This window comes from Rhinoderma darwinii, unplaced genomic scaffold (assembly GCF_050947455.1).
Source record: "Rhinoderma darwinii isolate aRhiDar2 unplaced genomic scaffold, aRhiDar2.hap1 Scaffold_4377, whole genome shotgun sequence".
Classification (NCBI taxonomy): Eukaryota; Metazoa; Chordata; class Amphibia; order Anura; family Rhinodermatidae; genus Rhinoderma; species Rhinoderma darwinii.
The window spans coordinates 1-122,897 of record NW_027463858.1 but is presented as its reverse complement, the minus strand read 5'-3'; the positions used below and the strand labels follow the sequence as shown (position 1 = coordinate 122,897).

At 41.5% G+C, this 122,897-nt stretch overlaps 3 long non-coding RNA genes across 4 annotated transcripts; 2 read left to right on the top strand and 1 right to left on the bottom strand.

The window, feature by feature from the left end:
• Positions 1-26,485: 26,485 nt before the first annotated feature.
• LOC142714047 (uncharacterized) lies at positions 26,486-56,643 on the bottom strand. 2 transcript variants are annotated; one of them, XR_012870266.1, is made up of 3 exons: positions 56,144-56,643; positions 27,098-27,261; positions 26,486-26,631 (listed from the first exon to the last, which is right to left on the bottom strand). It is a non-coding gene; the product is annotated as an uncharacterized LOC142714047 (long non-coding RNA). The 2 variants fall into 2 exon arrangements; XR_012870265.1 differs by lacking the exon at positions 56,144-56,643 and adding an exon at positions 39,123-39,236.
• Positions 56,644-56,764: 121 nt separating this feature from the next.
• On the top strand, positions 56,765-72,378 carry LOC142714049 (uncharacterized). The gene is made up of 3 exons (XR_012870268.1): positions 56,765-56,892; positions 71,307-71,751; positions 72,218-72,378. It is a non-coding gene; the product is annotated as an uncharacterized LOC142714049 (long non-coding RNA).
• Positions 72,379-72,474: 96 nt separating this feature from the next.
• LOC142714048 (uncharacterized) lies at positions 72,475-75,475 on the top strand. The gene is made up of 3 exons (XR_012870267.1): positions 72,475-72,593; positions 75,108-75,195; positions 75,288-75,475. It is a non-coding gene; the product is annotated as an uncharacterized LOC142714048 (long non-coding RNA).
• The last annotated feature ends 47,422 nt before the right edge of the window (positions 75,476-122,897 follow it).

Here is a 122,897-nt window from a genome sequence, read left to right as displayed (position 1 = left end):
ATATATGCCTGTGTACTATCAGTATATAGATATATGCCTGTGTACTATCAGTATATAGATATATGCCTGTGTACTATCAGTATATAGATATATGCCTCTGTACTATCAGTATATAGATATATGGCTGTGTACTATCAGTATATAGATATATGCTGTGTACTATCAGTATATAGATATAGGCCTGTGTACTATCAGTATATAGATATATGGCTGTGTACTATCAGTATATAGATATATGCCTCTGTACTATCAGTATATAGATATATGGCTGTGTACTATCAGTATATAGATATATTCCTGTGTACTATCAGTGTATAGATATATGCCTGTGTGCTATCAGTATATAGATATATGCCTGTGTACTATCAGTATATATATGCCTGTGTACTATCAGTATATAGATATATGCCTCTGTACTATCAGTATATAGATATATGCCTGTGTACTATCAGTATATAGATATATGCCTGTGTACTATCAGTATATAGATATATGCCTGTGTGCTATCAGTGTATAGATATATGCCTGTGTACTATCAGTATATAGATATATGCCTGTGTACTATCAGTATATAGATATATGCCTGTGTACTATCAGTATATAGATATATGCCTGTGTACTATCAGTATATAGATATATGCCTGTGTACTATCAGTATATAGATATATGCCTGTGTACTATCAGTATATAGATATATACCTGTGTACTATCAGTATATAGATGTATGCCTCTGTACTATCAGTATATAGATATATGCCTGTGTACTATCAGTGTATAGATATATGCCATGTACTATCAGTATATAGATATATGCCCGTGTGCTATCAGTATATAGATATATGCCTGTGTGCTATCAGTATATAGATATATGCCTGTGTACTATCAGTATATAGATATATGCCTGTGTACTATCAGTATATAGATATATGCCTGTGTACTATCAGTATATAGATATATGCCTGTGTGCTATCAGTATATAGATATATGCCTGTGTGCTATCAGTGTATAGATATATGCCTGTGTACTGTCAGTATATAGATGTATGCCTGTGTACTATCAGTATATAGATATATGCCTGTGTACTATCAGTATATAGATATATGCCTGTGTACTATCAGTATATAGATATATGCCTCTGTACTATCAGTGTATAGATATATGCCTGTGTACTATCTGTATATAGATATATGCCTGTGTACTATCAGTATATAGATATATGCCTGTGAGCTATCAGTATATAGATATATGCCTGTGTACTATCAGTGTATAGATATATGCCTGTGTATTATCAGTGTATAGATATATGCCTGTGTACTATCAGTATATAGATATATGCCTGTGTACTATCAGTATATATATGCCTGTGTACTATCAGTATATAGATATATGCCTCTGTACTATCAGTATATAGATATATGCCTGTGTACTATCAGTATATAGATATATGCCTGTGTACTATCAGTATATAGATATATGCCTGTGTACTATCAGTATATAGATATATGCCTGTGTACTATCAGTATATAGATATATGCCTCTGTACTATCAGTATATAGATATATGGCTGTGTACTATCAGTATATAGATATATGCCTGTGTACTATCAGTATATAGATATAGGCCTGTGTACTATCAGTATATAGATATATGGCTGTGTACTATCAGTATATAGATATATGCCTCTGTACTATCAGTATATAGATATATGGCTGTGTACTATCAGTATATAGATATATTCCTGTGTACTATCAGTGTATAGATATATGCCTGTGTGCTATCAGTATATAGATATATGCCTGTGTACTATCAGTATATATATGCCTGTGTACTATCAGTATATAGATATATGCCTCTGTACTATCAGTATATAGATATATGCCTGTGTACTATCAGTATATAGATATATGCCTGTGTACTATCAGTATATAGATATATGCCTGTGTGCTATCAGTGTATAGATATATGCCTGTGTACTATCAGTATATAGATATATGCCTGTGTACTATCAGTATATAGATATATGCCTGTGTACTATCAGTATATAGATATATGCCTGTGTACTATCAGTATATAGATATATGCCTGTGTACTATCAGTATATAGATATATGCCTGTGTACTATCAGTATATAGATATATACCTGTGTACTATCAGTATATAGATGTATGCCTCTGTACTATCAGTATATAGATATATGCCTGTGTACTATCAGTGTATAGATATATGCCCATGTACTATCAGTATATAGATATATGCCCGTGTGCTATCAGTATATAGATATATGCCTGTGTGCTATCAGTATATAGATATATGCCTGTGTACTATCAGTATATAGATATATGCCTGTGTACTATCAGTATATAGATATATGCCTGTGTACTATCAGTATATAGATATATGCCTGTGTGCTATCAGTATATAGATATATGCCTGTGTGCTATCAGTGTATAGATATATGCCTGTGTACTGTCAGTATATAGATGTATGCCTGTGTACTATCAGTATATAGATATATGCCTGTGTACTATCAGTATATATATGCCTCTGTGCTATCAGTATATCGATATATGCCTGTGTGCTATCAGTATATAGATATATGCCTGTGTGCTATCAGTATATAGTATGCCTGTGTGCTATCAGTATATAGATATATGCCTGTGTGCTATCAGTATATAGATATATGCCTGTGTGCTATCAGTGTATAGATATATGCCTGTGTGCTATCAGTATATAGATATATGCCTGTGTACTATCAGTATATAGATATATGCCTCTGTACTATCAGTATATAGATATATGCCAGTGTGCTATCAGTATATAGATATATGCCTGTGTACTATCAGTATATAGATATATGCCTGTGTGCTATCAGTATATAGATATATGCCTGTGTGCTATCAGTATATAGATATATGCCTGTGTACTATCAGTGTATAGATATATGCCTGTGTGCTATCAGTATATAGTATGCCTGTGTGCTATCAGTATATAGATATATGCCTCTGTGCTATCAGTGTATAGATATATGCCTGTGTACTATCAGTATATAGATATATGCCTCTGTACTATCAGTATATAGATGTATGCCTGTGTACTATCAGTGTATAGATATATGCCTGTGTGCTATCAGTATATAGATATATGCCAGTGTGCTATCAGTATATAGATATATGCCTGTGTACTATCAGTATATAGATATACGCCTGTGTACTATCAGTATATAGATATACGACTGTGTACTATCAGTATATAGATATATGCCTGTGTACTATCAGTATATAGATATATGCCTGTGTACTATCAGTATATAGATATATGCCTGTGTACTATCAGTATATAGATATATGCCTGTGTGCTATCAGTATATAGATATATGCCTGTGTGCTATCAGTATATAGATATATGCCTGTGTACTATCAGTATATAGATATATGACTGTGTGCTATCAGTATATAGATATATGGCTGTGTACTATCAGTATATAGATATATGCCTGTGTACTATCAGTATATAGATATATGCCTGTGTACTATCAGTATATAGATATATGCCTGTGTGCTATCAGTATATAGATATATGCCTGTGTGCTATCAGTATATAGATATATGCCTGTGTACTATCAGTATATAGATATATGCCTGTGTGCTATCAGTATATAGATATATGTCTGTGTACTATCAGTATATAGATATATGCCTGTGTACTATCAGTGTATAGATATATGCCTCTGTAATATCAGTATATATATATATATGTATATATATATATATATATGCCTGTGTACTATCAGTATATAGTTATATGGCTGTGTACTATCAGTATATAGATATATGACTGTGTACTATCAGTATATAGATATATGCCTGTGTACTATCAGTATATAGATATATGCCTCTGTAATATCAGTATATAGATATATGCCTGTGTACTATCAGTATATAGATATATGCCTGTGTGCTATCAGTATATAGATATATGCCTGTGTACTATCAGTATATAGATATATGCCTGTGTACTATCAGTATATAGATATATGCCTGTGTACTATCAGTATATAGATGTATGCCTGTGTACTATCAGTATATAGATATATGCCTGTGTGCTATCAGTATATATATATCTATGCCTGTGTACTATCAGTATATAGATATATGGCTGTGTACTATCAGTATATAGCTATATGCCTGTGTACTATCAGTATATAGATATATGCCTGTGTGCTATCAGTATATAGATGTATGCCTGTGTACTATCAGTATATAGATATATGCCTGTGTACTATAAGTATATAGATATATGCCTGTGTACTATAAGTATATAGATATATGCCTGTGTACTATCAGTATATAGATATATTCCTGTGTACTATCAGTATATAGATATACGCCTGTGTACTATCAGTATATAGATATATGCCTGTGTACTATCAGTATATAGATATATGCCTGTGTACTATCAGTATATAGATATATGCCTGTGTGCTATCAGTATATAGATGTATGCCTGTGTACTATCAGTATATAGATATATGCCTGTGTACTATAAGTATATAGATATATGCCTGTGTACTATAAGTATATAGATATATGCCTGTGTACTATCAGTATATAGATGTATGCCTGTGTACTATCAGTATATAGATATACGCCTGTGTACTATCAGCATATAGATATACGCCTGTGTGCTATCAGTATATAGATATACGCCTGTGTGCTATCAGTATATAGATAGACGACTGTGTACTATCAGTATATAGATATACGCCTGTGTACTATCAGTATATAGATATATGCCTGTGTGCTATCAGTATATAGATATATGCCTGTGTGCTATCAGTATATAGATATATGCCTGTGTACTATCAGTATATAGATATATGCCTGTGTGCTATCAGTATATAGATATATTCCTGTGTACTATCAGTATATAGATATATGTCTGTGTACTATCAGTATATAGATATATGCCTGTGTACTATCAGTATATAGATATATGCCTGTGTACTATCAGTATATAGATATATACCTGTGTACTATCAGTATATAGATATATGCCTCTGTACTATCAGTATATAGATATATGCCTGTGTACTATCAGTGTATAGATATATGCCCGTGTACTATCAGTATATAGATATATGCCCGTGTGCTATCAGTATATAGATATATGCCTGTGTGCTATCAGTATATAGATATATGCCTGTGTACTATCAGTATATAGATATATGCCTGTGTACTATCAGTATATAGATATATGCCTGTGTACTATCAGTATATAGATATATGCCTGTGTACTTTCAGTATATAGATATATGCCTGTGTGCTATCAGTATATAGATATATGCCTGTGTGCTATCAGTGTATAGATATATGCCTGTGTACTATCAGTATATAGATATATGCCTGTGTACTATCAGTATATATATGCCTCTGTACTATCAGTATATAGATATATGCCAGTGTACTATCAGTATATAGATATATGCCTGTGTACTATCAGTATATAGATATATGCCTCTGTGCTATCAGTATATAGATATATGCCTGTGTGCAATCAGTATATAGATATATGCCTGTGTGCTATCAGTATATAGATATATGCCTGTGTGCTATCAGTATATAGATATATGCCTGTGTACTATCAGTGTATAGATATATGCCTGTGTGCTATCAGTATATAGTATGCCTGTGTGCTATCAGTATATAGATATATGCCTCTGTGCTATCAGTGTATAGATATATGCCTGTGTACTATCAGTATATAGATATATGCCTCTGTACTATCAGTATATAGATATATGCCAGTGTGCTATCAGTATATAGATATATGCCTGTGTACTATCAGTATATAGATATACGACTGTGTACTATCAGTATATAGATATACGACTGTGTACTATCAGTATATAGATATATGCCTGTGTACTATCAGTGTATAGATATATGCCTGTGTACTATCAGTATATAGATGTATGCCTGTGTATTATCAGTATATAGATATATGCCTGTGTGCTATCAGTATATAGATATATGGCTGTGTGCTATCAGTATATAGATATATGGCTGTGTGCTATCAGTGTATAGATATATGCCTGTGTGCTATCAGTATATAGATATATGCCTGTGTACTATCAGTATATAGATATATGCCTGTGTGCTATCAGTATATAGATATATGGCTGTGTGCTATCAGTGTATAGATATATGCCTGTGTACTATCAGTATATAGATATATGCCTGTGTACTATCAGTATATAGATATATGCCTCTGTACTATCAGTATATAGATATATGCCTGTGTGCTATCAGTGTATAGATATATGCCTGTGTACTATCAGTATATAGATATATGCCTGTGTACTATCAGTATATAGATATATGCCTGTGTACTATCAGTATATAGATATATGCCTGTGTACTATCAGTATATAGATATATGCCTGTGTACTATCAGTATATAGATATATGCCTGTGTACTATCAGTATATAGATATATGCCTGTGTACTATCAGTATATAGATATATGCCTCTGTACTATCAGTATATAGATATATGGCTGTGTACTATCAGTATATAGATATATTCCTGTGTACTATCAGTGTATAGATATATGCCTGTGTGCTATCAGTATATAGATATATGCCTGTGTACTATCAGTATATATATGCCTGTGTACTATCAGTATATAGATATATGCCTGTGTACTATCAGTATATAGATATATGCCTGTGTACTATCAGTATATAGATATATGCCTGTGTACTATCAGTATATAGATATATGCCTGTGTACTATCAGTATATAGATATATGCCTGTGTGCTATCAGTATATAGATATATGCCTGTGTACTATCAGTATATATATGCCTGTGTACTATCAGTGTATAGATATATGCCTGTGTACTATCAGTATATAGATATATGCCTCTGTACTATCAGTATATAGATATATGCCTGTGTACTATCAGTATGTATATGCCTCTGTACTATCAGTATATAGATATATGCCAGTGTACTATCAGTATATAGATATATGCCTGTGTACTATCAGTATATAGATATATGCCTCTGTGCTATCAGTATATAGATATATGCCTGTGTACTATCAGTATATAGATATATGCCTGTGTGCTATCAGTATATAGATATATGCCTGTGTGCTATCAGTATATAGATATATGCCTGTGTACTATCAGTGTATAGATATATGCCTGTGTGCTATCAGTATATAGTATGCCTGTGTGCTATCAGTATATAGATATATGCCTCTGTGCTATCAGTGTATAGATATATGCCTGTGTGCTATCAGTATATAGATATATGCCTGTGTACTATCAGTATATAGATATATGCCTCTGTACTATCAGTATATAGATATATGCCAGTGTGCTATCAGTATATAGATATATGCCTGTGTACTATCAGTATATAGATATACGCCTGTGTGCTATCAGTATATAGATATACGCCTGTGTACTATCAGTATATAGATATACGACTGTGTACTATCAGTATATAGATATATACCTGTGTACTATCAGTATATAGATATATGCCTGTGTACTATCAGTATATAGATATATGCCTGTGTACTATCAGTATATAGATATATGCCTGTGTGCTATCAGTATATAGATATATGCCTGTGTACTATCAGTATATAGACATATGCCTGTGTGCTATCAGTATATAGATATATGCCTGTGTACTATCAGTATATAGATATATGCCTGTGTACTATCAGTATATAGATATATGCCTGTGTACTATCAGTATATATATGCCTCTGTACTATCAGTATATAGATATATGCCAGTGTACTATCAGTATATAGATATATGCCTGTGTACTATCAGTATATAGATATATGCCTCTGTGCTATCAGTATATAGATATATGCCTGTGTGCAATCAGTATATAGATATATGCCTGCTGTGCTATCAGTATATAGATATATGCCTGTGTGCTATCAGTATATAGATATATGCCTGTGTACTATCAGTGTATAGATATATGCCTGTGTGCTATCAGTATATAGTATGCCTGTGTGCTATCAGTATATAGATATATGCCTCTGTGCTATCAGTGTATAGATATATGCCTGTGTACTATCAGTATATAGATATATGCCTCTGTACTATCAGTATATAGATATATGCCAGTGTGCTATCAGTATATAGATATACGCCTGTGTGCTATCAGTATATAGATATACGACTGTGTACTATCAGTATATAGATATACGACTGTGTACTATCAGTATATAGATATATGCCTGTGTACTATCAGTATATAGATATATGCCTGTGTACTATCAGTATATAGATATATGCCTGTGTGCTATCAGTATATAGATATATGCCTGTGTACTATCAGTATATAGATATATGCCTGTGTGCTATCAGTATATAGATATATGCCTGTGTGCTATCAGTATATAGATATATGCCTGTGTGCTATCAGTATATAGATATATGGCTGTGTGCTATCAGTATATAGATATATGCCTGTGTACTATCAGTATATAGATATATGCCTGTGTACTATCAGTATATAGATATATGCCTGTGTACTATCAGTATATAGATATATGCCTGTGTACTATCAGTATATAGATATATGCCTGTGTGCTATCAGTATATAGATATATGCCTGTGTGCTATCAGTGTATAGATATATGCCTGTGTACTATCAGTATATAGATATATGCCTGTGTACTATCAGTATATAGATGTATGCCTGTGTACTATCAGTATATAGATATATGCCTGTGTGCTATCAGTATATAGATATATGCATGTGTACTATCAGTATATAGATATATGCCTGTGTGCTATCAGTATATAGATATATGGCTGTGTACTATCAGTATATAGATATATGCCCGCGTGCTATCAGTATATAGATATATGCCCGTGTGCTATCAGTATATAGATATATGCCCGTGTGCTATCAGTATATAGATATATGCCTGTGTACTTTCAGTATATAGATATATGCCTGTGTACTTTCAGTATATAGATATATGCCTGTGTGCTATCAGTATATAGATATATGCCTGTGTGCTATCAGTGTATAGATATATGCCTGTGTACTATCAGTATATAGATATATGCCTGTGTACTATCAGTATATATATGCCTCTGTACTATCAGTATATAGATATATGCCAGTGTACTATCAGTATATAGATATATGCCTGTGTACTATCAGTATATAGATATATGCCTCTGTGCTATCAGTATAAAGATATATGCCTGTGTGCAATCAGTATATAGATATATGCCTGTGTGCTATCAGTATATAGATATATGCCTGTGTGCTATCAGTGTATAGATATATGCCTGTGTGCTATCAGTATATAGTATGCCTGTGTGCTATCAGTATATAGATATATGCCTCTGTGCTATCAGTGTATAGATATATGCCTGTGTACTATCAGTATATAGATATATGCCTCTGTACTATCAGTATATAGATGTATGCCTGTGTACTATCAGTGTATAGATATATGCCTGTGTGCTATCAGTATATAGATATATGCCAGTGTGCTATCAGTATATAGATATACGCCTGTGTACTATCAGTATATAGATATACGCCTGTGTACTATCAGTATATAGATATACGACTGTGTACTATCAGTATATAGATATATGCCTGTGTACTATCAGTATATAGATATATGCCTGTGTACTATCAGTATATAGATATATGCCTGTGTACTATCAGTATATAGATATATGCCTGTGTGCTATCAGTATATAGATATATGCCTGTGTACTATCAGTATATAGATATATGCCTGTGTGCTATCAGTATATAGATATATGCCTGTGTACTATCAGTATATAGATATATGCCTGTGTGCTATCAGTATATAGATATATGCCTGTGTACTATCAGTATATAGATATATGCCTGTGTACTATCAGTATATAGATATATGCCTGTGTACTATCAGTATATAGATATATGCCTGTGTACTATCAGTATATAGATATATGCCTGTGTGCTATCAGTGTATAGATATATGCCTGTGTACTATCAGTATATAGATATATGCCTGTGTACTATCAGTATATAGATGTATGCCTGTGTACTATCAGTATATAGATATATGCCTGTGTGCTATCAGTATATAGATATATGCATGTGTACTATCAGTATATAGATATATGCCTGTGTGCTATCAGTATATAGATATATGCATGTGTACTATCAGTATATAGATATATGCCTGTGTGCTATCAGTATATAGATATATGTCTGTGTACTATCAGTATATAGATATATGCCTGTGTACTATCAGTGTATAGATATATGCCTCTGTAATATCAGTATATATATATATATATGTATATATATATATATGCCTGTGTACTATCAGTATATAGATATATGGCTGTGTACTATCAGTATATAGATATATGACTGTGTACTATCAGTATATAGATATATGCCTGTGTGCTATCAGTATATAGATATATGCCTGTGTGCTATCAGTATATAGATATATGGCTGTGTACTATCAGTATATAGATATATGCCTGTGTGCTATCAGTATATAGATATATGCCTGTGTGCTATCAGTATATAGATATATGCCTGTGTGCTATCAGTATATAGATATATGGCTGTGTACTATCAGTATATAGATATATGCCTGTGTACTATCAGTATATAGATATATGCCTGTGTACTATCAGTATATAGATATATGCCTGTGTACTATCAGTATATAGATATATGCCTGTGTGCTATCAGTATATAGATATATGCCTGTGTGCTATCAGTATATAGATATATGCCTGTGTGCTATCAGTATATAGATATATGGCTGTGTACTATCAGTATATAGATATATGCCTGTGTACTATCAGTATATAGATATATGCCTGTGTACTATCAGTATATAGATATATGCCTGTGTACTATCAGTATATAGATATATGCCTGTGTGCTATCAGTATATAGATATATGTCTGTGTACTATCAGTATATAGATATATGCCTGTGTACTATCAGTGTATAGATATATGCCTCTGTAATATCAGTATATATATATATATATGTATATATATATATATGCCTGTGTACTATCAGTATATAGATATATGGCTGTGTACTATCAGTATATAGATATATGACTGTGTACTATCAGTATATAGATAAATGCCTGTGTACTATCAGTATATAGATATATGCCTCTGTAATATCAGTATATAGATATATGCCTGTGTACTATCAGTATATAGATATATGCCTGTGTGCTATCAGTATATAGATATATGCCTGTGTACTATCAGTATATAGATATATGCCTGTGTACTATCAGTATATAGATATATGCCTGTGTACTATCAGTATATAGATGTATGCCTGTGTACTATCAGTATATAGATATATGCCTGTGTGCTATCAGTATATATATATCTATGCCTGTGTACTATCAGTATATAGATATATGGCTGTGTACTATCAGTATATAGATATATGCCTGTGTGCTATCAGTATATAGATATATGCCTGTGTGCTATCAGTATATAGATATATTCCTGTGTACTATCAGTATATAGATATATGCCTGTGTACTATCAGTATATAGATATATGCCTGTGTGCTATCAGTATATAGATATATGCCTGTGTACTTTCAGTGTATAGATATATGCATGTGTAATATCAGTATATAGATATATGACTGTGTGCTATCAGTATATAGATATATGCCTGTGTGCTATCAGTATATAGATATATGCCTGTGTGCTATCAGTATATAGATATATGCCTGTGTACTATCAGTGTATAGATATATGCCTGTGTACTATCAGTATATAGATATATGCATGTGTACTATCAGTATATAGATATATGCCTGTGTACTATCAGTATATAGATATATGCCTGTGTACTATCAGTATATAGATATATGCTTGTGTGCTATCAGTATATAGATATGTGCCTGTGTACTATCAGTATATAGATATATGCCTGTGTGCTATCAGTATATAGATATATGCCTGTGTACTATCAGTATATAGATATATGCTTGTGTGCTATCAGTATATAGATATGTGCCTGTGTACTATCAGTATATAGATATATGCCTGTGTGCTATCAGTGTATAGATATATGCCTGTGTACTACCAGTGTATAGATATATGCCTGTGTACTATCAGTGTATATATATATGCCTGTGTACTATCAGTATATAGATATATGCCTCTGTACTATCAGTATATAGATATATGCCTGTGTACTATCAGTGTATATATATATGCCTGTGTACTATCAGTATATAGATATATGCCTGTGTACTATCAGTATATAGATATATGCCTGTGTACTATCAGTGTATATATATATGCCTGTGTACTATCAGTATATAGATATATGCCTGTGTACTATCAGTATATAGATATATGCCTGTGTACTATCAGTATATAGATATATGCCTGTGTACTATCAGTATATAGATATATGCCTGTGTGCTATCAGTATATAGATATATGCCTGTGTGCTATCAGTATATAGATATATTCCTGTGTACTATCAGTATATAGATATATGTCTGTGTACTATCAGTATATAGATATATGCCTGTGTACTATCAGTATATAGATATATGCCTGTGTACTAACAGTATATAGATATATGCCTGTGTACTATCAGTATATAGATATATGCCTGTGTGCTATCAGTATATAGATATATGCCTGTGTGCTATCAGTATATAGATATATTCCTGTGTACTATCAGTATATAGATATATGTCTGTGTACTATCAGTATATAGATATATGCCTGTGTACTATCAGTATATAGATATATGCCTGTGTACTATCAGTATATAGATATATGCCTGTGTACTATCAGTATATAGATATATGCCTGTGTACTATCAGTATATAGATATATGCCTGTGTACTATCAGTATATAGATATATGCCTGTGTACTATCAGTATATAGATATATACCTGTGTACTATCAGTATATAGATATATGCCTCTGTACTATCAGTATATAGATATATGCCTGTGTACTATCAGTATATAGATATATGCCTGTGTGCTATCAGTATATAGATATATGCCTGTGTGCTATCAGTATATAGATATATTCCTGTGTACTATCAGTATATAGATATATGTCTGTGTACTATCAGTATATAGATATATGCCTGTGTACTATCAGTATATAGATATATGCCTGTGTACTATCAGTATATAGATATATGCCTGTGTACTATCAGTATATAGATATACGCCTGTGTACTATCAGCATATAGATATACGCCTGTGTGCTATCAGTATATAGATATAAGCCTGTGTGCTATCAGTATATAGATATACGACTGTGTACTATCAGTATATAGATATACGCCTGTGTGCTATCAGTATATAGATATATGCCTGTGTGCTATCAGTATATAGATATATGGCTGTGTACTATCAGTATATAGATATATGCCTGTGTGCTATCAGTATATAGATATATGCCTGTGTACTATCAGTGTATAGATATATGCCTGTGTACGATCAGTATATAGATATATGCCTGTGTACTATCAGTATATAGATATATGCCTGTGTACTATCAGTATATAGATATATGCCTGTGTGCTATCAGTGTATAGATATATGCCTGTGTACTATCAGTATATAGATATATGCCTGTGTACTATCAGTATATAGATATATGCCTGTGTACTATCAGTATATAGATATATGCCTGTGTACTATCAGTATATAGATATATGCCTGTGTACTATCAGTATATAGATATATGCCTGTGTACTATCAGTATATAGATATATGCCTGTGTACTATCAGTATATAGATATGCCTCTGTACTATCAGTATATAGATATATGGCTGTGTACTATCAGTATATAGATATATTCCTGTGTACTATCAGTGTATAGATATATGCCTGTGTGCTATCAGTATATAGATATATGCCTGTGTACTATCAGTATATAAATGCCTGTGTACTATCAGTATATAGATATAGGCCTGTGTACTATCAGTGTATAGATATATGCCTGTGTACTATCCGTATATAGATATATGCCTGTGTACTATCAGTATATAGATATATGCCTGTGTACTATCAGTATATAGATATATGCCTGTGTGCTATCAGTGTATAGATATATGCCTGTGTACTATCAGTGTATAGATATATGCCTGTGTGCTATCAGTATATAGATATATGCCTGTGTACTATCAGTATATAGATATATGCCTGTGTACTATCAGTATATAGATATATGCCTGTGTACTATCAGTATATAGATATATGCCTGTGTACTATCAGTATATAGATATATGCCTGTGTACTATCAGTATATAGATATATGCCTGTGTACTATCAGTATATAGATATATGCCTCTGTACTATCAGTATATAGATATATGGCTGTGTACTATCAGTATATAGATATATGCCTGTGTACTATCAGTATATAGATATAGGCCTGTGTACTATCAGTATATAGATATATGGCTGTGTACTATCAGTATATAGATATATGCCTCTGTACTATCAGTATATAGATATATGGCTGTGTACTATCAGTATATAGATATATTCCTGTGTACTATCAGTGTATAGATATATGCCTGTGTGCTATCAGTATATAGATATATGCCTGTGTACTATCAGTATATATATGCCTGTGTACTATCAGTATATAGATATATGCCTCTGTACTATCAGTATATAGATATATGTCTGTGTACTATCAGTATATAGATATATGCCTCTGTACTATCAGTATATAGATATATGCCTGTGTACTATCAGTATATAGATATATGCCTCTGTACTATCAGTATATAGATATATGCCTGTGTACTATCAGTATATAGATATACGCCTGTGTACTATCAGTATATAGATATATGCCTGTGTGCTATCAGTATATAGATATATGGCTGTGTACTATCAGTATATAGATATATGCCTGTGTGCTATCAGTATATAGATATATGCCTGTGTACTATCAGTATATAGATATATGCCTGTGTACTATCAGTGTATAGATATATGCCTGTGTACTATCAGTATATAGATATATGCCTGTGTACTATCAGTATATAGATATATGCCTGTGTACTATCAGTATATAGATATATGCCTGTGTGCTATCAGTGTATAGATATATGCCTGTGTACTATCAGTATATAGATATATGCCTGTGTACTATCAGTATATAGATATATGCCTGTGTACTATCAGTATATAGATATATGCCTGTGTACTATCAGTATATAGATATATGCCTGTGTACTATCAGTATATAGATATATGCCTGTGTACTATCAGTATATAGATATATGCCTGTGTACTATCAGTATATAGATATATGCCTCTGTACTATCAGTATATAGATATATGGCTGTGTACTATCAGTATATAGATATATTCCTGTGTACTATCAGTGTATAGATATATGCCTGTGTGCTATCAGTATATAGATATATGCCTGTGTACTATCAGTATATAAATGCCTGTGTACTATCAGTATATAGATATAGGCCTGTGTACTATCAGTGTATAGATATATGCCTGTGTACTATCCGTATATAGATATATGCCTGTGTACTATCAGTATATAGATATATGCCTGTGTACTATCAGTATATAGATATATGCCTGTGTGCTATCAGTGTATAGATATATGCCTGTGTACTATCAGTGTATAGATATATGCCTGTGTGCTATCAGTATATAGATATATGCCTGTGTACTATCAGTATATAGATATATGCCTGTGTACTATCAGTATATAGATATATGCCTGTGTACTATCAGTATATAGATATATGCCTGTGTACTATCAGTATATAGATATATGCCTGTGTACTATCAGTATATAGATATATGCCTGTGTACTATCAGTATATAGATATATGCCTCTGTACTATCAGTATATAGATATATGGCTGTGTACTATCAGTATATAGATATATGCCTGTGTACTATCAGTATATAGATATAGGCCTGTGTACTATCAGTATATAGATATATGGCTGTGTACTATCAGTATATAGATATATGCCTCTGTACTATCAGTATATAGATATATGGCTGTGTACTATCAGTATATAGATATATTCCTGTGTACTATCAGTGTATAGATATATGCCTGTGTGCTATCAGTATATAGATATATGCCTGTGTACTATCAGTATATATATGCCTGTGTACTATCAGTATATAGATATATGCCTCTGTACTATCAGTATATAGATATATGCCTGTGTACTATCAGTATATAGATATATGCCTGTGTACTATCAGTATATAGATATATGCCTGTGTGCTATCAGTGTATAGATATATGCCTGTGTACTATCAGTATATAGATATATGCCTGTGTACTATCAGTATATAGATATATGCCTGTGTACTATCAGTATATAGATATATGCCTGTGTACTATCAGTATATAGATATATGCCTGTGTACTATCAGTATATAGATATATGCCTGTGTACTATCAGTATATAGATATATACCTGTGTACTATCAGTATATAGATGTATGCCTCTGTACTATCAGTATATAGATATATGCCTGTGTACTATCAGTGTATAGATATATGCCCATGTACTATCAGTATATAGATATATGCCCGTGTGCTATCAGTATATAGATATATGCCTGTGTGCTATCAGTATATAGATATATGCCTGTGTACTATCAGTATATAGATATATGCCTGTGTACTATCAGTATATAGATATATGCCTGTGTACTATCAGTATATAGATATATGCCTGTGTGCTATCAGTATATAGATATATGCCTGTGTGCTATCAGTGTATAGATATATGCCTGTGTACTGTCAGTATATAGATGTATGCCTGTGTACTATCAGTATATAGATATATGCCTGTGTACTATCAGTATATAGTATGCCTGTGTGCTATCAGTATATAGATATATGCCTGTGTGCTATCAGTATATAGATATATGCCTGTGTGCTATCAGTGTATAGATATATGCCTGTGTGCTATCAGTATATAGATATATGCCTGTGTACTATCAGTATATAGATATATGCCTCTGTACTATCAGTATATAGATATATGCCAGTGTGCTATCAGTATATAGATATATGCCTGTGTACTATCAGTATATAGATATATGCCTGTGTGCTATCAGTATATAGATATATGCCTGTGTGCTATCAGTATATAGATATATGCCTGTGTACTATCAGTGTATAGATATATGCCTGTGTGCTATCAGTATATAGTATGCCTGTGTGCTATCAGTATATAGATATATGCCTCTGTGCTATCAGTGTATAGATATATGCCTGTGTACTATCAGTATATAGATATATGCCTGTGTACTATCAGTATATAGATATATGCCTGTGTACTATCAGTATATAGATATATGCCTGTGTACTATCAGTATATAGATGTATGCCTGTGTACTATCAGTATATAGATATATTCCTGTGTGCTATCAGTATATAGATATATGCCTGTGTATTATCAGTGTATAGATATATGCCTGTGTACTATCAGTATATAGATGTATGCCTGTGTGCTATCAGTATATAGATGTATGCCTGTGTACTATCAGTATATAGATATATGCCTGTGTACTATCAGTATATAGATATATGCCAGTGTACTATCAGTATATAGATATATGCCTCTGTACTATCAGTATATAGATATATGGCTGTGTACTATCAGTATATAGATATATTCCTGTGTACTATCAGTGTATAGATATATGCCTGTGTGCTATCAGTATATAGATATATGCCTGTGTACTATCAGTATATAAATGCCTGTGTACTATCAGTATATAGATATAGGCCTGTGTACTATCAGTGTATAGATATATGCCTGTGTACTATCCGTATATAGATATATGCCTGTGTACTATCAGTATATAGATATATGCCTGTGTACTATCAGTATATAGATATATGCCTGTGTGCTATCAGTGTATAGATATATGCCTGTGTACTATCAGTGTATAGATATATGCCTGTGTGCTATCAGTATATAGATATATGCCTGTGTACTATCAGTATATAGATATATGCCTGTGTACTATCAGTATATAGATATATGCCTGTGTACTATCAGTATATAGATATATGCCTGTGTACTATCAGTATATAGATATATGCCTGTGTACTATCAGTATATAGATATATGCCTGTGTACTATCAGTATATAGATATATGCCTCTGTACTATCAGTATATAGATATATGGCTGTGTACTATCAGTATATAGATATATGCCTGTGTACTATCAGTATATAGATATAGGCCTGTGTACTATCAGTATATAGATATATGGCTGTGTACTATCAGTATATAGATATATGCCTCTGTACTATCAGTATATAGATATATGGCTGTGTACTATCAGTATATAGATATATTCCTGTGTACTATCAGTGTATAGATATATGCCTGTGTGCTATCAGTATATAGATATATGCCTGTGTACTATCAGTATATATATGCCTGTGTACTATCAGTATATAGATATATGCCTCTGTACTATCAGTATATAGATATATGCCTGTGTACTATCAGTATATAGATATATGCCTGTGTACTATCAGTATATAGATATATGCCTGTGTGCTATCAGTGTATAGATATATGCCTGTGTACTATCAGTATATAGATATATGCCTGTGTACTATCAGTATATAGATATATGCCTGTGTACTATCAGTATATAGATATATGCCTGTGTACTATCAGTATATAGATATATGCCTGTGTACTATCAGTATATAGATATATGCCTGTGTACTATCAGTATATAGATATATACCTGTGTACTATCAGTATATAGATGTATGCCTCTGTACTATCAGTATATAGATATATGCCTGTGTACTATCAGTGTATAGATATATGCCCATGTACTATCAGTATATAGATATATGCCCGTGTGCTATCAGTATATAGATATATGCCTGTGTGCTATCAGTATATAGATATATGCCTGTGTACTATCAGTATATAGATATATGCCTGTGTACTATCAGTATATAGATATATGCCTGTGTACTATCAGTATATAGATATATGCCTGTGTGCTATCAGTATATAGATATATGCCTGTGTGCTATCAGTGTATAGATATATGCCTGTGTACTGTCAGTATATAGATGTATGCCTGTGTGCTATCAGTATATAGATATATGCCTGTGTGCTATCAGTATATAGTATGCCTGTGTGCTATCAGTATATAGATATATGCCTGTGTGCTATCAGTATATAGATATATGCCTGTGTGCTATCAGTGTATAGATATATGCCTGTGTGCTATCAGTATATAGATATATGCCTGTGTACTATCAGTATATAGATATATGCCTCTGTACTATCAGTATATAGATATATGCCAGTGTGCTATCAGTATATAGATATATGCCTGTGTACTATCAGTATATAGATATATGCCTGTGTGCTATCAGTATATAGATATATGCCTGTGTGCTATCAGTATATAGATATATGCCTGTGTACTATCAGTGTATAGATATATGCCTGTGTGCTATCAGTATATAGTATGCCTGTGTGCTATCAGTATATAGATATATGCCTCTGTGCTATCAGTGTATAGATATATGCCTGTGTACTATCAGTATATAGATATATGCCTCTGTACTATCAGTATATAGATGTATGCCTGTGTACTATCAGTGTATAGATATATGCCTGTGTGCTATCAGTATATAGATATATGCCAGTGTGCTATCAGTATATAGATATATGCCTGTGTACTATCAGTATATAGATATACGCCTGTGTACTATCAGTATATAGATATACGACTGTGTACTATCAGTATATAGATATATGCCTGTGTACTATCAGTATATAGATATATGCCTGTGTACTATCAGTATATAGATATATGCCTGTGTACTATCAGTATATAGATATATGCCTGTGTGCTATCAGTATATAGATATATGCCTGTGTGCTATCAGTATATAGATATATGCCTGTGTACTATCAGTATATAGATATATGCCTGTGTGCTATCAGTATATAGATATATGGCTGTGTACTATCAGTATATAGATATATGCCTGTGTACTATCAGTATATAGATATATGCCTGTGTACTATCAGTATATAGATATATGCCTGTGTGCTATCAGTATATAGATATATGCCTGTGTGCTATCAGTATATAGATATATGCCTGTGTACTATCAGTATATAGATATATGCCTGTGTGCTATCAGTATATAGATATATGTCTGTGTACTATCAGTATATAGATATATGCCTGTGTACTATCAGTGTATAGATATATGCCTCTGTAATATCAGTATATATATATATATATGTATATATATATATATATATGCCTGTGTACTATCAGTATATAGTTATATGGCTGTGTACTATCAGTATATAGATATATGACTGTGTACTATCAGTATATAGATATATGCCTGTGTACTATCAGTATATAGATATATGCCTCTGTAATATCAGTATATAGATATATGCCTGTGTACTATCAGTATATAGATATATGCCTGTGTGCTATCAGTATATAGATATATGCCTGTGTACTATCAGTATATAGATATATGCCTGTGTACTATCAGTATATAGATATATGCCTGTGTACTATCAGTATATAGATGTATGCCTGTGTACTATCAGTATATAGATATATGCCTGTGTGCTATCAGTATATATATATCTATGCCTGTGTACTATCAGTATATAGATATATGGCTGTGTACTATCAGTATATAGCTATATGCCTGTGTACTATCAGTATATAGATATATGCCTGTGTAGTATCAGTATATAGATATATGGCTGTGTACTATCAGTATATAGATATATGCCTGTGTACTATCAGTATATAGATATATGCCCGTGTACTATCAGTATATAGATATATGCCCGTGTGCTATCAGTATATAAATATACGCATGTGTACTATCAGTATATAGATATACGCCTGTGTGCTATCAGTATATAGATATACGCCTGTGTACTATCAGTATATAGATATATGGCTGTGTACTATCAGTATATAGATATATTCCTGTGTACTATCAGTGTATAGATATATGCCTGTGTGCTATCAGTATATAGATATATGCCTCTGTGCTATCAGTGTATAGATATATGCCTGTGTGCTATCAGTATATAGATATATGCCTGTGTACTATCAGTATATAGATATATGCCTGTGTACTATCAGTATATAGATATACGCCTGTGTGCTATCAGTATATAGATATACGCCTGTGTACTATCAGTATATAGATATACGACTGTGTACTATCAGTATATAGATATATACCTGTGTACTATCAGTATATACATATATGCCTGTGTACTATCAGTATATAGATATATGCCTGTGTACTATCAGTATATAGATATATGCCTGTGTACTATCAGTATATAGATATATGCCTGTGTACTATCAGTATATAGATATATGCCTGTGTACTATCAGTATATAGATATATGCCTGTGTACTATCAGTATATAGATATATGCCTGTGTACTATCAGTATATAGATATATGCCTGTGTACTATCAGTGTATAGATATATGCCCGTGTGCTATCAGTATATAGATATATGCCCGTGTGCTATCAGTATATAGATATATGCCTGTGTACTATCAGTGTATAGATATATGCCCGTGTACTATCCGTATATAGATATATGCCCGTGTACTATCAGTATATAGATATATGCCTGTGTACTATCAGTATATAGATATATGCCTGTGTACTATAAGTATATAGATATATGCCTGTGTACTATCAGTATATAGATATATGCCTGTGTATTATCAGTATATAGATATATTCCTGTGTACTATCAGTATATAGATATATGCCTCTGTACTATCAGTATATAGATATATGGCTGTGTACTATCAGTATATAGATATATGCCTGTGTACTATCAGTATATAGATATATGCCCGTGTGCTATCAGTATATAGATATATGCCTGTGTACTATCAGTATATAGATATATGCCTGTGTGCTATCAGTATATAGATATATGCCTGTGTACTATCAGTGTATAGATATATGCCTGTGTACTATCAGTATATAGATATGTGCCTGTGTGCTATCAGTATATAGATATATGCCTGTGTACTATCAGTGTATAGATATATGCCTGTGTACTATCAGTATATTGATATGTGCCCGTGTACTATCAGTATATAGATATATGCCTGTGTACTATCAGTATATAGATATATGCCTGTGTGCTATCAGTATATAGATATATGCCTGTGTGCTATCAGTATATAGATATATGCCTGTGTGCTATCAGTATATAGATATGTGCCCGTGTACTATCAGTATATAGATATATGCCTGTGTACTATCAGTATATAGATATATGCCTGTGTGCTATCAGTATATAGATATATGCCTGTGTACTATCAGTATATAGATATATGCCTGTGTGCTATCAGTATATAGATATATGCCTGTGTCCTATCAGTGTATAGATATATGCCTGTGTACTATCAGTATATAGATATAGGCCTGTGTACTATCAGTGTATAGATATATGCCTGTGTACTATCAGTATATAGATATATGCCTGTGTACTATCAGTATATAGATATATGCCTGTGTACTATCAGTATATAGATATATGCCTGTGTGCTATCAGTATATAGATATATGCCTGTGTACTATCAGTATATAGATATATGCCTGTGTACTATCAGTATATAGATATATGCCTGTGTACTATCAGTATATAGATATATTCCTGTGTGCTATCAGTATATAGATATATGCCTGTGTATTATCAGTGTATAGATATATGCCTGTGTACTATCAGTATATAGATATATGCCTGTGTGCTATCAGTATATAGATATATGCCTGTGTCCTATCAGTGTATAGATATATGCCTGTGTACTATCAGTATATAGATATAGGCCTGTGTACTATCAGTGTATAGATATATGCCTGTGTACTATCAGTGTATAGATATATGCCAGTGTACTATCAGTATATAGATATATGCCTGTGTACTATCAGTATATAGATATATGCCTGTGTACTATCAGTATATAGATATATGCCTGTGTATTATCAGTGTATAGATATATGCCTGTGTACTATCAGTATATAGATATATGCCTGTGTACTATCAGTATATAGATATATGCCTGTGTATTATCAGTGTATAGATATATGCCTGTGTGCTATCAGTATATAGATATATGCCTGTGTGCTATCAGTATATAGATATATGCCTGTGTACTATCAGTATATAGATATATGCCTGTGTACTATCAGTATATAGATATATGCCTGTGTGCTATCAGTATATAGATATATGCCTGTGTGCTATCAGTATATAGATATATGCCTGTGTACTATCAGTATATAGATATATGCCTGTGTGCTATCAGTATATAGATATATGCCTGTGTACTATCAGTATATAGATATATGCCTCTGTACTATCAGTGTATAGATATATGCCTGTGTACTATCAGTATATAGATATATGCCTGTGTACTATCAGTATATAGATATATGCCTGTGTACTATCAGTATATAGATATATGCCTGTGTACTATCAGTATATAGATATATGCCTGTGTGCTATCAGTATATAGATATATGCCTGTGTACTATCAGTATATAGATATATGCCTGTGTACTATCAGTATATAGATATATGCCTGTGTGCTATCAGTATATAGATATATGCCTGTGTACTATCAGTATATAGATATATGCCTGTGTACTATCAGTATATAGATATATGCCTGTGTACTATCAGTATATAGATATATGCCTGTGTGCTATCAGTATATAGATATATGCCTGTGTACTATCAGTATATAGATATATGCCTGTGTACTATCAGTATATAGATATATGCCTGTGTACTATCAGTATATAGATGTATGCCTGTGTACTATCAGTATATAGATATATGCCTGTGTACTGTCAGTGTATAGATATATGCCTGTGTACTATCAGTATATATTTCTGTCACTTATTATTGTGGGGCACGAGGCGTGATGATGAATTTAACCTCCATGTACCTCAGTAATAGTAATTAACCCCTTCATGTACCTCACACATTAACCCATTATGACTGAGAAACATGATGGGGTTAATTACTATTAATGAGGTACATGGAGGTTACATTCATCATCACGCCTCGCGTCTCACATCAGAAAACGGAAGAACTTTTTTATTATTTTTTTATTACTGTTGGTAAAGTATCGTTTTGATATCGAAATCGCAATACTACACGAAGTATCGGTATCGGAGTCCAAATTCTGGTATCGTGACATCCCTAATGACCGCAGGACCGAAAAGCTCCGCACCCCCCTATATAGATCTGGTATACGGCTCAGCTTCATCTACCTGATGATTCTCTGGGACATTGTGATTTTCCTCTGGACAGTCCTGGGAATACAGAGGACTGGGACATCTCTCTGGTGGATTTCTCCTACTGGATCCATCTGTAGGAAACACACAGGGACTGAATACATGACTACTGTATATCTGTCTATATATCAGACACTTCTCTCTACACTTCTATGTTTACTGATCAGAGCCGGAATTACAATGTTGAGGTCCTCACTACCGGTGTCGAGGTCCCTGCACCTTGTAAGCCACAGGCCTAAAGTAGACTGTGCCCTACCAGAGTGAACGGCGGGGCGTAACTGGCTCCCTGCTCCGCCATAGTATTTACCTGTATCTGCCCTCTGTGGACGCGGATACACATGAACGTGGCGGGACACAGGACGCCTCTATTTAGTTACCTGCAACCAAAAATGGTCTGGGTGTCACTTGCTTATTAGCCTCTTAAAGGCTGTGTACACCTCTGTAGGCAATATTTTCTATACATATTAATTAACCCCTTCACGACATGGCTATATACTTTCCAACTCCTGATGCCCTGGGCAGGTGTCACATAAATAAATATTGGCAGAATGGAACAGGGTTGTACTTTCCTGTCCGCCGGCTCTCTCCACAAGTGCCGGCACATCTCCCCCTTAGTTTAATCAAACGTATGCCAAACCCCTGCAGATAGCACCTCATCCCCTGTAGATAGCGCCACTGAAGCTCCCTCTAGGAGCGGAATCATTTGCGTTGCCGTCAACTTGGCTGGAAATTGTGCTTCTAGAGGGAGCCCCTGACGTCTCTGTCCATATATGGACAGTGATGTCAGGGACTCCTCTGGGAGTGGAATCCATGGCCTATTTTTGACCTGTTTAAGAGAACCATTTCTCAAATCTGACGTGTCACTTTAAGGGTATGTGCACACGGGGCTGATAAGATGCAGATTTTCTGCAAAGTATTTAATTGCGAGAAAATCTGCAGCGTATTACAGTAGTAGCAATGAGGGTGAGATTTTAACAAATCTCATCTACACGTCGCGCCAAAAATGAGTTTTGGACGTTCCGCCGTGTTTACGCCATGTGGAGACGTATCATAAGTGGGAATAAGATTTTACTTATCCAAGACATTGTGAGATTGTTTTTTCAGAACACGTTGTACTTTATATTCGTGGTAAATTTAGCTCCATACATTCTGTGTTACAGTTACTAAGGATGAAGAAAGACACAAGTCCATCAAGACCAACCTATAATCCGACCGTGTTGATCCAGAGGAAGATAAACCCCCATGAGGTGGATGACAATTGTCTAATTAGGGGAAAACTCCTCCCCGACTCCAAATCTGGAAATCAGAATAAATCCCTGGATCAGCGTCCCATCTCCAGAATCTAGTGCCCATAACTTGTAATATTAAAGAGAACCTCCGATTATACTGACATTATATAGGAAACTATTATACTGCCGGAGTGTGCCGATAATCGTCTTTCTACATGACTTGTATTACCAGGTTTACTTCTGACTACAGCACGACTGCCCATAGTCCACCCTGCCGGCTGCCCATAACTCTGCATTAGGAGACAGCGTGTCCTGCCCGTCTTCATGACTCCCGTATCCTTAACGGCCGCCAGCGCTGTACAATGTAATGTGACCTGTAATGCAGAGTTATGAGCAGCCGGCAGCACGAAACACAGGGATCTAATGTGATGTAAAAGGAGCCGAAATTGTGGAGCTCCTACATTACATGTCATTGTACACACGTGTATATGTGCTGCACATGACGGTATTAAGGCCTCAACATGACCGCCAGTCCAGCCTGTGCCCACAGTAATGCCAATATATATCTGTCTCTTCTCACCCTGTGATGTGCGGGGCCGGTAGTCCTCCATCATGACCTCCTCGTACAGATCCTTGTGTCCTTCTAGATACTCCCACTCCTCCATGGAGAGATAGACAGTGACATCCTGACACCTTATAGGAACCTGACACACACAATGATACAGTCATTACCCAGACACCTCCAGTGCTGTTACTGTAGAATTTCCCAGCATTCCCAGCAGTGTCACCTCTCCAGTCAGCAGCTCCGTCATCTTGTAGATCAGTTCTAAGATCTTCTTCTCATGTATCCGGGAGTGAGGGGGAGGCTCTGTGATGGGACTACTGCTCCATCCTCCTGACTCATGGATGATGGGAGTCGTACAGTCACCCGATGTCTTCTTCACTATTGTGTACTCCTGTGTATGGAGAGAGACACTTAGAGAACTGAACACAGTATTCCCCCCTCAGTAGAAAGAGGGAGATTGTGACCCCGCTGTATAGACCTCTAGTGACCCCACATCTATAATACCGGAGACCTCACCTACAAAAAGACATTGAGAAAATAGAACGAGGCCAAAACTAAAAAGGAAATAATATTGGGGGGACTAGATGGACCATGTGCTCTCCTCCTGCCGTCATCTCCTATGTTTCTATATAGAGGTCATCCTGATCCTCCTGGTTCCTGGTCATTCTCATTGCTCTACAACATTACTATTGCTGCATTGGTGACATGACACATAACTGACCATATTGGTGGCTGATCTTCAGCTTCTTGACGTCACTTGGAAGGTCTGGACGCTGTTATACAGGACACTGGATTCTTCCTATTATGTATTGTCCCTTCCCTATGTGGGACTTGTTCTATAATGTAGAAAAGTTTACCTCTCCGCTCAACAGGTAGATGATCTCCAAGGTGAAGTCTAATATTCTTCTGCTCATCTCATTCCTGTGCTTGTCCATCCTTGGTGGGTCATTCAGGAGAAGGAACGTTGTGGAGGAGAAGATGAGAAAACTGGAGGACCTGGAGGATCTAGTACTGCAGACGTCTTTAGGAAGAAAGGAGAAGATGAGAAAACTGGAGGAACTGGAGGATCTAGTACTGCAGATGTCTTTATGAAGAAAGGAGAAGATGGAGATCATACAGGGGACAACATCATGTGTGACATACAGAACCTCACTTATTCATCATTGAGAGAAACATCTTCTCAGAGCCGTCACCACATGGAATAAAGGGGTATTCCCAACACAGACATTTCCCCCCGGGATATGCCAGAAATGTCTGATAGATGCGGCTCCACCTCTGGGTGGCCTTGTTAGGCGGTTCCTGTAACTCCTATAGAAAAGAATGGAGAGACACAATCTGCTCAGTTCCCCCTGCTATATAATTTGCTGCCAACAGATCAGACTGGTGGTCAATGCGACAGATGCCCTTTATGAATGAATACACCCCTAATATAAGTTTTTACAGATATTAGAAGTTACCTCAGAGATCCTGGATCTTCAGAGACATCTAAAATTCTTAATTATTATAGTATTCCCCTTTTCCTTGTAGATTATTTTACCGGATAGTAACTTTATTCACATCTGAAAGACAGATACTAACCATGGTTAATGGGAACCGGCGGTCACGTGTGAATGTGCAGAAGGTCCCGCCAGTCCTGCGAGCATGTGCGGAAGGTCCCGCCAGTCCTGCGAGCATGTGCGGAAGGTCCCGCCAGACCAGTGTGGAGGAGCGGAAGGTCCCGCCAGACCAGTGGGCAGGCGCGGAAGGTCCCGCCAGACCAGCGGGCAGGCGCGGAAGGTCCCGCCAGACCAGCGGACAGGCGCGGAAGGTCCCGCCAGACCAGTGCGCAGGCGCGGAAGGTCCCGCCAGACCAGTGCGCAGGCGCAGAAGGTCCCGCCAGACCAGTGCGCAGGCGCGGAAGGTCCCGCCAGACCAGTGCGCAGGCGCGGAAGGTCCCGCCAGACCAGTGCGCAGGCGCGGAAGGTCCCGCCAGACCAGTGCGCAGGCGCGGAAGGTCCCGCCAGACCAGTGTGCAGGCGCGGAAGGTCCCGCCAGACCAGTGTGCAGGCGCGGAAGGTCCCGCCAGACCAGTGTGCAGGCGCGGAAGTTGCCGCCAGTCCAGTGCGCAGGAGCAGAAGATCCCGCCAGACCAGTGTGCATGCGCAGAACGTCCCACCAATACAGTGTGTATGTCCTGGTAGTTTAGTGTGAGGAAGCAGCATGTATTGTGCTGGGTGTGCAGGATCTCTGCATCATCTTATCACTTAGCAGTCACATCTTACACACAGACTTCTGTAAAGCGTGACCTGTCCTCCATCGTCTACATTACTTGGTGCTTTTCCTTTTAAACCTGTTCCCCCACTTCTTCATTATTCTGTGCTCCTTCTAGACCTGTCCTCTGCTTCTACATTACTCTGTGCTCCTCTTTCTAGACCTGTCCTCTGCTTCTACATTACTCTGTGCTCCTCCTTCTAGACCTGTCCTCTGCTTCTACATTACTCTGTGCTCCTCCTTCTAGACCTGTCCTCTGCTTCTACATTACTCTGTGCTCCTCCTTCTAGACCTGTCCTCTGCTTCTACATTACTCTGTGCTCCTCCTTCTAGACCTGTCCTCTGCTTCTACATTGCTCTGTGCTCCTCCTTCTAGACCTGTCCTCTGCTTCTACATTACTCTGTGCTCCTTCTTCTAGACCTGTCCTCTGCTTCTACATTACTCTGTGCTCCTCCTTCTTCTAGACCTGTCCTCTGCTTCTACATTACTCTGTGCTCCTCCTTCTAGATCTGTCCTCTGCTTCTACATTACTCTGTGCTCCTCCTTCTAGACCTGTCCTGTGCTTCTACATTACTCTGTGCTCCTCCTTCTAGACCTGTCCTCTGCTTCTACATTACTCTGTGCTCCTCCTTCTAGACCTGTCCTCTGCTTCTACATTACTCTGTGCTCCTCCTTCTTCTAGACCTGTCCTCTGCTTCTACATTACTCTGTGCTCCTCCTTTTAGACCTGTCCTCTGCTTCTACATTACTCTGTGCTCCTCCTTCTAGACCTGTCCTCTGCTTCTACATTACTCTGTGCTCCTCCTTCTAGACCTGTCCTCTGCTTCTACATTACTCTGTGCCTCTCCTTCTAGACCTGTCCTCTGCTTCTACATTACTCTGTGCTCCTCCTTCTAGACCTGTCCTCTGCTTCTACATTACTCTGTGCCTCTCCTTCTAGACCTGTCCTCTGCTTCTACATTACTCTGTGCTCCTCCTTCTAGACCGGTCCTCTGCTTCTACATTACTCTGTGCCTCTCCTTCTAGACCTGTCCTCTGCTTCTACATTACTCTGTGCTCCTCCTTCTAGACCTGTCCTCTGCTTCTACATTACTCTGTGCTCCTCCTTCTAGACCGGTCCTCTGCTTCTACATTACTCTGTGCCTCTCCTTCTAGACCTGTCCTCTGCTTCTACATTACTCTGTGCTCCTCCTTCTAGACCTGTCCTCTGCTTCTACATTACTCTGTGCTCCTGCTTCTAGACCTGTCCTCTGCTTCTACATTACTCTGTGCTCCTCCTTCTTCTAGACCTGTCCTCTGCTTCTACATTACTCTGTGCTCCTCCTTCTAGACCTGTCCTCTGCTTCTACATTACTCTGTGCTCCTCCTTCTAGACCTGTCCTCTGCTTCTACATTACTCTGTGCTCCTCCTTCTTCTAGACCTGTCCTCTGCTTCTACATTACTCTGTGCTCCTCCTTCTAGACCTGTCCACCACCTTAGGCACAGTCGATCACACCCTCCTGATACAAATTCTCTAGTCCCTTGACATCACAGACTTGGCCCTCTCCTGGATCTCCTCATACCTTACCAACTAAAGATTTACTATCGCTCCCTTATGGGTCTCAGTGTTCTGGATCCCTTACTCTTCTCCATCTAAATCTTTGGTCAAATTTACCTCTGGTCTTGATGTTACCTCCCTGCTATCTAGAGTGTCTAACAGTTATCTCCTCTTTCACCTCCCACTTCCTTAAGATTAACATGGAGAAAACGGAATCATCTTTTCCCCATTTCACTCAACCCCCTTACCAGAACTATCAAATCACAATTAATGGCTCCACACGTTTCCCGGTCTCACAGGTCCGCTGCATTGGGATAACCCTTAATTTCAAATAGCACAGCCAAGCGCTTACCACTTCTTGCTGCCTCAACCTCAAAAACCTCTTGAAGTCAGTCTTTCCTCGAACAGACAAACATGCCAGTATATATGCCCTCATCATCTACTGTCTAGACTACTCCAACACCCTTCTCTGTGGCTTCCCATCTAACACTATTGCACCCCTCCTACCCATTCTCAACTCAGCTGCAAGGATAAATCTACCTTGTCCCCTCATTCCACCTCTGCGGTCACTGGCCACCCATTACCTACTAAATTAAGTTATACATATTAAAAATGACATGCAAGGATGTCAACAAACCATCCCCTCCATACATCTCTGCCCTAATCTCCTGATACCTCCCCACACATAATCTCCGGTCCTCACAAGACCTTCTTTGTTCTCATTTTATCTGTTCCTCACATCATCGTCTAGATTTCTCCCGTGCTTCCCCTAGTAGTCTACGAGGGCAGGGTCTCTCTCCCTCTGGACCAGTCTGTCATTCATTAATGTTTGTCTCTTCTTATGTACTTAACCCCTTGGACACGCAGCCAATTCAAATTTTTCCTCCCTCCTTCCAAAAGCCAGAACTTATTGGTTTTTCCGTTGGCATAGCCGTATGAGAACATGTCTTGTGCTGGACGTGAAGTAATTTTAAAAGGGGATTTCCACGATCAGACAACGGATGACCTCCACTGGATAGGTCATCAGTTTATGATGGTGGGGGTCCGACACACGGACCCCGCACAGATCAGCTGCTCCGGCTGCCGGATGTTTTGATCGGTATGCAGTAGTTGGAGCCGGAAGCAAATGGCCCCGACCACTGCACAGCGGCCGTTCTGCAGAACTAAAGGCTCTGCTCCTATTCACTGCAGCACGACCGCTCTATTCCGTGACCGGAGCATCTGCTTTCAGCATGGACGTCTGGTGCCCGGAGGCAGCCTTAGCAGTTGAGCGGTGTGGGGTCCGGGTGTCAGACCCCCACAGATCATATACCGATGACCTATCTGGTGGAGGTCGTCAGTTGTCCGATCGTGGAAAACCCCTTTAATGTCCCCTATAATGTGCTGGGAAAGAGGAAACAATTGTGGGCTGGAATAGCGGAAAACGCAGTGAATCCTATTGATTTTTAGGTTTCGTTTTTGCAGCGTTCACCATGCGGTGAAAATAACTTGTTACCTTTATTCTCCGGGTCAATACGATTACGACGACACCAAATTTATAGATTTATCTTCGACAAGGAAAGAAAAATGTGTCCAAAATAGAAAACAGTTTTGCGACGCCATTTTGAGAAACAGAACGTTTTATATTTCCGGTGATTGCGCGGTGAGAGGAGTTTTATATTTCCGGTGATTGCGCGGTGTGAGGTGTTTTATATTTCCGGTGATTGCGCGGTGTGAGGGGTTTATATTTCCGGTGATTCCGCGGTGTGTGGGGGGTTTATATTTCCGGTGATTGCGCGGTGTGAGGGGTTTATATTTCCGGTGATTCCGCGGTGTGTGGGGGGTTTATATTTCCGGTGATTGTGCGGTGTGGGGGGGTTTATATTTCCGGTGATTGCGCGGTGTGAGGAGTTTTATATTTCCGGTGATTGCGCGGTGTGAGGGATTTATATTTCCGGTGATTGCGCGGTGTGAGCGGTTTTATATTTCCGGTGATTGCGCGGTGTGAGGGGGTTTATAATTCCGGTGATTGCGCGGTGTGAGGGGTTTATATTTCCGGTGATTACGCGGTGTGGAGGGGTTTTATATTTCCGGTGATTGCGCAGTGTGAGGGGTTTATATTTCCGGTGATTGCGCGGTGTGGGGGGGGTTTATATTTCCAGTGATTGCGCGGTGTGAGGGGTTTTATATTTCCGGTGATTGTGCGGTGTGAGGGGTTTATATTTCCGGTGATTCCGCTGTGTGTGGGGGGTTTATATTTCCGGTGATTGCGCGGTGTGTGGGGGGTTTATATTTCCGGTGATTGCGTGGTGTGTGGGGGGTTTATATTTCCGGTTATTGCGCGGTGTGGGGGGGGTTTATATTTCCGGCGATTGCGCGGTGTGAGGAGGTTTATATTTCCGGTGATTGCGCGATGTGAAGGGTTTTATATCTCCGGTGATTGCGCGGTGTGAAGGGTTTTATATTTCCGGTGATTGCGTGGTGTGGGGGGGGGGGGGGTTTATATTTCCGGTGATTGCGCGGTGTGGGGGGGGGTTTATATTTCCGGTGATTGCGTGGTGTGGGGGGGGGTTTATATTTCCGGTGATTGCGCGGTGTGGGGGGGGGGGTTTATATTTCCGGTGATTGCGCGGTGTGAGGGGGTTTATATTTCCGTGATTGCGCGGTGTGAGGGGTTTATATTTCCGGTGATTGCGCGGTGTGGGGGGGGGGGGTTTATTGCGAGGTGTGGGGGGGGTTTATATTTCCGGTGATTGCGCGGTGTGAGGGGTTTATATTTCCGGTGATTGTGCGGTGTGGGGGGGGTTTATATTTCCGGTGATTGCGCGGTGTGGGGGGGTTTTATATTTCCGGTGATTGTGCGGTGTGACAGGTTTTATATTTCCGGTGATTGCGCGGTGTGAGGGGTTTTATATTTCCGGTGATTGCGCGGTGTGAGGGGGTTTATATTTCCGGTGATTGCGCCGTGTGAGGGGTTTATATTTCCGGTGATTGCGCGGTGTGGGGGGGGTTTATATTTCCGGTGATTGCGCGGTGTGAGGGCTTTTATATTTCCGGTGATTGCGCGATGTGGGGGGGGGGGTTTATATTTCCGGTGATTGCGCGGTGTGAAGGGTTTATATTTCCGGTGATTGCGCGGTGTGAAGGGTTTATATTTCCGGTGATTGCGCGGTGTGAGGCGTTTTATATTTCCGGTGATTGCGCGGTGTGAGAGGTTTTATATTTCCGGTGATTGCGCGGTGTGAAGGGTTTTATATTTCCGGTGATTGCACGGTGTGGGGGGGTTTTATATTTCCGGTGATTGCGCGGTGTGCGGGGGGTTTTATATTTCCGGTGATTGCGCGGCGTGAGGGGTTTATATTTCCGGTGATTGCGCGGTGTGAGGGGTTTATATTTCCTGTGATTGCGCGGTGTGAGGGGTTTATATTTCCTGTGATTGCGCGGTGTGAGGGGGTTTTATATTTCCGGTGATTGCGCGGCGTGAGGGGTTTATATTTCCGGTGATTGCGCGGTGTGAGGGGTTTATATTTCCTGTGAGTGCGCGGTGTGAGGGGTTTTATATTTCCGGAGATTGCGCGGTGTGGGGGGATTATATTTCCGGTGATTGCGCGGTGTGAGGGCTTTTATATTTCCGGTGATTGCGCAATGTGGGGGGGGGTTTATATTTCCGGTGATTGCGCGGTGTGAAGGGTTTATATTTCCGGTGATTGCGCGGTGTCGGGGGGGGGTTTATATTTCCGGTGATTGCGTGGTGTGAGGGGTTTATATCTCCGGTGATTGCGCGGTGTGAGGGGTTTATATTTCCGGTGATTGCGCGGTGTGAGGGGGTTTATATTTCCGGTGATTATGCGGTGTGAGGGGTTTATATTTCCGGTGATTATGCGGTGTGAGGGGGTTTATATTTCCGGTGATTGCGCAGTGTGAGGGGTTTTATATTTCCGGTGATTGCGCGGTGTGGGGGGTTTATATTTCCGGTGATTGTGCGGTGTTAGGGGTTTATATTTCCTGTGATTGCACGGTGTTAGGGGTTTATATTTCCTGTGATTGCACGGTGTGAGGGGTTTTATATTTCCGGTGATTGCGCGGTGTGAGGGGTTTTATATTTCCGGTGATTGTGCGGTGTGAGGGGTTTTATATTTCTGGTGATTGCGCGGTGTGAGGGGTTTATATTTCCGGTGATTGCGCGGTGTGAAGGGGTTTTATATTTCCGGTGATTGCGTGGTGTGAGGGGTTTTATATTTCCGGTGATTGCGTGTTGTGAGAGGTTTATATTTCCGGTGATTGCGCGGTGTGAGGGGTTTATATTTCCGGTGATTGCGCGGTGTGGGGAGGGGTTTTATATTTCCGGTGATTGCGCGGTGTGAGGGGGTTTTATATTTCCGGTGATTGCGCGGTGTGAGGGGTTTATATTTCCGGTGATTGCGCGGTGTGAGGGGGTTTATATTTCCGGTGATTGCGCGGTGTGAGGGGTTTTATATTTCCGGTGATTGCGCGGTGGGAGGGGTTTTATATTTCCGGTGATTGCGCGGTGTGAGGGGTTTTATATTTCCGGTGATTGCGCGGTGTGAGGAGTTTATATTTCCGGTGATTGCGCGGTGTGGGGGGGGGGGTTATATTTCCGGTGATTGCGCGGTGTGAGGGGTTTATATTTCCGGTGATTGCGCAATGTGGGGGGGTTTTATATTTCCGGTGATTGCGCGGTGTGAGGGGGTTTATATTTCCGGTGATTGCGCGGTGTGGAGGGGTTTATATTTCCGGTGATTGCACGGTGTGAGGGGTTTATATTTCCGGTGATTGCGCGGTGTGGGGGGGGTTTATATTTCCGGTGATTGCGCGGTGTGAGGGCTTTTATATTTCCGGTGATTGCGCGATGTGGGGGGGGTTTATATTTCCGGTGATTGCGCGGTGTGAGGGGTTTATATTTCCGGTGATTGCGCGGTGTGAGGGGTTTATATTTCCGGTGATTGCGCGGTGTGGAGGGGTTTATATTTCCGGTGATTGCGCGGTGTGAGGGGTTTATATTTCCGGTGATTGCGCGGTGTGAGGGGTTTATATTTCTGGTGATTGCGCGGTGTGAAGGGTTTATATTTCCGGTGATTGCGCGGTGTGAGGGGTTTTATATTTCCGGTGATTGCGCGGTGTGAGGGGTTTTATATTTCCGGTGATTGCGCGGTGTGGGGGGGTTTTATATTTCCGGTGATTGCGCGGTGTGAGGGGTTTATATTTCCGGTGATTGCGCGGTGTGAGGGGGTTTTATATTTCCGGTGATTGCGCGGTGTGAGGGGTTTATATTCCCGGTGATTGCGCGGTGTGAGGGGTTTATATTTCCGGTGATTGCGCGGTGTGAGGGGTTTATATTTCCGGTGATTGCGCGGTGTGAGGGGTTTATATTTCCGGTGATTGTGCGGTGTGAGGGGTTTTATATTTCCGGTGATTGCGCGGTGTGGGGGGGTTTTATATTTCCGGTGATTGCGCGGTGTGAGGGGTTTATATTTCCGGTGATTGCGCGGTGTGAGGGGCTTATATTTCCGGTGATTGCGCGGTGTGAGGGGTTTATATTTCCTATGAGTGCGCGGTGTGAGGGGTTTTATATTTCCGGTGATTGCGCGGTGTGAGGGGTTTTATATTTCCGGTGATTGCGCGGTGTGAGGGGGTTTTATATTTCCGGTGTTTGCACAGTGTGGGGGGGTTTTATATTTCCGGTGATTGCGCGGTGTGAGGGGTTTTATATTTCCGGTGATTGCGCGGTGTGAGGGGTTTTATATTTCCGGTGATTGCGCGGTGTGAGGGGTTTTATATTTCCGGTGATTGCGCGGTGTGGGGGTGTATATTTCCGGAGATTACACACCACTGCTCTCAAAGGCTATCATGGTGCACAGCAAGACGGCAATGGAGGATGGAATGGAGGTCTATTAGTCTCTTATAAATGGTGGATCCTGTGTTATCTATATATAGGGGTTATCTGTCAGTGTAGTCCTGCCTGTGATTTCCACAATTCCAAAACGTTTCCTCCTTGGTGTTGCAATTTTAGTGTTGAGGATATAGGTGTAACCCGTCAGTGTAATCCTGCCTGTGATGATAAAGAGATGACTGCTGAGAAGTGATCTCTAAAGAACAGGAAGGATCAGTCTCTTATAAATGGTGGATCCTGTGTTATCTATATATAGGGGTTACCGGTCAGTGTAATCCTGCCTGAGATGATAATGAGGTGACTGCTGAGAAGCGATTTCTACAATAGGGTTGTCACAATACCAGAATTTGGACTTCGATACCGATACTTCATGTAGAATTACAATTTGAAATACCAAAACGATACTTTGCTAACAATAATAATAAATTTAAAAAACGCCCAAAAAATAAAAAGTCCTTCCACTTTCTGATTTGAGCCTCATGGTCTTATGAATTTTGAACCTCCATTAATAGTAATTAATCCCATTATGTAGCTCACAGTCATAATGGGCAACATTGAGTTAATGTGTGAGAGAAGGTGTATGGGCAGCACAGTAGAACAAAAACCTCCAGGGCATAAGGGTGCCGGCCTCCAGGGATCCGACTTGTAAATCCCCAATGGTATACAAATGTAAGGAGAAAGAGGCAGCCTAGAGTGCTGCCTCTTTCTCCTTACATGAGTTAATGTGTGAGGTACATGATGGGATTAATTACTACTAATATGAGGCACGTCGAGGTTCAAAATTCATAAGACTCTGTGCCTCACATTAATAATTCCCCCCTTCATTTTCCGCACATAACGGCAACATTGGGGTTAAAAATGTTTTCCTCTTTATGTAATCCTGCCTGTGATGAAAGTGAGATGACTGCTGAGAAGTGATCTCTACAGAACTGCAAGTGTCAGTCTATTGTGAATGGTGTATCCTGTGCAGGGCCGATCTTAGGGGTGCGCGAGCACACAGGGCGCTGCCCCCTCCAAGCATGTAGGGGGCGCCACTGGGCTCTGCCTCTACTCTGTGCTCTTCTCTTAGTTACACACACGGAGTAAATAGAGCCAAGGAGCAAGAGAAAAGGAGGAAGCTCCGCCCACAGCCTGTCCTGCAAGAAACCTGTGATCCTGTCAGCAAGGAGAGATGGTGAGAATCTATGTGTCTCTGTGTGTGTGTATACAGTATGTGTATATGTTACAGTGTGTGTGTGTGTGTGTGTGTGTGTCTGTATGTGTATATGTTACAGTGTGTGTGTGTGTGTGTATATGTGTGTATATGTGTGTATATGTTACAGTGTGTGTGTGTGTGTGTGTGTGTGTGTGTGTGTGTGTGTGCATGTATGTGTTTATGTCTCTTTGTAAAAGTGTGTGTTTAATATTAAAGTAGAACAGATAAAATGAAGATATCTGTGCTGCGTCCTATATACCCTGCAGCCCCCTATATACCCTGCAGCCCCCTATATACCCTGCTGCCCCTTATATACCCTGCTGCCCCTTATATACCCTGCTGCCCCCTATATACCCTGCTGCTCCTTATATAACCTGCTTCCCCTTATATACCCTGCTGCCCCTTATATACTCTGCTGCCCCTTATATATATGCCTCTGTGTGTGGGTGAGTTTATATGTGTCTGTGGGTATAGTTATCATCTACGACATTATCTGTACTCAGAGAGTTATCACTGTGTTATCAGTGGTGTTACATAGGACTGCAGGTAACACTACTACATTATCTGTACTCAGAGGGTTATCACTGTTTTATTAGCGGTGTTACATAGGACTGCAGGTAACATCTACGACATTATCTGTACTCAGAGAGTTATCACTGTGTTATCAGAGGTGTTACATTTGACTGCAGGTAACACTACTACATTATCTGTACTCAGAGGGTTATCACTGTTTTATTAGCGGTGTTACATAGGACTGCAGGTAACATCTACGACATTATCTGTACTCAGAGAGTTATCACTGTGTGTTATCTGTGGTGTTACATAGGATTGTAGATAACTCTGAGTACAGATAATGTCGTAGATGTTACCTGCAGTCCTATGTAACACCACAGATAACACAGTGATAACTCTCTGAGAACAGATAATGTAGTAGATGTTACCTGCAGTCCTATGTAACACCACAGATAACACAGTGATAACTCTCTGAGAACAGATAATGTAGTAGCGTTACCTGCAGTCCTAAGTAACACAACAGATAATTCAGTGATAACGGAGTACAGATAATGTAGTGGATGTTATCACTGTATTATCTGTTGTGTTACATAGGACTGCATGCGAAATCTGCTACATTATCTGTACTGGGTATATATGGGTCTGTTTGTGAATGTATCTTTGTGCCTTTTATGTATTTGTATATGTTCCTGTCTGTGTATTTATCTGCCTGTGTGTGTGTGTGTGTGTGTGTGTGTGTGTGTGTGTGTGTGTGTGTGTGTGTGTGTGTGTGTGTGTGTCTGTGTGCCTACATATTTACCTGTATGCATATATTCCAGATGTGTGTATGTATAATTGCCTGTATGCCTAAATATCTGTCTCTATGTATGCACAGTATATATGTTCCAGTATGTGCGTGTCTATATATGTGGTTCATATTTGGTTTGTGTAGGGGGCAGCAACAGGGAGTCCCGCACAGGGCGCCATCCAACCTAAGGCCAGTCCTGATCATGTGATATCTATATATAGGTGTTACCTGTCAGTGTAATCCTGCATGTAATGATAATGAGATGTATGCTGAGAATTGATCTCTACAGAACAGGAAGGATCAGTCTACTATAAGACTCAGTGGCCAGAGGGAAAAATGCAAGATTTTAGGATAATTTTTAAATAAAGATGACTTAAAAAAAAAAAGAAATCGTAAAAATATTTTTAACATAAAAACTTTAAACAATAGGTCATTTTCTGATGACACACACCCTATAAGTGGTTAAACTGAGTTTCATCAGATCCCGGCTGTTAATCACAGCTGGTGCCTCCAAAATCTGACACTAAGCCTAGTGCATGACCGGATCCATAGAACACCTTGTAGAGAACTTCTATGTGAGGTCACATCTCCCTCAGGTCCTGCACTATGTATAATACAGTGTCTGACGTGTTACTGTAATGTACAACTAAGGAGGAACCCCACCTTAACAAACCTCCCAATTCACTTTCTAATGTCATTATTACTGACCTCTGGTAACACCTCCTGGAATTTCCTCCTCCACTTCACTCTTACACGGTTGATCGCCCCTCACCCGCTCTTCTTCTTCTTCATCCTCCACTTTAATATCAGTCAGATCTTCCCTCTGATTTCACATATGTAACAATTCAGTACAATACAGCAGAGTGCGAAGAATCTAACAGATCAACATAAGAAACCACCAAAATCTATGACCGCATCTATGACCGGAGGACCAAAAAGCTCCGCACCCCCTATATAGATCTGGTATACGGCTCAGCTTCATCTACCTGATGATTCTCTGGGACATTGTGATTTTCCTCTGGACAGTCCTGGGAATACAGAGGACTGGGACATCTCTCTGGTGGATTTCTCCTACTGGATCCATCTGTAGGAAACACACAGTGACTGAATACATGACTACTGTATATCTGTCTATATATCAGACACTTCTCTCTACACTTCTATGTTTACTGATCAGAGCCGGAATTACAATGTTGAGGTCCTCACTACCGGTGTCGAGGTCCCTGCACCTTGTAAGCCGCAGGCCTAAAGGAGACTGTGGCCTACAAGAGCGAACAGCGGGGCGTAACTGGCTCCCTGCTCCGCCATAGTATTTACCTGTATCTGCCCTCTGTGGACAAAAATATAAATGAAAGTGGCGGGACACAGGGGCCTCTATTTTGAGAGTGCCCTGCAACCCAAAAAATTGTGAGTGTGTCAAATGCTTATTAGCCTCTTACAGGCTGTGTACACCTTTATAGACAATATTTTCTATACGCTTTTATTAACCCCTTCACATCGGCCATACGGCAATATTCGTTCAAACCGCTGATGCCCCGGGCAGTTGTCACATAAATAAACCTTGGCAGAATGGAAAGGGGTTTAATGTGTGCAGCGCTGCACTTTCCTGTCCGCCGGCTCTCTCCACAAGTGCCGGCACATCTCCCCCTTAGTTTAATCAAACTTATATGCCAAACCCCTGCAGATAGCACCCCAGCACCTGTAGATAGCGCCACTGAAGCTCCCACTAGGAGCAGAATGCTTTGCCAGAGCGTTGCCGTCAACTTGGCTGGGAATTGTGATCCTAGAGGGAGCCCCTGACGTCTCTGTCCATATATGGACAGTCACGACAGGGACTCCTCTGGGAGTGGAATCCATGGCCTATTTTTGACCTGTTTAAGACAGATCCACTGCTCAAATTTGACGTGTCACTTTAAGGGTATGTGCACACGGGGCTGATAAGATGTAGATTTTCTGTTCTCCACATAGAGGTGGGACCCCCATATATCAGACATTTATAGCATATCTCTCAGATGAGAAGAGTAAAATGAAGACATTCCCCCCCCCCCTAGACAATAAAGACCTGACTCCTGACAACCTGACACATGGCGGATACTGGGGAGACACTGCTGACATCGCACAAGACGTGGTGCACACTATGCAGTCAGTGTTTTGATATGAACTGTGAGGTTCTGCAGCAGCTGAGGTGACGTTATATATAAAGGAAACATGCAGTGTGATCTCTTATCATCATGTTATAGCGCAGGTAGAGCAGAGCAGAGTGATACATTGTTTTGTGGAATAAGATTCAGTACAAACTTGTATTTTACTCATTTAACCCCTTCCTGAACAGGACATTTACCGACATAGGGAACACCTGACACCCTGGGCTGGAAACCTGAGAGAACTGTGATTAAGGCCATTTATAGACTTAGATTCTGTGGTCAACAGCGACTGCAGAAACTAAGCTGTAAGAAAGACGGGGGTCCTCGCTGACAGCTCATCGTCCCCACGCAACACGATGGATGGTTGTCATGGCAGCATGGGGGGCAATGAAGGTCCGCCATCTTTCTGCTCCTATAAACCCCTTAATATTAATCACGATATATTGCGATACATTAGTGTTACAGTGATTTGTACCGGAGATCTAATCATCACTAGTTCAAGTCCCCCAGAACAGGAATACATTTTTTTAGAAAAAACAGTAAAATAACGTTTTCATTTATGAATAAAAATAATTTAAAATGTAAAAAAAAACCTCCACAAACCCTTTTCCCATTTTTTCTCTAAAGTAACGTAAAAAACATAAACATAACTGGTATCACCGCATCCGTAAGAGTCAGAACGATTACAATATAATGTTATTTACCCGCACGGTGAACACCGTAAAAAACATTTTTAAAAAATAAAAAAAGACTAGCAGCTCTAAAAGTATAAATAAAAAATATTATAAAATTATCAAAAACTGCATCTCGTCCCACAAAAAATAAGACCTCACTCCGCTACATCCACAGAAAAATAAAAAAAAGGTTCTGGTTCTGATTATACATAGTTGTCAACTTTTTACATTTCTTTCCAAGGACAATTAGGGTGTGGCTTCTTTGGTGGGTGTCTTATGGGGCGTGGTTTATCTCATGGGTGTGGCTAATGGGGCATGGTTTTCTTCCCAGAATTTCTGCATCCAAATAAAGAAACAAAACCGTCTGCACTAGTTTGGCTGACAACCACTATGGTGGCCGGTATCTCTCTGGTTATCTGTTTTTTACAGGCAGGTGATGTCTCACTTTATCACTAGGGCGAGGTGATATGTGCTGACCACTACTGGCAGCGTAAATACCAGCGCAGATAGTGTCACACTGTAGATGGGGTGCTCCTTTTAGATGGTGCTCCACACTGCCCCCTGTAGATAATGCCACACAAAGCCCCCTGTAGATATTACCACACACACTGCCCCCTGTAGATAATGCCACACACAGCGCCCCTGTAGATATTACCACACACACTGCTCCCTGTAGATATTACCACACACACTGCTCCCTGTAGATATTACCACACACACTGCTCCCTGTAGATATTACCACACACACTGCTCCCTGTAGATATTACTACACACTGCTCCCTGTAGATATTACCACACACTGCTCCCTGTATATATTACCACACACACTGCTCCCTGTAGATATTACCACACACAGCCCCCCTGTAGATATTACCACACACACTGCTCCCTGTAGATATTACCACACACACTGCACCCTGTAGATATTACCACACACTACTCCCTGTATATATTACCACACACACTGCTCCCTGTACATATTACCACACACTGCTCCCTGTAGATATTACCACACACACTGCTCCCTGTAGATATTACCACACACACTGCTCCCTGTAGATATTACCACACACTGCTCTCTGTAGATATTACCACACACTGCTCCCTGTAGATATTACCACACACACTGCTCCCTGTAGATATTACCACACACACACTGCTCCCTGTAGATATTACCACACACACTGCTCCCTGTAGATATTACCACACACACTGCACCCTGTAGATATTACCACACACACTGCTCCCTGTAGATATTACCACACACACTGCTCCCTGTAGATATTACCACACACTGCTCCCTGTAGATATTACCACACACTGCTCCCTGTAGATATTACCACACACACTGCACCCTGTAGATATTACCACACACACTGCTCCCTGTAGATATTACCACACACTGCTCCCTGTAGATATTACCACACACACTGCTCCCTGTAGATATTACCACACACTGCTCCCTGTATATATTACCACACACACTGCTCCCTGTAGATATTACCACACACACTGCTCCCTGTAGATATTACCACACACTGCTCCCTGTAGATATTACCACACACTGCTCCCTGTAGATATTACCACACACTGCTCCCTGTATATATTACCACACACACTGCTCCCTGTAGATATTACCACACACACTGCTCCCTGTAGATAATACCACACATTGCTCCCTGTAGATATTACCACACACACTGCTCCCTGTAGATATTACCACACACACTGCTCCCTGTAGATATTACCACACACACTGCTCCCTGTAGATATTACCACACACTGCTCCCTGTAGATATTACCACACACACTGCTCCCTGTAGATATTACCACACACACTGCTCCCTGTATATATTACCACACACACTGCTCCCTGTAGATATTACCACACACTGCTCCCTGTAGATATTACCACACACTGCTCCCTGTAGATATTACCACACACTGCTCCCTGTATATATTACCACACACTGCTCCCTGTAGATATTACCACACACACTGATCTCTGTAGATATTACCACACACACTGCTCCCTGTAGATATTACCACACACACTGATCTCTGTAGATATTACCACACACACTGCTCCCTGTAGATATTACCACACTGCTCCCTGTAAATATTACCACACACTGCTCCCTGTACATATTACCACACACACACTGCTCCCTGTAGATATTACCACACACACTGCTCCCTGTAGATATTACCACACACACTGATCTCTGTAGATATTACCACACACACTGCTCCCTGTAGATATTACCACACTGCTCCCTGTAGATATTACCACACACTGCTCCCTGTAGATATTACCACACACACTGCTCCCTGTAGATATTACCACACACACTGCTCCCTGTAGATATTACCACACACACTGCTCCCTGTAGATATTACCACACACACTGCTCCCTGTAGATATTACCACACACACTGCTCCCTGTAGATATTACCACACACACTGCTCCCTGTAGATATTACCACACACACTGCTCCCTGTAGGGAATGCCACACACACTGCTCCCTGTAGGGAATGCCACACATTGCTCCCTGTAGGGAATGCCACACACAGGCCCCCTGTAGATAGGGCCACACACAGGCCCCCTGTAGATAGGGCCACACACAGGCCCCCTGTAGATAGGGCCACACACAGGCCCCCTGTAGATAGGGCCACACACAGGCCCCCTGTAGATAGGGCCACACACAGGCCCCCTGTAGATAGGGCCACACACAGGCCCCCTGTAGATAGGGCCACACACAGGCCCCCTGTAGATAGGGCCACACACAGGCCCCCTGTAGATAGGGCCACACACAGGCCCCCTGTAGATAGGGCCACACACAGGCCCCCTGTAGATAGGGCCACACACAGGCCCCCTGTAGATAGGGCCACACACAGGCCCCCTGTAGATAGGGCCACACACAGGCCCCCTGTAGATAGGGCCACACACAGGCCCCCTGTAGATAGGGCCACACACAGGCCCCCTGTAGATAGGGCCACACACAGGCCCCCTGTAGATAGGGCCACACACAGGCCCCCTGTAGATAGGGCCACACACAGGCCCCCTGTAGATAGGGCCACACACAGGCCCCCTGTAGATAGGGCCACACACAGGCCCCCTGTAGATAGGGCCACACACAGGCCCCCTGTAGATAGGGCCACACACAGGCCCCCTGTAGATAGGGCCACACACAGGCCCCCTGTAGATAGGGCCACACACAGGCCCCCTGTAGATAGGGCCACACACAGGCCCCCTGTAGATAGGGCCACACACAGGCCCCCTGTAGATAGGGCCACACACAGGCCCCCTGTAGATAGGGCCACACACAGGCCCCCTGTAGATAGGGCCACACACAGGCCCCCTGTAGATAGGGCCACACACAGGCCCCCTGTAGATAGGGCCACACACAGGCCCCCTGTAGATAGGGCCACACACAGGCCCCCTGTAGATAGGGCCACACACAGGCCCCCTGTAGATAGGGCCACACACAGGCCCCCTGTAGATAGGGCCACACACAGGCCCCCTGTAGATAGGGCCACACACAGCCCCCCTGTAGATAGGGCCACACACAGCCCCCCTGTAGATAGGGCCACACACAGCCCCCCTGTAGATAGGGCCACACACAGCCCCCCTGTAGATAGGGCCACACACAGCCCCCCTGTAGATAGCGCCACACACAGCCCCCCTGTAGATAGGGCCACACACAGCCCCCCTGTAGATAGGGCCACACACAGCCCACTTGTAGATAGGGCCACACACAGCCCCCCTGTACATAGCGCCACACACAGCCCCCCTGTACATAGCGCCACACACAGCCCCCTGTAGATAGCGCCACACACAGCCCCCTGTAGATAGCGAGACCAAAAGAGAAAATAAATGCTGAGAAACAAAGAAGTAATGAAAATACAAAAATATTTTATTAACATATAATAAGACATGTAAAAAGAATCCATAAACCCACAGTAAAAACACGGATCCTTGACTGGAGCATTAACCAAACCATGTATCTATATATGAACGGTTAGTGAGACACATGTGTATCCCTTGATGGAAAATAATATGACATGAGTGTGTGAGCGTCTTTGAGAGTATAGTCTATTAAAGTAAATAGGTCAGCTATGTGCATATGTGAATGCAAAGTACTGTAGACTAAATAGAATCACACCCTATAGTCAAAAAATAAGTTAGCAGTACTATGGTACAATAAACGTAACAACACACATGTCATTTATAAATGCAATGGGATCAAACATGCAGAGATTCCGTAATAAGGTAAGTAAAGTACACAAAATAGATGAGGTCTCACATACCCATAATGAATGAACAGAATGAATGCAGCCAAGGTCCACCGCAACGCGCGTTTCGGCGCTAATGCCACACACTGCTCCCTGTAGGGAATGCCACACACTGCTCCCTGTAGGGAATGCCACACATTGCTCCCTGTAGGGAATGCCACACACTGCCCCTTGTAGATAGTGCCACACAGTGCTCCCTGTAGATAGGGCCACACACAGCCCCCCTGTAGATAGGGCCACACACAGCCCACCTGTACATAGCGCCACACAGAGCCCCCCTGTAGATAGCGCCACACACAGCCCCCTGTAGATAGCGCCACACAATGGGATCAAACATGCAGAGATTCCGTAATAAGGTAAGTAAAGTACACAAAATAGATGAGGTCTCACATACCCATAATGAATGAACAGAATGAATGCAGCCAAGGTCCACCCCAACGCGCGTTTCGGCGCTAATGCCACACACTGCTCCCTGTAGGGAATGCCACACACTGCTCCCTGTAGGGAATGCCACACATTGCTCCCTGTAGGGAATGCCACACACTGCCCCTTGTAGATAGTGCCACACAGTGCTCCCTGTAGATAGGGCCACACACAGCCCCCCTGTACATAGCGCCACACACAGCCCCCCTGTAGATAGCGCCACACACAGCCCCCTGTAGATAGCGCCACACACAGTGCCCCTTGTAGATGGCGCTCAACACTGCCCATGTAGATAGCGCCACACACAGCCCCCTGTAGATAGCGCCACACACAGCCCCCCTGTAGATAGGGCCCCATACAGCCCCCCTGTAGATAGGGCCCCATACAGCCCCCCTGTAGATAGGGCCCCATACAGCCCCCCTGTAGATAGGGCCCCATACAGCCCCCCTGTAGATAGGGCCCCATACAGCCCCCCTGTAGATATGGCCACACACATCGCACCTGTAGATAGGGACACACACAGCCTACTTGTAGATAGCGCCACACACAGCCCACCTGTAGATAGCGCCACACACAGCCCCCTGTAGATAGCGCCAGACTCAGTGCCCCTTGTAGATGGCGCTCCACACTGCCCCCTGCAGATGGCGCCACACACAGCCCCCTGCAGATAGCACCACACACAGCCCCCTGTAGATCGCGCCACAAACAGTCCTACTGTGGATAGCGCCACAAACAGCCCCCCTGTAGATAGCACCACACCCCCCCCTTGTAGAGAGCACCACACCCTCTTGTAGATTGCTCCACACACAGCCCTCCTGTAGATTGCGCCACACACAGCCCTTCAGTAGATTGCGCCACACACAGCCCCCTTGTAGGGAGAGCCACACACATCACCTTGTGGATAATGCCACACACATCCCCTTGTAGATAACGCCACATACCCCCCTTGTAGATAGCGCCACACCCCCATTGTACATAGTGCCACAAAGGGCCGGCCAGAACGGTGTGCCATTGCACTGGGTGCATAACTCTAGCAGGTGGAAGGGGGCGCTGCACTGGCTACCTTTCCCCTGCTTGTTTCAGAAGCGCCCGGTGACTCAGCATCCGCCTTTCCGCCCATAGCAGCCATAGCGGCGACACCGGGAATGAGGACGCCCATGCTGCCAGTCGGGATGGGCCCCCCATGGCCGGCGGCACCGCTAGCAGCTGCTACAGCTGTAGCAACGCCACATTCAATAGTGTCTGCGTGATCAGTACACAGGTACTATTGCATACTATAGCAAAGCAGGAAGGTATCTCCCAGCTCTGCTATCTGCTAGCGCCACTGTGTGGCTGGGGATTCCGCTCCTGGATGAAGCGCTTGATGTCTCTGTCCATATATAGACATTGACATCAGGGGCAACTCCTGAAGCGTAATCCCGGTCCACAGCGTTGCCGATGCAGTGACCGCGGATTCCACTTCAGTAGAGGCCCTTGACGTCACTGTCCATAAATAGACAGAGTCATCAAGCGCTCCGTCCAGGAGCGGAATCTCCAGCCACAGGGGGATTCCGCTCTTTCAGGGAGCTACAGTAGCGCTATGTACAGGAAGGGGGGGGGGGGGTTCTATCATCTACAATGGGGCTGTGTGGCACTATCTACAGGGGAATCTGTGAGTGGTGGGCTGATGGTCATTTAAGTGAGAGTGGCGGGCTGATGGTCTTCAAGTGGTTTTCACCTCTGACCTCCAATTAAAGTTAATAGGAGGTAGAAAATACCTGTGGCGTTCGTTTGGAGCTTTCTTTGCCTACGTCTTTTCCGTTAGCTTCAACGGCTTAAAAAAAAAGTCAAACAACGCTCTCAATTTAAAATCTGCCTTAAAATTCCTGAAGTAATTTTGGGGGGAGTATGCCACTGTCTACATCGGGAGGTGGGGGGCTGTATGGCACTGTCTACAAGTGGGAGGTGAGGGGCTGTATGGCACAATCTACAGGGGGCACTATCTACAAGGGGGGCTGTGTGTGTGCCAGCGAGGGGAGGGGGGCATTATAAAATTCCTGAAGGAATTTTGAGGAAGATATTTTCTGCCTTACAAAAAACGCTGTGTGAACATATTCTCAGTGTAGTGCTTGTTTTTAGCTGTTTTCTGTCTTTCTCGAAACAATTTTTGGTAGGGGTGCCCTGAGGAAATTTTATTTCTCCAGTGGTGCCTCGAGTCCGAAAAGGTTGGGAAACTCTGCACTAGGCTACAGGATCACGCCGGCCTACGCAAGGATCCCGTCGCGGAGCAGCTCAGTTCGTCTTGGGAACGGGGCCTAGAGGAGTACAATTTTTTTGTGTTTGGGGCACTGTCTACATCGGGAGGTGAGGGGCTGTATGGCACTGTCTACATGGGGGAGGTGGGGGGCTATATGTCATGATCTACAAGGGGGAGTTGCGGCTCTGTATAGCACTGTCTACATGGGGGAGGTGGGGGGTTGTATGTAACGATCTACAAGGGGGAGGTGGGGGAATGAACAGCACTGTCTACAAGGGGGAGGTGGTGGGCTGTATGACACTGTCAACAAGGAGGTGTGGCGGATTATGGCACAGTCTACAGGGAGGCTGTATGGCACAGTCTACAGGGGGCACTATCTACAAGGGGGGCTGTGTGTGTGCCAGCGAGGGGAGGGGGGCATTATACTGTGTGAAGGCCACTAAGCAGACATTATTCTGTGTAAGGGCACTACAGGGGGAAAATCTACTGTGTATGGCACTTAGGGGGCAAAACACTGTGTGGGCACAATTAGAGGACAAAATACTGTGTCCTTAAAGGGGTAATAATATATTATATTATTAAATATTATTATTATTTTTGGGGCGTGGCCAGCAAGCAGCATGGATAGTCGTATCTGAGCTGAGCTCCCGGGGACCGTAACTTCTCCTGCTGATTATCCTGTCATCCTGGCTGGTAAATCTTTTTACTGGGACCAGACAAACTCTGGGCATACCTCTCCCCCTCGCAGGCTACCCGGGGACATTCTTCGGTGACTTTGTTGGCCCTGCGGACGGAAACAGTGCACGACGGCCTGGTGTTCTGCTGCAGCCTGCACTCGACGTACTTCCACTTGATATTAACCCAGCCCAGGAGACAACGAAGGACTTGCATCGGAGGTACACTGTTTATGCCCGACATCTCTTGCTTCTCCCAGGTGTCTTTTGGTCCTCTCTGTCAGACTCCGTGGTCCTGGTTGCATGGGCTTCTGTTCCTCGTGGCGGCTGGTGGTTAATGGTGGCCTGTCTGTGTCTGCAAGGCACGAATGGTGAAACATTCTTTATCTGTCTCCCCTGACAGCCGGTGAAGGTACAGACCTCAGGCTCAGTTGGGGACGACAGTTTTGATTTCTCTCAGGGGAGACCCTGAGATTCCATTGTTACCAGTATCTGGGTGGTGAGTTGCGGCCTAACGGAACCATTTTGCATATATGCCTGTTATACATCTATGTCACTGATTCGGCTCACCTGCTCACTATACTTTCTGGGACTGCCTGCCTACCCGGTTCTTTGTCTATAGAGCTTACTTACCATATATAACTTCCTACCAGTGTGCCATACTCTGTTAAAAGGAGACTGTATCTGCTGCCTTACTTTTCCTGCTACACTATTGGTGGGGTGCGACCTACCTATTTCAGCTATACTGTGCACCATGCGTAAATCTAAACCTCAGTCTGCAGTGGATAAGCTAAAAGATTTTGCTCGTACTGATCAGGACGAAGATAATTCCTCTCCACGTAAAACGAGATCTACTCACCTCAAAAATAAACAGGGTGATGCCCGACCGAGTGGCGGCATGGATTCCGACACTGAGCCTAAACCTACGTTAAGTCAGGTTTCATTGCAACTTCTATCGGCCATTGATGCTTGCAAAACTTCTTTAACAGGCCAGATTGATGAGATAAACCTTGATGTCAGTTTGCTCCGTCACAACATGCAGAACCTGAGAGGCTGTATGGGAGAGATGGAGGGGCGACTTTCTCAAGTAGAGGACAGGATTGGTCCTCTTGCTACTACCCTGGCTGCTACTACACGGAAGGCGGATGCTTGTCAATCCAAAACTGATGACCTTGAAAATAGACTGCGTCGTAATAATTTACGTATAATTGGCTTACCGGAAAAATCTGAGGGCAAAACTCCTGAACCGTTTATTGAACAATGGCTCAAGACTAACTTAGAGGCGTCAGCCTTTTCCCCTTGCTTTGTGGTTGAGAGGGCACATCGTGTTCCGGCTAAGCCGCCGCCTCAAGGTGCAGCCCCTCGGCAATTCCTGGTTGGGATTCTAAATTACAGAGATCGAGACACGTCTTTGCGTCAGTCCAGGTTGAAAGCTCCATTCAAATTCAACAATTCCACTATTTCCATATTTCCTGACTTTTCTGCAGACCTCCAGAAGCAGCGTGCCATCTTTATGTGGCTCAAAAGAAAGTTTAAGGAGTGAAACATTCCATACTCAATGGCATACCCTGCTCGTCTCCGAATTGCCTATGATGACAAAGTGGTCTTCTTGCATAGCCCAGCGAGAGAGTGGCTCCAGATGCATCCTCCGGTGGCTTGAGTGACTCTTCAGCATTCACCTGTGGGCCCTTCGAGAATGCTCCGTTGATCAGCCTGACATTCTTCACATGATGAACGTTACTGGGTGATATGTTGTATATTTTATGATGTTATACCGTACCTTATGTCGCTATATCTACCATTGGCTACTCAGGTCAGTTGATCCAGAGGGGGATCTCTCTCCTTTCTATATATTGTTCTCATCTGATTCACTGGTAAAAAACAAACAAAAAGACCCAGAACATTTTTCTTATATGCTTACTGATGCCAGGATGTATGCCTGACCAAGACGTAGTCGAGAATTCCCCATTCTAATTTTTCTACCCCAAATGTCTGCCCTACCTATGGTTCTTGGTGGGGACATTTCTGGGTTCTTTTCCTCGGTTACTTTGTTATGTTTGATTGTTGTTCATGTGTATGTCTATGCCACTGACTCTGATAACTCTGTCCATACCTTTTTCTGCTCATCCATTGTATGCTGCTGTACTGCCCAGGACTGGCAATTGATCCTCTCTAAAGTATTGATGACTGACGACGGGCCTCGGGGGTTCCCTCATATTAGGCGATCCCGTCCCCCCCTAATCTGTTTACAGGAGATTCACCTCGTTAGTGAAAGATCTAGTTATCTTAAGAAACCTTGGATACAATGGGCGTGCCACTCCTTTCACACTTTTTATTCTAGAGGGGTTTCTCTGCTGATACATCGCACTGTACGATGGAATCCAATACAGACGCGAAGAGACCCAGCTGGAGGTTTCGTTTTTGTTTATGCTGAAATAGACACGAAGCCATATGTTATTCTGTGTATATATAATCCACCACAGGCTAACACCTCCGTCCTTCAGGCAGCTATTGCTTTTGTACATCAAATTAGGTAATGTCTCCGGCTATAGACCGTTTCTCACAAGATCCCGCCCATAATTTAACACCCACTACTCCTTTGTGTCAGCTGATAGATCAATCCAGCCCAAACCTTCTATGAAGACATTGTCACCCACAGGTTCTGGAATACACCTGTCATTCTCCTGGGAGACAGACTCTCTCCAGGATTGATCTATGAAGACATTGTCACCCACAGGTTCTGGAATACACTTGTCATTCTCCTGGGAGACAGGCTCTCTCCAGGATTGATCTATGAAGACATTGTCACCCACAGGTTCTGGAATACACTTGTCATTCTCCTGGGAGACAGGCTATCTCCAGGATTGATCTATGAAGACATTGTCACCCACAGGTTCTGGAATACACCTGTCATTCTCCTGGGAGACAGGCTCTCTCCAGGATTGATCTATGAAGACATTGTCACCCACAGGTTCTGGAATACACTTGTCATTCTCCTGGGAGACAGGCTCTCTCCAGGATTGATCTATGAAGACATTGTCACCCACAGGTTCTGGAATACACTTGTCATTCTCCCGGGAGACAGACTCTCTCCAGGATTGATCTATGAAGACATTGTCACCCACAGGTTCTGGAATACACTTGTCATTCTCCTGGGAGACAGGCTCTCTCCAGGATTGATCTATGAAGACATTGTCACCCACAGGTTCTGGAATACACTTGTCATTCTCCTGGGAGACAGGCTCTCTCCAGGATTGATCTATGAAGACATTGTCACCCACAGGTTCTGGAATACACTTGTCATTCTCCTGGGAGACAGGCTCTCTCCAGGATTGATCTATGAAGACATTGTCACCCACAGGTTCTGGAATACACTTGTCATTCTCCTGGGAGACAGGCTCTCTCCAGGATTGATCTATGAAGACATTGTCACCCACAGGTTCTGGAATACACTTGTCATTCTCCTGGGAGACAGGCTCTCTCCAGGATTGATCTATGAAGACATTGTCACCCACAGGTTCTGGAATACACTTGTCATTCTCCTGGGAGACAGGCTCTCTCCAGGATTGATCTATGAAGACATTGTCACCCACAGGTTCTGGAATACACTTGTCATTCTCCTGGGAGACAGGCTCTCTCCAGGATTGATCTATGAAGACATTGTCACCCACAGGTTCTGGAATACACTTGTCATTCTCCTGGGAGACAGGCTCTCTCCAGGATTGATCTATGAAGACATGGTCACCCACAGGTTCTGGAATACACTTGTCATTCTCCTGGGAGACAGGCTCTCTCCAGGATTGATCTATGAAGACATTGTCACCCACAGGTTCTGGAATACACTTGTCATTCTCCTGGGAGACAGGTTCCCTCCAGGATTGATCTATGAAGACATTGTCACCCACAGGTTCTGGAATACACTTGTCATTCTCCTGGGAGATAGGCTCTCTCCAGGATTGATCTATGAAGACATTGTCACCCACAGGTTCTGGAATACACTTGTCATTCTCCTGGGAGACAGGCTCTCTCCAGGATTGATCTATGAAGACATTGTCACCCACAGGTTCTGGAATACACTTGTCATTCTCCTGGGAGACAGGCTCTCTCCAGGATTGATTATGATTTTGGTTCTCCTGCCTTATCTATTTATGTGTCCTCCAGATCACTCTCTTCCAGGGGGATTTCGGACCACAGTGCGATACTGGTCAGGTCGGAATTTCCTGGACAGCGATTGTTACCTACTTGGAAGTTGCATCCTTTCTGGTTGACACTTATTGGACCCTCTGATCGCATCCCAGACCAAATTATACAATGTTTACAAGTACATGATGCACCTATTTCTCATACCCTGAAGTGGGATACCTTTAAGGCGTACTTGCGTGGTTGTTTGCGATCTACAATTTCTTGTATTATAAAGTCCACGGCTCACTCTGAGAGGGAGGCGGGGGAATGTGTGGCCTCCGCAGAGTTGCTGTATATTTCGGATCCCACGGACGCACACAAGGCTAGTTGGTTACATTTCACTCGTTTATATAAACATGTGCTTCACCTTAAGACTAAGCGCAAATTGTTTTATTACACGTCAATATTATTTTGAGATGGAGAATCAATCCAGTCAGTTATTGGCCCACTTAATTAGACACAATAACTCCCCAATTCAGGATAATGAGGGTGGTCTATTAACAGAGGGGGATGCCATTGCTACCAGATTTAGAAAGGACTATACCATTTTATATAGTTCCACCTCTAATCATACCATCGCAGACGTTGTAGTTTATCTGAGTGATCTGACTTTTCCTACTCTCTCTTCATCGCAGGTTACATTGCTTGACTCCCCTATGATGATGGCGGAACTTCAAGAGGCTATTCGGGAAATGTCTCTCCATAAATCCCCAGGTCCTGATGGGCTCCCTATTGAAGGTTATAGGAGGTATCGGGAACATATGGGCCCCATGTTGTTAGATACTCTTAACCAGGCTTTACTCAGCCACTCACTTCCCTCTACATTTGATGATGCTTCTATTATTGTGCTACTGAAGCCGGATAAAGACCCTATTGATTGAGGTTCTTATAGACCAATTTCCCTAGTTAACGTGGACTATAAAATCCTACCTAAGATCCTGGCAAAGCGACTGAATCAAGTTGTTCTAACAATTATTCACCCTGACCAAACTGAATTCATGCGCGGTAAATCTACATCTATAAACATTACACGTGTACAGACACTTATGCAGATGGGTAGAATGCGGCATTTGCCTTGGGCTGTCGCTTCATTAGATACTATGAAGGCGTTCGACTCTGTTGAGTGCTCCTTCCTTCTGGCCGGCCTTCACAGCTTTGCTCCTACATTTATCTCATGGATCCAACTTCTCTATATATCCCTTATGGCTATTGTGGTGGTCAATGGCATCCCCTCTGATTCTTCTCCTCTGGCACGGGGTACGCGGCAGGGATGTCCCCTCTCACCGGTTTTATTTGCTATTGCCATTGAAGCTATAGCTATTAGATTGAGATCCACCCCTATGGTAACTGGTGTGCAGTGGGAGGGAGGGTCTGCTGTGGTGGGCCTGTACGCTGACGAGAAGGTCCTTTTCCTGCGCAGCCCTCATGAGTCTTTTGGTCACGCTGTCCGCTTGCTAGATGCCTTTTTGCCATTTTCTGAGGGTTAATTGGCATAAGTGCCCCATTTCCTACATAAGGAGATCGGCGCTGTAATGTCGGTGACAGTAATGCTTTATATTTCGAAAAACGATCTATATTTACCACGTTAGGAGCGATTTTACATTTATGCTAATGAGTTTCTTAATGCCCAAGTGGGCGTGTTTTTACTTTAGACCAAGTGGGCGTTGTACAGAGGAGTGTATGACGCTGACCAATCAGTGACCAATCAGCATCATGCACTCCTCTCCATTCATTTAGTCAGTGCATAGTGACACTGCGTTGTTCACGATCTGCTGTCTTATACTGACACATTAACGTTACTGTAGTGTTTAGACAGTGAATAGACATTCCTTCCAGCCAGGACGCGATGTCTATTCACAATCCCGACACTTCACTAACGTTTACAGCAGAGCAAAGCGTAATCTCCCTGTAACCGGTCATTAACAGCGAGATCTCGCGAGATTACACTTTGCTCTGCTGTAAGTACCACAGAAACGTTACCGAAGTGTTGGGATTGTGAATAGACATGGCGTCCTGGCTGGAAGGAATGTCTATTCACTGTCTAAACACTACAGTAACGTTAATGTGTAAGTGACTGAGCCCAGGCTAAGTGTAGAATCCCCAGTCAGAGGGTTGCCGACGCTCTGGCCGGGTATTCCGCTCCCGGAGGAGTGAATGGCAGAGCAGGGAGCGGAGAGTTTCCTGCTCCGCCACAGTATTCAGTAGTACCTGCGTCCTGAGGATGCAAATACAATTGAAAATGGCCGGGACAGTTATTTGCCGGGACTGTCTCTGTAAATTTGGGACAGTCCCGGCAAATTCAGGACTGTTGGCAACTATGAGAATATGGCGACACTAAATAACATTGTTTTCTAACAAAAAGTTATTTCTATGTAAATATCGCACATCATGAAAAAAACCATAGAAATTTGGTATCGTCCCGCAGAATGTAATCCTCGCACCGCGGGACCGGCAGAAAAATAAACAAGAAATAGATCTGAGGGAACAACTAAACCCGTCCTGGTGATTAAGGGGTTAACCTGCGGTGCGGATTATAGACACGCAGGATATCGCATTTATACCGCGGATTCGCTGCGCATTTGTTGCAGAATTTCCCCATTAAGTGAAATGGAAAGTCAAGTTCTGCAACAACCGCCATTGTTCCCAGAATCCTCTGCGGCTCCACCGCGTGTTCACAGCAACGCTGCAGGTTACACATATATAAAAAAGAAGGCGTCATGTGACCCCTGCAGCCAATCACAGGCCGGAGAGGTCACATGTCATTATAGGGGTCACCTGGACACAGCCGGGAGAGCAGGGGCGTGTTGCTATGGTAACGCTCGGAGAGGTGGGGATCGGCCTGGTTGTATTTCTGGAGTAGATATTCGGGGGGATTATACGTCCACCATTTGGGGTGAATATTCGGGGTGATTTCCTTGCGTGTTGTGGGTCGTATTCGCTACGTGTGAACATTCCCTTAAACCGCACGATGAACGACATTAACGAGAAACGTATAAAAGTCAGTGAATAAGTTGTATGTCCCGAATATTATGTCATTACAAAACACGACTCGTCCCACAAACCATCCGACCACTACAAAGACCAGAAATAACCACTTACCCCAAAGAGGCCGGCACTGGAGGGGTTAAATCCGGGCTAGGAGTCCAGTGGGCGGAGTCACTCAATGGTTGATAACAGAGAGAACACCCGACCAGCGCTGCTCTCTACCTCATCACGTAACAGCTGAAGGACCTGTGATGACGTCACCACCAAGTGACAGGAAAAGGCGGAGCTTATTAGTGAAGAGAGGCGGAGGTGGAAGGACCTGGGATATCAAGGTCACGTGACCGCGGCATCAGGGGGGGGGGTTTAGAAGTGTGAGCGATATATGAAGGACCTGTGTGATGATCAAGTGACATGAGGGGTCCTGAGCATCATATGATCGATGAAGGAGTGATCGGCGCTAAACAGTGCAAAATATAATGTGTTGTGGTAAAAGGACCTGTGATGACATCACCACCACGTGACTGGGACGGGTGGAGCTTATCATTTGAGAAAAGTGGTGGAGGAAAGACCTGTGAAGCTGATCACGTGACATGTGGGGGGCGGAGCTCTGTGAGTGTTCCGGTCTCCTGTGCTATGGTGAGAAGCGTTCATGATTACGTCACATGAGGGGTGGGGCTATGTCTCCAGTTATAAGCTCCTCCTCTCTTGTCCCGGTCACATGGTGGTGACGTCATTACTGGTCCTTCAGCTGTTGCCGTGTATGATGTAGAGAGCAGCGCTGGGCGGGTGTACGTGACTTCCGGTCACCGCTGTTGTTTAGTGTTCTCTCTGTTATCAGTCAGGAGATTTCCCATGATGCAGTAGTAAGTTTACATGAGGTCATTTCTGTGCGGTTTTGGTGCGTTTTTGTCTGGCACAGTGTTGGTAATTATTATTATTTATTAGCGCTGTAAATATGAAATACAGGAGGGTTTAACCCCTTGGTGACATCAGATCTATAGTATTATGCTGTACGTGCGCCGTCACACTAGAAGGAGCGGAGCCTGCACCGTACACGGCTACTGACAGCCGCCGGCAACCGCCAAGATCAGAGACCGCGCAATCCTGGCCGCTTAACCCCTCGTGATTAATAGCGACCGCGGAATTTCATCAGTTATAGATCGCGGCTTCCTCTGTCCTCCGAAGAAACTGCGCGATGCCGACCGGTTATATAAACCCCCCTCACACTGCGCAATCACCGGAAATATAAACCCCTCACACCGCGCAATCACCGGAAATATAAACCCCTCACACCGCGCAATCACCGGAAATATAAACCCCTCACACCGCGTAATCACCGGAAATATAAACCCCCTCACACCGCGCAATCAACGGAAATATAAACCCCCTCACACCGCGCAATCACCGGAAATATAAACCCCCTCACACCGCGTAATCACCGGAAATATAAACCCCCTCACACCGCGCAATCACCGGAAATATAACCCCCTCACACCGCGCAATCACCGCAAATATAAACCCCTCACACCGCGCAATCACCGGAAATATAAACCCCTCACACCGCGCAATCACAGGAAATATAAACCCCTCACACCGCGCAATCACAGGAAATATAAACCCCTCACACCGCGCAATCACCGGAAATATAAACCCCTCACACCGCGCAATCACCTGAAATATAAACCCCTCACACCGCGCAATCACCGGAAATATAAACCCCCTCACACGCATCCACCGGAAATATAAACCCCTTACACCGCGCAATCACCGGAAATATAAACCCCTCACACCGCGCAATCACCGGAAATATAAACCCCCCCTCACCGCGCAATCACCGGAAATATAAACCCCCTCACACCGCGCAATCACCGGAAATATAAAACCCCTCACACCGCGCAATCACCGGAAATATAAACCCCTCACACCGCGCATCACCGGAAAATATAAAACCACACACACCGCGCAATCACTGGAAATATAAACCCCCTCACACCGCGCAATCACCGGAAATATAAACCCCTCACACCGCGCAATCACCTGAAATATAAAACCCCTTACACCGCGCAATCACCGGAAATATAAAACCCCCACACCGCGCAATCACCGGAAATATAAACCCCTCACACCGCGCAATCACCGGAAATATAAACCCCCTCACACCGCGCAATCACCGGAAATATAAACCCCCCCTCACGCGCAATCACCGGAAATATAAAACCCCCCACACCGCACAATCACCGGAAATATAAACCCCCCCTCACCGCGCAATCACCGGAAATATAAACCCCTCCCACCGCGCAATCACCGGAAATATAAAACCCCTCACACCGCGCAATCACCGGAAATATAAACCCCTCATACCGCGCAATCACCGGAAATATAAACCCCTCACACCGCGCAATCACCGGGAATATAAACCCCTCACACCGCGCAATCACCGGAAATATAAACCCCCCACACCGCCCAATCACCGGAAATATAAACCCCTCACACCGCGCAATCACCGGAAATATAAACCCCTCACACCGCGCAATCACCGGAAATATAAACCCCTCACACCGCGCAATCACCGGAAATATAAACCCCTCACATCACGCAATCACCGGAAATATAAACCCCCCTCACACCGCGCAATTACCGGAAATATAAACCCCCTCACACCGCGCAATTACCGGAAATATAAACCCCCCCACACCGCGCAATCACCGGAAATATAAACCCCTCACACCGCACAATCACCGGAAATATAAAACCCCTCACACCGCGCAATCACCGGAAATATAAACCCCCCACACCGCGCAATCACCGGAAATATAAACCCCTCACACCGCGCAATCACCGAAAATATAAACCCCTCACACCGCACAATCACCGGAAATATAAAGCCCCTCACACCGCGCAATCACCGGAAATATAAAACCCCTCACACCGCGCAATCACCGGAAATATAAACCCCTCACACCTCGCAATCACCGGAAATATAAAACCCCCCACACCGCGCAATCTCCGGAAATATAAAACCCCTCACACCGCGCAATCACCGGAGATATAAACCCCTCACACCGCGCAATCACCGGAAATATAAAACCCCTCACACCGCGCAATCACCGGAAATCTAAAACCTCTCACACCGCGCAATCACCGGAAATATAAAACCCCACACACCGCGCAATCACCGGAAATATAAACCCCCTCCCACCGCGCAGTCACCGGAAATATAAAACCCCCCACACCGCGCAATCACCGGAAATATAAACCCCCTCACATCGCGCAATCACCGGAAATATAAAACCCCTCACACCGGGCAATCACCGGAAATATAAAACCCCTCACACCGGGCAATCACCGGAAATATAAATTCCTCATACCGCGCAATCACCGGAAATATAAAAACCCCCACACCGCGCAATCTCCGGAAATATAAAACCCCCCACACCTCGCAATCAGCGGAAATATAAAACCCCTCACACCACGCAATCACCGGAAATATAACCCCCTCACACCACGCAATCACCGGAAATATAAAACCCCTCACACCACGCAATCACCGGAAATATAAACCCCCTCACACCGCGCAATCACCGGAAATATAAACCCCCCCCACACCGCGCAATCACCGGAAATATAAAACCCCTCACACCGCGCATTCACCGGAAATATAAAACCCCTCACACCGGAAATATAAAACCCCTCACACCGCGCAATCACCGGAAATATAAACCCCTCACACCGCGCAATGACCGGAAATATAAAACCCCTCACAACGCGCAATCACCGGAAATATAAAACCCCTCACACCGTGCAATCACCGGAAATATTAACCCCCTCACACCGCGCAATCACCGGAAATATAAACCCCTCACACCGCGCAATTACCGGAAATATAAACCCCTTACACCGCGAAATAACCGGAAATATAAAGCCCCTCACACCGCGCAATCACCAGAAATATAAACCCCTCACACCACGCAATCTCCGGAAATATAAACCCCCCCACACCGCGCAATCACCGGAAATATAAAACCCCTCACACCGCGCAATCACCGGAAATATAAACCCCTCCACACCGCATAAACACCGGAAATATAAACCCCCCCACACCGCGCAATCACCGGAAATATAAAACCCCTCACACCGCGCAATCACCGGAAATATAAACCCCTCCACACCGCATAATCACCGGAAATATAAAACCCCTCACACCGCGCAATCACCGGAAATATAAACCCCTCACACCGCGCAATCACCGGAAATATAAACCCCCCACACCGCGCAATCACCGGAAATATAATCCCCTCCACACCGCGCAATCACCAGAAATATAAAACCCCTCACACTGCGCAATCACTGGAAATATAAAACCCCTCACACCGCGCATTCACCGGAAATATAAAACCCCTCACACCGGAAATATAAAATCCCTCACACTGCGCAATCACCAGAAATATAAACCCCTCACACCGCGCAATCACCGGAAATATAAAACCCCTCACACCCCGCAATCACAGGAAATATAAAACCCCTCACACGCACAATCACCGGAAATATAAACCCCTCACACCGCGAAATCACCGGAAATATAAAACCCCTCACACCGCGCAATCACCGGAAATATAAAACCCCTCCACACCGCGCAATCACCGGAAATATAAACCCCCCCACACTGCTCAATCACCGGAAATATAAAACCCCTCACTCCGCGCAATCACCGGAAATATAAAACCCCTCACACCTCGCAATCACCGGAAATATAAAACCCCTCACACCGCGCAATCACCGGAAATATAAACCCCCTCACACCGCGCAATCACAGGAAATATAAAACGCCTCACACCGCGCAATCACCGGAAATATAAACCCCTCACACCGCGCAATCACCGGAAATATAAAACACTCACACCGCGCAATCACCGGAAATATAAAACACTCACACCGCGCAATCACCGGAAATATAAACTCCTCACACCGCGCAATCACCGGAAATATAAAACCCCCCCCACACCGCACAATCACCGGAAATATAAACCCCTCACACCGCGCAATCACCGGAAATATAAACTCCTCACACCGCGCAATCACCGGAAATATAAACCCCTCACACCACGCAATCACCGGAAATATAAACCCCTCACACTGCGCAATCACCGGAAATATAAACCCCTCACACCACGCAATCACCGGAAATATAAACCCCCTCACACCGCGCAATCACCGGAAATATAAACCCCCTCCCACCGCGCAATCTCCTGAAATATAAAACCCCCCACACCTCGCAATCACCGGAAATATAAACCCCCTCACACCGCGCAATCACCGGAAATATAAACCCCTCACACCGCGCAATCACCGGAAATATAAACCCCTCACACCACGCAATCACCGGAAATATAAACCCCTCATACCGCGCAATCACCGGAAATATAAAACCCCCCACACCGCGCAATCTCCTGAAATATAAAACCCCCCACACCTCGCAATCACCGGAAATATAAACCCCCTCACACCGCGCAATCACCGGAAATATAAAACCCCTCACACCGCGCAATCACCGGAAATATAAACCCCCTCACACCGCGCAATCACTGGAAATATAAAACCCCTCACACTGCGCAATCACTGGAAATATAAATCCCCTCACACCGCGCATTCACCGGAAATATAAAACCCCTCACACCGGAAATCTAAAATCCCTCACACCGCGCAATCACCAGAAATATAAACCCCTCACACCGCGCAATCACCGGAAATATAAAACCCCTCACACGCACAATCACCAGAAATATAAACCCCTCACACCGCGAAATCACCGGAAATATAAAACCCCTCACACCGCGCAATCACCGGAAATATAAAACCCCTCCACACCGCGCAATCACCGGAAATATAAACCCCCCCCCCCACACCGTGCAATCACCGGAAATATAAACCCCTCCATACCGCGCAATCACCGGAAATATAAAACCCCTCACACCGCGCAGTCACCGGAAATATAAACTCCTCACACCGCGCAATCACCGGAAATATAAAACACTCACACCGCGCAATCACCGGAAATATAAACCCCCCCACACCGCGCAATCACCGGAAATATAAAACCCCTCACACCGCGCAATCACCGGAAATATAAACCCCTCACACCCCGCAATCACAGGAAATATAAAACCCCTCACACCGCACAATCACCGGAAATATAAACCCCTCACACCGCGAAATCACCGGAAATATAAAACCCCTCACACCGTGCAATCACCGGAAATATAAAACCCCTCGACACCGCGCAATCACCGGAAATATAAACCCCCCCCCCCCACACTGCGCAATCACCGAAAATATAAAACCCCCCACACCGCGCAATCACCGGAAATATAAACCCCTCAGACAGCGCAATCACCGGAAATATAAAACCCCACACACCGCGCAATCACCGGAAATATAAACCCCCTCCCACCGCGCAGTCACCGTAAATATAAAACCCCCCCCACACCGAGCAATCACCAGAAATATAAAACCCCTTACACCGCGCAATCACCGGAAATATAAAACCCCTCACACCGCGCATTCACCGGAAATATAAAACCCCTCACACCGGAAATATAAAACCCCTCACACTGCGCAATCACTGGAAATATAAAACCGCTCACACCGCGCATTCACCGGAAATATAAAACCCCTCACACCGGAAATATAAAACCCCTCACACCGCGCAATCACCGGAAATATAAAACCCCTTCACACCGCGCAGTCACCGGAAATATAAACTCCTCACACCGCGCAATCACCGGAAATATAAACCCCCTCACACCTCGCAATCACCGGAAATATAAAACACTCACACCGCGCAATCACCGGAAATATAAACCCCCCCACACCGCGCAATCACCGGAAATATAAAACCCCTCACACCGCGCAATCACCGGAAATATAAACCCCTCACACCCCGCAATCACAGGAAATATAAAACCCCTCACACCGCGAAATCACCGGAAATATAAAACCCCTCACACCGCGCAATCACCGAAATATAAAACCCCTCCACACCGCGCAATCACCGGAAATATAACCCCCCCACACTGCGCAATCACCGTAAATATAAAACCCCCCACACCGCGCAATCACCGGAAATATAAACCCCTCACACCGCGCAATCGCCGTAAATATAAAACCCCCCACACCGAGCAATCACCGGAAATATAAAAACCCCTTACACCGCGCAATCACCGGAAATATAAAACCCCTCACACCGGGCAATCACCAGAAATATAAACCCCTCATACCGCGCAATCACCGGAAATATAAAACCCCCCACACCGCGCAATCTCAGGAAATATAAAACCCCCCACACCTCGCAATCACCGGAAATATAAACCCCCTCACACCGCGCAATCACCGGAAATATAAAACCCCTCACACCGCGCAATCACCGGAAATATAAACCCCCTCACACCGCGCAATCACTGGAAATATAAAACCCCTCATACTGTGCAATCACTGGAAATATAAATCCCCTCACACCGCGCATTCACCGGAAATATAAAACCCCTCACACCGGAAATATAAAACCCCTCACACCGCACAATCACCGGAAATATAAACCCCCTCACACCGCGCAATCACCGGAAATATAAAACCCCTCACACCGCGCAATCACCGGAAATATAAAACCCCTCACGCCGCGCAATCACCGGAAATATAAACCCCCTCACGCCGCGCAATCACCGTAAATATAAACCCCTCACACCGCGCAATCACCGGAAATATAAACCCCTCACACCGCGCAATAACCGGAAATATAAAGCCCCTCACACCACGCAATCTCCGGAAATATAAACCCCCCCACACCGCGCAATCACCGGAAATATAAACCCCTCCACACCGCGCAATCACCGGAAATATAAAACCCCTCACACCGCGCAATCACCGGAAATATAAACCCCTCACACCGCATAATTACCGGAAATATAAAACCCCCCACACCGCGCAATCACCGGAAATATAAACCTCCTCACACCGCGCAATCACCGGAAATATAAAACCCCTCACACCGCGCAATCTCCGGAAATATAAAACCCCTCACACCGTGCAATCACCGGAAATACAAAACCCCTCATACCGCGCAATCACCGGAAATATAAAACCCCTCACACCGCGCAATCACCGGAAATATAAAACCCCCCACACCGCGCAATCACCGGAAATATAAAACCCCCTCACACCGCGCAATCACCGGAAATATAAACCCCTCACACCGCGCAATCACCGGAAATATAAAACCCCTCACACCGCGCTATCACCGGAAATATAAAACCCCCTCACACCGCGCAATCACCGGAAATATAAACCCCTCACACCGCGCAATCACCGGAAATATAAAACCCCTCACACCGCGCATTCACTGGAAATATAAAACTTCTCACACCGCGCAATCACCGGAAATATAAAACCCCTTTACAGGGCGCAATCACCGGAAATATAAACAACCCACACCGCGCAATCACCGGAAATATAAAACCCCTCACACCGCGCAATCACCGGAAATATAAAACCACTCACACCGCGCAATCACCGGAAATATAAAACCCCCCACACCGCGCAATCACCGGAAATATAAACCCTCCTCACACCGCGCAATCACCGGAAATATAAACCCCCTTACACTGCGCAATCACCGGAAATATAAAACACCTCACAACGCGCAATCACCGGAAATTCAAACCCCTCACACCGCGCAGTCACCGGAAATATAACCCCCCCACACCGCGCAATCACCGGAAATATAAAACCCCTCACACCGCGCAATCACCGGAAATATAAACCCCCTCACACCCCGCAATCACCGGAAATATAAACCCCCTCACACCGCGCAATCACCGGAAATATAACCCCCCTCACACCGCGCAATCACCGGAAATATAAAACCCCTCACACCGCGCAATCACCGGAAATATAAAACCCTCACACCGCGCAAACACCAGAAATATAACACCCCTCACACCGCACAATCACCGGAAATATAAATCCCCCACACCGCGCAATCACCGGAAATATAAACCCCTCACACCGCGCAATCACCGGAAATATAAAACCCCCCACACCGCGCAATCACCGGAAATATAAACCCCTCACACCGCGCAATTACCGGAAATAGAAAACCCCTCACACCGCGCAATCACCGGAAATATAAACAACCCACACCGCGCAATCACCGGAAATATAAACCCCTCGCACCACGCAATCACCGGAAATATAAACCCCCCCACACCGCGCAGTCACCGGAAATATAAACCCCTCACACCGCGCAATCACCGGAAATATAAAACCCCTCACACCGCGCAATCACCGGAAATATAAAACCCCTCACACCGCGCAATCACCGGAAATATAAACCCAGTCACACCGCGCAATCACCGGAAATATAAAACCCCCACACCGCGCAATCACCGGAAATATAAACCCCTCACACCACGCAATCACCGGAAATATAAACCCCCCTCACCGCGCAATCACCGGAAATATAAACCCCTCAAACCACGCAATCACCGGGAATATAAACCCCTCACACCGCGCAATCACCGGAAATATAAACCCCCCACACCGCGCAATCACCGGAAATATAAAACCCACACACCGCGCAATCACCGGAAATATAAACCCCCTCACACCGCGCAATCACCGGAAATATAAACCCCCCACACCGCGCAATCACTGGAAATATAAACCCCTCACACCGCGCAATCACCGGAAATATAAAACCCCCCACACCGCGCAATCACCGGAAATATAAAACCCCCCACACCGCGCAATCACCGGAAATATAAACCCCTCACACCGCGCAATTACCGGAAATAGAAAACCCCTCACACCGCGCAATCACCGGAAATATAAACAACCCACACCGCGCAATCACCGGAAATATAAACCCCTCGCACCACGCAATCACCGGAAATATAAACCCCCCCACACCGCGCAGTCACCGGAAATATAAACCCCTCACACCGCGCAATCACCGGAAATATAAAACCCCTCACACCGCGCAATCACCGGAAATATAAAACCCCTCACACCGCGCAATCACCGGAAATATAAACCCAGTCACACCGCGCAATCACCGGAAATATAAAACCCCCACACCGCGCAATCACCGGAAATATAAACCCCTCACACCACGCAATCACCGGAAATATAAACCCCCCTCACCGCGCAATCACCGGAAATATAAACCCCTCACACCACGCAATCACCGGGAATATAAACCCCTCACACCGCGCAATCACCGGAAATATAAACCCCCCACACCGCGCAATCACCGGAAATATAAAACCCACACACCGCGCAATCACCGGAAATATAAACCCCCTCACACCGCGCAATCACCGGAAATATAAACCCCCCACACCGCGCAATCACTGGAAATATAAACCCCCCACACCGCGCAATCACCGGAAATATAAACCCCCCACACCGCGCAATCACCGGAAATATAAACCCCCTCACACCGCGCAATCACCAGAAATATAAACCCCTCACACCGCGCAATCACCGGAAATATAAACCCCTCACACCGCGCAATCTCCGGAAATATAAACCCCTCACACCGCGTAATCACCGGAAATATAAACCCCTCACACCGCGCAATCACCGGAAATATAAACCCCTCACACCGCGCAATCACCGGAAATATAAACCCCTCACACCGCGCAATCACCGGAAATATAAACCCCTCACACCGCGCAATCACCGGAAATATAAAACCCCTCACACCGCGCAATCACCGGAAATATAAACCCCCCCCACACCGCGCAATCACCGGAAATATAAAACCCCTCACACCGCGCAATCACCGGAAATATAAACCCCTCACACCGCGCAATCACCGGAAATATAAACCCCTCACAGTGCATTCTACAAGAGGAGAGACCCTGCCTGCGTAGACTGCACTCTACAATAGTAGAGACCCTGCCTGCGTAGACTGCACTCTACAAGAGGAGAGACCCTGCCTGCGTAGACTGCACTCTACAAGAGAAGGAGAGACCCTGCCCGCGTAGACTGCACTCTACAAGAGAAGGAGAGACCCTGCCCGCGTAGACTGCACTCTACAAGAGAAGGAGAGACCCTGCCCGCATAGACACTACAAGAGGAGACAGTAGTTGAGGGTAGAAGCTGGTCATCCGGTGGAGTAGTGGCAGCCGGTTATTTTAGGGTGTAAGCTTTTCTTAAGAGGGGGTGTTCAGGTTACTAGTGAAGGTTTGGATGGTGGGAGAGATCTGATGTGTTGGGTTAAAGAGTTCCAGAGTATGGGGGATGCACGGGAGAAATCTTCTAGACGATGATGTGAGGAACAGATAAAATGAAAACAAAGAAGGTCTTGTGAAGACCGGAGATTATGTGTGGGGAGGTATCAGGAGATTAGGGCAGAGATGTATGGAGGGGATGGTTTGTTGACAGCCTTGCATGTCATTTTTAATATGTATAACTTAATTTAGTAGGCAATGGGTGGCCAGTGACCGCAGAGGTGGAATGAGGGGAGTGGTAGATTTACCCTTGCAGCTGAGTTGAGAATGGGTAGGAGGGGTGCAATAGTGTTAGATGGGAAGCCACAGAGAAGGATGTTGGAGTAGTCTAGACAGTAGATGATGAGGGCATATATACTAGCATGTTTGTCTGTTCGAGGAAAGACGGGTTTCAAGAGGTTTTTGAGGTGGAGACAGCAAGAAGTGGTAAGCGCTTGGCTGTGCTATTTGAAATTAAGGGTTATTTCAATGTAGCAGACCTGTGAGACTGGGAAATGTGTGGAGCCATTAACTGTGATTTGATAGTTCTGGTAAGGGGGTTGAGTGAAATGGGGAAAAGATGATTCCGTTTTCTCCATGTTAATCTTAAGGAAGCGGGAGGAGAAGGAGGAGATAACTGTTAGACACTCTAGATAGCAGGGAGGTAACATCAAGACCAGAGGTACATTTGACCAAAATTTTAGATGGAGAAGAGTAAGGGATTCAGAACACTGAGACCCATAAGGGAGCGATAGTAAATCTTTAGTTGGTAAGGTATGAGGAGATCCAGGAGAGGGCCAAGTCTAGAAGCAGAGGACAGGTCTAGAGGGAAGACCACAGAGTAATGTAGAAGCAGAGGACAGGTCTAGAAGGAGGAGCACAGAGTAATGTAGAAGCAGAGGACAGGTCTAGAAGAAGGAGCACAGAGTAATGTAGAAGCAGAGGATCGGTCTAGACGGAAGAGCACAGAGTAATGTAGAAGCAGAGGACCGGTCTAGAAGAAGGAGCACAGAGTAATGTAGAAGCAGAGGACAGGTCTAGACGGAAGAGCACAGAGTAATGTAGAAGCAGAGGACCGGTCTAGAAGGTGGCGGACAGGTCTAGAAGGAGGAGCACAGAGTAATGTAGAAGCAGAGGACAGGTCTAGAAGAAGGAGCACAGAGTAATGTAGAAGCAGAGGACAGGTCTAGACGGAAGAGCACAGAGTAATGTAGAAGCAGAGGACCGGTCTAGAAGGTGGCGGACAGGTCTAGAAGGAGGAGCACAGAGTAATGTAGAAGCAGAGGACAGGTCTAGAAGGAGGAGCACAGAGTAATGTAGAAGCAGAGGACAGACAGAACCGATAAAAAACACAGGGACATATACAAAAACACTGACAAAGGCCATACTTACAAATGGACACAGCCAGGCCAGAAATGCTGATGAAAGGGCGAGCAGGTGCTTTAAATAATAATAGCCACTCCCACTAGTCTTGAGGGGAGTGGTGTGTGGTGCATGGGATGTGTAGTAAGAAATAATAAATGAATAGTGTGTGTGCAAGTGTAATACTATAATTGAAATATAGGGGGCAGTAATAAATGAAGTGCCTCAATAGAAATAAATGGATAATGGGGTGCAAGTGAGTGAAACATGGAGGGATAGTGTGTAAGTCATGAGGCGCAACGTGTGTAGCCAGGTAGAAGCCTATTTGTGACGCCTTGATAATTCATAGAGCGGGCTACCCTGCTTGCTAGGCCAAACAACAACACACCATGCTCTCCCAGCATCAAAGACCCGGCTGTGTCCAAGAGAAGCGAATATACATAATAGAAAAATACCTGGGGTATTGGTAATCATTTTGGCCAAAAGGACGCAAGCTCGCAATCCACGACAAGGATCCCCAGACTTGCGAGTCCCTAACTGGAGCGAAAAGCTCCTGATGTACAGACAAAACAGATAAAAACGTGATTGCGCGGTTGTGAGGGGTTTATATTTCCGGTGATTGCACGGTGTGAGGGGTTTATATTTCCAGTGATTGCGCGGTGTGAGGGGTTTTATATTTCCGGTGATTGCGCGGTGTGAGGGGTTTTATATTTCCGGTGATTGCGCGGTGTGAGGGGTTTATATTTCCGGTGATTGCGCCGTTTTATCTGTTTTGTCTGTACATCAGGAGCTTTTCGCTCCAGTTAGGGACTCGCAAGTCTGGGGATCCTTGTCGTGGATTGCGAGCTTGCGTCCTTTTGGCCAAAATGATCACTAATACCCCAGGTATTTTTCATTATTACTTATATTCGCTTCTTTTGGACACAGCCGGGTCTTTGATGCTGGGAGAGCATGGTGTGTTGTTGTTTGGCCTAGCAAGCAGGGTAGCCCGCTCTATGAATTATCAAGGCGTCACAAATAGGCTTCTACCTGGCTATACACGTTGCGCCTCATGACTTACACACTATCCCTCCATGTTTCACACACTTGCATCCCATTATTCATTTATTTTTTAGGCACTTTACTCATTACTGCCCCCTATATTTCACTTACATTATTACACTTGCACATACACTATTCATTTATTATTTCTTACTACACATCCCATGCACCACACACCACTCCCCTCAAGACTAGTGGGAGTGGCTATTATTATTTAAAGCACCTGCTCGCCCTTTCATCAGCATTTCTGGCCTGGCTGTGTCCATTTGTAAGTATGGCCTTTGTCAGTGTAGAAGCAGAGGACAGGTCTAGAAGGAGGAGCACAGAGTAATGTAGAAGCAGAGGACAGGTCTAGAAGAAGGACTGGCGGGACCTTCCGCACATCCTCGCAGGACTGGCGGGACCTTTCGCATATGCTCGCAGGACTGGCGGGACCTTTCGCATATGCTCGCAGGACTGGCGGGACCTTCCGCACATGCTCGCAGGACTGGCGGGACCTTCCGCACATGCTCGCAGGACTGGCGGGACCTTCCGCACATGCTCGCAGGACTGGCGGGACCTTCCGCACATGCTCGCAGGACTGGCGGTACCTTCCATACATACACACTGGAATGGCGGGACCTTCCGCACATGCACACTGGACTGGCGGGACCTTCCGCACATGCTCGCAGGACTGGCGGGACCTTCCGCACATGCTCGCAGGACTGGCGGTAACTTACGCACATGCATGCAGGACTGGCGGTAACTTACGCACATGCTCGCAGGACTGGCGGGACCTCCTGCACATGCACGCAGGACTGGCGGGACCTTCCGCACATGCTCGCAGGACTGGCGGGACCTTCCGCACATGCTCGCAGGACTGGCGGGACCTTCCGCACATGCTCGCAGGACTGGCGGGACCTTCCGCACATGCTCGCAGGACTGGTGGGACCTTTTGCACATGCTCGCAGGACTGACGGGACCTTCCCCACATGCTCGCAGGACTGGCGGGACCTTCCGCACATACACACTGGACTGGCGGGACCTTCCGCACATGCACACTCGACTGGCGCGACCTTCCGCACATGCACACTGGACTGGCGGGACCTTCCGCACATGCTCGCAGGACTGGCGGGACCTTCCGCACATGCACACTGGTCTGGCAGGACCTTCCGCACATGCACACTGGTCTGGCGGGACCTTCCGCACATGCTCACTGGTCCTTCCGCACATGCTCGCAGGACTGGCGGGACCTTCCGCACATGCTCGCAGGACTGGCGGGACCTTCCGCACATGCTCGCAGGACTGGCGGGACCTTCCGCACATTCACACTTGACCGCCGGTTCCCATTAACCATGGTTAGTATCTGTCTTTCAGATGTGAATAAAGTTACTATCCGGTAAAATAATCTACAAGGAAAAGGGGAATACTATAATAATTAAGAATTTTAGATGTCTCTGATGATCCAGGATCTCTGAGGTAACTTCTAATATCTGTAAAAACTTATATTAGGGGTGTATTCATTCATAAAGGGCATCTGTCACACTGACCACCCGTCTGATCTGTTGGCAGCAGATTATATAGCAGGAGGACCTGAGCTGATTGTGTCTCTCCATTCACTTCTATAGGAGTTACAGGAACCGCCTAACAAGGCCACCCAGAGGTGGAGCCGCATCTATCAGACATTTCTGGCATATCCTGGGGAGAAATGTCCGTGTTGGGAATACCCCTTTATTCCATGTGGTGACGGCTCTGAGAAGATGTTTCTCTCAATGATGAATAAGTGAGGTTCTGTATGTCACACATGATGTCCCCTGTATGATCTCCATCTTCTCCTCTCCTCATAAAGACGTCTGCAGTACTAGATCCTCCAGTTCCTCCAGTTTTCTCATCTTCTCCTTTCTTCCTAAAGACGTCTGCAGTACTAGATCCTCCAGTTCCTCCAGTTTTCTCATCTTCTCCTCCACAACGTTCCTTCTGAATGACCCACCAAGAATGGACAAGGACAGGAATGAGATGAGCAGAAGAATATTAGACTTCACCTTGGAGATCATCTACCTGTTGAGCGGAGAGGTAAACTTTTCTACATTATAGAACAAGTCACACATAGGGAAGGGACAATACATAATAGGAAGAATCCAGTGTCCTGTATAACAGCGTCCAGACCTTCCAAGTGACGTCAAGAAGCTGAAGATCAGCCACCAATATGGTCAGTTATGTGTCATGTCACCAATGCAGCAATAGTAATGTTGTAGAGCAATGAGAATGACCAGGAACCAGGAGGATCAGGATGACCTCTATATAGAAACATAGAAGATGACGGCAGGAGGAGAGCACATGGTCCATCTAGTCCCCCCAATATTATTTCCTTTTTAGTTTTGGCCTCGTTCTATTTTCTCCATGTCTTTTTGTAGGTGAGGTCTCCAGTATTACAGATGTGGGGTCACTAGAGGTCTAGACAGCGGGGTCACAATCTCCCTCTTTCTACTGAGGGGGGAATACTGTGTTCAGTTCTCTAAGTGTCTCTCTCCATACACAGGAGTACACAATCGTGAAGAAGACATCGTGTGACTGTACGACTCCCATCATCCATGAGTCAGGAGGATGGAGCAGTAGTCCCATCACAGAGCCTCCCCCTCACTCCCGGATACATGAGAAGAAGATCTTAGAACTGATCTACAAGATGACGGAGCTGCTGACTGGAGAGGTGACACTGCTGGGAATGCTGGGAAATTCTACAGTAACGGCACTGGAGGTGTCTGGGTAATGACTGTATCATTGTGTGTGTCAGGTTCCTATAAGGTGTCAGGATGTCACTGTCTATCTCTCCATGGAGGAGTGGGAGTATCTAGAAGGACACAAGGATCTGTACGAGGAGGTCATGATGGAGGACTACCGGCCGCGCACATCACAAGGTAAGAAGAGACAGATATATATTGGCATTACTGGGGGCACAGGCTGGACTGGCGGTCATGTAGAGAACATCTGCTGTAAATCTGTGATGTGGGGGCCATTACTACATTTGTGTGGAGGTAATTCATGTGCGGAACAGGAAAATCATGGAGTCTCCTTGTAATATTTGTCCCACCACGGACCACGTGGCTTGTAGTACATCATTTCCACTGATCTCCGTGGCCTTCCGGCTTTTTTCAGATTGGACACCAGCTGTTGCAAAACTAAAACCCCCAATGTGTCTCTCAGGACATGCTGGGAGTTGTAGTTCTGCAGGTTGGTGAACTGATTTCTACAAAGGTTTAATGAAAAGGGTAGAACATCAATGACATCCAGAATAAGATCTCATCCGGACCCCCGCCCTCCCCATATAAAGCATCGTATTACAGGAGGACGGCGCTGACAGATCACATGGGCAGATATGACCTCTGTGTTTTTACAAGTTTTGGTTTATTTTGTTAATTGACCCCATTCTGGTAAATTTGATGATGTCACGTCTCATGACATAGCTGTGACCCTGTGACATCTCGCCCACTTGGCACCCATGACCCATGGTGGGGGGTGTTTCCCACGTGGCATTGCATTAGCTATAAAAACATTGAGCGATTCTTCTCTGGGGTCACATATTACACCACTCGCCCCAAAAGCCATGCGGTCTTGGCATGAACACAATTTCGGGTGAGAGTCCATGAACACGCATGTAAATGCCGTGTTGTATGTTTTATGGCTGCGATTCTATATTTTACAAAGTCTGTGGAATTGACCACATTGGTTTGGGAATTCTTTGAGGTGATAGAAACTTTCCCAGAGGGTGTAGTGGGACCCGACTGTCTGTATAAATCTTGCTAAAAAGTCCCTGCGTGTTCTAGTCGGGCCCCCTGACCGCTCCTTACTTAACCCCTTCCCGACCCGTGATGTGCCAGCACATCATCAGGCGGGGAGGGGATGATGTATGGAGCGGGCTCACGCGCTGAGCCTGCTCCATACACTGCAGGTGTCAGCTTCTGACACGCTGCACTACCGGCTAGGAACAGAGATGGCGCTGTTTAACTAGTTAAATACTGCGGTCAATAGCGACCGCGGCATTTATATTGGTTTTCCTACGAAGGACATTTATGACATATCCACAGGTGTAATATCTCTAGAACGGGGCCCCCTAAGCCCCATTCCATCTTACCCGGCTCCGCGGTCTTCCGGCCACTTCACTTCCTGGTTACATGTTCGAGGTATGCAAACAGCGTAACTCTCTGAGCTACGCAGTTTCCGCAACTCCCATAGAACGGAATAGTAGTTACGGCTACAGAGTAGCATGCTACGCTGCTTCTATAACTGACATTCACTACTATGGGAGTTCCGGAAACAGCGTAGCTCAGCGAGTTACGCTGTTTCCGTAACTCATCCATGTATTGCAGTGTATTGTACCAGCGATCTAATGATCACTGGTTCAAGTCCCCTAGGGGAACTAATAAAATGTGTGTAAAAAAAAAAAACATTTCCCATTTTTCCCCAAGCACAATGTAAAAATAAAAAAATAATAACAAAATTGGTATCGCTGCATCGGTAAAAGTCCGGAACTATTACAACATAGCATTATTTGACTCACACAGTGAACGGTGTAAAAATGTTTTATTTAAAACCCCCGACTGTCTGTATTCTTCTACCATATTACGTTATAAATGGCCGCTCTGTTGTAACGGTTCACTGGGATACGCTTCTTGTGATGTCATCTAGAATGTGGGCAGATTCTATTTCTCTGAGCGTGACGTCCTCTAGAGAATCTGAGCGTGATGTCATGTGAAGGGCGGGGCCTGTGATCTGCATGTGTTCCGTTTGCACATAATGGCCCTCAGGTTGTGACATCATCAAGTTTATAAATTGGGGTCACACATTGACCGCGGTGTCAGTTTCTCTTGCTGGCTCTCATCATGGACGTGTCTCATATGAAGAAGAGGAGGATGGTGATGTTTCCAATGATGAGTGTTGTAGAGAAGATGGAGGTTGGCGGACGCCAATTTCCGGAGGACGTGGAGATGGAGGAGGAGGATGAGAAGATGGAGGCTGGCGGACGCCAGTTTCCAGAGGACGTGGAGATGGAGGAGGAGGATGAGAAGATGGAGGCTGGCGGACGCCAGTTTCCAGAGGACGTGGAGATGGAGGATGGGAAGATGGAGGTTGGCGGACGCCAATTTCCAGCTCCTGATGTGGAGATGGACGACCTTTCGGGGGCTACGGTTAACATCAGGGCCTCCAACCCCCGAAAGAGAAAGTGGCCATTTTAGTAACATCTGCCACTTGGGGCCCATTTACCATCAGGGCCCCCAACCCCCGGGAGAGATAGCGGCCATCTTATTTCCATCTGCCGCTCGGGGCCCATTTACCATCTTTAGGTGAGGTAAGTGCCGTCCACTGATGATCTTCTCACCTCACGACTCTTCTACAGCCGCCTGGACACTGAATTTCTGATTTGTTTTTTGCAGTTGTCACCCCAACATCGTGGTCTTTACCACCTAAACCATCAGAAATTCCCATGAAGACTCCTCCAGTGATGAGCAGACGTGAGATCCGGTAAGTCTGACGTCTTCCGCTCGTCTTCATCTTCTCCTTGTGGTGAAGGTTCTGTGAATTTTTTTGCTTATTTGTATTTTTTCCTTTTCTAGGATCCGACTTTGAAAAATATGAAAAACGTTTCCGGTTTCTTCTGATCCAGGATCGAGCTGTGTAAGGGTGGACTAGCGGCCATATCCACGGGTGAAGAAGGACCCTCCCCCTCTTCATCTCACCGATCATCGCATGTTAAAGGGCCGGAGCCACAGAAAACCGCACAGAAATTCTACCAGATTCTATAATAAACATATTTTATTTTTACCATTTTTAGTGTATTCATTTCTAGATTGGGGAATTTATCCAGAGAACCTGTGTTCTATGGGGGTCCGAAGGTTATAGGTGTAATACTCTGCAGAATATATCACTATGTATCTGTCAGGAGGTGGAGAGGACAGAGCAATGTTCTGCAGATCTGTAGAGAGGTCAGTGGTGTAATACTCTGCAGAATATATCACTATGTATCTGTCAGTAGAGGACAGAGCAATGTTCTGCAGATCTGTAGAGAGGTCAGTGGTGTAATACTCTGCAGAATATATCACTATGTATCTGTCAGGAGGTGGAGAGGACAGAGCAATGTTCTGCAGATCTCTAGACAGGTCAGTGGTGTAATAATCTGCAGAATATATCACTCTGTATCTGTCAGAAGGAAGAGGAGCAATGTTCTGCAGATATCTAGAGAGGTCAGTGGTGTAATAATCTGCAGAATATATCACCATATATCTGTCATGTGATACAGGAGCAATGTTCTGCAGATCTGTAGAGAGGTCAGTGGTGTAATAATCTGCAGAATATATCACTATGTATCTGTCAGTAGAGGACAGAGCAATGTTCTGCAGATCTGTAGAGAGGTCAGTGGTGTAATAATCTGCAGAATATATCACTATGTATCTGTCAGTAGAGGACAGAGCAATGTTCTGCAGATCTGTAGACAGGTCAGTGGTGTAATAATCTGCAGAATATATCACTCTGTATCTGTCAGTAGAGGACAGAGCAATGTTCTGCAGATCTGTAGACAGGTCAGTGGTGTAATAATCTGCAGAATATATCACTATGTATCTGTCAGTAGAGGACAGAGCAATGTTCTGCAGATCTGTAGACAGGTCAGTGGTGTAATAATCTGCAGAATATATCACTATGTATCTGTCAGTAGAGGACAGAGCAATGTTCTGCAGATCTGTAGAGAGGTCAGTGGTGTAATAATCTGCAGAATATATCACTCTGTATCTGTCAGGAGGTGGAGAGGACAGAGCAATGTTCTGCAGATCTGTAGAGAGGTCAGTGGTGTAATAATCTGCAGAATATATCACTCTATCTGTCAGGAGAGGACAGAGCAATGTTCTGCAGATCTGTAGAGAGGTCAGTGGTGTAATAATCTGCAGAATATATCACTCTGTATCTGTCAGGAGGTGGAGAGGACAGAGCAATGTTCTTCAGATCTGTAGAGAGGTCAGTGGTGTAATACTCTGCAGAATATATCACTCTGTATCTGTCAGTAGAGGACAGAGCAATGTTCTGCAGATCTGTAGAGAGGTCAGTGGTGTAATAATCTGCAGAATATATCACTCTGTATCTGTCAGGAGGTGAAGAGGACAGCAATGTTCTGCAGATCTGTAGAGAGGTCAGTGGTGTAATAATCTGCAGAATATATCACTATGTATCTGTCAGTAGAGGACAGAGCAATGTTCTGCAGATCTGTAGAGAGGTCAGTGGTGTAATAATCTGCAGAATATATCACTCTGTATCTGTCAGTAGAGGACAGAGCAATGTTCTGCAGGTCTGTAGAGAGGTCAGTGGTGTAATAATCTGCAGAATATATCACTATGTATCTGTCAGGAGGTGGAGAGGACAGAGCAATGTTCTGCAGATCTGTAGAGAGGTCAGTGGTGTAATACTCTGCAGAATATATCACTCTGTATCTGTCTGGAGGGTTTTTGGAATTTTTCTTGAAAATATAAACAATTGCTGGTAAATTTATACATTTTCTAACGACATAAAACAGAAGGACAGATAAAGTAATGCCAACAAGGGACAATATATTACCCCCCCCCCCCCCATAAAAAGTGGGTGTGAAATGTCCGAATGTTTCTCTTATTCTGCAGATATCATTTTATTCCTTTATCTCACTAACACAGCAGATGATAACAGAGAATCACAGCTCAATATTTATTACCCCGATTCTGCAGTGTTTAGTGATATGACATATGTGGCCCTAGTGTGCCATGTGACTTACTGGACTCTTTGCGGAGCAACTCACGCGGCGGCAGAAACGGGAGAACAAATATGAAAGACCCCCAGTTTGTGCAAAGTGAAATTGAGCTGGGCAGTATAAAGCACCCGTCAGCTGAGTGGACCCTCCTATAAGAGCAGGGGGCCCCGGCATTTGCCCGGTTCGACCATGTGTGTACGGTGGCCCTGATCTGTGTCCTGAGAACGTAGATGTAGTTGACACCGGGACATGCCAGCGGCCGATCGGGACACCACCTGGAATCGGGGACTGTTGGGAGGTATAGAGACCCTCCCCAAATGACCCCATTTTGGATTCTACACCCCTCAGGGTGAGCATTTAGGGCTGCAGTGAGCATTTTGACCCCACAGGTGTTACATCGATTGTATTAGAATTGAGCAGTGGAAATAAAAAGTAGTTTTAGCTAAAAATTTCTTTATATTCAAAAAGAAAGAAACTATAACAAGGAGTACATCAGGGTATATGTAATATGTGAGGAGTACATCAGGGTATATGTAATATGTGAGGAGTACATCAGGGTATATGTAATCTGTGAGGTGTACATCAGGGTATATGTAATATGTGAGGAGTACATCAGGGTATATGTAATCTGTGAGGAGTACATCAGGGTATATGTAATATGTGAGGAGTACATCAGGGTATATGTAATCTGTGAGGAGTACATCAGGGTATATGTAATATGTGAGGAGTACATCAGGGTATATGTAATATGTGAGGAGTACATCAGGATATATGTAATCTGTGAGGAGTACATCAGGGTATATGTAATCTGTGAGGAGTACATCAGGGTATATGTAATCTGTGAGGAGTACATCAGGGTATATGTAATATGTGAGGAGTACATCAGGGTATATGTAATATGTGAGGAGTACATCAGGGTATATGTAATCTGTGAGGAGTACATCAGGGTATATGTAATCTGTGAGTAGTACATCAGGGTATATGTAAGATGTGAGGAGTACATCAGGGTATATGTAATATGTGAGGAGTACATCAGGGTATATGTAATATGTGAGGAGTACATCAGGGCATATGTAATATGTGAGGAGTACATCAGGGTATATGTAATCTGTGAGGAGTACATCAGGGTATATGTAATCTGTGAGGAGTACATCAGGATATATGTAATCTGTGAGGACTACATCAGGGTATATGTAATCTGTGAGGAGTACATCAGGATATATGTAATATGTGAGGAGTACATCAGGATATATGTAATCTGTGAGGAGTACATCAGGGTATATGTAATATGTGAGGAGTACATCAGGGTATATGTAATATGTGAGGAGTACATCAGGGTATATCTAATCTGTGAGGAGTACATCAGGGTATATGTAATATGTGAGGAGTACATGAGGGTATATGTAATCTGTGAGGAGTACATCAGGGTATATGTAATCTGTGAGGAGTACATCAGGGTATATGTAATCTGTGAGGAGTACATTAGGATATATGTAATATGTGAGGAGTACATCAGGGTATATGTAATCTGTGAGGAGTACATCAGGATATATGTAATCTGTGAGGAGTACATCAGGATATATGTAATCTGTGAGGAGTACATCAGGGTATATGTAATCTGTGAGGAGTACATCAGGGTATATGTAATCTGTGAGGAGTACATCAGGGTATATGTAATCTGTGAGGAGTACATCAGGATATATGTAATCTGTGAGGAGTACATCAGGGTATATGTAATCTGTGAGGAGTACATCAGTGTATATGTAATATGTGAGGAGTACATCAGGGTATATGTAATATGTGAGGAGTACATCAGGATATATGTAATCTGTGAGGAGTACATCAGGGTATATGTAATATGTGAGGAGTACATCAGGATATATGTAATCTGTGAGGAGTACATCAGGGTATATGTAATATGTGAGGAGTACATCAGGGTATATGTAATATGTGAGGAGTACATCAGGGTATATGTAAGATGTGAGGAGTACATCAGGGTATATGTAATATGTGAGGAGTACATCAGGGTATATGTAATATGTGAGGAGTACATCAGGGTATATGTAAGATGTGAGGAGTACATCAGGGTATATGTAATATGTGAGGAGTACATCAGGATATATGTAATCTGTGAGGAGTACATCAGGGTATATGTAATCTGTGAGGAGTATATCAGGGTATATGTAATCTGTGAGTAGTACATCAGGGTATATGTAAGATGTGAGGAGTACATCAGGGTATATGTAATATGTGAGGAGTACATCAGGGTATATGTAATATGTGAGGAGTACATCAGGGCATATGTAATATGTGAGGAGTACATCAGGGTATATGTAATATGTGAGGAGTACATTAGGGTATATGTAATCTGTGAGGAGTACATCAGGGTATATGTAATCTGTGAGGAGTACATCAGGGTATATGTAATATGTGAGGAGTACTTCAGGGTATATGTAACATGTGAGGAGTACATCAGGGTATATGTAATATGTGAGGAGTACATCAGGGTATATGTAATATGTGAGGAGTACATCAGGGTATATGTAATCTGTGAGGAGTACATCAGGGTATATGTAATCTGTGAGGAGTACATCAGGGTATATGGAATATGTGAGGAGTACATCAGGGTATATGTAAACTGTGAGGAGTACATCAGGATATATGTAATCTCTGAGGAGTACATCAGGGTATATGTAATCTGTGATGAGTACATCAGGGTATATGTAATCTGTGAGGAGTACATCAGGGTATATGTAATATGTGAGGAGTACATCAGGGAATATGTAATATGTGAGGAGTACATCAGGGTAAATGTAATCTGTGAGGAGTACATCAGGGTATATGTAATATGTGAGGAGTACATCAGGATATATGTAAGATGTGAGGAGTACATCAGGGTATATGTAATCTGTGAGGAGTACATCAGGGTATATGTAAGATGTGAGGAGTACATCAGGGTATATGTAATCTGTGAGGAGTACATCAGGGTATATGTAAACTGCGTAGTACATCAGGGTATATGTAATATGTGAGGAGTACATCAGGGTATATGTAATCTGTGAGGAGTACATCCGGGTATATGTAATCTGTGCGGAGTACATCAGGATATATGTTATCTGTGCGGAGTACATCAGGGTATATGTAATATGTGAGGAGTACATCAGGGTATATGTAATATGTGAGGAGTACATCAGGGTATATGTAATATGTGAGGAGTACATCAGGATATATGTAATCTGTGAGGAGTACATCAGGGTATATGTAATCTGTGAGGAGTACATCAGGGTATATGTAATCTGTGAGGAGTACATCAGGCTATATGTAATATGTGAGGAGTACATCAGGGAATATGTAATATGTGAGGAGTACATCAGGGTATATGTAATCTGTGAGGAGTACATCAGGGTATATGTAATATGTGAGGAGTACATCAGGGTATATGTAATCTGTGAGGAGTACATCAGGGTATATGTAATATGTGAGGAGTACATCAGGATATATGTAAGATGTGAGGAGTACATCAGGGTATATGTAATCTGTGAGGAGTACATCAGGGTATATGTAAACTGCGTAGTACATCAGGGTATATGTAATATGTGAGGAGTACATTAGGGTATATGTAATATGTGAGGAGTACATCAGGGTATATGTAATATGTGAGGAGTACATTAGGGTATATGTAATATGTGAGGAGTACATCAGGGTATATGTAAGATGTGAGGAGTACATCAGGGTATATGTAAGATGTGAGGAGTACATCAGGGTATATGTAATATGTGAGGAGTACATCAGGGTATATGTAATATGTGAGGAGTACATCCGGGTATATGTAATCTGTGAGGAGTACATCAGGGTATATGTAATCAGTGAGGAGTACATCAGGGTATATGTAATCTGAGGAGTACATCAGGGTATATGTAATCTGTGAGGAGTACATCAGGGTATATGTAATCTGAGGAGTACATCAGGGTATATGTAATCTGTGAGGAGTACATCAGGATATATGTAATCTGTGAGGAGTACATCAGGGTATATGTAATCTGTGAGGAGTACATCAGGGTACATGTAAAATGTGAGGAGTACATCAGGGTATATGTAAGATGTGAGGAGTACATCAGGGTATATGTAATATGTGAGGAGTACATCAGGGTATATGTAATCTGTGAGGAGTACATCAGGGTATATGTAATCTGTGAGGAGTATATCAGGGTATATGTAATCTGTGAAGAGTACATCAGGGTATATGTAATCTGTGCGGAGTACATCAGGGTATATGTAATATGTGAGGAGTACATCAGGGTATATGTAATCTGTGAGGTGTACATCAGGGTATATGTAATATGTGAGGAGTACATCAGGGTATATGTAATCTGTGAGGAGTACATCAGGGTATATGTAATATGTGAGGAGTACATCAGGGTATATGTAATCTGTGAGGAGTACATCAGGGTATATGTAATATGTGAGGAGTACATCAGGGTATATGTAATATGTGAGGAGTACATCAGGATATATGTAATCTGTGAGGAGTACATCAGGGTATATGTAATCTGTGAGGAGTACATCAGGGTATATGTAATCTGTGAGGAGTACATCAGGGTATATGTAATATGTGAGGAGTACATCAGGGTATATGTAATATGTGAGGAGTACATCAGGGTATATGTAATCTGTGAGGAGTACATCAGGGTATATGTAATCTGTGAGTAGTACATCAGGGTATATGTAAGATGTGAGGAGTACATCAGGGTATATGTAATATGTGAGGAGTACATCAGGGTATATGTAATATGTGAGGAGTACATCAGGGCATATGTAATATGTGAGGAGTACATCAGGGTATATGTAATCTGTGAGGAGTACATCAGGGTATATGTAATCTGTGAGGAGTACATCAGGATATATGTAATCTGTGAGGACTACATCAGGGTATATGTAATCTGTGAGGAGTACATCAGGATATATGTAATATGTGAGGAGTACATCAGGATATATGTAATCTGTGAGGAGTACATCAGGGTATATGTAATATGTGAGGAGTACATCAGGGTATATGTAATATGTTAGGAGTACATCAGGGTATATCTAATCTGTGAGGAGTACATCAGGGTATATGTAATATGTGAGGAGTACATGAGGGTATATGTAATCTGTGAGGAGTACATCAGGGTATATGTAATCTGTGAGGAGTACATCAGGGTATATGTAATCTGTGAGGAGTACATTAGGATATATGTAATATGTGAGGAGTACATCAGGGTATATGTAATCTGTGAGGAGTACATCAGGATATATGTAATCTGTGAGGAGTACATCAGGATATATGTAATCTGTGAGGAGTACATCAGGGTATATGTAATCTGTGAGGAGTACATCAGGGTATATGTAATCTGTGAGGAGTACATCAGGGTATATGTAATCTGTGAGGAGTACATCAGGATATATGTAATCTGTGAGGAGTACATCAGGGTATATGTAATCTGTGAGGAGTACATCAGTGTATATGTAATATGTGAGGAGTACATCAGGGTATATGTAATATGTGAGGAGTACATCAGGATATATGTAATCTGTGAGGAGTACATCAGGGTATATGTAATATGTGAGGAGTACATCAGGATATATGTAATCTGTGAGGAGTACATCAGGGTATATGTAATATGTGAGGAGTACATCAGGGTATATGTAATATGTGAGGAGTACATCAGGGTATATGTAAGATGTGAGGAGTACATCAGGGTATATGTAATATGTGAGGAGTACATCAGGGTATATGTAATATGTGAGGAGTACATCAGGGTATATGTAAGATGTGAGGAGTACATCAGGGTATATGTAATATGTGAGAAGTACATCAGGATATATGTAATCTGTGAGGAGTACATCAGGGTATATGTAATCTGTGAGGAGTATATCAGGGTATATGTAATCTGTGAGTAGTACATCAGGGTATATGTAAGATGTGAGGAGTACATCAGGGTATATGTAATATGTGAGGAGTACATCAGGGTATATGTAATATGTGAGGAGTACATCAGGGCATATGTAATATGTGAGGAGTACATCAGGGTATATGTAATATGTGAGGAGTACATTAGGGTATATGTAATCTGTGAGGAGTACATCAGGGTATATGTAATCTGTGAGGAGTACATCAGGGTATATGTAATATGTGAGGAGTACTTCAGGGTATATGTAACATGTGAGGAGTACATCAGGGTATATGTAATATGTGAGGAGTACATCAGGGTATATGTAATATGTGAGGAGTACATCAGGGTATATGTAATCTGTGAGGAGTACATCAGGGTATATGTAATCTGTGAGGAGTACATCAGGGTATATGGAATATGTGAGGAGTACATCAGGGTATATGTAAACTGTGAGGAGTACATCAGGATATATGTAATCTCTGAGGAGTACATCAGGGTATATGTAATCTGTGATGAGTACATCAGGGTATATGTAATCTGTGAGGAGTACATCAGGGTATATGTAATATGTGAGGAGTACATCAGGGAATATGTAATATGTGAGGAGTACATCAGGGTAAATGTAATCTGTGAGGAGTACATCAGGGTATATGTAATATGTGAGGAGTACATCAGGATATATGTAAGATGTGAGGAGTACATCAGGGTATATGTAATCTGTGAGGAGTACATCAGGGTATATGTAAGATGTGAGGAGTACATCAGGGTATATGTAATCTGTGAGGAGTACATCAGGGTATATGTAAACTGCGTAGTACATCAGGGTATATGTAATATGTGAGGAGTACATCAGGGTATATGTAATCTGTGAGGAGTACATCCGGGTATATGTAATCTGTGCGGAGTACATCAGGATATATGTTATCTGTGCGGAGTACATCAGGGTATATGTAATATGTGAGGAGTACATCAGGGTATATGTAATATGTGAGGAGTACATCAGGGTATATGTAATATGTGAGGAGTACATCAGGATATATGTAATCTGTGAGGAGTACATCAGGGTATATGTAATCTGTGAGGAGTACATCAGGGTATATGTAATCTGTGAGGAGTACATCAGGCTATATGTAATATGTGAGGAGTACATCAGGGAATATGTAATATGTGAGGGGTACATCACGGTATATGTAATCTGTGAGGAGTACATCAGGGTATATGTAATATGTGAGGAGTACATCAGGGTATATGTAATCTGTGAGGAGTACATCAGGGTATATGTAATATGTGAGGAGTACATCAGGATATATGTAAGATGTGAGGAGTACATCAGGGTATATGTAATCTGTGAGGAGTACATCAGGGTATATGTAAACTGCGTAGTACATCAGGGTATATGTAATATGTGAGGAGTACATTAGGGTATATGTAATATGTGAGGAGTACATCAGGGTATATGTAATATGTGAGGAGTACATTAGGGTATATGTAATATGTGAGGAGTACATCAGGGTATATGTAAGATGTGAGGAGTACATCAGGGTATATGTAAGATGTGAGGAGTACATCAGGGTATATGTAATATGTGAGGAGTACATCAGGGTATATGTAATATGTGAGGAGTACATCCGGGTATATGTAATCTGTGAGGAGTACATCAGGGTATATGTAATCAGTGAGGAGTACATCAGGGTATATGTAATCTGAGGAGTACATCAGGGTATATGTAATCTGAGGAGTACATCAGGGTATATGTAATCTGTGAGGAGTACATCAGGGTATATGTAATCTGAGGAGTACATCAGGGTATATGTAATCTGTGAGGAGTACATCAGGATATATGTAATCTGTGAGGAGTACATCAGGGTATATGTAATCTGTGAGGAGTACATCAGGGTACATGTAAAATGTGAGGAGTACATCAGGGTATATGTAAGATGTGAGGAGTACATCAGGGTATATGTAATATGTGAGGAGTACATCAGGGTATATGTAATCTGTGAGGAGTACATCAGGGTATATGTAATCTGTGAGGAGTATATCAGGGTATATGTAATCTGTGAAGAGTACATCAGGGTATATGTAATCTGTGCGGAGTACATCAGGGTATATGTAATCTGTGAGGAGTACATGAGGGTATATGTAATCTGTGAGGAATACATAAGGGTATATGTAATATGTGAGGAGTACATCAGGGTATATGTAATCTGTGAGGAATACATCAGGGTATATGTAATATGTGAGGAGTACATCAGGGTATATGTAAGCTGTGAGGAGTACATTAGGGTATATGTAATCTGTGAGGAGTACATCAGGGTATATGTAATCTGTGAGGAGTACATCAGGGTATATGTAATCTGTGAGGAGTACATCAGGGTATATGTAATCTGTGCCGGGTACATCAGGATATATGTAATATGTGAGGAATACATCAGGGTATATGTAATATGTGAGGAGTACATCAGGGTATATGTAATCTGTGAGGAATACATCAGGGTATATGTAATATGTGAGGAGTACATCAGGGTATATGTAAGCTGTGAGGAGTACATTAGGGTATATGTAATCTGTGAGGAGTACATCAGGGTATATGTAATCTGTGCGGGGTACATCAGGATATATGTAATATGTGAGGAATACATCAGGGTATATGTAATATGTGAGGAGTACATCAGGGTATATGTAATCTGTGAGGAATACATCAGGGTATATGTAATATGTGAGGAGTACATCAGGGTATATGTAATCTGTGAGGAATACATCAGGGTATATGTAATATGTGAGGAGTACATCAGGGTATATGTAATCTGTGAGGAATACATCAGGGTATATGTAATATGTGAGGAGTACATCAGGGTATATGTAAGCTGTGAGGAGTACATTAGGATATATGTAATCTGTGAGGAGTACATCAGAGTATATGTAATATGTGAGGAGTACATCAGGGTATATGTAATCTGTGCGGGGTACATCAGGATATATGTAAAATGTGAGGAATACATCAGGGTATATGTAATATGTGAGGAGTACATCAGGGTATATGTAATCTGTGAGGAATATATCAGGGTATATGTAATATGTGAGGAGTACATCAGGGTATATGTAATCTGTGAGGAATACATCAGGGTATATGTAATATGTGAGGAGTGCATCAGGGTATATGTAAGCTGTGAGGAGTACATCAGGGTATATGTAATCTGTGAGGAGTACATCAGGGTATATGTAATATGTGAGGAGTACATCAGGGTATATGTAATCTGTGAGGAGTACATCAGGATATATGTAATATGTGAGGAGTACATCAGGGTGTATGTAATATGTGAGGAGTATATCAGGGTATATGTAATATGGGAGGAGTACATCAGGGTATATGTAAGATGTGAGGAGTACATCAGGGTATATGTAATCTGTGAGGAGTACATCAGGGTATATGTAAACTGCGTAGTACATCAGGGTATATGTAATATGTGAGGAGTACATCAGGGTATATGTAATATGTGAGGAATACATCAGTGTATATGTAATATGTGAGGAGTACATCAGGGTATATGTAATCTGTGAGGAGTACATCCGGGTATATGTAATCTGTGCGGAGTACATCAGGATATATGTTATCTGTGCGGAGTACATCAGGGTATATGTAATATGTGAGGAGTACATCAGGGTATATGTAATCTGTGAGGAGTACATCAGGGTATATGTAATATGTGAGGAGTACATCACGGTATATGTAATATGTGAGGAGTACATCAGGATATATGTAATCTGTGAGGAGTACATCAGGGTATATGTAATCTGTGAGGAGTACATCAGGGTATATGTAATCTGTGAGGAGTACATCAGGGTATATGTAATATGTGAGGAGTACATCAGGGAATATGTAATATGTGAGGAGTACATCAGGGTATATGTAATCTGTGAGGAGTACATCAGGGTATATGTAATATGTGAGGAGTACATCAGGGTATATGTAAGATGTGAGGAGTACATCAGGGTATATGTAATATGTGAGGAGTACATCAGGGTATATGTAAACTGCGTAGTACATCAGGGTATATGTAATATGTGAGGAGTACATCAGGGCATATGTAATATGTGAGGAGTACATCAGGGTATATGTAATATGTGAGGAGTACATTAGGGTATATGTAATCTGTGAGGAGTACATCAGGGTATATGTAATCTGTGAGGAGTACATCAGGGTATATGTAATATGTGAGGAGTACATCAGGGTATATGTAAGATGTCAGGAGTACATCAGGGTATATGTAATATGTGAGGAGTACATCAGGGTATATGTAATATGTGAGGAGTACATCAGGGTATATGTAATCTGTGAGGAGTACATCAGGGTATATGTAATCTGTGAGGAGTACATCAGGGTATATGTAATCTGAGGAGTATATCAGGGTATATGTAATCTGTGAGGAGTACATCAGGATATATGTAATCTGTGAGGAGTACATCAGGGTATATGTAATCTGTGAGGAGTACATCAGGGTATATGTAAAATGTGAGGAGTACATCAGGGCATATGTAAGATGTGAGGAGTACATCAGGGTATATGTAAGATGTGAGGAGTACATCAGGGTATATGTAAGATGTGAGGAGTACATCAGGGTATATGTAAGATGTGAGGAGTACATCAGGGTATATGTAATATGTGAGGAGTACATCAGGGTATATGTAATATGTGAGGAGTACATCAGGGTATATGTAATCTGTGAGGAGTACATCAGGGTATATGTAATCTGTGAGGAGTATATCAGGGTATATGTAATCTGTGAGGAGTACATCAGGGTATATGTAAACTGCGTAGTACATCAGGGTATATGTAATATGTGAGGAGTACATCAGGGCATATGTAATATGTGAGGAGTACATCAGGGTATATGTAATATGTGAGGAGTACATTAGGGTATATGTAATCTGTGAGGAGTACATCAGGGTATATGTAATCTGTGAGGAGTACATCAGGGTATATGTAATATGTGAGGAGTACATCAGGGTATATGTAAGATGTGAGGAGTACATCAGGGTATATGTAATATGTGAGGAGTACATCAGGGTATATGTAATATGTGAGGAGTACATCAGGGTATATGTAATATGTGAGGAGTACATCAGGGTATATGTAATCTGTGAGGAGTACATCAGGGTATATGTAATCTGTGAGGAGTATATCAGGGTATATGTAATCTGTGAGGAGTACATCAGGGTATATCTAATCTGTGCGGAGTACATCAGGGTATATGTAATCTGTGATGAGTACATGAGGGTATATGTAATCTGTGAGGAATACATCAGGGTATATGTAATATGTGAGGAGTACATCAGGGTATATGTAATCTGTGAGGAATACATCAGGGTATATGTAATATGTGAGGAGTACATCAGGGTATATGTAAACTGTGAGGAGTACATTAGGGTATATGTAATCTGTGAGGAGTACATCAGGGTATATGTAATCTGTGAGGAGTACATCAGGGTATATGTAATCTGTGAGGAGTACATCAGGGTATATGTAATATGTGAGGAGTACATCAGGGTATATGTAATATGTGAGGAGTACATCAGGGTATATGTAATCTGTGCGGGGTACATCAGGATATATGTAATATGTGAGGAATACATCAGGGTATATGTAATATGTGAGGAGTACATCAGGGTATATGTAATCTGTGAGGAATACATCAGGGTATATGTAATATGTGAGGAGTACATCAGGGTATATGTAAGCTGTGAGGAGTACAATAGGGTATATGTAATCTGTGAGGAGTACATCAGGGTATATGTAATCTGTGCGGGGTACATCAGGATATATGTAATATGTGAGGAATACATCAGGGTATATGTAATATGTGAGGAGTACATCAGGGTATATGTAATCTGTGAGGAATACATCAGGGTATATGTAATATGTGAGGAGTACATCAGGGTATATGTAAGCTGTGAGGAGTACATTAGGGTATATGTAATCTGTGAGGAGTACATCAGGGTATATGTAATCTGTGAGGAGTACATCAGGGTATATGTAATCTGTGAGGAGTACATCAGGGTATATGTAATATGTGAGGAGTACATCAGGGTATATGTAATCTGTGCGGAGTACATCAGGATATATGTAATATGTGAGGAATACATCAGGGTATATGTAATATGTGAGGAGTACATCAGGGTATATGTAATCTGTGAGGAATACATCAGGGTATATGTAATATGTGAGGAGTACATCAAGGTATATGTAAGCTGTGAGGAGTACATTAGGGTATATGTAATCTGTGAGGAGTACATCAGGATATATGTAATATGTGAGGAATACATCAGGGTATATGTAATATGTGAGGAGTACATCAGGGTATATGTAATATGTGAGGAATACATCAGGGTATATGTAATATGTGAGGAGTACATCAGGGTATATGTAATCTGTGAGGAATACATCAGGGTATATGTAATATGTGAGGAGTACATCAGGGTATATGTAATCTGTGAGGAATACATCAGGGTATATGTAATATGTGAGGAGTACATCAGGGTATATGTAAGCTGTGAGGAGTACATTAGGGTATATGTAATCTGTGAGGAGTACATCAGAGTATATGTAATATGTGAGGAGTACATCAGGGTATATGTAATCTGTGCGGGGTACATCAGGATATATGTAAAATGTGAGGAATACATCAGGGTATATGTAATATGTGAGGAGTACATCAGGGTATATGTAATCTGTGAGGAATACATCAGGGTATATGTAATATGTGAGGAGTACATCAGGGTATATGTAATCTGTGAGGAATACATCAGGGTATATGTAATATGTGAGGAGTACATCAGGGTATATGTAATCTGTGCGGGGTACATCAGGATATATGTAATATGTGAGGAATACATCAGGGTATATGTAATACGTGAGGAGTACATCAGGGTATATGTAATCTGTGAGGAATACATCAGGGTATATGTAATATGTGAGGAGTACATCAGGGTATATGTAAGCTGTGAGGAGTACATTAGGGTATATGTAATCTGTGAGGAGTACATCAGGGTATATGTAATATGTGAGGAGTACATCAGGGTATATGTAATCTGTGCGGGGTACATCAGGATATATGTAATATGTGAGGAATACATCAGGGTATATGTAATATGTGAGGAGTACATCAGGGTATATGTAATCTGTGAGGAATACATCAGGGTATATGTAATATGTGAGGAGTACATCAGGGTATATGTAAACTGTGAGGAGTACATTAGGGTATATGTAATCTGTGAGGAGTACATCAGGGTGTATGTAATCTGTGCGGGGTACATCAGGATATATGTAATATGTGAGGAATACATCAGGGTATATGTAATATGTGAGGAGTACATCAGGGTATATGTAATCTGTGAGGAATACATCAGGGTATATGTAATATGTGAGGAGTACATCAGGGTATATGTAATCTGTGAGGAATACATCAGGGTATATGTAATATGTGAGGAGTACATCAGGGTATATGTAATCTGTGAGGAATACATCAGGGTATATGTAATATGTGAGGAGTACATCAGGGTATATGTAAGCTGTGAGGAGTACATTAGGGTATATGTAATCTGTGAGGAGTACATCAGAGTATATGTTATCTGTGAGGAGTACATCAGGGTATATGTAAGCTGTGAGGAGTACATTAGGGTATATGTAATATGTGAGGAGTACATCAGGGTATATGTAATCTGTGCGGGGTACATCAGGATATATGTAAAATGTGAGGAATACATCAGGGTATATGTAATATGTGAGGAGTACATCAGGGTATATGTAATCTGTGAGGAATACATCAGGGTATATGTAATATGTGAGGAGTACATCAGGGTATATGTAATCTGTGAGGAATACATGAGGGTATATGTAATATGTGAGGAGTACATCAGGGTATATGTAAGCTGTGAGGAGTACATCAGGGTATATGTAATCTGTGAGGAGTACATCAGGGTATATGTAATCTGTGAGGAGTACATCAGGGTATATGTAATCTGTGAGGAGTACATCAGGGTATATGTAATATGTGAGGAGTACATCAGGGTATATGTAATCTGTGCGGGGTACATCAGGATATATGTAATATGTGAGGAATACATCAGGGTATATGTAATATGTGAGGAGTACATCAGGGTATATGTAATCTGTGAGGAATACATCAGGGTATATGTAATATGTGAGGAGTACATCAGGGTATATGTAAGCTGTGAGGAGTACATCAGGGTATATGTAATATGTGAGGAGTACATCAGGATATATGTAATATGTGAGGAATACATCAGGGTATATGTAAACTGTGAGGAGTACATTAGGGTATATGTAATCTGTGACGAGTACATCAGGGTATATGTAATCTGTGAGGAGTACATCAGGGTATATGTAATCTGTGAGGAGTACATCAGGGTATATGTAATATGTGAGGAGTACATCAGGGTATATGTAATCTGTGAGGAGTACATCAGGGTATATGTAATATGTGAGGAGTACATCAGGGTATATGTAATATGTGAGGAGTACATCAGGGTATATGTAATATGTGAGGAGTACATCAGGGTAAATGTAATATGTGCGGAGTACATCAGGGTATATGTAATATGTGCGGAGTACATCAGGGTATATGTAAGCTGTGAGGAGAACATCAGGATATATGTAATCTGTGAGGAGTACATCAGGGTATATGTAAGATGTGAGGAGTACATCAGGGTATATGTAATCTGTGCGGGGTACATCAGGATATATGTAATATGTGAGGAATACATCAGGGTATATGTAATCTGTGAGGAATACATCAGGGTATATGTAATATGTGAGGAGTACATCAGGGTATATGTAAGCTGTGAGGAGTACATTAGGGTATATGTAATCTGTGAGGAGTACATCAGGGTATATGTAATCTGTGCGGGGTACATCAGGATATATGTAATATGTGAGGAATACATCAGGGTATATGTAATATGTGAGGCGTACATCAGGGTATATGTAATCTGTGAGGAGTACATCAGGGTATATGTAAAATGTGAGGAGTACATCAGGGTATATGTAATCTGTGAGGAGTACATCAGGGTATATGTAATATGTGAGGAGTACATCAGGGTATATGTAATATGTGAGGAGTACATCAGGATATATATAATCTGTGAGGAGTACATCAGGGTATATGTAATCTGTGAGGAGTACATCAGGGTATATGTAATCTGTGAGGAATACATCAGGGTATATGTAATATGTGAGGAGTATATCAGGGTATATGTAATCTGTGAGGAATACATCAGGGTATATGTAATATGTGAGGAGTACATCAGGGTATATGTAAGCTGTGAGGAGTACATTAGGGTATATGTAATCTGTGAGGAGTACATCAGAGTATATGTAATATGTGAGGAGTACATCAGGGTATATGTAATCTGTGCGGGGTACATCAGGATATATGTAAAATGTGAGGAATACATCAGGGTATATGTAATATGTGAGGAGTACATCAGGGTATATGTAATATGTGAGGAATACATCAGGGTATATGTAATATGTGAGGAGTACATCAGGGTAATTTTAATCTGTGAGGAATACATCAGGGTATATGTAATATGTGAGGAGTACATCAGGGTATATGTAAGCTGTGAGGAGTACATTAGGGTATATGTAATCTGTGAGGAGTACATCAGGGTATATGTAATCTGTGAGGAGTACATCAGGGTATATGTAATCTGTGAGGAGTACATCAGGGTATATGTAATCTGTGAGGAATACATCAGGGTATATGTAATATGTGAGGAGTACATCAGGGTATATGTAAGCTGTGAGGAGTACATTAGGGTATATGTAATCTGTGAGGAGTACATCAGAGTATATGTTATCTGTGAGGAGTACATCAGGGTATATGTAAGCTGTGAGGAGTACATTAGGGTATATGTAATATGTGAGGAGTACATCAGGGTATATGTAATCTGTGCGGGGTACATCAGGATATATGTAAAATGTGAGGAATACATCAGGGTATATGTAATATGTGAGGAGTACATCAGGGTATATGTAATCTGTGAGGAATACATCAGGGTATATGTAATATGTGAGGAGTACATCAGGGTATATGTAATCTGTGAGGAATACATGAGGGTATATGTAATATGTGAGGAGTACATCAGGGTATATGTAAGCTGTGAGGAGTACATCAGGGTATATGTAATCTGTGAGGAGTACATCAGGGTATATGTAATCTGTGAGGAGTACATCAGGGTATATGTAATCTGTGAGGAGTACATCAGGGTATATGTAATATGTGAGGAGTACATCAGGGTATATGTAATCTGTGCGGGGTACATCAGGATATATGTAATATGTGAGGAATACATCAGGGTATATGTAATATGTGAGGAGTACATCAGGGTATATGTAATCTGTGAGGAATACATCAGGGTATATGTAATATGTGAGGAGTACATCAGGGTATATGTAAGCTGTGAGGAGTACATCAGGGTATATGTAATATGTGAGGAGTACATCAGGATATATGTAATATGTGAGGAATACATCAGGGTATATGTAAGCTGTGAGGAGTACATTAGGGTATATGTAATCTGTGACGAGTACATCAGGGTATATGTAATCTGTGAGGAGTACATCAGGGTATATGTAATCTGTGAGGAGTACATCAGGGTATATGTAATATGTGAGGAGTACATCAGGGTATATGTAATCTGTGAGGAGTACATCAGGGTATATGTAATATGTGAGGAGTACATCAGGGTATATGTAATATGTGAGGAGTACATCAGGGTATATGTAATATGTGAGGAGTACATCAGGGTAAATGTAATATGTGCGGAGTACATCAGGGTATATGTAATATGTGCGGAGTACATCAGGGTATATGTAAGCTGTGAGGAGAACATCAGGATATATGTAATCTGTGAGGAGTACATCAGGGTATATGTAAGATGTGAGGAGTACATCAGGGTATATGTAATCTGTGCGGGGTACATCAGGATATATGTAATATGTGAGGAATACATCAGGGTATATGTAATATGTGAGGAGTACATCAGGGTATATGTAATCTGTGAGGAGTACATCAGGGTATATGTAAAATGTGAGGAGTACATCAGGGTATATGTAATCTGTGAGGAGTACATCAGGGTATATGTAATATGTGAGGAGTACATCAGGGTATATGTAATCTGTGAGGAATACATCAGGGTATATGTAATATGTGCGGAGTACATCAGGGTATATGTAAGCTGTGAGGAGAACATCAGGATATATGTAATCTGTGAGGAGTACATCAGGGTATATGTAATCTGTGAGGAATACATCAGGGTATATGTAATATGTGAGGAGTACATCAGGGTATATGTAATCTGTGAGGAATACATCAGGGTATATGTAATATGTGCGGAGTACATCAGGGTATATGTAAGCTGTGAGGAGAACATCAGGATATATGTAATCTGTGAGGAGTACATCAGGGTATATGTAAGATGTGAGGAGTACATCAGGGTATATGTAATCTGTGCGGGGTACATCAGGATATATGTAATATGTGAGGAATACATCAGGGTATATGTAATATGTGAGGAGTACATCAGGGTATATGTAATCTGTGAGGAGTACATCAGGGTATATGTAAAATGTGAGGAGTACATCAGGGTATATGTAATCTGTGAGGAGTACATCAGGGTATATGTAATCTGTGAGGAATACATCAGGGTATATGTAATATGTGAGGAGTACATCAGGGTATATGTAATCTGTGAGGAATACATCAGGGTATATGTAATATGTGAGGAGTACATCAGGGTATATGTAAGGTGTGAGGAGTACATTAGGGTATATGTAATCTGTGAGGAGTACATCAGAGTATATGTAATATGTGAGGAGTACATCAGGGTATATGTAATCTGTGCGGGGTACATCAGGATATATGTAAAATGTGAGGAATACATCAGGGTATATGTAATATGTGAGGAGTACATCAGGGTATATGTAATCTGTGAGGAATACATCAGGGTATATGTAATATGTGAGGAGTACATCAGGGTATATGCAATCTGTGAGGAATACATCAGGGTATATGTAATATGTGAGGAGTACATCAGGGTATATGTAAGCTGTGAGGAGTACATCAGGGTATATGTAATCTGTGAGGAGTACATCAGGGTATATGTAATCTGTGAGGAGTACATCAGGGTATATGTAATCTGTGAGGAGTACATCAGGGTATATGTAATATGTGAGGAGTACATCAGGGTATATGTAATCTGTGCGGGTACATCAGGATATATGTAATATGTGAGGAATACATCAGGGTATATGTAATATGTGAGGAGTACATCAGGGTAATTGTAATCTGTGAGGAATACATCAGGGTATATGTAATATGTGAGGAGTACATCAGGGTATATGTAAGCTGTGAGGAGTACATTAGGGTATATGTAATCTGTGAGGAGTACATCAGGGTATATGTAATCTGTGAGGAGTACATCAGGGTATATGTAATCTGTGAGGAGTACATCAGGGTATATGTAATATGTGAGGAGTACATCAGGGTATATGTAATCTGTGAGGAGTACATCAGGGTATATGTAATATGTGAGGAGTACATCAGGGTATATGTAATATGTGAGGAGTACATCAGGGTATATGTAATATGTGAGGAGTACATCAGGGTATATGTAATATGTGAGGAGTACATCAGGGTAAATGTAATATGTGCGGAGTACATCAGGGTATATGTAATATGTGCGGAGTACATCAGGGTATATGTAAGCTGTGAGGAGAACATCAGGATATATGTAATCTGTGAGGAGTACATCAGGGTATATGTAAGCTGTGAGGAGTACATTAGGGTATATGTAATCTGTGAGGAGTACATCAGGGTATATGTAATCTGTGCGGGGTACATCAGGATATATGTAATATGTGAGGAATACATCAGGGTATATGTAATATGTGAGGAGTACATCAGGGTATATGTAATCTGTGAGGAATACATTAGGGTATATGTAATATGTGAGGAGTACATCAAGGTATATGTAATCTGTGAGGAATACATCAGGGTAAATGTAATATGTGGGGAGTACATCAGGGTATATGTAAGCTGTGAGGAGTACATTAGGGTATATGTAAGCTGTGAGGAGTACATCAGGATATATGTAATATGTGAGGAGTACATCAGGGTATATGTAATATGTGAGGAGTACATCAGGGTATATGTAATCTGTGAGGAGTACATCAGGGTATATGTAATATGTGAGGAGTACATCAGGGTATATGTAATCTGTGAGGAGTACATCAGGATATATGTAATATGTGAGGAGTACATCATGGTATATGTAATCTGTGAGGAGTACATCAGGGTATATGTAATCTGTGAGGAGTACATCAGGGTATATGTAAGATGTGAGGAGTACATCAGGGTATATGTAATCTGTGAGTACATCAGGATATATGTAAGATGTGAGGAGTACATCAGGGTATATGTAATATGTGAGGAGTACATCAGGGTATATGTAATATGTGAGGAGTACATCAGGGTATATGTAATCTGTGAGGAGTACATCAGGATATATGTAATATGTGAGGAGTACATCAGGATATATGTAATATGTGAGGAGTACATCAGGGTATATGTAATCTGTGAGGAGTACATCAGGGTATATGTAATCTGTGAGGAGTACATCAGGGTATATGTAATCTGTGAGGAGTACATCGGGGTATATGTAATATGTGAGGAGTACATCGGGGTATATGTAATATGTGAGGAGTACATCAGGGTTTATGTAATCTGTGAGGAGTACATCAGGGTATATGTAATATGTGAGGAGTACATCAGGGTATATGTAATCTGTGAGGAGTACATCAGGATATATGTAATATGTGAGGAGTACATCAGGATATGTGTAATATGTGAGGAGTACATCAGGGTATGTGTAATCTGTGAGAAGTACATCAGGGTATGTGTAATATGTGAGGAGTACATCAGGGTATATGTAATCTGTGAGGAGTACATCAGGGTATATGTAATCTGTGAGGAGTACATCAGGGTATATGTAATCTGTGAGGAGTACATTAGGGTATATGTAATCTGTGAGGAGTACATCAGGGTATATGTAATCTGTGAGGAGTACATCAGGGTATATGTAATCTGTGAGGAGTACATCAGGGTATATGTAATATGTGAGGAGTACATCAGGGTATATGTAATCTGTGAGGAGTACTTCAGGGTATATGTAATCTGTGCGGAGTACATCAGGGTATATGTAATCTGTGAGGAGTACATCAGGATATATGTAATATGTGAGGAGTACATCAGGATATATGTAATATGTGAGGAGTACATCAGGGTATATGTAAACTGTGAGGAGTACATCAGGGTATATGTAATATGTGAGGAGTACATCAGGATATATGTAATATGTGAGGACTACATCAGGGCATATGTAATCTGTGAGGAGTACATCAGGGTATATGTAATATGTGAGGAGTACATCAGGGTATATGTAATATGTGAGGAGTACATCAGGGTATATGTAATCTGTGAGGAGTACATCAGGGTATATGTAATCTGTGAGGAGTACATCAGGGTATATGTAATATGTGAGGAGTAAATCAGGGTATATGTAATCTGTGAGGAGTACATCAGGGTATATGTAATATGTGAGTAGTACATCAGGATATATGTAATATGTGAGGAGTACATCACGGTATATGTAATCTGTGAGGAGTACATCAGGGTATATGTAATATGTGAGGAGTACATCAGGATATATGTAATATGTGAGGAGTACATCACGGTATATGTAATCTGTGAGGAGTACATCAGGGTATATGTAATATGTGAGGAGTACATCAGGCTATATGTAATATGTGAGGAGTACATCAGGATATATGTAATCTGTGAGGAGTACATCAGGGTATATGTAATCTGTGAGGAGTACATCAGGGTATATGTAATATGTGAGGAGTACATCAGGGTATATGTAATATGTGAGGAGTACATCAGGGTATATGTAATATGTGAGGAGTACATCAGGGTATATGTAATATGTGAGGAGTACATCAGGGTATATGTAAGATGTGCGGAGTACATCAGGGTATATGTAATATGTGAGGAGTACATCAGAATATATGTAATATGTGAGGAGTACATCAGGGTATATGTAATATGTGAGGAGTACATCAGGATATATGTAATATGTGAGGAGTACATCAGGATATATGTAATATGTGAGGAGTACATCAGGGTATATGTAATCTGTGAGGAGTACATCAGGGTATATGTAATATGTGAGGAGTACATCAGGATATATGTAATATGTGAGGAGTACATCAGGGTATATGTAATCTGTGAGGAGTACATCAGGGTATATGTAATCTGTGAGGAGTACATCAGGGTATATGTAATATGTGAGGAGTAAATCAGGGTATATGTAATCTGTGAGGAGTACATCAGGGTATATGTAATATGTGAGTAGTACATCAGGATATATGTAATATGTGAGGAGTACATCACGGTATATGTAATCTGTGAGGAGTACATCAGGGTATATGTAATATGTGAGGAGTACATCAGGATATATGTAATATGTGAGGAGTACATCACGGTATATGTAATCTGTGAGGAGTACATCAGGGTATATGTAATATGTGAGGAGTACATCAGGCTATATGTAATATGTGAGGAGTACATCAGGATATATGTAATCTGTGAGGAGTACATCAGGGTATATGTAATCTGTGAGGAGTACATCAGGGTATATGTAATATGTGAGGAGTACATCAGGGTATATGTAATATGTGAGGAGTACATCAGGGTATATGTAATATGTGAGGAGTACATCAGGGTATATGTAATATGTGAGGAGTACATCAGGGTATATGTAAGATGTGCGGAGTACATCAGGGTATATGTAATATGTGAGGAGTACATCAGAATATATGTAATATGTGAGGAGTACATCAGGGTATATGTAATATGTGAGGAGTACATCAGGATATATGTAATATGTGAGGAGTACATCAGGATATATGTAATATGTGAGGAGTACATCAGGGTATATGTAATCTGTGAGGAGTACATCAGGGTATATGTAATATGTGAGGAGTACATCAGGATATATGTAATATGTGAGGAGTACATCAGGGTATATGTAATCTGTGAGGAGTACATCAGGGTATATGTAATCTGTGAGGAGTACATCAGGGTATATGTAATCTGTGAGGAGTACATCAGGGTATATGTAAGATGTGAGGAGTACATCAGGGTATATGTAATATGTGAGGAGTACATCAGGGTATATGTAATATGTGAGGAGTACATCAGGATATATGTAATATGTGAGGAGTACATCAGGATATATGTAATCTGTGAGGAGTACATCAGGGTATATGTAATATGTGAGGAGTACATCAGGGTATATGTAATATGTGAGGAGTACATCAGGATATATGTAATATGTGAGGAGTACATCAGGGTTTATGTAATCTGTGAGGAGTACATCAGGGTATATGTAATATGTGTGGAGTACATCAGGGTATATGTAATCTGTGAGTAGTACATCAGGGTATATGTAATCTGTGAGGAGTACATCAGGGTATATGTAATATGTGAGGAGTACATCAGGGTATATGTAATCTGTGAGTAGTACATCAGGGTATATGTAATATGTGTGGAGTACATCAGGGTATATGTAATCTATGAGGAGTACATCAGGGTATATGTAAGCTGTGCGGAGTACATCAGGGTATATGTAATATGTGAGGAGTACATCAGGGTATATGTAAGCTGTGAGGAGTACATCAGGGTATATGTAAGCTGTGAGGAGTACATCAAGGTATATGTAATATGTGAGGAGTACATCAGGGTATATGTAATATGTGAGGAGTACATCACGGTATATGTAATCTGTGAGGAGTACATCAGGGTATATGTAATATGTGAGGAGTACATCAGGATATATGTAATATGTGAGGAGTACATCACGGTATATGTAATCTGTGAGGAGTACATCAGGGTATATGTAATATGTGAGGAGTACATCAGGCTATATGTAATATGTGAGGAGTACATCAGGATATATGTAATCTGTGAGGAGTACATCAGGGTATATGTAATCTGTGAGGAGTACATCAGGGTATATGTAATATGTGAGGAGTACATCAGGGTATATGTAATATGTGAGGAGTACATCAGGGTATATGTAATATGTGAGGAGTACATCAGGGTATATGTAATATGTGAGGAGTACATCAGGGTATATGTAAGATGTGCGGAGTACATCAGGGTATATGTAATATGTGAGGAGTACATCAGAATATATGTAATATGTGAGGAGTACATCAGGGTATATGTAATATGTGAGGAGTACATCAGGATATATGTAATATGTGAGGAGTACATCAGGATATATGTAATATGTGAGGAGTACATCAGGGTATATGTAATCTGTGAGGAGTACATCAGGGTATATGTAATATGTGAGGAGTACATCAGGATATATGTAATATGTGAGGAGTACATCAGGGTATATGTAATCTGTGAGGAGTACATCAGGGTATATGTAATCTGTGAGGAGTACATCAGGGTATATGTAATCTGTGAGGAGTACATCAGGGTATATGTAAGATGTGAGGAGTACATCAGGGTATATGTAAGATGTGAGGAGTACATCAGGGTATATGTAATATGTGAGGAGTACATCAGGGTATATGTAATATGTGAGGAGTACATCAGGATATATGTAATATGTGAGGAGTACATCAGGATATATGTAATCTGTGAGGAGTACATCAGGGTATATGTAATATGTGAGGAGTACATCAGGGTATATGTAATATGTGAGGAGTACATCAGGATATATGTAATATGTGAGGAGTACATCAGGGTTTATGTAATCTGTGAGGAGTACATCAGGGTATATGTAATATGTGTGGAGTACATCAGGGTATATGTAATCTGTGAGTAGTACATCAGGGTATATGTAATCTGTGAGGAGTACATCAGGGTATATGTAATATGTGAGGAGTACATCAGGGTATATGTAATCTGTGAGTAGTACATCAGGGTATATGTAATATGTGTGGAGTACATCAGGGTATATGTAATCTATGAGGAGTACATCAGGGTATATGTAAGCTGTGCGGAGTACATCAGGGTATATGTAATATGTGAGGAGTACATCAGGGTATATGTAAGCTGTGAGGAGTACATTAGGGTATATGTAAGCTGTGAGGAGTACATCAGGATATATGTAATATGTGAGGAGTACATCAGGGTATATGTAATATGTGAGGAGTACATCAGGGTATATGTAATCTGTGAGGAGTACATCAGGGTATATGTAATATGTGAGGAGTACATCAGGGTATATGTAATCTGTGAGGAGTACATCAGGATATATGTAATATGTGAGGAGTACATCATGGTATATGTAATCTGTGAGGAGTACATCAGGGTATATGTAATCTGTGAGGAGTACATCAGGGTATATGTAAGATGTGAGGAGTACATCAGGGTATATGTAATCTGTGAGTACATCAGGATATATGTAAGATGTGAGGAGTACATCAGGGTATATGTAATATGTGAGGAGTACATCAGGGTATATGTAATATGTGAGGAGTACATCAGGGTATATGTAATCTGTGAGGAGTACATCAGGATATATGTAATATGTGAGGAGTACATCAGGATATATGTAATATGTGAGGAGTACATCAGGGTATATGTAATCTGTGAGGAGTACATCAGGGTATATGTAATCTGTGAGGAGTACATCAGGGTATATGTAATCTGTGAGGAGTACATCGGGGTATATGTAATATGTGAGGAGTACATCGGGGTATATGTAATATGTGAGGAGTACATCAGGGTTTATGTAATCTGTGAGGAGTACATCAGGGTATATGTAATATGTGAGGAGTACATCAGGGTATATGTAATCTGTGAGGAGTACATCAGGATATATGTAATATGTGAGGAGTACATCAGGATATGTGTAATATGTGAGGAGTACATCAGGGTATGTGTAATCTGTGAGAAGTACATCAGGGTATGTGTAATATGTGAGGAGTACATCAGGGTATATGTAATCTGTGAGGAGTACATCAGGGTATATGTAATCTGTGAGGAGTACATCAGGGTATATGTAATCTGTGAGGAGTACATTAGGGTATATGTAATCTGTGAGGAGTACATCAGGGTATATGTAATCTGTGAGGAGTACATCAGGGTATATGTAATCTGTGAGGAGTACATCAGGGTATATGTAATATGTGAGGAGTACATCAGGGTATATGTAATCTGTGAGGAGTACTTCAGGGTATATGTAATCTGTGCGGAGTACATCAGGGTATATGTAATCTGTGAGGAGTACATCAGGATATATGTAAGATGTGAGGAGTACATCAGGGTATATGTAAGATGTGAGGAGTACATCAGGGTATATGTAATATGTGAGGAGAACATCAGGGTATATGTAATCTGTGAGGAGTACATCAGGGTATATGTAATCTGTGCGGAGTACATCAGGGTATATGTAATATGTGAGGAGTACATCAGGGTATATGTAATATGTGAGGAGTACATCAGGATATATGTAAACTGTGAGGAGTACATCAGGGTATATGTAATCTGTGAGGAGTACATCAGGGTATATGTAATCTGTGCGGGGTACATCAGGGTATATGTAATATGTGAGGAGTACATCAGAGTATATGTAATCTGTGCAAAGTACATCAGGATATATGTAATATGTGAGGAGTACATCAGGGTATATTTAATATGTGCGGAGTACATCAGGATATATGTAATCTGTGAGGAGTACATCAGGGTATATGTAATCTGTGAGGAGTACATCAGGGTATATGTAATCTGTGAGGAGTACATCAGGGTATATGTAAACTGTGAGGAGTACATCGGTATATGTAAGATGTGAGGAGTACATCAGGGTATATGTAATATGTGAGGAGTACATCAGGGTATATGTAATATGTGAGGAGTACATCAGGGTATATGTAAGATGTGCGGAGTACATCAGGGTATATGTAATATGTGAGGAGTACATCAGAATATATGTAATATGTGAGGAGTACATCAGGGTATATGTAATATGTGAGGAGTACATCAGGGTATATGTAATATGGGAGCAGTACATCAGAATATATGTAATATGTGAGGAGTACATCAGGATATATGTAAGATGTGAGGAGTACATCAGGGTATATGTAAGATGTGAGGAGTACATCAGGGTATATGTAATATGTGAGGAGTACATCAGGGTATATGTAATATGGGAGGAGTACATCAGGGTATATGTAATATGTGAGGAGTACATCAGGGTATATGTAATATGTGAGGAGTACATCAGGGTTTATGTAATATGTGAGGAGTATATCAGGGTATATATAATCTGTGAGGAGTACATCAGGGTATATGTAAACTGTGAGGAGTACATCAGGGTATATGTAATCTGTGAGGAGTACATCAGGATATATGTAAGATGTGAGGAGTACATCAGGGTATATGTAATATGTGAGGAGTACATCAGGATATATGTAATATGTGAGGAGTACATCAGGATATATGTAATATGTGAGGAGTACATCAGGGTATATGTAATCTGTGAGGAGTACATCAGGGTATATGTAATATGTGAGGAGTACATCAGGATATATGTAATATGTGAGGAGTACATCAGGGTATATGTAATCTGTGAGGAGTACATCAGGGTATATGTAATCTGTGAGGAGTACATCAGGGTATATGTAATCTTTGAGGAGTACATCAGGGTATATGTAAGATGTGAGGAGTACATCAGGGTATATGTAATATGTGAGGAGTACATCAGGGTATATGTAATATGTGAGGAGTACATCAGGATATATGTAATATGTGAGGAGTACATCAGGATATATGTAATCTGTGAGGAGTACATCAGGGTATATGTAATATGTGAGGAGTACATCAGGGTATATGTAATATGTGAGGAGTACATCAGGATATATGTAATATGTGAGGAGTACATCAGGGTTTATGTAATCTGTGAGGAGTACATCAGGGTATATGTAATATGTGTGGAGTACATCAGGGTATATGTAATCTGTGAGTAGTACATCAGGGTATATGTAATCTGTGAGGAGTACATCAGGGTATATGTAATATGTGAGGAGTACATCAGGGTATATGTAATCTGTGAGTAGTACATCAGGGTATATGTAATATGTGTGGAGTACATCAGGGTATATGTAATCTATGAGGAGTACATCAGGGTATATGTAAGCTGTGCGGAGTACATCAGGGTATATGTAATATGTGAGGAGTACATCAGGGTATATGTAAGCTGTGAGGAGTACATCAGGGTATATGTAAGCTGTGAGGAGTACATCAGGGTATATGTAATATGTGAGGAGTACATCAGGGTATATGTAATATGTGAGGAGTACATCAGGGTATATGTAATCTGTGAGGAGTACATCAGGGTATATGTAATCTGTGCGGAGTACATCAGGGTATATGTAATATGTGAGGAGTACATCAGGGTATATGTAATCTGTGCGGGGTACATCAGGGTATATGTAATCTGTGAGGAGTACATCAGGGTATATGTAAACTGTGAGGAGTACATCGGTATATGTAAGATGTGAGGAGTACATCAGGGTATATTTAATCTGTGAGGAGTACATCAGGGTATATGTAATCTGTGAGGAGTACATCAGGGTATATGTAATCTGTGAGGAGTACATCAGGGTATATGTAAACTGTGAGGAGTACATCGGTATATGTAAGATGTGAGGAGTACATCAGGGTATATTTAATCTGTGAGGAGTACATCAGGATATATGTAATCTGTGAGGAGTACATCAGGATATATGTAATATGTGAGGAGTACATAAGGTTATATGTAATATGTGAGGAGTACATCAGGGTATATGTAATCTGTAAGGAGTACATCAGGGTATATGTAATCTGTGCGGAGTACATCAGGGTATATGTAATCTGTGAGGAGTACATCAGGATATATGTAATCACTTTGCGGGGCCGTCGATTGTGTTCTAACCACTTAGAAGCCGCAAACGCTATTGAACGCGGCTTCTAAGGAGTTAATCGGCGGGGACCCTGGGGAAGGAGATGTGACAACTGCTGTTTGTGACAGCAGTTGTCATTGCTCACAGATGGGATGGGGGCGGAATGGCCGTTTTTACCAGGACGTACTATTACTTAAATAGCGAGATCTCACTGTAAATGACCGGTTACAGGGAGATTACGCTTGCTCTGCTGTAAGTACCACAGATACGTTAACGAAGTGTCGGGATTGTGAATAGACATCGCGTCCTGGCTGGAAGGAATGTCTATTCACTGTCTAAACACTTCAGTAACGTTAATGTGTCAGTATAAGGCTATGTTCACACAGAGTATTTTGGGGGAGGAATATCTGCCTCAAAATTCCGTTTGGAACTTTGAGGCAGATATTCCTCTCCCTGCACGCCGATTTTCGCGGCGATTATCGCGCCGTTTTTCGCCCGCGGCCATTGAGCGCCGCGGGCATAAAACAGCGAGAAATACGCTTTCTCTTGCCTCCCATTGAAGTCAATGGGAGGTCAGAGGCGGAAGCGCCCGAAGATAGGGCATGTCGCTTCTTTTTCCCGCGAGGCAGTTTTACTGCTCGCGGGAAAAAGACGCCTCCCATTGAAATCAATGGGAGGCGTTCTCGGGCCGTTTTTGCCGAGTTTTGCGACGCGGTTTATATAGGAGATAGGGCACTTATAATGTGGTGACAGAGCCTCTTTACTTATATAGGAGATAGGGCACTTATAATGTGGTGACAGAGCCTCATTACTTATATAGGAGATAGGGCACTTATAATGTGGTGACAGAGCCTCTTTACTTATATAGGAGATAGGGCACTTATAATGTGGTGACAGAGCCTCTTTACTTATATAGGAGATAGGGCACTTATAATGTGGGGACAGAGCCTCTTTACTTATATAGGAGATAGGACACTTATAATGTGGTGACAGCCTCTTTACTTATATAGGAGATAGGACACTTATAATGTGGTGACAGAGCCTCTCTACTTCTATAGGAGATAGGGCACTTATAATGTGGTGACAGAGTCTCATTACTTATATAGGAGATAGGACACTTATAATGTGGTGACAGAGCCTCTTTACTTATATAGGAGATAGGACACTTATAATGTGGTGACAGAGCCTCTTTACTTATATAGGAGATAGGACACTTATAATGTGGTGACAGAGCCTCTCTACTTCTATAGGAGATAGAACACTTATAATGTGGTGACAGAGCCTCTTTACTTATATAGGAGATAGAAAACTTATAATGTGGTAACAGAGCCTCTTTACTTATATAGGAGATAGGGCAGTTATAATGTGGTGACAGAGTCTCATTACTTATATAGGAGATAGGGCACTTATAATGTGGTGACAGAGCCTCTTTACTTATATAGGAGATAGGGCACTTATAATGTGGTGACAGAGTCTCTTTACTTATATAGGAGATAGGACACTTATAATGTGGTGACAGAGCCTCTTTACTTATATAGGAGATAGGACACTTATAATGTGGTGACAGAGCCTCTTTACTTATATAGGAGATAGGGCACTTATAATGTGGTGACAGAGTCTCTTTACTTATATAGGAGATAGGGCACTTATAATGTGATGACAGAGCCTCTTTACTTATATAGGAGATAGGACACTTATAATGTGGTGACAGAGTCTCTTTACTTATATAGGAGATAGGACACTTATAATGTGGTGACAGTCTCTTTACTTATATAGGAGATAGGGCACTTATAATGTGGTGACAGAGCCTCTTTACTTATATAGGAGATAGGACACTTATAATGTGGTGACAGAGCCTCTTTACTTATATAGGAGATAGGGCACTTATAATGTGGTGACAGAGTCTCTTTACTTATATAGGAGATAGGGCACTTATAATGTGATGACAGAGCCTCTTTACTTATATAGGAGATAGGACACTTATAATGTGGTGACAGAGTCTCTTTACTTATATAGGAGATAGGACACTTATAATATGGTGACAGAGTCTCTTTACTTATATAGGAGATAGGGCACTTATAATGTGGTGACAGAGCCTCTTTACTTATATAGGAGATAGGACACTTATAATGTGGTGACAGTCTCTTTACTTATATAGGAGATAGGGCACTTATAATGTGGTGACAGAGCCTCTTTACTTATATAGGAGATAGGACACTTATAATGTGGTGACAGTCTCTTTACTTATATAGGAGATAGGACACTTATAATGTGGTGACAGTCTCTTTACTTATATAGGAGATAGGGCACTTATAATGTGGTGACAGAGTCTCATTACTTATATAGGAGATAGGGCACTTATAATGTGGTGACAGAGCCTCTTTACTTATATAGGAGATAGAGCACTTATAATGTGGTGACAGAGCCTCTTTACTTATATAGGAGATAGGACACTTATAATGTGGTGACAGCCTCTTTACTTATATTGGAGATAGGGCACTTATAATGTGGTGACAGAGCCTCTTTACTTATATAGGAGATAGGACACTTATAATGTGGTGACAGCCTCTTTACTTATATTGGAGATAGGGCACTTATAATGTGGTGACAGAGCCTCTTTACTTATATAGGAGATAGGACACTTATAATGTGGTGACAGCCTCTTTACTTATATTGGAGATAGGGCACTTATAATGTGGTGACAGAGCCTCTTTACTTATATAGGAGATAGGACACTTATAATGTGGTGACAGAGCCTCTTTACTTATATGGGAGATAGGGCACTTATAATGTGGTGACAGAGCCTCTTTACTTATATAGGAGATAGGGCACTTATAATGTGGTGACAGAGTCTCATTACTTATATAGGAGATAGGGCACTTATAATGTGGTGACAGAGCCTCTTTACTTATATAGGAGATAGGGCACTTATAATGTGGTGACAAAGTCTCTTTACTTATATAGGAGATAGGACACTTATAATGTGGTGACAGAGTCTCTTTACTTATATAGGAGATAGGACACTTATAATGTGGTGACAGAGCCTCTTTACTTATATAGGAGATAGGACACTTATAATGTGGTGACAGAGCCTCTTTACTTATATAGGAGATAGGGCACTTATAATGTGGTGACAGAGCCTCTTTACTTATATAGGAGATAGAAAACTTATAATGTGGTAACAGAGCCTCTTTACTTATATAGGAGATAGGGCAGTTATAATGTGGTGACAGAGTCTCATTACTTATATAGGAGATAGGGCACTTATAATGTGGTGACAGAGCCTCTTTACTTATATGGGAGATAGGGCACTTATAATGTGGTGACAGAGCCTCTTTACTTATATAGGAGATAGGGCACTTATAATGTGGTGACAGAGCCTCTTTACTTATATAGGAGATAGGGCACTTATAATGTGGTGACAGAGCCTCTTTACTTATATAGGAGATAGGACACTTATAATGTGGTGACAGAGCCTCTTTACTTATATAGGAGATAGGACACTTATAATGTGGTGACAGCCTCTTTACTTATATAGGAGATAGGGCACTTATAATGTGGTGACAGAGCCTCTTTACTTATATAGAAGATAGGGCACTTATAATGTGGTAACAGAGCCTCTTTACTTATATAGGAGATAGGACACTTATAATGTGGTGACAGAGCCTCTTTACTTATATAGGAGATAGGGCACTTATAATGTGGTGACAGAGCCTCTTTACTTATATAGAAGATAGGGCACTTATAATGTGGTAACAGAGCCTCTTTACTTATATAGGAGATAGGGCACTTATAATGTGGTGACAGAGCCTCTTTACTTATATAGGAGATAGGGCACTTATAATGTGGTGACAGAGCCTCTTTACTTATATAGGAGATAGGACACTTATAATGTGGTGACAGAGCCTCTTTACTTATATAGGAGATAGGACACTTATAATGTGGTGACAGAACCTCTTTACTTATATAGGAGATAGGACACTTATAATGTGGTGACAGAGCCTCTTTACTTATATAGGAGATAGGGCACTTATAATGTGGTGACAGAGCCTCTTTACTTATATAGGAGATAGGACACTTATAATGTGGTGACAGTCTCTTTACTTATATAGGCGATAGGGCACTTATAATGTGGTGACAGAGCCTCTTTACTTATATAGGAGATAGGGCACTTATAATGTGGTGACAGAGCCTCTTTACTTATATAGGAGATAGGGCACTTATAATGTGGTGACAGAGTCTCTTTACTTATGTAGGAGATAGGACACTTATAATGTGGTGACAGAGCCTCTTTACTTATATAGGAGATAGGACACTTATAATGTGGTGACAGAGCCTCTTTACTTATATAGGAGATAGGGCACTTATAATGTGGTGACAGAGCCTCTTTACTTATATAGGAGATAGGGCACTTATAATGTGGTGACAGAGCCTCTTTACTTATATAGGAGATAGGGCACTTATAATGTGGTGACAGAGCCTCTTTACTTATATAGGAGATAGGGCACTTATAATGTGGTGACAGAGCCTCTTTACTTATATAGGAGATAGGGCACTTATAATGTGGTGACAGAGTCTCTTTACTTATATAGGAGATAGGACACTTATAATGTGGTGACAGAGCCTCTTTACTTATATAGGAGATAGGACACTTATAATGTGGTGACAGAGCCTCTTTACTTATATAGGAGATAGGACACTTATAATGTGGTGACAGAGCCTCTTTACTTATATAGGAGATAGGGCACTTATAATGTGGTGACAGAGCCTCTTTACTTATATAGGAGATAGGGCACTTATAATGTGGTGACAGAGCCTCTTTACTTATATAGGAGATAGGGCACTTATAATGTGGTGACAGAGCCTCTTTACTTATATAGGAGATAGGGCACTTATATTGTGGTGACAGAGCCTCTTTACTTATATAGGAGATAGGGCACTTATAATGTGGTGACAGAGTCTCTTTACTTATATAGGAGATAGGACACTTATAATGTGGTGACAGAGCCTCTTTACTTATATAGGAGATAGGGCACTTATAATGTGGTGACAGAGTCTCTTTACTTATATAGGAGATAGGACACTTATAATGTGGTGACAGAGCCTCTTTACTTATATAGGAGATAGGACACTTATAATGTGGTGACAGAGTCTCTTTACTTATATAGGAGATAGGACACTTATAATGTGGTGACAGCCTCTTTACTTATATAGGAGATAGGGCACTTATAATGTGGTGACAGAGCCTCTTTACTTATATAGGAGATAGGACACTTATAATGTGGTGACAGAGTCTCTTTACTTATAGGAGATAGGGCACTTATAATGTGGTGACAGAGTCTCTTTACTTATATAGGAGATAGGACACTTATAATGTGGTGACAGCCTCTTTACTTATATAGGAGATAGGGCACTTATAATGTGGTGACAGAGTCTCTTTACTTATATAGGAGATAGGGCACTTATAATGTGGTGACAGAGTCTCTTTACTTATATAGGAGATAGGACACTTATAATGTGGTGACAGAGCCTCTTTAGCCTCTTTACTTATATAGGAGATAGGACACTTATAATGTGGTGACAGAGTCTCTTTACTTATATAGGAGATAGGGCACTTATAATGTGGTGACAGAGTCTCTTTACTTATATAGGAGATAGGGCACTTATAATGTGGTGACAGAGTCTCTTTACTTATATAGGAGATAGGGCACTTATAATGTGGTGACAGAGTCTCTTTACTTATATAGGAGATAGGGCACTTATAATGTGGTGACAGCCTCTTTACTTATATAGGAGACAGGACACTTATAATGTGGTGACAGAGCCTCTTTACTTATATAGGAGATAGGGCACTTATAATGTGGTGACAGAGCCTCTTTACTTATATAGAAGATAGGGCACTTATAATGTGGTAACAGAGCCTCTTTACTTATATAGGAGATAGGGCACTTATAATGTGGTGACAGAGCCTCTTTACTTATATAGGAGATAGGGCACTTATAATGTGGTGACAGAGCCTCTTTACTTATATAGGAGATAGGACACTTATAATGTGGTGACAGAGCCTCTTTACTTATATAGGAGATAGGGCATTTATAATGTGGTGACAGAGTCTCTTTACTTATATAGGAGATAGGGCACTTATAATGTGGTGACAGAGCCTCTTTACTTATATAAGAGATAGGGCACTTATAATGTGGTGACAGAGTCTCTTTACTTATATAGGAGATAGGACACTTATAATGTGGTGACAGAGCCTCTTTACTTATATAGGAGATAGGGCACTTATAATGTGGTGACAGAGTCTCTTTACTTATGTAGGAGATAGGACACTTATAATGTGGTGACAGAGCCTCTTTACTTATATAGGAGATAGGACACTTATAATGTGGTGACAGAGCCTCTTTACTTATATAGGAGATAGGGCACTTATAATGTGGTGACAGAGCCTCTTTACTTATATAGGAGATAGGGCACTTATAATGTGGTGACAGAGCCTCTTTACTTATATAGGAGATAGGGCACTTATAATGTGGTGACAGAGCCTCTTTACTTATATAGGAGATAGGGCACTTATAATGTGGTGACAGAGCCTCTTTACTTATATAGGAGATAGGGCACTTATAATGTGGTGACAGAGTCTCTTTACTTATATAGGAGATAGGACACTTATAATGTGGTGACAGAGCCTCTTTACTTATATAGGAGATAGGACACTTATAATGTGGTGACAGAGCCTCTTTACTTATATAGGAGATAGGGCACTTATAATGTGGTGACAGAGCCTCTTTACTTATATAGGAGATAGGGCACTTATAATGTGGTGACAGAGCCTCTTTACTTATATAGGAGATAGGGCACTTATAATGTGGTGACAGAGCCTCTTTACTTATATAGGAGATAGGGCACTTATAATGTGGTGACAGAGCCTCTTTACTTATATAGGAGATAGGGCACTTATAATGTGGTGACAGAGTCTCTTTACTTATATAGGAGATAGGACACTTATAATGTGGTGACAGAGCCTCTTTACTTATATAGGAGATAGGGCACTTATAATGTGGTGACAGAGTCTCTTTACTTATATAGGAGATAGGACACTTATAATGTGGTGACAGAGCCTCTTTACTTATATAGGAGATAGGACACTTATAATGTGGTGACAGAGTCTCTTTACTTATATAGGAGATAGGACACTTATAATGTGGTGACAGCCTCTTTACTTATATAGGAGATAGGGCACTTATAATGTGGTGACAGAGCCTCTTTACTTATATAGGAGATAGGGCACTTATAATGTGGTGACAGAGCCTCTTTACTTATATAGGAGATAGGACACTTATAATGTGGTGACAGAGCCTCTTTACTTATATAGGAGATAGGACACTTATAATGTGGTGACAGAACCTCTTTACTTATATAGGAGATAGGACACTTATAATGTGGTGACAGAGCCTCTTTACTTATATAGGAGATAGGGCACTTATAATGTGGTGACAGTCTCTTTACTTATATAGGCGATAGGGCACTTATAATGTGGTGACAGAGCCTCTTTACTTATATAGGAGATAGGGCACTTATAATGTGGTGACAGAGCCTCTTTACTTATATAGGAGATAGGGCACTTATAATGTGGTGACAGAGTCTCTTTACTTATGTAGGAGATAGGACACTTATAATGTGGTGACAGAGCCTCTTTACTTATATAGGAGATAGGACACTTATAATGTGGTGACAGAGCCTCTTTACTTATATAGGAGATAGGGCACTTATAATGTGGTGACAGAGCCTCTTTACTTATATAGGAGATAGGGCACTTATAATGTGGTGACAGAGCCTCTTTACTTATATAGGAGATAGGGCACTTATAATGTGGTGACAGAGCCTCTTTACTTATATAGGAGATAGGGCACTTATAATGTGGTGACAGAGCCTCTTTACTTATATAGGAGATAGGGCACTTATAATGTGGTGACAGAGTCTCTTTACTTATATAGGAGATAGGACACTTATAATGTGGTGACAGAGCCTCTTTACTTATATAGGAGATAGGACACTTATAATGTGGTGACAGAGCCTCTTTACTTATATAGGAGATAGGACACTTATAATGTGGTGACAGAGCCTCTTTACTTATATAGGAGATAGGGCACTTATAATGTGGTGACAGAGCCTCTTTACTTATATAGGAGATAGGGCACTTATAATGTGGTGACAGAGCCTCTTTACTTATATAGGAGATAGGGCACTTATAATGTGGTGACAGAGCCTCTTTACTTATATAGGAGATAGGGCACTTATATTGTGGTGACAGAGCCTCTTTACTTATATAGGAGATAGGGCACTTATAATGTGGTGACAGAGTCTCTTTACTTATATAGGAGATAGGACACTTATAATGTGGTGACAGAGCCTCTTTACTTATATAGGAGATAGGGCACTTATAATGTGGTGACAGAGTCTCTTTACTTATATAGGAGATAGGACACTTATAATGTGGTGACAGAGCCTCTTTACTTATATAGGAGATAGGACACTTATAATGTGGTGACAGAGTCTCTTTACTTATATAGGAGATAGGACACTTATAATGTGGTGACAGCCTCTTTACTTATATAGGAGATAGGGCACTTATAATGTGGTGACAGAGCCTCTTTACTTATATAGGAGATAGGACACTTATAATGTGGTGACAGAGTCTCTTTACTTATAGGAGATAGGGCACTTATAATGTGGTGACAGAGTCTCTTTACTTATATAGGAGATAGGACACTTATAATGTGGTGACAGCCTCTTTACTTATATAGGAGATAGGGCACTTATAATGTGGTGACAGAGTCTCTTTACTTATATAGGAGATAGGGCACTTATAATGTGGTGACAGAGTCTCTTTACTTATATAGGAGATAGGACACTTATAATGTGGTGACAGAGCCTCTTTAGCCTCTTTACTTATATAGGAGATAGGACACTTATAATGTGGTGACAGAGTCTCTTTACTTATATAGGAGATAGGGCACTTATAATGTGGTGACAGAGTCTCTTTACTTATATAGGAGATAGGGCACTTATAATGTGGTGACAGAGTCTCTTTACTTATATAGGAGATAGGGCACTTATAATGTGGTGACAGAGTCTCTTTACTTATATAGGAGATAGGGCACTTATAATGTGGTGACAGCCTCTTTACTTATATAGGAGACAGGACACTTATAATGTGGTGACAGAGCCTCTTTACTTATATAGGAGATAGGGCACTTATAATGTGGTGACAGAGCCTCTTTACTTATATAGAAGATAGGGCACTTATAATGTGGTAACAGAGCCTCTTTACTTATATAGGAGATAGGGCACTTATAATGTGGTGACAGAGCCTCTTTACTTATATAGGAGATAGGGCACTTATAATGTGGTGACAGAGCCTCTTTACTTATATAGGAGATAGGACACTTATAATGTGGTGACAGAGCCTCTTTACTTATATAGGAGATAGGGCATTTATAATGTGGTGACAGAGTCTCTTTACTTATATAGGAGATAGGGCACTTATAATGTGGTGACAGAGCCTCTTTACTTATATAAGAGATAGGGCACTTATAATGTGGTGACAGAGTCTCTTTACTTATATAGGAGATAGGACACTTATAATGTGGTGACAGAGCCTCTTTACTTATATAGGAGATAGGGCACTTATAATGTGGTGACAGAGTCTCTTTACTTATGTAGGAGATAGGACACTTATAATGTGGTGACAGAGCCTCTTTACTTATATAGGAGATAGGACACTTATAATGTGGTGACAGAGCCTCTTTACTTATATAGGAGATAGGGCACTTATAATGTGGTGACAGAGCCTCTTTACTTATATAGGAGATAGGGCACTTATAATGTGGTGACAGAGCCTCTTTACTTATATAGGAGATAGGGCACTTATAATGTGGTGACAGAGCCTCTTTACTTATATAGGAGATAGGGCACTTATAATGTGGTGACAGAGCCTCTTTACTTATATAGGAGATAGGGCACTTATAATGTGGTGACAGAGTCTCTTTACTTATATAGGAGATAGGACACTTATAATGTGGTGACAGAGCCTCTTTACTTATATAGGAGATAGGACACTTATAATGTGGTGACAGAGCCTCTTTACTTATATAGGAGATAGGGCACTTATAATGTGGTGACAGAGCCTCTTTACTTATATAGGAGATAGGGCACTTATAATGTGGTGACAGAGCCTCTTTACTTATATAGGAGATAGGGCACTTATAATGTGGTGACAGAGCCTCTTTACTTATATAGGAGATAGGGCACTTATAATGTGGTGACAGAGCCTCTTTACTTATATAGGAGATAGGGCACTTATAATGTGGTGACAGAGTCTCTTTACTTATATAGGAGATAGGACACTTATAATGTGGTGACAGAGCCTCTTTACTTATATAGGAGATAGGGCACTTATAATGTGGTGACAGAGTCTCTTTACTTATATAGGAGATAGGACACTTATAATGTGGTGACAGAGCCTCTTTACTTATATAGGAGATAGGACACTTATAATGTGGTGACAGAGTCTCTTTACTTATATAGGAGATAGGACACTTATAATGTGGTGACAGCCTCTTTACTTATATAGGAGATAGGGCACTTATAATGTGGTGACAGAGCCTCTTTACTTATATAGGAGATAGGACACTTATAATGTGGTGACAGAGTCTCTTTACTTATAGGAGATAGGGCACTTATAATGTGGTGACAGAGTCTCTTTACTTATATAGGAGATAGGACACTTATAATGTGGTGACAGCCTCTTTACTTATATAGGAGATAGGGCACTTATAATGTGGTGACAGAGTCTCTTTACTTATATAGGAGATAGGGCACTTATAATGTGGTGACAGAGTCTCTTTACTTATATAGGAGATAGGACACTTATAATGTGGTGACAGAGCCTCTTTAGCCTCTTTACTTATATAGGAGATAGGACACTTATAATGTGGTGACAGAGTCTCTTTACTTATATAGGAGATAGGGCACTTATAATGTGGTGACAGAGTCTCTTTACTTATATAGGAGATAGGACACTTATAATGTGGTGACAGAGTCTCTTTACTTATATAGGAGATAGGGCACTTATAATGTGGTGACAGAGTCTCTTTACTTATATAGGAGATAGGGCACTTATAATGTGGTGACAGAGTCTCTTTACTTATATAGGAGATAGGGCACTTATAATGTGGTGACAGCCTCTTTACTTATATAGGAGACAGGACACTTATAATGTGGTGACAGAGCCTCTTTACTTATATAGGAGATAGGGCACTTATAATGTGGTGACAGCCTCTTTACTTATATAGGAGATAGGACACTTATAATGTGGTGACAGAGCCTCTTTACTTATATAGGAGATAGGGCACTTATAATGTGGTGACAGAGCCTCTTTACTTATATAGAAGATAGGGCACTTATAATGTGGTAACAGAGCCTCTTTACTTATATAGGAGATAGGGCACTTATAATGTGGTGACAGAGCCTCTTTACTTATATAGGAGATAGGACACTTATAATGTGGTGACAGAGCCTCTTTACTTATATAGGAGATAGGACACTTATAATGTGGTGACAGAGTCTCTTTACTTATATAGGAGATAGGGCACTTATAATGTGGTGACAGAGCCTCTTTACTTATATAGGAGATAGGGCATTTATAATGTGGTGACAGAGTCTCTTTACTTATATAGGAGATAGGGCACTTATAATGTGGTGACAGAGCCTCTTTACTTATATAGGAGATAGGGCACTTATAATGTGGTGACAGAGTCTCTTTACTTATATAGGAGATAGGACACTTATAATGTGGTGACAGAGCCTCTTTACTTATATAGGAGATAGGACACTTATAATGTGGTGACAGAGCCTCTTTACTTATATAGGAGATAGGGCACTTATAATGTGGTGACAGAGCCTCTTTACTTATATAGGAGATAGGGCACTTATAATGTGGTGACAGAGCCTCTTTACTTATATAGGAGATAGGGCACTTATAATGTGGTGACAGAGCCTCTTTACTTATATAGGAGATAGGGCACTTATAATGTGGTGACAGAGCCTCTTTACTTATATAGGAGATAGGGCACTTATAATGTGGTGACAGAGCCTCTTTACTTATATAGGAGATAGGGCACTTATAATGTGGTGACAGAGCCTCTTTACTTATATAGGAGATAGGGCACTTATAATGTGGTGACAGAGTCTCTTTACTTATATAGGAGATAGGACACTTATTATGTGGTGACAGCCTCTTTACTTATATAGGAGATAGGGCACTTATAATGTGGTGACAGAGCCTCTTTACTTATATAGGAGATAGGACACTTATAATGTGGTGACAGAGTCTCTTTACTTATAGGAGATAGGGCACTTATAATGTGGTGACAGAGTCTCTTTACTTATATAGGAGATAGGACACTTATAATGTGGTGACAGCCTCTTTACTTATATAGGAGATAGGGCACTTATAATGTGGTGACAGAGTCTCTTTACTTATATAGGAGATAGGGCACTTATAATGTGGTGACAGAGTCTCTTTACTTATATAGGAGATAGGACACTTATAATGTGGTGACAGAGCCTCTTTACTTATATAGGAGATAGGACACTTATAATGTGGTGACAGAGCCTCTTTACTTATATAGGAGATAGGGCATTTATAATGTGGTGACAGAGTCTCTTTACTTATATAGGAGATAGGGCACTTATAATGTGGTGACAGAGTCTCTTTACTTATATAGGAGATAGGGCACTTATAATGTGGTGACAGAGTCTCTTTACTTATATAGGAGATAGGGCACTTATAATGTGGTGACAGAGTCTCTTTACTTATATAGGAGATAGGGCACTTATAATGTGGTGACAGCCTCTTTACTTATATAGGAGACAGGACACTTATAATGTGGTGACAGAGCCTCTTTACTTATATAGGAGATAGGGCACTTATAATGTGGTGACAGAGCCTCTTTACTTATATAGAAGATAGGGCACTTATAATGTGGTAACAGAGCCTCTTTACTTATATAGGAGATAGGGCACTTATAATGTGGTGACAGAGCCTCTTTACTTATATAGGAGATAGGGCACTTATAATGTGGTGACAGAGCCTCTTTACTTATATAGGAGATAGGACACTTATAATGTGGTGACAGAGCCTCTTTACTTATATAGGAGATAGGGCATTTATAATGTGGTGACAGAGTCTCTTTACTTATATAGGAGATAGGGCACTTATAATGTGGTGACAGAGCCTCTTTACTTATATAGGAGATAGGGCACTTATAATGTGGTGACAGAGTCTCTTTACTTATATAGGAGATAGGACACTTATAATGTGGTGACAGAGCCTCTTTACTTATATAGGAGATAGGACACTTATAATGTGGTGACAGAGCCTCTTTACTTATATAGGAGATAGGGCACTTATAATGTGGTGACAGAGCCTCTTTACTTATATAGGAGATAGGGCACTTATAATGTGGTGACAGAGCCTCTTTACTTATATAGGAGATAGGGCACTTATAATGTGGTGACAGAGCCTCTTTACTTATATAGGAGATAGGGCACTTATAATGTGGTGACAGAGCCTCTTTACTTATATAGGAGATAGGGCACTTATAATGTGGTGACAGAGTCTCTTTACTTATATAGGAGATAGGACACTTATAATGTGGTGACAGCCTCTTTACTTATATAGGAGATAGGGCACTTATAATGTGGTGACAGAGCCTCTTTACTTATATAGGAGATAGGACACTTATAATGTGGTGACAGAGTCTCTTTACTTATAGGAGATAGGGCACTTATAATGTGGTGACAGAGTCTCTTTACTTATATAGGAGATAGGACACTTATAATGTGGTGACAGCCTCTTTACTTATATAGGAGATAGGGCACTTATAATGTGGTGACAGAGTCTCTTTACTTATATAGGAGATAGGGCACTTATAATGTGGTGACAGAGTCTCTTTACTTATATAGGAGATAGGACACTTATAATGTGGTGACAGTGCCTCTTTAGCCTCTTTACTTATATAGGAGATAGGACACTTATAATGTGGTGACAGAGTCTCTTTACTTATATAGGAGATATGGCACTTATAATGTGGTGACAGAGTCTCTTTACTTATATAGGAGATAGGGCACTTATAATGTGGTGACAGAGTCTCTTTACTTATATAGGAGATAGGGCACTTATAATGTGGTGACAGAGTCTCTTTACTTATATAGGAGATAGGGCACTTATAATGTGGTGACAGAGTCTCTTTACTTATATAGGAGATAGGGCACTTATAATGTGGTGACAGAGCCTCTTTACTTATATAGAAGATAGGGCACTTATAATGTGGTAACAGAGCCTCTTTACTTATATAGGAGATAGGGCACTTATAATGTGGTGACAGAGCCTCTTTACTTATATAGGAGATAGGGCACTTATAATGTGGTGACAGAGCCTCTTTACTTATATAGGAGATAGGGCACTTATAATGTGGTGACAGAGTCTCTTTACTTATATAGGAGATAGGACACTTATAATGTGGTGACAGCCTCTTTACTTATATAGGAGATAGGGCACTTATAATGTGGTGACAGAGCCTCTTTAGCCTCTTTACTTATATAGGAGATAGGACACTTATAATGTGGTGACAGAGTCTCTTTACTTATATAGGAGATAGGGCACTTATAATGTGGTGACAGAGTCTCTTTACTTATATAGGAGATAGGGCACTTATAATGTGGTGACAGAGTCTCTTTACTTATATAGGAGATAGAGCACTTATAATGTGGTGACAGAGTCTCTTTACTTATATAGGAGATAGGGCACTTATAATGTGGTGACAGAGCCTCTTTACTTATATGGGAGATAGGGCACTTATAATGTGGTGACAGAGCCTCTTTACTTATATAGGAGATAGGGCAGTTATAATGTGGTGACAGAGTCTCATTACTTATATAGGAGATAGGGCACTTATAATGTGGTGACAGAGCCTCTTTACTTATATAGGAGATAGGACACTTATAATGTGGTGACAGAGCCTCTTTACTTATATAGGAGATAGGACACTTATAATGTGGTGACAGAGTCTCTTTACTTATATAGGAGATAGGGCACTTATAATGTGGTGACAGAGCCTCTTTACTCATATAGGAGATAGGGCACTTATAATGTGGTGACAGAGCCTCTTTACTCATATAGGAGATAGGACACTTATAATGTGGTGACAGAGCCTCTTTACTTATATAGGAGATAGGACACTTATAATGTGGTGACAGAGCCTCTTTACTCATATAGGAGATAGGGCAGTTATAATGTGGTGACAGAGCCTCTTTACTTATATAGGAGATAGGGCAGTTATAATGTGGTGACAGAGCCTCTTTACTTATATAGGAGATAGGACACTTATAATGTGGTGACAGAGCCTCTTTACTTATATGGGAGATAGGACACTTATAATGTGGTGACAGTCTCTTTACTTATATAGGAGATAGGGCACTTATAATGTGGTGACAGAGCCTCTTTACTTATATAGGAGATAGGGCACTTATAATGTGGTGACAGAGCCTCTTTACTTATATAGGAGATAGGACACTTATAATGTGGTGACAGAGCCTCTTTACTTATATAGGAGATAGGACACTTATAATGTGGTGACAGAGTCTCTTTACTTATATAGGAGATAGGGCACTTATAATGTGGTGACAGAGCCTCTTTACTCATATAGGAGATAGGGCACTTATAATGTGGTGACAGAGCCTCTTTACTCATATAGGAGATAGGGCAGTTATAATGTGGTGACAGAGCCTCTTTACTTATATAGGAGATAGGGCAGTTATAATGTGGTGACAGAGCCTCTTTACTTATATAGGAGATAGGACACTTATAATGTGGTGACAGAGCCTCTTTACTTATATGGGAGATAGGACACTTATAATGTGGTGACAGTCTCTTTACTTATATAGGAGATAGGGCACTTATAATGTGGTGACAGAGCCTCTTTACTTATATAGGAGATAGGGCACTTATAATGTGGTGACAGAGCCTCTTTACTTATATAGGAGATAGGACACTTATAATGTGGTGACAGAGCCTCTTTACTTATATAGGAGATAGGGCACTTATAATGTGGTGACAGCCTCTTTACTTATATAGGAGATAGGGCACTTATAATGTGGTGACAGAGCCTCTTTACTCATATAGGAGATAGGGCACTTATAATGTGGTGACAGCCTCTTTACTTATATAGGAGATAGGGCACTTATAATGTGGTGACAGAGTCTCATTACTTATATAGGAGATAGGGCACTTATAATGTGGTGACAGAGCCTCTTTACTTATATAGGAGATAGGGCACTTATAATGTGGTGACAGAGTCTCATTACTTATATAGGAGATAGGGCACTTATAATGTGGTGACAGACCCTCTTTACTTATATAGGAGATAGGACACTTATAATGTGGTGACAGAGCCTCTTTACTTATATGGGAGATAGGGCACTTATAATGTGGTGACAGAGCCTCTTTACTTATATAGGAGATAGGACACTTATAATGTGGTGACAGCCTCTTTACTTATATAGGAGATAGGACACTTATAATGTGGTGACAGAGTCTCATTACTTATATAGGAGATAGGCCACTTATAATGTGGTGACAGAGCCTCTTTACTTATATAGGAGATAGGACACTTATAATGTGGTGACAGAGCCTCTTTACTTATATAGGAGATAGGGCACTTATAATGTGGTGACAGAGTCTCTTTACTTATATAGGAGATAGGGCACTTATAATGTGATGACAGAGCCTCTTTACTTATATAGGAGATAGGACACTTATAATGTGGTGACAGAGTCTCTTTACTTATATAGGAGATAGGACACTTATAATGTGGTGACAGAGTCTCTTTACTTATATAGGAGATAGGACACTTATAATGTGGTGACAGCCTCTTTACTTATATAGGAGATAGGGCACTTATAATGTGGTGACAGACCCTCTTTACTTCTATAGAGAGATAGGACACTTATAATGTGGTGACAGAGTCTCTTTACTTATATAGGAGATAGGGCACTTATAATGTGGTGACAGAGCCTCTTTACTTATATAGGAGATAGGACACTTATAATGTGGTGACAGAGCCTCTTTACTTATATAGGAGATAGGGCACTTATAATGTGGTGACAGAGCCTCTTTACTCATATAGGAGATAGGGCACTTATAATGTGTTGACAGAGCCTCTTTACTCATATAGGAGATAGGGCAGTTATAATGTGGTGACAGAGCCTCTTTACTTATATAGGAGATAGGGCAGTTATAATGTGGTGACAGAGCCTCTTTACTTATATAGGAGATAGGACACTTATAATGTGGTGACAGAGCCTCTTTACTTATATGGGAGATAGGACACTTATAATGTGGTGACAGTCTCTT